This window comes from Episyrphus balteatus, chromosome 3, assembly GCF_945859705.1.
Source record: "Episyrphus balteatus chromosome 3, idEpiBalt1.1, whole genome shotgun sequence".
NCBI lineage: Eukaryota > Metazoa > Arthropoda > Insecta > Diptera > Syrphidae > Episyrphus > Episyrphus balteatus.
Window position 1 is genome coordinate 3,008,835 of NC_079136.1, and position 121,549 is coordinate 3,130,383.

General features: G+C 32.3%; 6 protein-coding genes, 1 long non-coding RNA gene and 2 pseudogenes across 11 annotated transcripts; 4 read left to right on the forward strand and 5 right to left on the reverse strand.

Annotated features, from left to right (window-relative positions):
- Positions 1-4,186: 4,186 nt before the first annotated feature.
- On the forward strand, positions 4,187-28,221 carry LOC129914069 (colorectal mutant cancer protein). Of its 3 annotated transcripts, XM_055993119.1 has the most exons (10): positions 4,187-4,569; positions 4,644-5,077; positions 17,321-17,591; positions 23,538-23,689; positions 23,753-24,158; positions 24,222-24,349; positions 24,418-24,725; positions 27,098-27,235; positions 27,298-27,894; positions 27,958-28,221. In XM_055993119.1, exons 2-10 carry the CDS (start codon positions 4,730-4,732, stop codon positions 28,103-28,105), a joined length of 2,496 nt encoding a protein of 831 aa, XP_055849094.1. In that variant the 5' UTR covers positions 4,187-4,569; positions 4,644-4,729; the 3' UTR covers positions 28,106-28,221. The 3 variants fall into 3 exon arrangements, with proteins under 3 accessions (XP_055849094.1, XP_055849093.1, XP_055849095.1); XM_055993118.1 differs by having other exon boundaries at positions 4,187-5,077; XM_055993120.1 differs by lacking the exons at positions 4,187-4,569; positions 4,644-5,077 and adding an exon at positions 16,616-17,208.
- Positions 28,222-32,955: 4,734 nt separating this feature from the next.
- On the reverse strand, positions 32,956-62,454 carry LOC129913828 (glycerol-3-phosphate acyltransferase 1, mitochondrial). Of its 2 annotated transcripts, XM_055992710.1 has the most exons (11): positions 61,731-62,454; positions 47,082-47,196; positions 44,791-44,955; positions 36,513-37,190; positions 34,604-34,780; positions 34,403-34,533; positions 34,041-34,345; positions 33,813-33,979; positions 33,590-33,751; positions 33,215-33,527; positions 32,956-33,153 (listed from the first exon to the last, which is right to left on the reverse strand). In XM_055992710.1, exons 1-11 carry the CDS (start codon positions 61,850-61,852, stop codon positions 32,966-32,968), a joined length of 2,523 nt encoding a protein of 840 aa, XP_055848685.1. In that variant the 5' UTR covers positions 61,853-62,454; the 3' UTR covers positions 32,956-32,965. The 2 variants fall into 2 exon arrangements, with proteins under 2 accessions (XP_055848685.1, XP_055848686.1); XM_055992711.1 differs by lacking the exons at positions 47,082-47,196; positions 61,731-62,454 and adding an exon at positions 45,052-45,323.
- Positions 62,455-69,145: 6,691 nt separating this feature from the next.
- LOC129916059 (protein lin-9 homolog) lies at positions 69,146-71,305 on the forward strand (annotated as a pseudogene).
- LOC129913222 (translation initiation factor eIF-2B subunit epsilon-like) lies at positions 71,291-72,497 on the reverse strand. Its single transcript, XM_055991781.1, has 4 exons — positions 72,409-72,497; positions 72,044-72,285; positions 71,678-71,964; positions 71,291-71,597 (listed from the first exon to the last, which is right to left on the reverse strand). Exons 1-4 carry the CDS (start codon positions 72,495-72,497, stop codon positions 71,385-71,387), a joined length of 831 nt encoding a protein of 276 aa, XP_055847756.1. The 3' UTR covers positions 71,291-71,384.
- Positions 72,498-77,771: 5,274 nt separating this feature from the next.
- On the reverse strand, positions 77,772-84,513 carry LOC129915425 (60S ribosomal protein L4). Its single transcript, XM_055994952.1, has 4 exons — positions 84,375-84,513; positions 83,991-84,171; positions 83,555-83,925; positions 77,772-78,527 (listed from the first exon to the last, which is right to left on the reverse strand). Exons 1-4 carry the CDS (start codon positions 84,375-84,377, stop codon positions 77,862-77,864), a joined length of 1,221 nt encoding a protein of 406 aa, XP_055850927.1. The 5' UTR covers positions 84,378-84,513; the 3' UTR covers positions 77,772-77,861.
- A 2,777-nt stretch (positions 84,514-87,290) lies between these two features.
- Positions 87,291-88,207, forward strand: LOC129916323 (pre-mRNA-splicing factor SPF27). Its single transcript, XM_055996188.1, has 2 exons — positions 87,291-87,470; positions 87,531-88,207. Exons 1-2 carry the CDS (start codon positions 87,396-87,398, stop codon positions 88,164-88,166), a joined length of 711 nt encoding a protein of 236 aa, XP_055852163.1. The 5' UTR covers positions 87,291-87,395; the 3' UTR covers positions 88,167-88,207.
- A 3,147-nt stretch (positions 88,208-91,354) lies between these two features.
- On the forward strand, positions 91,355-92,824 carry LOC129916093 (uncharacterized). Its single transcript, XR_008772406.1, has 4 exons — positions 91,355-91,629; positions 91,711-91,781; positions 91,834-92,383; positions 92,468-92,824. It is a non-coding gene; the product is annotated as an uncharacterized LOC129916093 (long non-coding RNA).
- A 282-nt stretch (positions 92,825-93,106) lies between these two features.
- On the reverse strand, positions 93,107-94,656 carry LOC129913223 (cytoplasmic dynein 1 intermediate chain-like; annotated as a pseudogene).
- A 5,321-nt stretch (positions 94,657-99,977) lies between these two features.
- LOC129913870 (nuclear receptor binding SET domain protein) lies at positions 99,978-120,240 on the reverse strand. 2 transcript variants are annotated; one of them, XM_055992817.1, is made up of 8 exons: positions 119,743-120,240; positions 119,491-119,655; positions 112,971-113,785; positions 110,280-111,088; positions 103,442-105,111; positions 102,726-103,384; positions 101,117-101,233; positions 99,978-101,046 (listed from the first exon to the last, which is right to left on the reverse strand). In XM_055992817.1, exons 1-8 carry the CDS (start codon positions 119,756-119,758, stop codon positions 100,699-100,701), a joined length of 4,599 nt encoding a protein of 1,532 aa, XP_055848792.1. In that variant the 5' UTR covers positions 119,759-120,240; the 3' UTR covers positions 99,978-100,698. The 2 variants fall into 2 exon arrangements, with proteins under 2 accessions (XP_055848792.1, XP_055848791.1); XM_055992816.1 differs by having other exon boundaries at positions 110,280-111,091; positions 119,743-120,239.
- Between the last annotated feature and the right edge of the window lie 1,309 nt (positions 120,241-121,549).

The window sequence follows — 121,549 nt, forward strand, 5'->3', positions numbered from 1 at the left end:
AGTCAATTAAATTATTTTATAGTTTTTAATGCGTGATAAAAGCATATTTTTTGTTTTTTTTTTAAATTGTCTTCTTTTTAGTCTTATCATTATTGAAAGTGGGGTCATTTTGACTTGAGTTGTATTAGCCCCCAAAGCCCCTTCCCAGGGTCCGGACAACTAAAATATTTTGTAGTCATCTCAACTACATACCTATGTGTTTCATTTCGATATACGATAATTGGAAGTAGGCAAAAATTGATTTGGGGTGTTTCGACCCCCCAATGCCCCTCCTCATTGACCGGACTGCCAAAATATTGTGTTGTTATCCCAACTAGATATATTTAGTAGAGGACAACCTAGTCAGCAAATTTTTTAAATTAAGTTTATCCATGTATTATATTTGTTTATATTTTATAACTTTGTCATTATTTAACGTTAGGCCCCTTTGTGCCAACAAAATTTTGTATCTATCAATGTATCAAATAAGTTATTTTAAGTCAATTTTAAATAGCAAGTTCAATAAACCAAAATTGAAAAATTGAATTCAGTTTGATACGATAAGTGGAAGTGGGTCAACGTTCCAACACGAAATAAAAAGAAAGGTAGGCCTAAAAACTCCTGGTACAAGCAAATGCAAAAACACCAGCATTCAGTTGGCCTCAGAAACGGAACAATACAAAACCGGGAGGCTTGCCGCCGATTTCTGAGGTCAACCCGGCGAACCCCACAGGCGGATCACTAGTGTGAAGCAGTAACGTGGGAAGGTTATGATCCCCTCGACATCGAGATCATAACAGCGCCGAGAAAAAGGAAGAAGAAGAAGAAGTGGAAGTGGGTCAAAATTTAGTTCCAAGATTTTATTACATCGTTAATTAGTTAGTTACAAGCGAAGCTAATAAAAGCGTAGGTATACAATGTATACTATACATAAAAATGACGTTCAATTTGTTTTTCCAAGGGTGTCACGCAATCGCGCTAAAAAAAATGCACGACTGTGTCGCACGTACTTGCTCTTGCAGTTCAAAGTTATTTGACTTTTTTTGAAAAAAAAAAAAAAAACAAATATGCAGTTTTATTGAAATCGCTTTGAATATAACGTTTGCAAAGCTACCTAAACCAAAATTGTTAGCCGTTTTCGAGTTAATTGCTATAACTTTAAAAATTTGTGTGGGAGGTACACTTTCTAAGCGAGATTAAAAAAAAAATAACAAATTTCAGAATTCCGTAAAAATCATCTGTACCAAATTTGAAGAAAATCCGTCCACTGACAATAGTATTTCAACTTACAAATAATTAAACAGTTCAATTCTTTGTCTTCAAAAAAAAAAAAAATTCCAGGGTTCTTAAAGTTATACTAATTTAGTAAAAAAAATCTTCATTAATTAACTTATTAGTAACTAAATTTCATCAAAATATACTATGCATTCTCAAGAATGACATTCATCATTACCTAATTTGTATTAATTATTTAATTATTATTTTTATTTTTTTTGTATACTAACAAAGGTAATAATATAATATCAATATTAAATACCTACATATGTATAAACTTTTATGATATTTTCGGCATGATTGACATTAATGTGACAAAGATAGTTTTCTATTATTCTATGTAGAAGTATATATATGTACCTACATAAATAATAGAATAGTGACAGTATTTAAATAAGTTGAAAAAGCTTTTATTCGTGTTCGTTCGTGTTTCATAAGCTTTAGTTTTTGTTTCTTTTATCAAATCTATTTTTATGTATTCGGTATTCCTACTTTTGAAAACTTTCGGTTGCAAAAATAAATCTAACAAGTTTATACACTGAGTCATATGTCATATCTCACTCAAAACAATTTATGGTAATTATTGAATGAACATCAAACAATATTTTCCACACTTAAAAAGTTTTTATTTTGTTTTTGGATTAGGTACAAGAAGTAGAAATGTTTTACTTTTTGATTTTACTATGATGGGTGATCAAATTGTCACTATCAAAGCTTGATTAGGTACTTCTTTTAATTTAAAAGGAAAAATAAAAAACAAACAATAATAAATTTTATTATTTGATCAGAAATATGAAATTTAACTATATATTTTCTACACATTAAAATTGTCAATGCGGTCACTGTGGTGTATGTGTAACTTTTTTTTTTTCCATACAACCAATTTTGTGGTTGGTAAAAATTGTTCTTTCGCTGTTAACATTAGATAGCTAGAAAAATAAGAGATGGATTATGAATTGGATAGTAAACAAATACGAGCGAAAAAGAGATGAATATACAAATCTGCATCCATATTGATCCAGATCGTTTTATTTTGTAATCATTGGAATGGAGCAGAAATATGTCTTATGTTCACAGATAAATTTAGAATTTGTCTGGATTGAAGCTATTGTAGATGCAGAGAGTACCTGTATGTTCCTTTTGCAGTCCTGGTTGAAAAATCGAAAGTAGTCTTACAGGATACAATTTAGAAACTCATAATGTCAACGAAAAATGGATAAGAAACTGTAATAATACAAACTGTAGGGCAATACAAAATACTTAACCAATAAATTACACTTCATTTTGTCATATATGTAGCCTGTTTTCATAAGAGCCCAAATGAGATAGTTTCACAAATTATCTTATTTTTATGTCGTTTTCTATTTGCTTTTGAGATTTTTGTGTAAAAATCTCAGATTTTTCCTTGCAAATAGAATACACGGAGAAAAAAATGTCACCTTAAAATAAGATGATGCGCACATTAAATTTCACCACCTTAAAATAAGGTGATATCCGCTTAAAATTAGGTGATTCCACTTAAAGTCAGTTAAATTTAATGTGAACTTCATCTTAATGTGAATGTTCATCTTAAAAAATACCGACAAAAAATAAAAATTTTAAAATTATAGTCACACTTTAGCTTTAATTGCAGTTTATCATACTTATTTCCATTAGTGTTTTTTGTTTTTAATTTGCGCATTCAAGAAATTAATGTGACTTCTCACCTTAATTTAAGGCGAAAGTCATCTTAGCAAAAAAATATGCAGAAATCCGCTTAAATTAAGGTGGTCTGTTAATTCTATGTGGTCTGTTTTCTCCGTACGTAGCTATTTTCTCTAAACGTAGCTAATAGTCGTGTTTTTTAATTCATGTATTGAAAATTAGTTCAAATATCTGGTGAATAAATAGCTTTTGTTTGTCGATAGGGAGAAAAAAATGAGAGATAGAACATGTGTTGGCGAAGAGAAATAATTGTGAAATTATTTTGTAAATAAAATTTGCTCGAAGTTTGATTTTAATTAAAATCTAATACAAATGTGCAACCGACAACAACAGTTGCTTTTCATTTATACACAGTTTTTATTTAATTTTGGCATTTTGAGAGTTTCTCGGAAGTTTCTAGAAAAGTTGCGTGTAACAGATTGAGTGCGCGAATTCTTTTAGGAAACTATTATAGCCCTGTTCCATTGGAGGTGGTAGTCTACTAATAGGTGTGTTTTTTATTACCACCGGGCTAAACTGGACAAACAAAACGCAACCGCAATTGGCAGCACTGTTTATATATTGAATGTTCTGAAAACAGCAGTCACAACATATATTTAGAGTTGTCATATTTTTCGGTTGCGGGTTTTTCTTATATTTTTCATGTATGTTTGACAAAGAAATACAAAAATGTATGCTAGTAAAACTAGTTAAATACATTTTGTCATTTCAAACGTCAGTTTTCAAGTTTGTAAACAAATTCTAAACAATTTATGAAAACATTAGTTTGGTAGCACAAACTTAAAATTGATAAAAAGTTAAACCCAGAGGGGCTAAGGTGTTGTTGTATTTAACATGTAAATTGCTTAGCCCAGACTGCGTTTTTTTGTCCAGTTAAGACCGGTTGCATAATAAAAAACACACCTAATAGTAGATGTTTTGGTTAATCTAGTACTATCATCTACTCATGCTCTTCTTCCCGAGTAGATACGATTTATATTGAATTCGTTGAAAGTACATTCCATTGAAAATCGCTAGTAAACTACTCCTCCCAAAGGAACAGGACTTATGAAAATTAATTGATTTTTTTTTAAGTCAAATTATGTTGTGTTGGCAGTTCCTTTTTTTTTATTAAAACTCAGCAAATTTACCATGCTCTGTATTTCAATTCTTCACCACAGATGGCGCCCAAAACACTTTGAAGAATAAATCAAAATGACAAGAACAACAACAAATATCAACCATATTTATTGTCAGACAGCCAAATAAATCCTAATTTAGCGCCGTGATAATTTTTTTTCTAATTTTATTATAAATTTTCTCCAATTTCCTTTATAATTTTCCAACTAAATTATGTGAAACGAAATCAATGAATTACTAAAGAATGTGAAAATCGAAACATTAGTTTCCAATTCACACAGGAAACTCACAAACATACATGATTTTCTAGGGCGTAGGTACTCCGCGAGACGCGAGACAAGTACAACAAAAAAAAAATATATAATTTTCTCAGCAGCCATGAAAATGTAAACATTTCTGTCGGTATCATTCTACTACTTTTTATGTGTCCTCTTGATACTTCGAATTGATTTCGATTATTTGCTGATTCAAAATAAGTCGATTAAAATAAAAGTAATTATGCGGACTTAAGTCTTTTTCCAATGAAAAAATGCCTTTTTTTGGCCAAATATTGAATAAATTCACAGACAGTCGTTGGTGAAATTTATCAAGACTTATCGAATCGAACAGTGGGTGGGTGTACAAGAAGAACGGGGGAAAAAAAAGAAATATCATGGAAATGTGTGGGAATGTTGGACCCGTCGTCGGCGGGGGTAACGGTAACGGTGTCGGTGTGGTGGGAAGTGGCAATGCAAAAGTTACCACCACTCAATCCAAGTGCATGGTCATAAGCAATTTAAACAGTGGCGAACACAATCAAGAGGTTTTCAAAAATTTCAAAGATCATGGTTATATTTTTGGAAGTACCTCACCTCGAGGAATGTCTACCTCGGATTATATTGGTGGTGGAGGGTGTGTTGGTGCTGCCGACACAAGAGGAGGAGGTGGGTTTCTTCAAAAGGACAACAATGAAAGTGACAACAATATCAGCTCTTGTTCAACTTTAGACATTGTCAATAAGGTAAGGAAAAAATGAAATGTTTTTTTTTTATACCTCCTCTTTTATTACTTGTGCTCTTCCCTTTCCTTTACAATAAAGAGTGTGCACACCTAAACTCGCTACTCTTTTGCTGTTGGAGTGTGAATATTTACTTTTTTTTTTTTGTTTCATTGTGAACCATATCGAAAGTGTCATCTTCATCAGGCTCAAATAACAAAACGAATGAATACCATGTCTTTAAAAAACCATACAGAAAGGCTTAATATTGAAACAGTTTACAAAACATACCCTAATAACCAATAGGGAAGTTTTCATTATGTAATTCCATTTTGATAGATCAAGACCTCACACTAAGGTTTAAAGTACTGATTCTGGTATACCACAAGGCAGCGATTTAGGCACTGCACTTTTTATTTAATTTATTAATGTCTTATAGTCACCAAACAATATTTGAATTTAACTTTATTTAGCTTAAAAGCCATTTAGTTTAGATTGTTACATTTTTTACCTTAACTTAAATTAATATCACAGTTATTATGACAACAAGATTACGAGATCTCGAGGTATTTGACTAAGAATACGACTGAATCAGCAACAATCAAAATTCTAGAGTTAAATCTTACAAAACAGAAAAATAATTTGACAATAGTGGATTTTATTGCGAATATGAGTTGATTCTAACCGCTGCGCCCTTTTTGATGATGGTTCGCACTAAAATAAAAAAAGGCTCTAACATGCATTTAAAATTAAAGAAGGCATATAAAATCTTTAGCGCAAATTTTCAAACATTTAAACCCTACTCTAAATCTACTTTAAAACGGAGGTCAGATCTAAAAAACAAAATTTAAACGTGAGGCAACACGAGAAAGAAGCGATCGTGGAAATAGAGGGATGCTATAACAGGAATGAAGTTCATAAGTTTTACCAGAAGGTAAAAAGAACATCTCAGGGGTATAAACCTAGAACTGAAGCCTGTAAAGACCAACAGGGAAACATCGTAGTAGAGACGCAAGCGATGCTGAGAATTTTAAAGATCACTTCTGCAATCTCTACAATGGCGATGACGAAGCCAACCCCGCCCAAAGACAGATTGCACCATTCAATATCGACGATGAAGGCCAACATTTCCGTCCCCCCGACCTGGAAGAAGTGAAGGCAGTCATATCCAAGCTTAAGTCAAACAAAGCCGCTGGAGCTGACGGCCTTGCTGCCGAACTATTTAAAGCAGCAGGAGATGACCTGGTTAGGAGTATGCACCAGCTCATCTGCCGAATATGGTCGGAGGAAAGCATGCCCACAGAATGGAATCTCAGCATCGTGTGCCCGATCCTTAAGAAAGGAGACCCTCTAACCTGCGCCAACTACAGAGGAATCAGCCTCCTTAACATCGCATATAAGATCCTCTCTGCCGTACTATGTGAACGTCTGAAGCCGTTCGTCAACAACCTGATAGGTCCTTATCAGTGTGGCCTTAGACCAGGAAAGTCCACCATCGATCAAATATTCACATTACGGCAGATCTTGGAAAAAACCCAGGAACAACAAATCGATACCCACCACCTGTTCATCGATTTTAAAGCCGCGTATGACAGTATATACAGAGATGAATTGTATAGAGCTATGTCTAGTTTTGGCATCCCTGCAAAGCTCGTCCGGCTGTGCAGGATGACGATGGAGAATGCACGCTGCTCCGTCAGAGTCGGTAAAGACCTAGCCGAAGCATTTGATGTCGAAAAAGGTTTTAGACAAGGCGACGTACATAAACAAAAAATACCAAGACTGGAAACTCGGCGGTCAACTGACGTTTGCCTACAAGCTGCGAGGTATGGTGAATGTCGTGAACCTATCGTTGTGTTCGTGTCCGCTGTGTGGTGAATGTCGTGAATCTATAAATGTGTGCGTGTTAACGTCATTTACCAACGTGGTGGCTTTCACATATATTCACAGACAGCACTGTACACAAAAGGGTTTTGCGGGGAAAGACGTACGAAATTTTCCAGTCTTGGTATTTTTTGTTTATGGCGACGTACTGTCATGCAATTTTTTTAACATCGTTCTTGAAAGAATTATACAGAACTCAAACGTCAACACCAGAGGCACAATCTTTCAAAAGTCCGTTCAGCTGCTTGCATATGCCGACGATATTGACATAATCGGAAGAACTCAGCGTGATGTCAATGGCGCTTTTCTAAGCATTGAAACGGAAGCGGCAAAAATGGGTTTAAGGGTCAATAAGGGCAAAACCAAATATTTGCTGTCGTCAAAAAAGGACACACAACACCGACGCATTGGACAAAACGTCACCATCGACAGCCATAACTTCGAGGTAGTAAAGGACTTCGTCTACCTAGGCTCCGCTATAAACACGGACAACAATATCAGCGCTGAGATCAAACGGAGAATTACTCTTGCCAACCGCTGCTACTTTGGTTTGAGCAACTAAGGTGTCCCTATACAAGACCCTTATCATCCCAGTCCTGCTATGTGGTGTAGAAGCATGGACTTTAACGAAGGCGGATGAAAACATCTTGGATTGTTTCGAGAGAAAAGTTCTTCGTGCGATTTTTGGTCCCGTGTGTATTGATGGTGATTGGAGAAGAAGGTATAACAACAAGCTTTACGGGTTGTACAAGGACGCTAACTTAGCCAAGAGAGTGAAGGTGCAGCGCCTGAGATGGCTAGTTCACGTGGAGCGCATGGACAACAATGCTCCGGCCCGGAAAGTTTTCGACTCCAACCCAGAGGTACGGCGCAGTAGAGGAAGACCTCGTCTGAGGTGGCGCAACCAAGTGGAAGGGGACCTCAATCAACTTGGCGTGCGCAACTGGAAGCAGCGAGCTAAGGATAGAGCTGGCTGGCGAAGCTTGTTGGTTGAGGCCCAAATCCACAGCGGATTGTAGCCGCCTTACGGCGCTGGTCACCCTAAGTAAGTAAGTAAGTGTCGTACTCAACCTATTCTATTTTCACAATTTTATATTGAGGCCTCTTTTTATTTAATCAAAATCCTCTTTTTTTGGCCTCTTGGAAAATCTACGAAGGTAGCCCTGATTAGAAGAGCATTTAAAGTGTTTAAAAATGTACTCTAACTAGAGTAGGATTTATTGCTTAAACGAGTGCTGACTGAAAATGTACGCCTTTGTATTTTTCTATTCTTAGTCGTTTAGGCCTAGTACGCAGCTGAAGTGGAATTTTCCATAAAAAAAAGCACAACGAAATCTTGAACGAAATTTAATTTTTAAAGAGAACAAATACTCCTCTGTTTAAAACTGTAAAATTTGAAATTTACCAAAGAATGACTGATTAAAAAATCGTTGAACCCTGAAAAGACTGAAAAACACGGTTGAAGATATCTTGAAATCTTCAGGGTGTGTGAAAATTTCAAGTGTCATCAAATTTATGATATAATAAATCAATATAATATACATACATAGGTAATTAATAAGTTTTTGATTTTGTAACACAGTGTAATGAAGAAAAGCAACTTTAATAAATTATATAATGTTACCTAGAAAAAAACCTTACTAGATTGATTTTTGTTCCAGGACACGAAAAAGAAAAGTTCAACACATTTAATTGTTGCTTTCTGACCCTAAAATGCGCTTGAAAAACGCATCTTTAAGTGCATTTTTGACTAAATGAATACATTAAAAATTGCAAAAACCAAAAAAATTTGAGGTTTTAATCAAAACCAACATTACAATGATGGTGGAGTCTGAAAAAGTGGGTCCGCCATTCCGTCTGTGCGTCTGTACGTCTGTGTGGTTGTGCGTCCATCTTACACATTTCCAGAGCCTAAACGGGTGGACGAATTTTCTTCAAATTTGGTACAGCTGATTTTTATGGAACTCTTACGGCCAATTTCTTCACATAAGTCCTAAGTCAGCTTAGTACCCGGTCTAGCTAGACCAGGTACTAGCTCTGGTACTCGGTCCTAACGAAAAGTTAGTACCTGAGTCTTTCTTCACATTTATAGGACCTGATCTAATTTCACAACGAGGTCCTAAGAATTAATACGTATAAAACTGGTCTAACTGTCATTTTGAGAATTTATTGAAGTTTGAAATATTTTATTTTTACATTTGATCAAATTTAACAAATAAAAAATTTAATAAAAATAGAAAACAAGAAGCAAATAATTAAAATAAATATTGGAAAAATGTTATGAAGATTAAAAGCGCTACAAGCAATCAAAATTCATACATTTTATGAAGAAAAAAAAGTCAAGAATGAAGACAAGAATAAGAATGCAGAATCAATCAGCCAGAAATGGCGAGGAATTATTCAATAATATGAATGCAGCCACGAAAGCCTGCCAAAAAGGCAGAAGGACCACCATAAACCATAATAAACGAAAAAAAAATATTTTTTATTGATTTATGTTCATTGTGCTAATAAAAGAAAAGCTTTTAAAAACGCAGTATTTAGTGATTTGGTATTATTATGTATGTTTTCATTCCATAATTGACCTCCATCGGAGTTAAAATTTCCGATTTTATAGTACGAAAATTCCCACAGATATTTTAATTTGTGATACGGTCCTCAAAATTATCCGAGCCCGAGGTGATGTTTATTCATTGGTTGTACAGCCTCGTTGTCAAAAGCAAGTGTCTTGCAATTCGCCTCTACTGCAAGGCTTGTACATATCATAAGCACAATTTAAAAATACACCCGAAATCTTCTGTGGGCTTTGTCCAAAAGTCCAATTCTCGTGTTTTTTGGTAAATTAAAAAAAACTTTCAAAATCAAAATGGGGGGGGGGGGGGGGTCAATGGTGTGGTGGATGTAGTGTTTCACTGCTAACCTGGGAGGTGTGGGTTCGAGCCCCACCTCAGGCATCATTTTTTTATTTACCCCCCAGCTTGGACGCCACCCGTGGGATTATATGAGATAATAATCATCGTATTCTAAATTCATTGCCAACAGAAATTCTTTCCTATCTTTCTATTCCTTCTAACTAGTGCCGTACAATATGCATCACTAAAAACGCACTTATCAATCGATACAACACCCAAGTAATTAAAAAAATTCTGTAATATGGACAACAGGTCATTTAAATTTTCAAATGGAATTAAAATTCACAAAGTCCACTAAATTTAAACAAAAAATAATGAAAATTATTCTTTTTTTACGGTTTTTCTTCTTTATTAAACTGCAATATCACATGAAAATATGAAATTCATTTATTTGATTCAAGTACTAAACGCTAGACTACCGATTTTGAGGTCCTAACTTCTACCGAGTCCTAACTAATACTCGGTACCAATTTGACAGTACTAGGGCTTAGTACTTTTGTGAAGAAATCACTTGGTACCGATTTGAGTACTAATGATTGGTATAATAACCAGGTCCTAGCTGATTTTGAGGAGCTAGCTAGTACCGAGTCCTAACTAGTACTCGGTCCTAAATTGACAGTTCTAAGGCTTAGTACCTGAGTCAAGAAATGAGTTGGTACCGATTTGAGTACTAACTTTAGGACTAGGACCGGTACTAGCGCTAGGACTCTGTGAAGAAATCGGCCGTTAAAGTTTTTTTTTTTGTTTTTTTTATATCTCGCTTAGAAAGTGTACCTCCCATACAAATTTTTCAATTTAAACCAAACATCTCGAAAACGACTAAAGATTTTGATTAAACTTGCAGACGTTATATTCAAAGTGATTGCAATAAAATTGCATTATTTTTTCCAAAAAAGTCAAATAAATTTTTTTTCTTCATTTAACAAAATATTGCCCTTGCTCTATAGGGCAAGTATTGGTTTCGTGTCAAAAAAAAATTTCGAGGTTTTAATCAAAACTAACATTACGATAGTCGAGAAGTCCAAAAAAGTGGGTTTCATCATGACGTCCGTCGGTCTGTGCGTCCGTGCGTCCATCTGTACAAGTAGCTGCAGCCCAAACGGCTCGACAGATTTTCATGAAATTTGGTACAGATAGTTTTTTCGTAATTTCCAAGGTTGTTTTTTTTTTTTTGTTTTTTAATATCTCGCCTAGAACGTATACCTCCCATACAAACTTTTGGAGGTATTGCAATTTTTTCGAAAACGGCTCTAACGATTTTGATTAAATTTGACACAAGTAATGCTGTACGTATATCTAATATAACTGCGTTTTTAGTTTTTCTCAAAAAATACGAATAGTGGAAATATGACATTTTCTTTGTCGGCTCTTCCCGTCTATCGTTAATGAGTTATTCCAATTTTCTCGAAAACGGCTTTGACGATTTCGATTAAATTTGGTGTTCGTTATAGTCTTAGTGATTCTAACAAAACCGCGTTTTTAGTTTTTCAAAAAAAAATTCGGAGAACGGAAATATGGCGTTACCGTTTTGTGCCAAATTGATATATTACTTGCGATATATGTACTATAGGTACGGTGACCATATTTCTGGAAGCAAAACCCGGGACAGATAAAAAATTCGTTGGATCGTTTTGAAAATATTGATTTTTCAAAAAAAATTAAGGCCCATTTGCTCATACTAGTCATAAATTCTTATCTTAGCTAGGTCGAACATAACTCTTGTGTTTTACTTAGTTTATTCTAAGTTGCTAAAAAATATTTATGTTTAACCTAGCAATGATTTACTTTCATGATATAAATCGCTGAGAACTTCAAATTCAAAAGTCAAATCAATAGAAACGTCAAATAATTTAAATAGATTTTGAGCAATTTAGCAATTAATATACAACAATATCGTTAAATTTTCAAGTTTGTGTCTTTATCTTGCGGAATAAAAGTGTAAAAAAGTATATTTGAGCCAAAAATAAGTGTTAATTGGTTAAACAAAAATTATTCGTGTGTGTGTGTAAATGTGCTGGTGTGTCAAAATTAGTCAATGAAATATGACAGCAAAATAGTGCCTCATACAAAAAACTGTGGTGTAAATTGTACCATCTGTGGATGGTTTAAGTTAATGAATGTAAGTTTATTTTTATTAAATTGATAATAATTCATGTCCTTTGTACTACCGACATCAATTTTTGAGCGACATTCTTGCTTTTTTCATAAAATAAAAGTGCCTAGGTAGAACATAACAGCTTAAGTTCTACTATTTCTTCCCCCTAAGTTATGTTAAACTTAGAGGAATTTATGACACAGTTTGAAGTTCGTGCAAACCGTAATGTAGAACCTAAGGGTTTATGTTTCACATAAATATTTAAGACTCGTTTCAGCAAATGGGCCTAAATTTTTTTAAATGAGTTTTCATAATTTTTCCTTATTTTGATATCAAGATTTAATAAACGATTTTATGGGAGCGTTTTTGTTGCAATCATTTAAGTCGTTTACGAAATCAGAAATCAAGAAAATGGTTTTCTAATAATGTCTGTTAACCCTTTCGTACCCAGCGTTACTCTCATGTAACATTTTTTTAAAAATTCGTAAAAAATATTAAATTAAACAATTTTTTAGGTTACGATGGCTTAATTGAAAGATAATAATGCCTAGTTACTGGATTATTACAAAAAGTTAGTCAAATATCATACCTTTATTTTTTTTTTAATAGAGAAAAGGACTGAAATTCACATTTTTTTTTATATATGTCATAATTTTGAAAAAAAAAAAGATATAAAAAATGTTAATGCAGAAAGTGTTTTGTTTTTTTTGAAGAAGAAGTAGCATACATTATAGTTTCATAAAAAGTTATTTTCTCAGTTCTCCGACTTTTTTTGGTGGTCATAGGCAGTGCATGTTACTTACATGTAACATGAGAAAAACACATTAGTTTTGCTATTTATTATTTTGGAAAATAACTTTTTGCTATTCATATTTCTTAGTTGTGACGTTTTTGACCCGATAATACCGAAAAAACATTTTTTAATATTGATTTTCATAGCTTGGGTTCGAAAGGGTTAATAACTTCTTAAAATATATTTTTTTAATCAAAATCGGAGGAGCTGTTTTTTAACATTTTATTTTAAATGATTTTGAAATTGTATGATCTTTTACACAACTTTTAACATATCCTTAAAAGTTTTGAAACTTATCTTGGTTTTTTTAATCTTTCATATGTTGTTCTTTATTCGAAAACATTTTACCTGGTGTAGCAACCTGACAAACAGAAGCTGGAACTAAATTTGACGAACATTTAAAAAAAACTAAGCCTAGTCTAGAGGCGAAACGAAAATATTCATACAAAACCAGCACACAATTTTGCTTTACGTTGCACAATACGCAGCTTAGGTAACGAAACTCTTACCTGTGCTAGAATATATGGAGATTTTTCAATCATTTGTCACTCCCATTTATTTGTCTAGGCAATTTTTCTGGCAGCAAAAGTTTTTTGATTTTGGAGACTTAGAAACATTTTCGGTTTGCTTCAGCAGCGTACTACGCTTAATGCTTTATCCGAAAAATTAGAAAAATTTAAATTTCCAGCCACTGTTTTCTTGTTTTCCGTACAAAGTATTTAAAATATTGAATACAAAAATCAGAGAATGTCCAAATACGGGACAATCACGGGACAAATTACAAAATACGGGACACTTATACGTCCCGGGTTTCTTAAATAAAAACTCGGGACAAGCTGTAGAAATACGGGACAGTCCCGGGTAAAACGGGACGGATGGTCACCGTAACTATAGGGCAAGTTTAGGATTCGTAAAAAAAATTGAACTCGAGATAACAATTTTACATGACATTACGATGATGGAGAATGTCAAAAAAGTGGGTCCGGCAATTCTGTCTGTCTGTCTGTCTGTCCGTCTGTCTCTATCTGGAGCTGCAGCCTAAACGAGTGAAGTGATTTTCTTCAAACTTGGTAGTTAGAAGTTTTTGGTGATTCCCTAGAGGGGAAATTGAAATTTTTTTTTTATGACCAAAACTAACGGTACCTGCCATATAACGGAAATAGAAAAGTTAATTTTTTTCAAAAACGGCTCTAACGATTTTGATTAAAATTTTTGTGTGTAATACTACACATAAGGGCCAACTTTTTAAATAAAAAAAATATTTTTTGTACCGTTATTAACGGTACCTGTCATAGAACGGTTTTTTTCGTTTCTGAATATCTCGTACAAAATTAACCCGATTTAAATGAAAATTTTTATACAAAAGTGTGTAGGTAAAGATAATATTAAAATTTTAGAAAATTTTCAAAAAACGCATTTTTGGTTTTTTAAAAAATATTTCAAAATTTTTTTTTTGAAAAATCAATTTTTTAAAAACGGATCAATGAAAAATTTTGAAATTTAGTTTTTATGTGTAAAATAATTATTTCTTCAAAATGGCATACCAACTTTTTTTTTGAAAAATGTTAAAAAAATTTTATATATAAAAAATTATTTTTTTAAAAAACGGCTCCTACAATTTTCAAAATTTTTTTTCTAAAAATATCTTTTTATACGAGAAATAAAATGGCATATTTGTTTTTTTTTTTTTAAGATATTTTAAAACGGAGTTTTATTAATTATAAAAACAGATTTAATTTTTTTATACTACTTATGAAATTTCTTCAAAATATCGAATTTTAAATTTCTTGAATAAAAAGCTTTAACATTATAGTTACTTTAAGCATAAGAGCAAGTACGTGCGACCCCAGTCGTGCAATTTATTTTTTAGTTACTATTGTATATTTCATCAAAGACTAATCCAATTTTATTCAAAATTTGCAGTCAGATATTTCTTGTCATTTTGAAGTGTTAAAAAAAAAATTTTTGAAATGGAATTTTTTTTTACTTTTATTTTTTTTTTTTGTTGAAAATTTAACGAAAATCTTTAATTTCCAATAGTAATTTAAGATATAGATACTTTGAACTACAAGAGCAAGTACGTGCGGCCCCAGTCGTGCATTTTATTTTTTTTAGTTTATATAGAGACAGCTCTTAAAATTTACAACATAAAAGTGCCTTGAACTGCAAGAGCAAGTACGTGCGACCCCAGTCGTGCACTTTATTTTTTACTAAGACCAAAGCTTGGGTTAATATATACATTAAAAAAAAAACTATTTCTTTAACGGCCAATTTCTTCACAAAAGTCCTAAGTCAGCTTAGTACCCGGTCTAGCTAGACCAGGTCCTAGCACTAGTACTCGGTCCTAAGGAAAAGTTAGGACCCGAGCATTTCTTCACATATATACAACCTGATCTAAATTTACAACGCAATCCTAAGATTTAATACGTATAAAAATGGTCTAACTGTCATTCTGACAATATTTTGATGTTTAAAATAATTAATTTTGATATTTGAAATAATTTATTTTCACATTTGAGGAAATTTAACAAAATAAAGAAAGACAAAATGTAGAAAATAATAAAAGGAAAAAAAATCTAAAAACAAATGTGGTCAAACGTAACAAGGGCCAACAAGCAAAACAAATTCGATTCATTTATCAAGAAATTTCACAGTCAAGAATTAATTCCTGAGTGCTGAATTGTGAGATCTGGGCAATGTAAACAATTCTGAAATACAGGTCACCAAAAACGAGGAAGGTTTCATACAAGTACTCGAGATTTAAACGGAACGCAGACCCATATTAAGTTAACGACACTTTCGGATACACATTTGTACCTACATAATGATTATAATGTACCAACCTACATAAAAAATTTATTTCAATAAAAAGAATAATTTAAAAGAACGCAGTCCTAATATTGTCTTTTTTTACTAAAATGCAACTCGCAATATTTTATCATGACTTATAGGCAAGTCCGAGGTATTAGCAAGAGTGTAAATGATTTCCAGGTCGAGAAATTTAAAGATCATCTTTCCTGACTTGGCTTTCACTTTTAGGTAGATCGAACTTTTTTTGGTACTTTTTCATCAAGAACTGTTCTCTTGCTCATTCTTCCCGTTCCGGCATTGCATTCGTCATTTCAAGTGTTTTGGGTAAATTTTAAAAAACCGTTCCAATCATTAAAATTAACAAAAGAAATTAATAAATCTGGCAGATTTCTCTTAAAAAGAATAAAATTCATTGCTTTTTTTCAAGTACAAACCGCTAGACTACCGATTTTGAGGTCCTAACAAATTACGAGTCCTAACTAATACTCGGTACCAATTTGACAGTACTAGGGCTTAGTACTTTTGTGAAGAAATAACTTGGTACCGATTTGAGTACTAACAATTGGTATAATAACCAGGTACTAGTCGATTTTGAGGATCTAGCTAGGACCAGGTCCTAACTAGTACTCGGTCCTAAACTGATAGTTTTAGGACTTAGTACTTGGGTGAAGAAATGAGTTGATACCGATTTGAGTACTAACTTTAGGACTAGGACCGGTATTAGCGTTAGGACTCTGTGAAGAAATTGGCCGTAACAGCAATACTTGGTTCGTCTAGAAACCTAACTAAATCTCAGTTAAAAAAATGACCAGTAAATATCTATGTAATCCTTAATATTTTTCGGACTTCAAATTGCAATAAAATTGTTTAATCTAAAGCTGAATAACAACTTCTCAAAACTCCAGCTGTTCTGACGGCTTACAAAATAAGTAGATAGGCATCCATCACTCCGCCGCGTTTTGGTTTAACTTCGTTAAAAATATTAATTTAAATTAAAATAAATCATTTAAGCTGTTTCTTATAATTTCCTTTTTATTATTTGAATCTACAGGTTTAATTTTTTCTTTGTTATCCTTTGCAATACTCGATGAAGAATTATTATAAACTCATTTAATCTACCCTAGAAAGATAGCCATCATACACACTCACCCATATTGATTCCCAACAATATAATTTTGCAAGGTTTTCCTCTACTGCGCAAGTATTCCAACCATATGACGTTGATGCATTCTCGACACACACATACACCACACACAAGGCAGAGCTCCGAGCAGTATAGAGTGATACACAGAAATTAAGGAAGAAGAAAAAAATCTCGAAAATAAGATTACATTATTCATTAAATTATAAAGAAAACCATGTCAGCACAAAATTTTATCATTAATTGTGTCCTGTGATTGCTCCCCATCGAATAACATCAGCCGGGCCATGGACGAATTGTGCCTGCTATGGTTTTTTCTTAATTGAATATAGTTCGGATAGACTTTGAGTTAGGGCACGTGTAATGTCGATTTCGCAATTACCCAAGAGTTTTAGTTGCTTGTGTTGTACAGAGTTTCAAAAGGAAAATAGTAGTGGCAATCGCTTGCAGAGGAGTGAATTACACCGAAGCTGGGAATACACCCTGATAACGCAACCACCTCAAATACGTCGTATTAATGTACGCGTATTTTTTCTTTTCCTTTAATGATGATGTTATTTTTCTCTTAATAGAAAATAGTTCTTATTGGTTTTGTTTTTGTTTTCTTTTCATGTGTGTGTGTATTCGATAGGTTGAGAACTTATCAATTCTGGAATTGGAAACACAACTTAAAGAACTGTCACAGAAGTTACAAAAATCAGAAAAGTGCCGTGATGATTATAAACGGAAATTGGACGAAGCCACCGAGGACAAGGAACGATGTTATCGACGATTGGAAGTGATAAGTGCCGCTCACGAGAGCCGCATCACAGAAATGCACTGTGTCATTGCAGAACTGAGTAAGAAACTAAGGGCAAAGCAGGAAAACACAATTATGGAAGAGAATGAGCCGGATGGCAGTGGTAAGTGCATTGTCATTGTTATTTTAAGTATTCTTTTTCTTATTTATAAGTTGTTGATTACAAAGCTATCTATAATATGCTTTGATTGAAGATGATAGCATAGGTAGGCCTTTTAATATCAAAGAGTATTTATATTCTGAATAACGAAATTAGTTTTGTTGGTATTTTATAAGAGACCTTTCAGTCAAATGAGTCATTCCTAATAATAAAAAGTCCGCATTATAAATCCTTTTACCCACATGTTTAATAATTCAGTTTATTGTCAACAAGAAGACCGATAAGAATCAATAACTTACAAAATTATGTTTATAATTACAGCCTTTATGCAAAGTTTATCGAAATAATATTTTACGGCTGAGTGTTGGTACCTACATCCAACTTATATCAGATAGAGGTGATAATTTTATGGAAACATGGTTGATTGATAGGTCAGGAATTCTACATTATAATGACAAGTTATCATATTCCTAAAGTATTCACAATGACCACTTTAAGCATTTCAACAAACCATCAGTTAATTCGGTCAAGTGTCGAGGTTCTGTTTTGAGAGCAAGCTTGAGCCAAGTGATGACCAGATGTATTTACTTCTTCGTTTCTTTCCTGGCAAAATTAATTTTAAAAATCTTCTCCCTATTTTCTTGAGAGTTTCGTTCTGATTGAGGTTTTCTTAGGTTGAAAACGATATCTTCTTAGATGAGAGATCTATGAAAGTAATACATTCGATTATTTTGCTCTGAAAAATGTTATTGCTTCTGGGTAGTATGAGCGTACTAGCTTCTGAAACTCACTTGGCCTGGCTAAAATCTCAAGAGTGTAACGCATTAAGTTTTACAATTGAATACAATTTTATTAAGTAAGTAAATGAAATAGAGGACTCTGATGATCGGAATGACAAATGCAACTTTGTGGTTGCACTTTCAAGTTCTTGTTGGTCAATGTTTACAACATAGCTGGGATGCACCGATTCTAGAAAGATTTATGCGTGGTTAAAAGGAGTTAAAAATTGAAATATGAAAAACTACTGAACAGAGAATAGAGAGTGCTGAAATGTACGCAAGAGAAAACGATTTATAACTGTAAAATATTCGCTTAAGCTTGATTTAACCAAAGAAAATGTAAAAAATGTCTTGTTTCAATAAGTGATAACAATAGAAGACATTAATTCATTTATTACAACATGGATAAAGAAAAATTAGAAAGAAAGAATGATAGAAGAAGAACGTTTTGTTTATGTTATCCTAGATCTTCATTATTTTTGCAGTAACCAACAATAACCATTTCGGCGCAAACTCCGCTCTTCTATCGCTCAGTGTTTGTATAGGAACATTAGGTTGTTTGTTCCAGTTCTATTAGAAAAGGGCCATGTCCTTCTCCGGGAGTTTATCAGTATTCGGTTTGAAAGTTGACAAAATGTTGCTTTTGATAAGTCCATGTCTCACATTTTCGTGCGACACCTTATAATTACCCAGAATCCAAGTCGCAAATTCTCGTTTTCGGCTTATGATACATATGGCACTATACATCGAAATCTGCTTAAAGCCGAAATCATAAAATAATTTTATCGAGTCACAATTTTAAGAACAGTTTAAAAGGCCTGTCAGCTTTTAATAAAATTCTTTTCAATTCAGTGTCAATTGTGACACTCACATTAGTAATTCGTTATGTATGCATATGCATTAGGGTGGTACTTAGGAAAAACAAATTGGGGACGCCCCTAAATTGGTTCAACATTTTTATTCCTAACCCTTCCTGACCCTCTATTCATTAAGAAGTTTTTGTTTTTTTTCAATTTTTCGATATTTCATCATTTGCTTTTAAAGGAAAAAAATTACAGTAGCATCGACAAACTATACCATAACTGGAAACTTTCGTACGTCTTAAGCCTTAACTACATTGGCTCAAAAAGTGAAAAAGTACAAAAGTGAAAATTTTCAAACGCATTTTTGTATAGTTTTTCGGGCTGGACAATTAAAACAAATGATGCAAAAAGCTTATTTTTGTTGGAAAAATGTTCTTGAATGCAGTGTGGTTCCACGTATTGCCAATAGAAATATATCCAGAATGAGTGAAAGAAAATCTTTTTACAAAAGAATAAGGATTTAATTTATTGAAGCAAAATTGAGTAATGAAAAATATTATAAATTTTATACAAATGAAAAACGAACTACAAACTAGATCAATTAAAATATAAAAATCAAAGTATTTAAACGTAAAGTGTAAATGTTAATTACAACACTCCTCCTCATTTACACAAACATATACCACATAGTTCTCTTAGCATTGTATGTCGTGTAGCCATCAGTGGTTTAGTTAGTAAATCAGCTACCATAGTTTCTGTAGGACAGTATTTGCAAATAACTATACCTTTTTTCACATAGTCTTTCACAAAATGAAATCGCGTATCGATGTGCTTAGTTCTGTTTGAAAATTTTTCTTCTTCAATTAATTTTAAACAGCTTTGATTGTCTTCGTATATTGTTGTTGGTTCTTCTTTTAATTCTTGAATTTCAATCAATATACGACGAATCCATGAAGCTTCTTTGCATGCTTCCGATAGAGCAATGAATTCAGCTTCTGTTGAAGAAAGTGCCACACAAGGTTGTTTTCGACATGCCCAACTTACAACTCCGCCGTTTAACTTGAATACATAACCAGTATTTGATTTTCGAGTTAATTTGTCTTCAGCCCAATTTGCATCAGCGTAACCATAAAAGTTTTTGTTTTCATCATATGTACTATTACAACAATTTTTTGGTCTAAATAACAATTTGTATACTCTTTTTCACAAAACAATTGCGCTAGACAGAAAAAAAATATTTTCACTTTTGTACTTTTTTAAAAAGTGGTGTATGTAGTAGACTGATTCAAAAAAAAATTTTTTTTCTTTTGTTCAAAGCATTGTTGAAAATATTGTTGGAAATGACGACAAAAAAAAACTGTAAAAGTTTCAGCCCTTAATGTTAACATTTAGTACCGCCGCATCGCAATTTTCTATTTCCCATACGATTTGTATGGGAAAGATTGTGTATTTGTGTTTAGAATGTTGTATCTTTTTAATGGTTCATCAAAAAGGCTTGACAAAATCATTTTCTTTTATAAAATTGTCTGCTCTTCAAAAAAGCTCCTATTAATTTTTTTGATTTACCCCCGCGTTTCGAAGTTATTCAACTTTAAAATATAAAAAGTAATTTTTTCTCATTTTTTTCCGATTTTTTGACGATATTGTTATGTTTTTTCAAAAAATTTGGCAAAATTTTCGAATATTTGTATTCTATGTTGTGTTTTGGTTTCACAGATCCTTTTATATAACTCTCAAACCCCTAAAACTATCATATTAGATTTCTTCAATAAATTCGAATTATTCATTTTTTCAACTAAAAATTATTTTAATTAATTTTTCGCGTCCGTTTTTTTTTAATTTCATAAATGCAATCTTGTAGAGCGTTCAATTTTATACAAGAAAATGATTAAATTTAGCCTTTTTGATGAACCATTAAAAAGATACAAAATTCTAAACACAAATACACAATCTTTCCCATACAAATCGTATGGGAAATAGAAAATTGCGATGCGGCGGTACTAAATGTTAACATTAAGGGCTGAAACTTTTACAGTATTTTTTTGTCGTCATTTCCAACAATATTTTCAACAATGCTTTGAACAAAATAAAAAAAAAATTTTTTTGAATCAGTCTAGTATGTAGTTAAGCCCATAAACAAAAAATACCAAGACTGGAAAATTTCGTACGTCTTTCCCCCCAAAACCCTTTTGTGTACATTGCTGTCTGTGAATATATGTGAAAGCCACCACGTTGGTAAATGACGTTAACACGCACACATTTATAGATTCACGACATTCACCACACATTTGACACGAACACAACGATAGGTTCACGACATTCACCACACCTCGCAGCTTGTAGGCAAACGTCAGTTGACCGCCGAGTTTCCAGTCTTGGTATTTTTTGTTTATGGTTAAGCCTTTAAACCCCAAAACCCTTATGTGTACAGTGTTGTCTGTGAATATATGTGAAAGCCACCACGTTGGTAAATGACGTTAACACGCACGCATTTATAGATTCACGAAATTCACCACACATCGAACACGAACACAACGATAGATTTACGACATTCACCACACCTCGCAGCTTGTAGGCAAACGTCATTAGACCGCTCAGTTTCCAGTCTTGGTATAGTTTGTTTATGGTTTATAGTCTTACCAAAAAAAACAGTACTTTTATACTTTCATACGGTATCTTACGTATGTATAATACTATCATGCCTATTATACCCATGAATGATCAAACATCCGCCATTTACCCAACACTGGACACATAATATCGCCCCTGCTCTAGTAACTTCTTATCAAAATAGAGCCAGGAAAAGTTAGAGATAAAAATATGAAAAAAATTGGGTATTTTTTAATCATTTTTTGGACTTGATAGGGGGTATCGCACTCAATTTTAGAAAAAGAGTAAAATAAGGACCACCCTAATATACCTATGTATAAGACGTTCAGAATAATAGTGGGTCAAGTCCACTTCTCTAAGCTGATGTTTTGAGGCCTTATGAAATGTAAAACAGAGGAGTGTATGTGAAAGTGGGTATGTGGTGTATGTGTGAATCTTGTGTAAAAACAAATTCAGAAAGTTGAATCTCGATCCGATTCTTTTGAGTCCGAAGGTGCAAATAGATCATGAAATCTTAAATTTTGGCTTTTCTCCCTCTTTTAGCAGTCAAATTCACAAATCTGACTCACAATTCTGGCATATGGAAGACCGCATAAGAGAATACGAAATCAAGGGGCACGGTAGTGCCCAGCCAAGTTCTTTAGCAACTTTGGCCCTACACCCTTATTTACAGGAAACAACTCAGGCCATTTTCGACCCCCCTCTAACTTCCACACCAAAGATGCTAGAAATTTCAAACTCGCTACATTTATTGAGCTTGTCAAAACCAAACTCCTCACAAAATTTCAGCCTTTTACGATGAGTAATTTCTGAGATATAGGGCTTCAAAAATCGCAAAAACCGTAACTGACTGACTGACTGACTGATTGACTGACTGACTGACTGACTGACTGACTCACTCACTCACTGACAGATCATCAAAATTATGGAGAACTTCCCGTTAACGTAGAAACTTGAAATTTTACACGGTGATAGGGCTTGTGGTGTATACAAAGGGAAAAATCAAAAATTTGAGATTTTCAATTCAGATAACTTTAAAAATCGGTAATTAAAAGAAAAATTGTCAAGTGAACAATCAAAATTTCATTGATACGAATTTGAACCCAAACTTTAGAACTTGGTACACTTTTACATCTCAGTACTTTTTGTGCCAGCATAATTTCAACATAGGATAACTTGGCTCTTTTTTTAACAGTAATGTTTTTGTTGTGATTACACTTAAATGAATGCTTTCCATATCGCCAGGCCTAGAAGTAAGAACATTTTGTAAACTTCTACTAATCGTCGGTCTCATAAGGAAACCTTGTAACTCCACTTTTTTTCGAAAATGACTTTTGAATGCCATTTTTCAGAAAATATATCAGCGGAGTTACCCAAAAAATTTGAAGTCATTCCGAAAACCCTAAATAGACTTAAATTCAAATTTTGTACAGCACTTTACTCCACAACTACTCTGTTATTTCTCTACTCTTTTGTCTCTCCTGTAAAATTTTGATTTTGGGAGTTACGAGGTTTCCTTATAAGGCCGACGTAATATCTACATTTGAAAAAAAAAAATTTAATTAAAAATTTATATAAAAAACAATAATTTTTATCATGGTTCGGCTTTAATAACCGCAAGTGTATATTAAAGCAATGTTGGGACTCAAAACACCGAAACATAGAAATTTAAATCGCCATTCTATTCCAAAAATTAACTGAATTCAAGATGCTTAGTTAGTCATTTTAACATACATAATTATTTTTTTATGTTATAGAAATCAGTTACCAAGAAGGCTCTGTATACAATTCTGAATTAAATCTCACCAATCCCGATGCTGAATGTCAAACGGATCCACTTGATGCCGAGTACTCCATAGATGAGGATCAAAAAATACTAAACGACACAGTAGCAAAGACTCAACTAGAAGTATGATCATTTTTCTTATATTTTCAATTCAATTGTGCATTAATATGTTTTATGTTTTCCTAGGATCTACAAGAAGAAGTTCTTCATTTAAAAGCCCAAATAGCATTGCTTCAATCACAAATTGCCAATCCTCCTCAAAGTAGTACTCTGGTCCATGGAGAACCAGAACTCGATGACAACCAAGATGGTTTTGTCTCCTACAACAATGAACATGACAAACCCGAAGAGGATAACTTTAAACGTCGAAGCATGAAGAAATTGAACACGAGTATCTATGATAACGAGTTTTATAAGACTGAAGACGATGAGAATGCCTATCATTCGAAGGAGATGCTTGCCGCAATTAATAATTTGCACTCAAAAGAAATGTACTTGGAATCGCTGGATGATCGAAATTTGTGTTTGGGGGGAAAGGGAGACAATGCCAATACAAAATATGTACCCAGTAATAATGCCTTTGTTGAAAGAGGTAAGATTTTTTGCGGTTGATGTTGTAATTTCATGTATAACTATGGATTTTGACTTCTTTCAGAAAAATACCAACGTCAAGTTAAGAATGCCAGCAGTGATGCTCCAATACCTAAAATGGCAGAACGAGTAAAGCTGCGCAAAACAAATGAAGATCACAATGTAACAGCAACTGACTTTATTAAAACTGGGGTAAGACTATTCTTTTTTAGCTACATTTAATCAATATTTAAATGAAAATTGTTTTTTTTTTTTTTTAGATAAACAACACTGAAATAGTTGAACATTTGGTATCGGATTTAATCCAAAGTAACAACATGATGGACAGTTTCATCGAAGCCTCGCAACTTGACACTGAATTTCAGAGACTGCAACGGAGAATAGAACATCTGAAAGTTAGAAACTCCGTTTTGGCATTGACCTTGGAAGAATGCAAGGAACACTGTGATCATCTTTATCTACTTTGTGGAAAATATGAGTCAAATGCAATAGCATTGCAATCAGCTGTAAATTGTAGTGATCGTGCCATTGAAGCCTATGATGTTATGTTGGCGCTACTTGAGAGCAAGTGAGTTAACATAAAGTCAATTATTCTGCTAATGCTTCAACGAATCGTTTTGATGTAGCTCTTTTATCCGCCATAGCTTAATCTATTCAGCGTCAGTGATTTTAATAGTTCATCTTTATTTAAACCGAGTTGAGCTATCATAAGTGACTTTGTAGTTGATAACGATCGAGTTAAAATTTTCGGGCTTTATCGAAGTTTTGTCAAAATGTGAAAATTTGATCGGGATCATATTTTACTACCTTATCACCACACTAATAATGTTTTTTTTTTAGCATTTTTAAATAGGGTTAGGAGCTGTTCTCTCATCATTTTTGTTTCTACTCTACAATATTGATTTAAAGAACTCGTGTCTGGAAGCCTCTTTAAAAATGCGGTCGCATAATTTTCTCATACATCCAATCTTTGCTGTGATTTTATAAGTAATCTCAATTGGACTTAAACTTCTAGGAGGTAGCCCCCGAAAAAAAAATTAAACTATCCCAACATGAATGATTTGGTAGATGATTCAAAGGCAATCTTGGTTCAGGTTAAATTGGCTGTCGGTCGGAAAGTACAAGAAAGATGCTGAACTATGTATTTCCTCTTCTTCTTTATCGATTAAAATTCAACAAACACTTTGAACGATTCAAGTTTATACATGGCCAAATTTTTGTAGTTGCCAGCAGGTATTAATCTGAGTCCATCTAGAATTTGTTTCAGTAGAAACTTACATGTAGCAAAATGTATTCCTATGATGTTCCATTGTAATACTCATGAAATATAACTTTAAACGTTTTCGTGGTTTTTAACACATTATGGAATTCACTACCGTACTTTGCATTCAGCGTAGTCACCGGGAAACTTCCAGCGAGATGTAAGATGCGATTTTGACTACGCAAGTTGTAGCGGGACCAAGGAGGTTCCATATTTTGTTGTGGTTCTGCAAATTTAGGAGCAAACCGTGTTCACTTGTTAATGGAAATTGGAAAGATTGTGACGAGTTTTGTAAGTTTTGTAAGAGATAGCTTTAAATTGCCGTTCCGACCCGATTCAAGTTTTTAGGTTGTTTTGTTTCAATCACTTCAAGAACCATGCGCGGTATATAGAAAGGCTTTTTGGCTAAAACCGTAACTTAATCGAATTTTAAGTGGTTTTTATCTGAATGCCCGAGTATATGCTCACAAATGACAGAATTCTCTCTTTTTTTTTTATTTGTTGCGCATCACTGCTCTTTGGGACTTACCGGAACACCTACACTTACCGTTATCTACATTCTGATTCCTACCACCATCCAGTAAATTTGAGATCAGTTGATTCCACACTTTTTCAGCGTGATCAAACTATTCGTGACAACGACCATATCAACACAGAACTATCGTTCTGCCCATAATCTCGGAAAGGCCCTAATTACATTTTTCTTACTTCTGAGTTATAGAGGGAAACACTAAATCTAATATCGCAATTTTCATATAAAAATGAAAAAAATCAAAAGTACATTTTGAATTTTCTGACTTATTTGAAGACCTAGGCTTAAAAAAATAAATGAGAATAAATCAGAGACAATGCCCTAACTCCAAATATGCAAACAAAATAAAAATCGAAAATTTTGTAGTTAGGGGCTTTACGAGATTATGGGCAGCGTTGTTGGACTTCCTCCTCTTCTAGATATTTGACAGTGTGGGATCTTGAGTGCTTTTGTAGAGACACTGGCAGGAAATTTATAATAGCCACCTGGTTGTCCGTGGTAAATAGATATCTGAAACTTATTTTTGAACACCATTTCAAGTGTGATGGAATCTAAGTAATCGTGTGGCCGATTTGATTACTGCTCCACAGTAGGTAGCTTTTAGACGAAGAGCTGAGGTTGCTATAGATATAGAGAAGTTTGACTTTAGCGCGCCGCTTATTCGCAACATTACAAACAAGCGGTTTAGGCTCTAGCTTCTGGTATATATATACAGACAGAATTGCATAGTTTACTGCTTATGACGTAAACACAGGTATCAAGTAAACTTTACCCCCTTTTAATTTTACGAAAAATATGCAATTTAAGGTAACCGGTGAGAATAAACTTTGCTACCTTTCACAAGTGAAAACACAAAAAGGATCGCAAAAAATTAATGGCTATAGCTGATTGAGTGATATTGCTCAAATTTAGTCGGGGAGCTTGGGACTATTTAGCAGTATTAACAGCTATTCCAATTTGTGGAAGCAAACCAGGAAATTTTTCCTGTCTTATTTTACCTTGAAGTCTTCAAGTCTGTTCATAACCTCTTAATAGACTCTTCATCATCTTCGATAGCCCACTCCAATTTTAATCAGTCCATGACCTCTTCTTATATTCCAATTGTAGTATTTCACCTGTTCATTATTCATTTATTTCTATTTTCTAGAATGGCTCTTTTGAAAGAAAGTTCTTCAGCAGCAGAGGACAGCAGAAGATCAGTGGAAGCTGTAGCAAGACATTTATTGGACCGCCTTGAGAGTGAGAAAAATCTGTCTGAAAACAGCTTAGGGCCGTGGCAAAATACGTAAGAACAACAATCAATTTAACTAAAGCCTTTCGAAATACTTTTTTTAAATCTCATTATAGATTTTGCATATCTGATAAACCGTTTGAGCCCTGGACACCAGATGACGATAACCGCCTTAGAAATCATGTTTCCAAATTGAAAGGCCGTCGATCGACGGTACAAAATACAATTGTCAACTTGGAATCACCATTTAGTACATTCTACGAAAAATCACGAATGGCTTTGGAAAGCAGCAAAGAAGTTAAACAAGAAAAAGGCACACAGCTGGATTTGGAAATGGCTGTTCTAATGCAGGAAATGCTTAATTTGCGTGAAGAAAATATCGGACTGAAACAGAAACGTGATGAAGCCGACCGGGATCGACAAACCGCCATGGAGAAGATTTGTGTTTTGCAAGAAGCCTTTCAGCAACTGCAAACTCAATTATCAGACTCTGATGCATTGTTTAATCTGCATGCAGCAGATAGATCATCTTTCTCTGAAGCTGATCATGCAGCTTTGACTGAACGTCAACTAGTGGAAGCCCTTACCCGTGAATCGGAACTTAAGATAAGAATTCAGTCACTGCTGGGCTCGGTCTCGGCCACACAAAAAACCTCCGATGAGAAGTACGAACAAGTACAAAATAACATAAAGGAATTGCAAAAAATGAACTTGTAAGTTTTTTTTTGTGGATTTTAAGTACATATTTTGAAAAGCATTTAACGTTTTTTTTTTAGAAATTTATCACACTCTTTGGAACAAACAAAGAGAAAATACCAACTGAAAATACGCAAATTGGAACAGAAAATCCTCGAAATGAGCATCGAATTGGGACACAACCAGCGAATGATCACACACGACAATGTTCCTGAGACGACCTTGTAGGCGCTGCCTTAACCCATATCCAAAGAACTATTTAAAAAAATATTCATAAATTGCTTTTTTTGTGTGTGTGTTTTCTTAACAAAAAAAACAAAACAAAAAAAAAACGAAAAAAAACAAGTTACATGCATTTTTAATGTGTTAAGTTCACTAATATGGCCTATAAAAAAATATTAATTAATAATAATAATAATCATGCGCATTGCAAAATGAATGAGTAATAATAAAATTGAGAATATAGAATACGCTTTTTTTCTATTACAAATAGAAAAAATAAATAAAAATAAATCACATCTTTAAAACAGCAAACAATTATTATATTATTGTATTTAACGAGTAAGTATATAGTAGTTATGTAAAGAAATGATTTTTTATTTTCTTGGCGCTAAGCTTTAGAAAATAAGAAAAAATTAAGATTCGTATATATTATTATATTAAACAGAAAAATAAAAGAAAAAAAATAAAAACAAATTTATTACTATATATTATTATTATTATTATTAACTATTAATTGCTTGTTAATCAATGTACAAAAAAAAAAACAAATATTAAACAATAAAGGTATTTATTATAGAAAAATATTTAATTTTTGTTTTTTTTTTGTGTGCCGGCAGCAGTACTGCCAGAATATTTTTGAGACAAGGAGCCGATTTTGAAAAATCTTGGAGCCAAAAATATCTGCTTCCAAAAATGCTCCAAAAAAATGCAAGCAAATTTTGTGGTGTGAGATTTAAAATTTGATTTTTTTATTTTCAAATAACTTTTGCTTATCAAACTTCAAGTATAATAATTATTTTTTCATTTTGTTGATATATTCTGGTTTTCATGCTCATTTACGGGCGTAAAATTTAATTTTAAATGAAAATCAAAATCCATTAGTGGATCTTTGCTGTAAATTGCTTTTATTTTAAAGGAGCCTAAAAGTTCAAGTTAAAAAAATAGCCAAAATCCGATAAATCCTGTTTGGTGATAAATAGCCGGCTCTGGCAACACTGTGCCGGAAATGTATTTTTGATTTCAATTTGCACCTACATACATAATAATACTGATGCTTTGGTTATATACATTAATTGTTTATTAAACTTATTGATTTAATTGTTAGCGAGAGAAAAAGTTCAGAGAGAAAAATATTGGAAAGGTTTTGGCTTGATAACTAATCAATCAGAGACCCGAAAGTAGACTAACATTTTAGTCTAACATTTCTGAACCTTCTGATGCTTCATTAACAACAAAAAAAGCGTCTCAAAATTTTGAAATTCTACGAGCTCTGGTCAACACGAACAAAGTCAAATTCGCCTGGGAGTTTTCAGTACCAAAATTGGAAATTAAGAACTGTTTGGTATAAAAGTTCGTAAACAGAACCTGCACCTTTCGGACACGGGCTCGTCGAGTTGATAAAAGTAGTACTGCAGCAGAACCGAAAAACAGCTACTGTTTATTAAGTGCCAATTTTTCAATAGTCGGATAAACCTCAGTTAGAGCTTACTATCTATTTTCTTGAGAGTTCTTTTAAAATTCCGTGGTCTGATAATGGAATACAAATTCGATCGTTTTAGATTCGATATCTCCCTTTCGATTCGTCCGAATATCTTAATTATGGAATTCGAAGCGATTATTTCCAATATTCCAGCCAAATGACAGCTGGTTTCATTAGAATTGTTTTGTAATGTCTGTGGACTTGTTTTTTTTAGCACCAAAATAAAATGTATACATTTTAAATGTACTCAAGTATAATTTGTGCTTGCAGAAAGTTAGAAACAGATTACACATTGCAGGAAAAAAAAACACCCAAGAAGTACCTAACTTCGCAATTGTCTCTTATGAACTTCTGCGCATCTTTTCGCCAAGAAAGTTGTCGTAAATCCGTGGGAAGGAAAAACGATACGGTCGAAAGCGAAAACAGTAATAGAAAACTTCAAATTCGCCTCTTAAATCGATCGACTTCGTATTCCATAATTAGGCCACCGGTGTAAGTCAATTTCTTTCAATATTGCATTCCCCCTCCTCTCATACTTTACATTTTCTCCACCTATTTTCAATCTCCAATTTTTCCATCTATGTATGTATATTATGGCGTTCGTTATTTAAGAAAAAAGTTCCTAAGTGGAAAAACTATTTCAAAATAATAAAAAAATCCCCTAATTTTTGTAGATTTTTATTTTGACGATAGATTTGAAATACACTTAAGAGCAAAAAAACGGAATCAAAAAAAAATTATTTATATTAAAAACAATAATTGCAATGGATAAAATAATGTTTCTTCAAGTTTCATGGTCTCATTTAAAAGCTTGAAATTTTTACTTTTAATTGTTGGTGAAAACTTATAAATGCATACGATAGTATCATAGCTATCTGTCAATAAATTGCACTTCATTTTTTTCTAAATGTTAGATTTTCTTGATACTCTCTGCTTCAATTTCAGTCTTTTTTTCCTTACGTTACTATTGACGTTATCTGTCAATAAATTGCACTTAATTTTTTTAAAATGTTAAATTTTCCAGATACTCTCTGTTTTAGTTTTAGTCTTTTTTTCCTTGCATGCTTCATTTATGTTGATTAGATCTTTATAAAGTGAACGGGTTTTTAAGTTCCTAGCATTGATTTAAAGCTTTTGTTTCAAGCTTTTTAGTGGTGCAATTAACATTCATGTATGTCAATTACATCCTGACCTATTATCGTTTTTACAGAACGAAAAGTTGTATTCCATTTTTTTGCTCCTAAGTGTAGATATGTGTTGACTTATGAGGCCATTTAAAGCCTTAAATTAATTTGATGACTTTCTTGTCTACATTAAACACCGTTTTCAAAAAGGTAAAAACCATTTTTTTCCACTTAGGAACTTGTTGAAAATGGGTCAACTTGGCGTATGTGGAACATTTTTTTTTTTTTATATTAAAAACAAAACAACAGTTAATCAGCCTTATTTTGAGTTTCACGTGGAATGTTTTCCGCCCGGAATATTTTTGTTTAAGTGAGAGAAGAGCTGTTGAATACCTCGCAAATTACCTGAAAAAAAAGTTGAAAGTAAAGGGAGATGTCCGAACATGAAAAACTTTTCGCCCGGAACTCACAATAGGGGAAGAGTGAAATTCAATTTTTCCGGATGGAATCGTGTTCACATGAAACTCACAATAGGGCTGAATACTAACTTGACCAAACAAGCCCTATAACCATTTATTCAGACCTGTCGTCGTCAACCTGCGATCGTAAAAAAATGCATAATAAAAATTACACAAATTTTATTATTTTTTGTTTTATACGAAAAGGTAAAGCAACTATTAGCTGGTAGGAAGAATTGGAGAGAGAAAATCGATGCAATGCATCACATCTTGTCAGAGAGAAACAAAGAGAAAAGCGCAATACAACACATTGTTTTGGAAAAAATTAATTTGAATGCAGGATTTTGAACGCATGCTTCAATTTTTTCGGAAGGTTATTCGATTTATCAGTCTAAAAAAGATACTTCGTGACACATTTCGCAGAACTCGGTGAAAATTTTATTCCGATCAGTTTCCACTATAAACCTGATTGTATAAACTATTGTTTTTTTTTTTTTACAAATTGAGATAAATAATACACTCGTTGAACCTATTGAGACAGCAAAGTCTGAAAAATTTCTGAGTAACGTAAATGATATGGGACAGTTATTCCTCAGACAGGTAAATTTTCTACGCAGAAATTAAATAATTTCCATTTAATCGAACTCATAAGTAAGTTTTAGTCCGAAATATCACAACTAAACAAAGTCATTCAAAGAATTCATACATAGGGCGCTTTCATAAATGCATGGTTGCGCAAGTCTGACGAATGCAAAGCTTTCATTAATGCAAATGACAAATGTCAGGTGTTCATAAATGTAAAACGCAAATATTTGCAGCGCAAATGTGCAAATGAAAAAATTCTCATGCGCAATGAATTTAAACTTAAAGAACGAAGGAACATGACGTAAAAGATGATACAGCTTTTCTTTGTTTCTCAATTCGGTCAAAATATTAATTGGAAATTCAAAGTTCAAGTCAAAATAACAAAAATAGCCGCGAATTTCTTGGATATAATAAATTTGTAAATATTGACAGAAATGTTTAAAAAAGTATTTTTTCTATAAGGAGTGAATTAAGATAATATATTGTTAATTTTGGAGAAGAGGCTGAATTGCAACTTAAAAATTTTGACAAATGACGCAAATCAGAAAAAGTGTTCATAAATTCAAAGTAAAATACATGCGCAAATAGTTTTTCTGACATTAGTCTGATCGCAAATGACCGCATATAAACAAAGCAACCATGCAATTATGAAAGCACCCATAGTTTGAATATTATCAAATCTAAAGTGAAAGGACGAAAAGAAAAACTAAAATTTTTAAATACTAAGATATTTTTGTATTCTTTATTTTTGTTTTTATAAAGATACATCACACGTAGGCATGTAGTCTTAGGTATAACATAATTTTATGTATAATTTTTCTACTATCGTAAGTTCATTGTATTTATTTTGATTTTTGATTTTGTTTCTTGTTTTTTTTTGTTTAACTTTATTCAGTCAAAGAGATAATTTAAGCAAAAATAGCAAATTTAATAAAAAAAAAAAATCAACTTGCTTATTAATTGCTTTTATTATTATTTATTTTTACTGTAAAACTAAGTTTTTTTTTTGTTTTTCTTCTAATTTTTTTGGTTGATTTGATCTTGTGCTTATTTTATAAATCTCCCATTATAAATTACAACAACAACCAAAATGAAAATATCAAAAAACAGAAACCAACTCTATTAAATAAAGTTTAGTTTCTTTTTTTCCTTGTTTTTTGTTGATTTTTAGTACTATACATACTATACACTATCAGAGTACTTAAAGTCTTAACTAAAATTACATTTTAATTTTTGGCACAATTGCTCCTATTCTATTGACAATACATTGAACACCGTCTGACGATGAATCATACAAAAGTCCAAGCGATAACAATCGCAGTCCGTGTTGATTGAAAACCTCCAAAACTGACCATTTCTCGAGTAATTTCAAACAATTTCTAACCGAATCGGTTGAGATACTTTCACCTAAAAAATAAACAAAAAAATTAAAAAATATCGAAGGAGAATAAAGGATAAGAATAATTACCATAGGGACAACTTGCATCATTCACTTTATCTGTGATATCTTTGATAACGAATTTAATAAATTCACTTTCCAACATTGAATTTTTGTACAAAACTTTCAATGATTGTGCAACAGCATAATACGAATGCGCAAACGGAGCCAAAATGTCACAAATGTATTTCTGTTCTCGAAGAGTATTTGGATTGATGAAAAGTTCCGGCTTTTCTTGATTGTCTAATGGCTCGAAATCATCATATTCGTCTTCACCCAAATAAGACAATAGGTTGTTTGCCATTCGATGCGTTTGGACATCACTTTCTGTCATTTCTTTCGTCTATAATAGAAAGAGTAGTCCATAAGTTCACTTTCCTAAATAAAACTAAAAAGCAAACTTACATCGATTCCTTTTATAAGTTCTCTGTTTAACAACTCATCGATTGTCGACTCAAGAAGTTGATCCAACACTTGCGTGGGTTTGTTGAGAATAAATTCGTAGCGATATACTCCACAGTTTTCAAGGCTAGCCTCGAGCAAATGCTTTCGAGAGATTCCAGCGTCCTACAAAAAACAAGACATTTTTATTTGAGTCATGTCAATACTTCTAAATCTTTGAACTTACACTTGGTTTGTCGCTTAATAGAGTATGGAGGGATGTCAATACAATCGATTCAAGGGCAAAATGCGGCGTTAGAGTATTTGAATAGTAAGCTAATTCAATCAGTCTTGGTACGAGTGGGTTTGGTTGAATATAGTTTTGTTGGTCCCTTTTGCTTCTCAATACAAGATCTAAAAAAAATTACATAAACATCAGTTTTGGAATTGATAAACTCTTATTTAATAAACATACCGGGTCCTAGAAGATCACAGGCATATCTTACAACATGAAGAGATTCGCCAGAGAAACCCATATCTCGACGACCCTTCAGCACATTTCTTAACGCGTCTAGTTCCTTAGCAATGTCAGTTTCAAGAGCACCACTTCTAAACTGATTTAGCAATAAGAAAGCCAATGCATTTGTTGACATAACTGATGTGGCGGCAGCACAATCGTATACCACTTGCCTGGATATGCTGTCAATTAGCGTCCGATGTTCCTCACAGACAACATCTGTGCCGTACAACGATGACGTTGACTGATTATGCTGCAAGGTTCTAAAAAGAAACAAAAGGTTAATTGACAAATTCATCAACGTGTCTGGGTCAACTTACTTTGCACCTGGTTTATAAATTTTCATATTTCCATCTTCTTTCGCAATTTTATTGTAACTCTGGACGAGTTCTCGGATGGAATATGGTTCGTTAAAATCAATACGCATTAATCCGTATTTCGAATTCAAAGCCTTAATTGATATCGAGAAAAATTAATACATTTTTGGGAAATGTTATTTAGTTTTTATTCAAGTCTCTTACCTTCCATATGCCTGACATAGCTTTACCAAATGTTTCTGGTATCTTCTTTTGGCCAAGTTGTTCACGAACGAAATTTCCGTCCACAAGACGTTCATAGTTTACTGATACTGGGACTAAAAGTGCGTCCGGAATACTGCGATCCATAAAAGCATTTACAATAACTGATAGGATTCCACCCTGCAAAAAAAGAACAAAGCAAGAGTGAAATTAAAGAATGATAAATGTAAGGATATGCCATCAGGGTAACAGCAAGGCAACGAACTGACGACGAACGCTGAATATAAAATAAGGGCAGCTAATTTCGTATATGCGTGGAATGTATGGAGGGCCACTTCATAAACAACGCACAGCAGAATAAAAAACGGAAGCCCTAGGCAGCTACAGAGCAGATATAATTGCCATCAAACTAAAAAGTTGGGAAGGAACGGGAAAACAATATTAAGAAACTACGGTATCTACTACGGTCACTTGTACAGTCAATAGCGTTTATTTGAAAATGTAAACTTAGTTAGAAAGTCCAGAGCTGTAACACCCGGAGCGTGCGTCTCACCACGATCCGCAGGCCTCATATGAGGTGAACGATGGTGTTACCAAAGACAGTTTCTACAAGGTCATCGAAAAAAAAAACACGAACAAATGCTGAGCTATGATACTAAAATTGTCTTGGGTTATTTTATTTTCGTAGTACGTTTGGAAAGAATAACAAATTCAAAACATTTTCCCAGTTTCTTGGATGCCCAAACGTTCCGCGAAGCCAACATTGAATCGGGCTACTATCTTGTTGTAGCGAATGTACGAATGCGGATATAACACAATCGCCAAGGCAAGTAAATACTCATGGAAATTCCAATCGCATCCTACCAACAAGTATAGAATTCCGGGCAGTTTATCTAAATAAACTTCAATAAAAAAACAAACGGTCCCAAAATTCTCGTCTCAAGAGATGAGTTCCGAATGGCCAAGAATACTTTAGCTGCGAACGTTATTTGGAAGAATAAAATTATAAGATTCATAAACGTAATCTAGGCAACTAAGCAGTTATTAAGTCAATGAATCCTTCCACGACGTCATTTAAATTGCTTCAACATAATATTGTGCTCGCTTGTCTAAATGCAACCACAGTACAAATCTCCAAAGGTATTGAGAGGAATGAACAAGCGAATGAGCCTTTCACGAAATAATAAAAGAAGAATAAACATTCCTCTACGAAATTCAAAAAAAAAAAAACAAAATTGTTTCTACTTTATTACAAGAATCAAATAGAATCTGGTACGATATGCAGAAAGGTATTGCCTCCTTTTAACAAAAATCAAACAAAGGACCTAAGCCTATGGGCAATATTATAGCAACCTGTACAGGGGATAGGCCAATAGTAGTTTATGTATAAGCTTCTCTCGAACGACTGTTCAGGACTCTGCCACTTTCTTTCCTTTTAACAAAAATCAAACAAACGACCTAAGCCTATGGGCAATATTATAGCAACCTGTACAGGAGATAGGCCAATAGTAGTTTATGTATAAGCTTCTCTCGAACGACTGTTCAGGACTCTGCCACTTTCTGATTCTTGATGAGTAATGAGTTATTGTTAAGAAATCGAAGGTATAATTTCAAGTTCCGAACACTTTGCTCGCTTGCGATACACAGCATTAGCTCGTGTCAGAAGGGAGGGTCTTCGCCCTAAAACTTGACCTTGCATGCAAACAAAAACATAATTCAGGCCAGAAAACAAGAGGACAAAATTATTTTTCAGAGTACGGATTTTCTTGCTCTTTGTTGTTCTATTTGATCAAGTTTTTTCTATATGACGTGAATATGCATAAATCTTCCTAGATTAGATTGTTTTAGACTTGCTTATTATTTTTTAAGATTTAAAAAATTTTTTCAAAATATACTTCTAAAAAAAACTTACCTTTGGCATACATGGCTTTCCAGTCCTGGTTCGGCCGCCTTCAATAAAGAACTCCACATTATGACCCATTTTGAGTGCATGTTGCAAATACAAATGCAACACAGCTCGATAAAGAACATCCTTTTTCCCAACAACTGGATCGATTTTTCTCTTTATAAAGAATGCTCCAAGTCCCCTTAGCAACCCTCCAAAAACTGGAATTTGCAGATTATTTCCTGCAGCCACTAATGGCGACCTTATATCATTATTTGCCAAAATAAATGTCACCATGATATAATCCAAATGACTCCGATGCAATGGCAGGAAAATCAAAGGAATGCCTGGCGCCTTCTCGGCAGCCAATTTAAGCATTTCTATTTGGCGGGTATGAGTGACAACGCCAGACAAAAAGCATGGCAATAATTTGTACAACAGCCAAGATGTAAAAGACACCAAAATATGATTTAGCCTCGATCGCATATCCATAAGGATATTATAGCCTCGTTTCTCTTGTTGTTTGAGTATTCTCTGATATTCGAGGTTTTCTATTTCGTCATCTTCTGAATCTGGATCGGGGACTGGAAGAACTCTTTCTGAGTTACGACGTGTTTTCTTTGAGTTCTCCTCTTTCAATGCATCTTCACTTGCTTGCTTGATGGCACGCTGCAGAATTGGATCCTTTAAAACTAGCCCGGACACCTTTAAATACAGATGCACACATGGTTAACACAAATTTATTTATAAACTATACATTAGGGTGGGTCAAAAAAATCGAAACTTTTTTTATTTTATACTCCGAAAATCGATTGCTAGGCACCTCTAGAATATGCTCGCCAAATATGAGCTCTTTATATTAATGGGAAAATCCTCCGCTTCACAATTTTCCATTTTTACATCAAAATTATTCTTGTAGGAAATTGAACGCTCTACAAAAAAGGCCATGTACACATTTTTCGTTTATCTACAGATTGCTTCACAAAAAAGGTCTTATAAACTTTTTTCGTCAATATAACCATTTGAAAGATATTCGAGGTCAAATTAAAAAAAAGAATATATAAAAACATTTCTTTTATTCTTTAAATTTTTCTAATTCACTGAAAAATCATTATTATTAAATTAATAAGATGCATTCTTGTAGGGTCTTAAACGTTCTACAAAAAAGATGATTGCTTTAACCGTTTAGAAAATATTGGTATTCAAATCCCAATGCATACTGGTCATAGGCAGGGAACAGATTTTTCTAACTTTGTATTTTTTACTGCGTTATCTTAAGAAAGTATAGATTTTGTACAAACACGATTCATGTCTTTCCGATTAAAAAAAAAAAAACATGCTTTTAATTTTACTCATCAGTTCCTTTTTTTTTTGTCTTTTTGTGTTTTTCAAAATTTTGTTTTTTGTCTTAAAAATACTGCCGTAACATAGTAAATTTTAAGAAAACAAGAAAATAGAGAATGTACTTTTCTTTTCTAAATGAAATTTTTTATTTATTTTCTTGTTTTTCCCATACATTTAAATAAATTTTGGATTCCTGTTCGACCTTTAAACCCTAGTTTTCGAAGGCTTGCAAAAATCAGGTAAAAATAGTTGAACTTATAAATTCTATAATTACTGGCGAATTATCGCCAATATTGAAATGAATTACGTCAACAGTGTCAAATCGGGTCCAATCGTTTCTGTTGAAGTAGAGAGGGGTTTTAGCTCATTTTATACGCTTCTTAGAGACAATCATAGGATGCTGTTACCTGAAAACTTTTTTTTTTTTTTTATAATCTGCGCGCACTAAAGGGGTTTTGGGTACTATTCATATGTATCAACACAGTGCGAGCGTTAGGAAAAGAGGGAGGGGTTTATAGGGAGAAACAGATGCACATTAGTTTTAATGCTCTAGAGTCTAGACATTAGGCGGGTAATGCATTCCCCATTCTTGAAGTGCGACAAAAGAAAGAATCTCTGTATTTGACGGTACGTCCGAAATTGGGCTCAAGTGTAAACTGTAAGCATTCTTTGAAGTGCGAGTATTACGGTTGAATTGTTTAAGGGGAGGAATGCAACTAGCTATTTGATTAGAACATTTATGAAAAAAATACCTAAAAATAAGGACAGGCATGATACATTACGGCGGTGCTCAAGGATTGGGATTGTATCAGTAATGGGCCTATCACCTATCATTTAAACGCTTTATTTTGAATTCTGTCCAAATAACTCAAGCGGGTCTTAGGAGCACCTGCCCACATATGGGAATTATATTCGAGCTTTGGAATATACATATGCTTTATTAATTGCAGCCAGATCAGAAGGCGTGAAGAGTTTTTGGCCACATCGAATATGTGCTCATTCGACAAAAGGTGGTTTGTAATGGACATACCTAGAATCGAAAGCTGATCAGTTTCCTCGATGCAAGCATCAATCATGGATAGGGGGAAGGTTTCGTTTTAACGATAGTAAGCAGCATTGTGGTGTTTTAGAAGCATTAAATTCTTCGGGGTTCTTATTCCCCATTGGACAATGCATTCGAGATCAGAATTTAATGAGCTTATCATATTTTGCCGCTGAAGTTTTACACCCGAAGGACAAGGGTGTGAATCCTCAAACGAATATGAAAAGTTGAGGGTACTATCGTCAGCGAAACAATTTATTGGATTAGAAGTTTCAGAAAGCAGATCATTTACGAAAATGAGAAATGAGAGACGAAACGTAGCCCTGGAGCACACCATTGTTTATATTATGGGTTTTAGACTTGAATCCATCCAATACAACTTGAATTGAACGGTTCGAAAGGTAATTTCTAATCCAACCAAGAAGAGATTCATCTATACCGAATGCAAGCATTTTCGATAAAAGAGCTTGATGCCAAACTTTATCAAATGCCTTTGATATAATCTTACTTTATCCAAAACGATGTTTCATTTCCACTGATCGGTGAGATAAACCATCAAATCACCAGTGGACCTATTGCTACGAAAGCCATACTGCCGGTCATTAAGAACAAGAATCTTCCGTTCTTCAATATATTTCTTTAGCTGGAAATTAATCAGCGCTTTCATGACCTTGGAAAGAAGGGACGTAAGAGCAATCGGACGATAGTTGGAGGGTGATGAAGATTCGCCTTTTTTAGGGACAGGCTGGACAAATGCTGTTTTCCACCTACTCTGAAAGAGACCTGTAGAGTACGACAGATGAAAAAGCTTACGCAGTGGTTTTGCCAGCGTGGAAGAACACCTCTTCAGAACTATAAGAGGAATACTTTACGGGCCAACGCATTTGTGTATGTCAAGATCTTTACTCTTGCCATTTTGGTAGTTCATTGCTTTTATAATTCAATATCAAATGCCTTTTTTGCCTTTTAGTTTTTTTTTAAATTTTTTAGGTCACAAAAATCATATCAATTTTCATAAGAAAACTATTAAAATCAGTGGGCATTAGAGTTTGGATACGAATATCTTCTAAACGGTTAAAGCAATCGAATTAACACCGAAGACTTTTTAGTAGAACGTTTAAGCCCCTAAAAGAATATGTAAAGAAATTTCCTAAAAATTCGAAAAAAATATATTTTTTTTTAGTAGCAGATTAACCCTTAAACCCCTAAGACCAGCTATCCAACAATCTTCTTACTGAATAATTTTTCCGCTCCCACCTCCAAAGAAGTTTTATGCAGGTTATATTTACCTCTACAACAGTTCCAGTTTGAAGCGTATGGGTAGAATAGTTCTATAGATATAACAAGAATCTATCAACAAGAATTTTATAGGAAAAGGTGTAAAAATTAAGTGGAAAATTTGTTCAAATTAAATTATTTTCCAATAGTTCAATCAACACGGGAATTTTTTTGGTAAATAATGAGGTATAATATTTTCCTATATTGTTTTTTATTTGATTTGTGAAACAAAAAATTTTTTGAGAAAATCGAATTTTTGTGAAGACCGTCTGTAGACGGTCTTAGTGGCTAAACAGTGAAAAAATTGTCCAAAATTGTCCACCAATGTTTTATTGGTTCTTAGTTATTTTGTTTTGTTAACCAGAATCAAAAGCTTTTTTTCAGTAAAATAATAATGTCTCGTCGGAGTGATAGAAACAAGGCTTGTGATAGGTGGAAAAAAAGTAAATCTATCTGCTTTCAATGACGAAGAAATTGCAGATGTGAATCCGAAGATTATAACAAAGTTTTCGAACTACTTGCAGCTCATAGACACTTCGTCATTTGTGCTGTTTTAGTCTTAGAATATGAGCAGCTTGAATTTGACTGACGGATTACCACAAGTGTCAAGAGAAGTTGTAAAAAAAAGTTACAAACGATGAAGCTCTATTCGAGCTAACTTTATCAGCAGGAACGCAACAAGAGCAACAACCAGATGTGGCAACTCCGTTTGAGCCGAAAAAGGACTCCGTCGCCGTTAACTACTGAAGAAGCTTGAGGACCTTCAACTATGCCATCAGCTGGTGGCTTCAATGAAGCTGGTTTAGTATTGCACACATAAGAAAATATGCATTTGCATGCGTAACAACAAGATGTAGCAACGCCGTTTAAGCCAAAAATATTGCTCGGTTATCATTGCCTGCAGAAGAAGGTTCAAGCTTTTCAATTATGACATCAGCTGATCGCTTCAATGGATCGTTTAGGGGGAAAGCTGATTTTCCGCCTGAAATAAAAAAAAAAACTTCAAACACCTCTTAGGTTTTTCTCATATTTCTCCACCGACACGGTCTAATAGATTTGATATCCCTCGAAACAAATCGGGACGATATCAAAAAAAAAGTCTAAACAAAATTCCAGTTTGCCAAACATGGACTTCGAAGGTAGTTTTGAGTTTTGATTTGTATGTCGATTTTTCCTTATTGCAACATCGAAGCATTGGAGCGAATAAGAGTTTCGAATTATACCTGACTGTTTATCAAAAAAACGAATTTGAGCAAATTTACAAAATTTTATATCGTTCAACGACAAGTTTTAACGTGTAAAGAAAGGTGATGTGGGGGAACGAAAAAAATTTGTACATTGTATAAAATGTCCAAAACACACATTTTGTACCAAATGCAAATGTTTTTTGAAAATTAAAGAACTTTTTAAAACATTTCTTAGGTCCAATTTATTCACACTCCATTAAATTTAAAGTCGCCATTAAAAAAGGGAAATTTTAAAATTTGTATGCGATTTGACAGTTTTATAATTTTTAATGGAGCCTTTAAAAATAATGGAGAGTGAATAAATTGGGCCTTAGAGAATAATTTGTAATTTTGAAATGAATAAAACATTTATTTTGGATTTGGGGGTCCTTTCACCCTTGCTTTGGAGTATTGTTGTTGATGAACTACTAGAAAATTTAACTTCCCTAGGTATACGATGTCTCGGTTTTGCCGATGATATAGTAATAATAGCCAGTGGGAAGTTTGAAGAAACTCTTTGCGATATTATTCAAGGAGGATTGAAAAACATTCGGAAATGGTGTCTATCGGCAGGACTTAACATCAATCCTACCAAGACAACAATTATACCATTTACCAAAAAAAGACTTCTTCCCCGTATGAAACCTATACGGTTAGCTGGAGAAGTAATAGAAACACAGAAGGAGGTTAAGTATCTAGGTATCACACTAGACAGTAAACTCCTCTGGAACAAACACGTAGAAATAACCACTGGTAAAACTACGAAAGCCTTAATGATTTGCAAAAGATTAGCAAGCAATTCATGGGGCTGCAAACCATACATCCTAAGATGGATGTACACTATGATGGTAAGACCTATAATTACCTATGGTGCGGTGGCTTGGCACAAAAGAACCGATCTTGCAACAACTAGGAAATCACTAGATAAAGTGTAAATACTCGCATGTGTCTGCATCACCGGGGCTATGAGAACATGCCCTACAGCGGCAATGGAGGTTATCCTTGATTTAACTCCACCAGTGCTGCCATTTCGAAATTTAAAAAAACATGATAAAAAACATGATAAAAAACATGATTTCAGTTCAAAAAACATGATTTATAAAAAAAAGCAAAATTTGAAAGAAAATGAACAACCACATCGAGACTAGGGGGGAATAAAACAAATTATTTCCAGTGCATTTTAGAAAATAGTATAAAGTATCAGAGGTATAACTACACAGGGTACTTTTTGCAAAAATTCTTAAAGTGAAAATTATCAAACTCATTTTATGATGGAGAATTCTTAGATCTTGGCTTCAAAACGTTTATAGTTTTTTTTCGGGAAAAATTGCCCTTTGAAGGAAAAAATAATTATTTGCTTTTGTAATCTACCCACTTTTTTTTTCAAAAGGTGGCCATTGTAATTATAACTTAAATTACAAAAATGGCGAGAGTAAAACTTGAAAACATAAATCAGGTTATAATTTGTACTCATTTAAGGTTAATTTCATATATACATACTTCATGTAGGTATTGAATGACTTATTGGGCCCTATCGTGAATCTCAAGGGGAATTTTGTTTCCCTCGGAATATTTTTTTCCCTCGGAATTTTTTGTGTGATCCTGAATCTCCCTCGGAATTTATTTCCAGGGAGCAAAAAATCGTAAGAAATGATGTCTAAATTCCCCTGGAAAATTTATTCTCGATACCAATAAATTCCGAGGGAATCTTTTTATGATCATTTTCGCTCCCATATTTAAAACATGGGAAACATTTCGAGGGAAATTTTTATTCATGATAACCCCCATTAAAAATAACAGTTCATCTAGTGAAAAAGATTGTTGGTTTACAAAAAGATTATAAAGATTTTTCTCTTGGATCATTGTATATAGTATATAGTTTCTATATACAATGCTTGGATTAAAAAAAAAACATGATTTTGGACACGGAAACATGAAAACATTATTTTAGTTCAAAAAACATGAAAATCATGCTAAATCATGATTTCTGGCAGCCCTGAACTCCACTTCACCTTATTATTGAAAGTGCTGCTAAGGGAGCTATCATGAGATTTGCCAAGGAAGGAACTGGAGCTGGAAAATGCATAGGCAACAGAGAAAGAGAATTCCTGTCCAGATCCTCAGAAGAAAACTTCCTTGAATTTCCAAGAGATGCAATGGTCACAAATTATAACTTTGTGAAAAACTACAATATACATCTCAGTAGTAAAAAAGATTGGGTAGGTGAATCTATCAACTACTCTTTTAAAGAAAATACCATCAAATGGTACACAGACGGGTCGAGAACAGCTGAAGGTACAGGGGCAGGCGTCTTTGAGCCTAATACCAAACTCTCCGTACCTATGGGTCAATCCCCAAGTATCTTTCAAGCTGAGGTAAATGCCATTGTAAAATGTGCAGAAATAAACCTCGAATTAAATCACCGGAATAAAAACATTGCCATTATGTCTGATAGTCAAGCTGTCCTAAAAGCACTTAAATAATACGAAATCAACCCCAACCTAGTATTGGAGTGTATAGGAAAACTTAACGAACTTGGCAAAATAAACAAAGTCACTCTTCACTGGGTACCTGGACACGTTGGTGTCCAGGGTAACGAGGAGGCGGACTCCTTAGCAAAAACGGGAGCAAATTCCCCTTTAATGGGACCCGAACCGTATTGCGGAATAGGAGAAAATGTTATTAAAAATAAAATAAAACTAGACGAGGAGTCCAGGAGAGCGTTTCAAATCATGTATCAGTCTAAGTAGGAACAATCTCAGGTTAATCACTGGGCTCCTCACGGGCCACTGTAAGTTAAAAAGGCATCTACATATTTTGGGCTTAGTAAATAGTGCAACATGTAGATTCTGTAGCGAAAAAGAAGAAACACCAGATCACATCCTGGGTAGTTGCAATGCACTAATACACCAAAGATTTAAACACATGGGTCGCTACCAAGTCGAAGAGGATAAATTGCACTCTTTGAAAATACCCCAAATAATCAATTTCATGAAAGGAATTAGGTTAGAGGAGGAGCTATAAAATGAGGTACTAACTCATTTAGCTTAAAAGGGGGGTACAATAGATCTTACAGGTCGCAGTACATCTTACACCCCAAATATCAATCAATCAATCAAACGGTCTTCCGTTTTTTCCACCTGGCGCTTCCATCTTATATTTTAATGTCAGTGGTTTAAGGGTTAATGTAAAAATGGTAAATTGTGAAGCGAAGCACCTTCTATGTGAATTTTTGATCATAATGATTGAAATTTGAAGGACCTTCCCATTAATATAAAAAGCTAATATTTGGTGAGTATATTCTAGAGGTGTTTAGCAGTCGATTTTTCGCATGGATTTTTCGGAGAATAAAATAAAAAAAAATTCGATTTTTTTGACCCACATTACTATACTATAGACTCTTTTTTTTTCTTACCTGTGGATACGGAAATTGTTTCATGCGAAAAGATTGAGCTATAAATGGAAAATAAACACCCCAGTCGAACATTGAGTTATAGGGCTTCCGGCCGGCATGTGGCGTGATGTGCAGTAGATTTTGCGTTCCTGAACCATGTGATAAATTCGTTTGTTGTTTTGGATCCTAAAATAAATTATAAAACAAAGTAATTTTATTTTCTTGGAATATATTCATTTTGAAAATTAAATTTTATTTAATAAAAATGTGAAACAAACAAACCTCGAACCAACCACGGGTTCTAAAATTTGGATCCATTGTTGTAACAGAAAAGTAGTTATTCATAGAGGAATGAGAATTGTTAGAATTGTGTGAGATTATTATGAAGGTTTTTATTTAAGTGTAAAAAACCATGTTAATAAATAAAATTGAAAAATATGTTAAGAAAGTCTTTTGCAGAAGTTATTTTGTATGTATTGTGTGATTAAATAAAAACAAAGTAGATTCTTTGGACGGGAATTCTATTCTTTCGGTTAACCAAATTTTCTGACTGATTAAAACAAAAAATAGAGTATGAGAAATGTCATTCCGGCATTTTTGGAATGAATTGTGATGAACTTTGAGAGAATTCATTCAACACAATTGGTGATGCCAAATTTAATATTTTTGATAAGAATTGGTGGTTATCGAAATAAAAAATTAAACACTTGCATAGTATAAATATATGTTTACAAGTTTAAATGGATTACAAAAAAAAACACAATTGGGCTAAATAATTCACAAATTAAACACACCAAGAAGAGAATTATTAGACCCTAGCTATTTGAGGAGGTAAGAATCTGTAACACCAGTTCAATTTCGCCAAATTATCGATAAATTGTATGAAAGCGTCGGTGTTAAGGTAATCGATAAACTGTATGAGAACCCAGTGCTGTCGATTAGGAATATGAAAAAAAAATTAATTTCATGCTTTCGAGATTGTTGTTTAAAATATTTTTTCTGGCTTTTTTCTAAAAAAAGGAAGATGAAATCTGTTTTCATAATTGTGAACGAAATCTGTTCATATAAAAACGTATCGTATAGGGAAAAAAACACATTGTATCTCTACAATTTTAATCTGTACAAAACATTTTTTTATTCCGAGCAAAATTTTGAATATCGGAAGCGTAGGTACTTCTTTAACCGTAAAGTGTTCTTTCTATGTGAAACTTTTATATCTATTCCTTAGTTGGCCAGTTATGAAAAGAATTTTGTATTTGACTGATGTCGTTTTCGATTGGCTCTCCGGAAGCGTCCGGAATCATTTTGAAGCCTTCTGAAACCGTTTTATTGGCATGAAAATGACAGCTAGAACGCTTCTCAGAAGAGAAATTCTCTTCTCGATTTAAAATCAGAAGCACTAATACATAAAATTTTAAATGTCAACAAAAAAAGACTCAATCATTCTTTTTTTGTTGTCATTCAAATTCTAAAATTAAAATTAATAAGAATATTAAAATGGGTACCTTAATGCAATGGAATGATTTTTTTACCACTTTCTTCTCTATCGTCATCTCCAGATTTATGTTTTTTTTTTATATTTTTTTCGTTTGGAAAAAAAAAATTAAATTAATATTTGACATTTGAAATTTCAAAAACAAAAAAAAAGCAGAATTGAGTGGAAGCGACGGATCTGTTCCATTCGATTTCAGAATGAGTGAATTCTTGAGTGAAACCAATCGAAAACGACATTACACAAACGCAAAAAAAACAGAATTGAGTGGAAGCGATTCAAACCGTTTTATTGGATTTCAGAACGAGTGAATCCTCGAGTGAAACCAATCGAAAACGACATGAGATTTAGGACTTTGAGATTTTTGTGTCAATAGTGTAATAAATCTATAAAGAGCTTGAATTATTAAATACAAATTTTTAATTTTAATCCATTTTATTTTTTAATATTTATTTTTATTTATTAAGTTCCCAACCATTTCCGGCTATCATTTAAGGCGATCATGATTTTACAACAATCGATGCAGTGGATCGTTTTTTTTTTTACAAATTATCTTACAGATTCGAAAGTGATTTGAATTTTAACCGATTAGAACAGCTTTCAATATTCAATCACTGCCTGTGCACATGTGAGAGACTATTAATTTTTTGTATTATTATTATTATTTTTTTTTTTTTATTTGAGATAACCAAAAAGCAAGATGAGCGATAAGAAATTTAAGTCAGGCCATATTATTATCATCATTTTAAGCAATGACTAGAGTCAATAATAACAATAATAATTAAAAAAAAATATAAACGAAACAAAAATGATGTGTTACCTGATTATTTGTTGGGAGAAAAGATGACAAATATCCCATTTTGTTAAATGTATCAAATGATGAATTTATGTTGATATTAAGATGTGGGAAAAGTCCAGCGATTATTGTTGGAGCTCTGTAAATAAGGAAACAAACAGATAATGATATTAATATTAAGTATGTACATAATAATGTAAATTTTACAAAATACCCTAAATAATAACACATGTTTGTACATAAGGCTAAGGTCAAAGGACCAGTAAAAGTAATTAGCTGTAGGTAGCACTGGTTAACAAAATTAAACTTTTTTTTGTTGCCGAAACAAAAATATACTTTTCTCAAGGTTTTCGGTGTGTTGAACTCAAATCCGAAGTCAGAAAAAATTAATCAGCTCCCGTTTTTGAAATATTACCGTTAGAAAGCGCAAAAAACAAAACGTTTTTTGACTACTTCGGACCTTTCTTTCTTTCTTACCGATATCAAAAAAACGTTGTTGTGCATTTTACAACTGTAATATTTCAAAAACAGGATCTGCTTAATTTTTTCCGACTTTAGATTCGAGCTCAGCACACCAAAAACCTTTAGAAAAATATACTCAATAGATTGTCGATAACATAACAAGCTTTATAGAGTTATTAATCCCTTAGTTCTTCTTTTTGAACAGACTAATTACATCCAAATTAAAACATAACTGAATATTTATGATTCAAAAGTTTAGACCTACATAAACTTCTGTCAGTGAAAAATTCATATAGAAAACAAAACAAATTCTTTAACCTTTAAAAATTTTGTTAGTTTCAGTTAAATCAATTTTTATCTTTAACTTGAAAATAGTTAAGAATCTATCAACACTAATAGAATAGTCGACAAACTTAAATAACCTATATCATTAGCGAATAAATATGGCACATTTTTACAAATTTAATTCAGCTGTCAAGCTAAAATAAACTTTATTCTCATTGATATTCATAGTACACGACTCAGTAAACTCATTTTGGAACTATTTAACATGTCCAAGAGAGTTGGGTCTTGGGTCTACAAAAAAATGTGATATCATAAATATAAAAGCTTGACTATTATGTTCAGGTGCAATGTATAACTAAACTCTATAGGCACCAGACACACTCATGCATAGTCGTATTTTCTGCCCTGAATATCGAGTTATGAATATGAATGCCTCTGTCAAGGGAATTGACAATCAGTCTGTTTTAGTCTGAAAAGGTTAAATTGTAAGGCCTTATAAGAAATAGGAACTTTAAGAAAAATTTTAAATTTAATTAACTTTGAACTGTATCATAATAATTAGTATCATCATATAACACTGAAAGACAACGAAATGAAGATAAACCATTTTAGTCATTTTCGAAGTTTCAACAAAAAAAAAAAAATATAAAATTTACAACAACACTGCAAAATGCAACTGATAACACTGGGCAGCAAGGGTTTTGTTTTATTAAGTTTGGTGAACTTGTCTGAAGGTGTTTTTAGGGTGCTGAACTCGAATCCGAAGTCAAAAATATCTGCCAGCTCGCGTTTTTTAGATATTCCCGTTATAAAATGTCAACTATCAATTTTTTTACTACTTTTTAAGCTACAGTGGTTTTATTTCGGGAACATAACAATACTTTTCTAAAAGTGTTGGGTGTGTTGAACTTGAATCCGAAATAAGAATTTTTGTATCACCTTGCGTTTTTGAGATATTTCCGTTATAAGATCTTTGCAAATTTTTAAGCTACAGTGGTTTTAAACATACAGTGAATTTGATTCAGGAACAAAACATTACTTTTTATGAGGTTTTGGGTGTGCTAAACTCGAGTCAGAAATCAGAATTTTTCTATCATCTCAATCAATAATAATAATATCAATAATCGATTTTTTTTTACTTTTTGATCTACAGTGGTTTTGTTTCGGGAAGAAAACAATACTTTTCTAAAAGTTTTGGGTTTGTTGAACTTGAATCCGAAATCAGAATTTTCTTATCGGTTTGCGTTCTCGAGATATTCCTGTTATAACCAGTGGCGTATTGAGGGGGGGGGGGGGCTCAGGGGGCTCAAGCCCCCCCCCCCCCCAAGCCTCCAAAATCATGTTACTATTTAGCTGATTTCATCATAATCTACATGATTAACTGAAACTTCATCGTAAATCGTAGAGATTTAGAGGCAGCTCAAATGATCGAGCCCCCACCAAATTCTAAAATGGTTGTTTGTGTTTGTTTGAGTAAGTGCCTTACTTGACGTCGAGGTTTGGGATTTTCAGGATTTTAGTCCAATTCAGAATTCTTCAAATAATTTGTTTGTTGTTTTGACGTCGAATTACATCACCGTTAAATTTTGCAAAGCTTCTTATGCAATCACGTCGTATTTTATTGTCTTGAGTATATTACTTTTTTTCAAAAATAATATTTTTTTTTAAAGATATTGGAAATACAAATTTTTTATATCTCAATATCTTAGTGGCCAACATAACTAATGGTTTATTTAAGCAAATTCCAGTTTGTGCTTCTGATTTGTATTAAAAAAGGAACATATTATTAAAAAATATATATTTCGGATTAAACATCAAAAGAATTTCATTGAAAACTAGTTTTTGAGACTATTACGTTCTGCATTTCACTTTTTGAGCATTCACTTGCGTTGCCGATAGTGAAATTATGTGTTCTACAATTTTTCACTCATTTCGATTTTCTGGGCCCTATTTCATAGATAATACATCACATACATTACATACATCATACATTAAAATTTTTTTAATACATTACATACAATTTTTTGTTTCACAGATTTCATTGGAAGTAATGTATAAAATCTATTCTGTTGTAGTTGATGTATTTATTTTGACATTTCGTTTGAATGAATTGTGAGGTTAGGTTTCGTTGAAGTGTAGGAATTTTTTTTACTGACTAACCAAAACGAAAAGTAGCAGAAACTTGCGTGTCATAATATTTAAAAGTAAAACAAGAAAAGACAATGAATTATTGTTTTCTTTGCAAAAACACAAAATATAATATGTGGATATTCTTTATGATTAAATTATGAACAAAAAAAATAGCATTTCAATACTTTTATTAAGTAAATAAATTTTGTTTACAGCAAAAAGACTTGCTGTATGAAATGTATGAAAAGTTCACACAAAATGTATTAAAATGATGTATGATAAATTTCTATGAAACAGTATCATACAACATTGGAATACTTCCAGTCGATTCTCCGTTCATACACTGATGTATGACAGTTCTTCATACAACATTTATATGAAACAGAAATAATACATCAGAACTGTCAATATCATACAATGTATGTAATGTATTATCTATGAAATAGGCCCCTGATCGAATTCAATTCAGTTTGTTTCTGCTAGTTAACTTGGTATCTTTTTCAATGAATCTCCAATTTTTGGACAAAATATTATCAAAACTTATATTTTTATTGTTTTGTAATGTTTATTTGTTGTTAATTTAATACAAAATACATAAAACACATGAGGCGTGAAATATCATGCCTCTGTGTTTGCAACCTCATTCGCTTTACACTTTATCTAATTCATTTTTCTTTTAAAATTTGCAATAATATCGCCCACTTACATTTCATATGTCTCGCAAAATGTGACTTCTTATTTTTTTCTTTTAAATTCCGCTTTTTTCCAATAAAGTTGCCAATAAAATTGCATCCATGTTCAAAGTAGCAGTAATTTAACTTTAGAAACAAAATAAAAATGGATGATCCTTCAGTTTTGACAGTTCCAAGCATTTTCGAAGTTTTCGAAATCGATCGAAGATCAATTTCACGTGAAATTGAAAAGTGATGCCAGTTCACTTTCGGTCGAATTGCGGAAATATGGGCATTTATACCGAAAAAAGTGATGAGTATAGCTCAAAAACTAGACGTGATAGGAATAAATCTGTAAACAGTTTTGAATTCAGCACATGAAAAAGTTCGAACGAAAAAGTGTTTTTTTTTTAAAGATTACTAAACACCTTGCTGTTTGTGTAAAATGTTTGGGATACAAGAACTTTGAAAAATAGCTACTTTGAATGTGAAAGGAGACAGTAGTACGAAGTTGTCGGGAGCAGTAAAATGCTACTATACGACTTTCAGTACCACAGCACAGCGCTTTTCTCTTGATCAAAGATGAATAAAAAAAGAGACAAATCAAGGGGCACGGTAGTGCCCAGCCAAGTTCTCTAGTCTTTTTTTAACAGTAATGTTTTTGTTGTGATTTGTACTACCTTATCAAACATTTTTTAAAAATTTTTCAGCCCCCCCCAAATTTTTTTCTGGATACGCCACTGGTTATAACAATTATAGGAATTTTTGTAGTGACCTCTTCAAATAGTATATATATATGAAAAACTTTGATGCAGGCTCCAGGTCAATAAAAGATTTTTATATGGTTACAACGTTTCGAGCATGAATACACTCTTCATCAGGCAACAACAATTAGTTGATTTGTATTTACAACACAAACACACATTTCAATTTATTTAACAGCATTAAAAGAAAAGAATTTTTTCACACCACTGTTCCACAAAATAAAAAGAAACAGTCGTCGTGAACAGTGGTGTGAAAAAATTCTTTTCTTTTAATGCTGTTAAATAAATTGAAATGTGTGTTTGTGTTGTAAATACAAATCAACTAATTGTTGTTGCCTGATGAAGAGTGTATTCATGCTCGAAACGTTGTAACCATATAAAAATCTTTTATTGACCTGGAGCCTGCATCAAAGTTTTTCATATATATACTGGTTATAACATCTCAATAATCGATTATATGCCACATTTTAAGCTTTTCCCTAGTAGCTGTATCATCCAAACTAGAGCGGCTAAAAACAGATTGAGGGCAGATTTAAAATCAGCTATGCCAAATTAGTAAAAACAATTAAGAAACATTATAAAACAAAAAAATTGCAATTTTGTTTTTTACTAACATTGGCTTCATTTAGTGTAAATTCTAGCCTTTTAACTGGATATACTACCACGCATCGGTCCCTCAAAAGAGAGATTAAATACAAAATTGGAGCAAGCACGCGTCAAAACAAATCAACAATAAAAACGTTTCGCAAGATTTGGTGAATTGAAGCATTATGGAAGTACTCGTCCAAAGAAATGACAATACCCAAGTACTATGCAACTGTTATACATGCTTACTGACCCTAGACGGATTTTGGAACAGGATTGGAATAAGTTCTATTGATTTTTGAATTAAAAACACCTATTCTGTATATACATTGTTTTCCTAATTAACTCTCTTTTTTGCATACCTAAATGTAGATAACTTTGTTATCTTACTAAATTAGATAACTTTGTTTTCGAACCTTTGAGAATGCCCATTGCCCATGTTCCCTAGATCAAAGTTCTTGCTGTATCGATTGGAATAATAATATAAGATATTATGTTTTGATAACAATTTTAAAAGGTAGGTACCTACTTGTAATAAATTAATTCAAAAGCGGTCATTTTTTAATAGTAAATTAATCTCATATCCATAACAAGCGAGTTCGATCAAAACATTATATAAACGAAGCAAGCCTTGTTAAGACCCTTTAAAAAAGTTAATTTGTTGTTTAATTACATTTAACAATAATTATTATAGCTTGTTGAATATTAACAATCCTAATAAAACTAATTTCAAAATAATCATTAATTTATAGATTACGAGATTATTGAAGTGCAGTTTTTTTTTTATGAATTTTGGAACTTGAACTTGCAATTAGCAACCCTTATGTAGCATGGTAACAATTCAAATGCAGATTGGAATACTTTGTGTGTTGCAAATTTTATCAAAGTTCAAAATAATTTCATGGGATTGACAGATTTGAAAATAAACAAAAGGGTTAACTGACAAAAGCACAATATTTCAGAAAATCTTTTCTTACAATTTTCTTTTGTTTGCACTTATTTAGCTTTGTTTTGAATGAATGAAAGAAAGAAAAACAAATTTATCGTACGTTGGCTTGTTATTGTTGATAGTAAATAAAGCAATTCATAGCTCAGGTGGTCGTTTCAAACGGCATAAAATTTAAATATTATTTTGTGATATAAAGTGCATGCCAATTTACATTTCATTCTATGCAAACATTGTACCACGTTGCATTGGGTTATTAAAACCCTTGAGGCAAAGAATCATAAATATATTGGCATTTTATTTCTTTTTATTTTGAAATTCATTTTTTATTTCGATTAAAGTTTTAATGATGAATTATTCATGTTGTGGTTCATTGGAAGTATCTACAACATAAAATGCATTGATAATATAATTTTATGAGTTGCATTTGCAATATTCGCATATTGGTTAAATGAACAGTTAAGATTTAAGGCTCTTTTCTTTAACAGAAGTCAATGGCCTATATGAAACCTCAAGTGAGAGAATATGAGAATATATTCCTAGAAAGAATAATTTTGGATTTTGAGAGAAATCATTTGATGTAACCTACAACAATAAATTGCAATTAGTGTCACACGAAAAAATGATTTCAGACAAAAAAAAATAAATATTCCATGTCCATTCTCCATCTTTTCGTTCATCTACCTATGTGGGTCTTTTTTTGAACGATGTTATAAATTTTTGTCACAGATCATTTTGCTTTTGTTAATAAAGGGTGTTTTTTTTAAATTCTGAATGCAGTCATTACTGCAAACATTTTAACTTGTATAATTTAAACCAAATGCAAAACTGCAAACTACTGAAATTTGTATTGTAGATGTAGACAAATTTCAGTTTTCATAAGATCAATTACCTATTCAGAGAGCATATACAAAAATTAATCGAAATCATTATTAATTAAAGAACAAGAACCCCCCAAACGTCGAACTTCTCTGGTCTAGTTCCCATTAATATTTGTGTTGTGTTGTGCTGAACTAAACAAAACGTGCTAGAGTTGAGTTGTCTATCACATTTTGCTTATTTCGATCATTATGTTGACCACAAAAAACTTAAGCGTGCGTTTAGATGAGAGAAGGTCGTTTTATGGCTGAATCTTGGACTATAAGTATTAAAACTATATTAAAAAATATTCGTTTTTGACAAAATTAACGTTATTTGAAATCAATAATCCCTAGAAAGACCTTAGAATCGCCTTAAATTATTGGAATTTTGTATTACTTTCAATGTTGTGATCCAATGCTTCTGTCAAAAATTAACCTTTAAAATCTTAAATAATCAAACAAACTATTTACCCAGCAGGTCACTGTGGTGTATGAGTAACTTTTATTTTCCTATGTACATAAAAAAAAATAACTTAGAAGCGGAACCAGTGGAACTTTCATTGCTAAACATAAATCTGAATAAGTCTTACCAATTTTTTAACCCAATGGCATTATTTATTATTTATTTTTTGGCATTTTTTGGACAAAAGGAAATAAATGAAATTATGACATATTCTATTTTAGCGCCACCATTTTGTTTGGACAAAAATGACATCAAAATATTTTCGATGTGTTCCAAGGAATGAAAATGCCTATGTGTAGTAACAAACAACTCGTTTTAGTGAGGTGACTTAGCATGAAAAAGGAGTCAATCCTGCACTTTGTTATATATGGTTGGTAGTACAAGTACTAAATAAACATGTCATTTTTAGACATTTTGCCACTTTGAATATAATCTGGCAAGGTAGATACAAGAATTTTTCTGTATTACACAATGCACATGTTTTGTTGCATTTCAGATTAAAACAAATTAAACAGTTTTACTCTTATTATACATTATTTTGAGGTATTTTTTGACATCTGATATAATAAAAAATTGAGATCGAAATAATTTTACCATCATGTAAATAGTAAATGTTTTTTTTTTGAAGTGAAAACTTCTTTAGTATCGTAGTGATTTGAAACAAGATGAAACGAAAACGCGACACGACTTCAACTTGTTATAACTTTTTTGTTTTAATAGATAGATAAATGAAATTTGTACTGTAGATAGTTAATTAAATAAATTATAATTGTACAAAATTTCAATTAATTTTATATTCCAAATTCGGAGATATCGGTAAAAAGATGTTCTTTTCCAACACACGTTATATCTTTTGATCTAGTGCACATACAAATTTGGTTTAACTTTAATACGCATGCTGATAACATAACCTTTTATTTGATATATCACACATAACGTTACGTGCTCTACAAGTTACACAATCTTAAATTGAAAAAAATTGAAAAATACCTCAAAACACCTGTGGAGATCTGTTGGCTACCAGTGTAGGAAGTACCGTAATCTCAGTCTGGAAATTCGACATGGTTGACTTTAAAAAATTCTAACTTCTCTTGTAGGCATCTTTGAAATGAGATTTATGCATCATTATACAAGGTGAAACAATAAGCTTTCACATGGTATAAAATTTTTTATAGGTTGTCAAACAAAAAAATTGATTTAATAGCATGAGAACATAAAAATAAATGTTTTTTTTTGCTTTTTGGATGAAATTTCATCGAGTTTAGCTCTTTTTGTAGATGTCTCATACACCTGATCGATATATATATTTTGAGCTAATACAATAAGCTTTCAGATGGTGTAAAAATTTGTATGGGTTGTTAGGGAAAAAAATGGATTTAATAGTGTGAGAAGATAAAAATACGTGTTTTTTCGCTTTTTTTGATGGAAATTGATCGAGTTAAAAAAAATTCTAGCTCTTTTTGTAGATGTCTCATAGACTTGATCGATATATATTTTTTGAGCTAAGACAATAAGCTTTCAGATGATATAAAATTTATCTAGGTTGTCCTATAAAAAACATGGATTTTAAGGTGATAGAATAAAAATAGGTAGATTTTTTTTATTTTTTTTTTTTTTTTTTTTTGCAAGAAAAATGATTTTTTAAGGTTTCACTTTTACCGCGTGTGAATTGCACACATGATTTTTTTTTTTAAGAAACAATAGAAAAAGATTATGATTGTAAAAATATTTTTGTTGAGAGAATTTTCACGGTTACATGGAAGGTAGTTCATATATAATATATAAAGCATCATTATGTCTGAAATCACTTACATAACTAGCTTTTTATTAAACCAGCAAAGTTTGGATAAGATTTCTTTTGAACTTAATAAGTCTAAAATGGGTAGAAAATTCTCATTCATTGTAATAAATTGATTTTTTTAACGGCTACCATAACGTTAACTTTTTATTTTAAGGTTCCTACGTCAGAAAACGTTTCAATTATTTATAAATTTGACCAAATAAAATGTTTTGTCATCGTATGATTATATTTTTTTTTTTATTATTATTAAAAAGGATCAAAGTGCAGACTTTTTTTATGATTGATTAAATGAGCTGTTGTATATGTATTCTTTGAAGTGTTAAAATATTAGTTAAAGAACTTTGAACTCGCAAATTCTATGATTTTTTCTTTTTGCTAAAATCTTAAATGTTAATTGAAGTTTAACATATAAAAGATATTAAATGTAAGTTGGGTTAGCTACCCAAGAAAAAGAAAAAAGAAATATTCACTCTTATTATTATCTTCATAATTTTGAAATAGAACCTTTGATGTGCGACGTAGGTAAATGTATATACGTATGACTTGTTCCATATTTTTTTTTTTTGGGTTCGATAAGATCTTAAACAAACAGAATTTAATAAATTGACAAAGCAAAACAATTGGTTGTATCTCATCCAGAAGTGTTTGTTTGTAGATATTTAGAAACATGTGTTTACCAATATAAATTTCAATGTCAACAACAATGGATGTTTTAAAAACAAAAGTTAAAGCTACTTGACCTTTTTATTAACAAAAAATTAAAAACGTATAATATTTTTTTTATTTTGGTTCATTTTAAACAAAGAAGGGAGCAATGCTTCTATTTTTAGTAACAATGAGAGATTATTAACTAGAATTTGATAACAAGATATCTAGTTGATATAATCAAACAAAAATATATTTATGTTTAAGGAAATAACTTTACTTCAGAAAATAAATGGTCTTATAATTATACTGCAATAATAATGCAGGTTTTATATTTTTTTTTTAAATTCTTATTCCGACCTTAAGACCTTAAAATATCTATTATATTAATTATGATACCAAATAAAATAGTTGCCTCAAAAAAAAAAGTTAATTCTGAGATACCAAAAATTTTATCATTTAAGTCCACAGTAAGTGAGAAATAAAAAATTGGAAGACCTTTGATTCTTAAATTATTATTGTCATAAAACAAAATTCTTTGAAAACCTTATAATAAAAAAACAAATAAACAAGCACAGCGTAAACAATGTCATAAAAAACCTAACTTATTATAATATCACTGACAAATAAAAAATTAAGATTCAAGCAGTCCAAGTTTTTATAATCAATCAACTTAATATTTTTTTTTATTATTTCAAATTTAATCTTGACACTATACCCCACGTAAAGTATTTTTCTATCAACTTCTTATAATTTATCAGTAAAGATTGAACGATTTACAAAACAATTGAACTTGTAAAGATGTTTGATAAAAACAACAAAAAATATAAAATAAAAAAACAAATGGTTGTCAACCAAAATATTTAATTTAGTTATGCTTACGTATTTAACCACTACATGAACACACGCTGATCGTGATTATAAATTAAATGTACATAGGTAATCTTTGAAAAGTTAATCTTCAAAATATTTTACCTAAATATATTATCATTTTAGTAATAAGTAAGAAACAAAATCATTTTAACACGTCTGTAAGATTATTTAACCTTCAAATGTAGGTACAATGCTTTTTATCATCGAGGGGTGTGTTATAACCCACAAAAACAAAAAATTATCAGAAATATAAACCCTTAGTATACAAATAAATACCTTAAAGATATTTTTAATGACAAACAGTTTTACCACTTATCAAAAATTAAAAATGAGGCCTGGAATGCACCCCCTACCAATAAGAAACAAGAAAGAAATTATGACAGTGAACTAAAATTCTTGCAAATGCTAGTTCTGCTTTGAAATTTTTGGGAAGTAATCATATTCGTTATGTTTCTTGAGCTTAATTACTTTCCCGGATAAACTCAGCACTGAAAAATCACCCATAGTCAAATAGTTATACTTTTCAAACTAAAAACTTTTCTTAGTATCAACTCTTCATACATTCATTTTTATTAAGTGTACCGCAGGGAAGCTACCTTGGTCCATTTCTATTCATTTTTAATATTCCGGGTTGTACATCATTAGATAGTATTTCTCTCAAATTTTTGTATCTGCTGTATATTACAATAATAGCTGTGTTCCTTTGGCCTTAAGTATCTGCTGTTAAGTACTTCTCGTTGTTTTCAACTCCATTTCTTCTATAGAAAAAATGTCTTTGAAAAGATTCAGATGTACTAAAAAGTACAAGTACTAAATCAAAATATTAAATAAAATTTATTAACTTGTTTTAGGCAGGAGACCCTGCAGCAGATTTTGGATTTGATTGAAAGTAATGACAATTTTGAAATGAACTTTCAATTGATGCACAAGTCTTGTCGCATAAACTCATATGTAAATCATTGGATGTCTCGCCTTTGTACTCCATATTTTGCAGCAATATGTACTACATTTTTCTATTAAAAAAAAAAAATCATGTGTGCAATTCACACGTGGTAGAAGTGAAACCTTAAAAAATCATTTTTCTTGCAAAAAAAAAAAAATAGAAAAAATCTACCTATTTTTATTCTATCACCTTCAAATCCATGTTTTTTATATGACAACCTATATAAATTTAATATCTTCTAAGCTCAAAATATATATATCGATCAGGTCTATGAGACATCTACAAAAAGAGCTAGAATTTTTTGAACTCGATCAATTTCCATCAAGAAAAGCGAAAAACACGTATTTTTATCTTCTCACGCTATTATCCATTCTCTTCCCTAACAACCTATAACAACCTACACCATCTGAAAGCTTATTGTCTTATCTCAAAATATATATATATCGATCAAGTCTATGAGACATCTACAAAAAGAGCTAGAATTTTTTAAACTCGATGAAATTTCATCAAAAAAAGCAAAAAAACATTTTATTTTTATGTTCTCAAGCTATTTATTCGATTTTCGGATTTTTATAGGACTTCAGTCAATTTTTTTTTTCTACAGTATTATATTATTTCAAAAAGAATTTTCACATTTGGTAATTAATCACATTAATATTACCAACTTTTTTTTATAAATTAAACCTTGTTATCAATGTAAACAAAGATTTTTCTTCACTTAACACCTTTGGACCAAGTTTATTTTTGAAGACTAAATGGCTCTAAAGTGTTAAGTCAACACAAATTTTTTTTAAAAACGGTCACTTTCTGGTCAACAGCATATGGATATTAAAATAGATCTTATAAATGATGTTTCTGCATCATTACTTTTTAAAAATAATAATATTCAGATTTACAAACAAAAATTGAAACTTCAATTTAATTTTCCTCAAAACTACATTTTCTGACTTAAAACCTTTGTACCCGGCGCCAAAGATATATGAGGCGTTAAGAGTAATAATAGATCAAGTTCACTTCTCTACAGGTTGGATGTTTTAATGTCTTTAAAATTAAGTTTTACGTTGTATCTTAAATAAAAACAATTCTGGAGGTATAGAGCTACTTTACTTTAGTTCCTCATACGAATTTGAAAAAGAGTATTTTCTATCTACCTCGGAATTTGATTTTCTAATTTTTTTGAAAGCTTTATAGCCGGTTTTCAATACGCAAAATATCTCATTTTGAATGTCAAATCGTATAGGAGAACTTTAAAATTTAATTTTGAACTGACCTAATTTGCGAAATTATTATCTCATTTAGGTAGTGAAAACAGGCTTTAAAATTGTACTGAAGGCAGGCTGTTGGTTGTTACATTTTTTACATTTGGTATGTGTGGAAAAAATTCAGGCAAATGGCAAAAAGTATTTACATACATATATACATATGTACAGTACATGTACTGTACATAGGTATTCAAGAAAGTAAGTCGCAAATGATTTTGACAATCACACATTTTTTCAGCCTATCCATTTCAGTTAAAATCAATTACTCACTAAAAAATGTAATTATTAGTGAGCTCAAATCTAAATTTTGGGAAAAGAATAAATATTACGGTTCTAATGCACTTCAAACTCAAAAGATTTTTAAGATCATTAAAACTGCATTGGAGTAGCTAAACTTTTATTCTGTGGGTTTTCTTACCTAAATAATTTAATTCAACCTCTATTTATTCCAAAGTAAAAAAAAAACTTTAAGAAAGATTTTGTAAAATGATTTGCACTTAACCCCTTGCGCCATGCCACACATGAGCTTCAGTTTCCTTAAAGCCTTACAGATGCTTCAATAACTTCTGTAAAGCTTTATAGAAGCAAAATTGTTGTTTGGGATTGACTCATAACATTGTTTGAAGAGTTTCTTATTTATCAATATTTTAAATTTCAAATTTTGAAAAACCAATTTCTATCCTCAAATTATAGATATAAAAGTTGTATAAAAGTGTAAATTTTCTAATATGTTTTCTCTTTACAGGAGTTTTTTTTTTTTTGTTGCACTATTTATCATTTTCCAGTGGTTAACTTCGTGTGATGTGGATGAACTTGAACAAAAAACCACACAAATGAAATGGTTTAATCAGGCGTACCATTCTCGCTTTGTTTGATTAGGCAAAATCATTCCCAGAGATTGTGTTTATTTTTTGTACTTTCACACTAAAATAACACGTTTACACGTTATCTTTTAATAAATGTTTTTTTTTTTTATTGTTTCCAGCATGAAGTTGAAACAATGAAAGCTATAAAACTATTCGGTATCTATACCATTTATATGAAAAGATTTCTTATAAAATATCAATGGCAAGTTATTTCTTCTTAGCTGGAAATAAGTCTTTGGTCCCCTACTAAATCAATCATTTTTTCTTACAAATTAAATTGTATTTTTCTCTTTCTTCACCGAATAAATAAAACAAAACAGAAATACTTTAAATTCATCAAAACAAACAAATACCAAATTAAATCAAATATAAACTCTATTAATACCACCACAAAACAATAAACAATATAGGTATAGAAATGTTTTTCCTTTCTGACAAAAAATGAAATTAAAAAAAATACCAAGAGAATACAAAAAAATATTCTCTTAGTAAAAAAAAAATCTTTTTCGTTTAATGCGTGAGTATTTGTTGAATTAAAAAAAAAATGAAAAGAAAAAAGTTTCATTCATTCATGATCAATAAAGAAATTATTCTACCCAGAGTGTGATGCCCATCACAACAAAAGGCGAGCAAAAGCTAAAGACCTATATTTAAAGATACTGTATCTCTCTGTACATTTTTACGGCACTCGCTCTACGCATTTCATATTAATGCGGAACCTAACAAAGATCGTTGATTTTATTTTTTTGTTATATGAATATTTTTATATAAAACCATAATCAACAAAAAAAAAAATGTAAAAATACTTCGCAATAAATTGAAAAAAAAAAAAAAAAAAATCAGTCGGTAATCATCATGTTCTCAGTTCTATAAACAGAAAACAATACGCAGCTGATCGTTATGATGATGGTGACTGTTCTCTCTGTGATAAACATTTGGACTTTGTAGGGCAATTTCCATTTGAATATGAATCAATGCGCGCCTTCGCAATCTTGTAATTCAAAGTTGTTGTAAAAAAAAAGTTAATTAACCCCTTCGCAAAAAATTTATACAAAATTTATTCCAAAGCCAATTCAAAAAAATTTAAAAAACTTAAACCCTCATGAATTTTACATACCTTGTCTTAGTGTAGACATAGTACACAATGAAGGCCACCGATGCAACCTCAACGGCCCCCAATAATGAGAAGCCGACCGAAAAGCCGACTGCGCTTTGCAAAAAGTAACTTAACGAATCCATGCTATATGAATGTTATGCTCTTGCTCATGTCATTCGCCACCACAACTGTTTTCAATAGGTCTTCCCGTGCCCGTTCCCGTTCCCGTTCCCAGAATGCACTACTCCTCCTTTCTTCTTTTACAGTTTTGTTTTTTGTTGTATTTCCTCACTTTGTATTTTATAAGAAAAAAAAAAAACTTTTTTTTTGCAACTAACTTGAATCTTAAATTCAATAGTGGATTTCACTGTTGCGGTAGCAATTAAGTAACAAGTGCATTCTTCTACTATATGCCGTCAGTATAAGGTCGACAGTTCGAGTCGATAGAAGAGAAAGAGCAAATCAAATCCTATAACAACGCGGCGTATCTATCTTTTTCCACGTTGCAACGACAAGCATTTATAAGAACAAAATAAAAAAAAATATAAAATAAAGACAAAAAATAGAAGAAAAAACAAAAAAAATATAAAATCGTATGATCGATTGCTTTTAGGAGCTTTAAAAAAAGTTCTTTTTTTTTCAAAAAAAAAATTGACGATCACTGAAATTCAACCGATCCGATCAATCCAACCACTTGCTATAAAGTGATTTTGTTCACTTGCGACTCTCGTCAATAAACGTTCATTTGGGCAATCACCGCAATCGCAATCCGTGAAAAAAATATGTATAGGGAGGCACTGGCACTATTAAGCTAGAAGCACCAACAAAAACATTTTGAGAGCAGCAAGCAGTATTTATCTTCTTTACTGCTGGATGTTTTTTGTTTGTGCGTCTTCTTTTCTTCTCTTTTTGTTGCTAATATATTTTTGTTGTATTTTTTTTTTTTTTTATTTTTAAAGCCTTCTCTGTCTTCTTCAGTTCTTTTGTTTGCTAATATAGAGAAGGTTTTGTAGCTTGTTCTAAGTTTATATAGGGTGGAAGTGGCAGCATTTGAAAAACAGATAATCTTTTTATTCAGAACTATTAAAAATAGTATTAAAATTTTATCCAAAAAAAAAACTAATTGTTAAGGAGTCTATGTATAAGAAAATTCGTAGAAAGGTGACTTTTTCCTTGTATTCTTGTAGAGCTTATGCAAACCCTCTGAAAAATGTATTTGAATTGAACTTGAACTTTTTAAAAAGACATGCTTAATTCTTTGAGTAGACAATGATTTGATTGATTTTGAGTTTTTATTTTATTACATAAATCTAACAATCACATCAATGATTTATTTAATTTAAGACTCAAATGAAAAACGAAGCTCTCATCTCCAATACCATAGCGCTTTTTCAACCAGCTATAAGATTTAAAATTTTAGTTAAATAATGACTGATAAGAGTTTACAACCGGTCGATTAGAGGAATTATATTTGTTATAGAAAGGGTCCCTATGGCGTATGTGTACTTTTTTTGTTAAACGATTGTACAGAAAATTGCAAAGTTGACCATTTTTCCCGCAAATTACGTGTTAAAGCACCAAATTTCAGTATGTATTTATCAATTATCAATTGATAGTAGTTACTCGCAATACGAGTGATATTTATTTAACACCAAATAGAACGGGAGTGGAATAAAGATTTCATGCAAATAAATAATAAGCAAACAATAATTCAATTATTGTATTTTCAGCCCTTTTCTTTAATGACATAAAAAGTCATCTGACGTGTAAGCTGTGGTAAGTCAATGGGCAGGTTCAGAAATGTTAGGGACTAAATATTTCGGTAATTTCTCGGCCTCTGATTGGTCAGCTGTCAAAAAAAATCCTTCCAATTTAGGTAATTTTGTTGGAAAGCTGACTGGAAAGTTAGGCAAAAAAATGTTCCCTAAACATTTAGGAAAGTTTTTTTTGTCAACATGACAGCAAATTGTTTTTAATTAAAGAATTAATTTAGCAAAATTAAATTTATTTGTGTGAAAAACAACTAAAAAGTGGATTATCGGTTATAATTTATTTTATTTATTCATTACAATTAAGTGAACTTTGGTGTCTTACCCATGCGACCGGTAAAATTCTAAAATAAATTTCAAAATTTAACAATAGCATCACATCCAAACTAATTTAGTCAATTTGCTCAAATTTCCGTTCAGAAAATGACGTTGCCTAAATATCTAGTCCCTAAGATTTCCTGAACGTGTCCAATGAAAATCGTTTAAAAGACATTTTTTTTTGTCACCCGGTGAACTCTACAAAAACTTATGTTTTTTTTAAATAAACAACATTTGTATGAGTATAAGAAAATATTCTTTAACTTACATAATGTTTATAGATTTTTTTGTACGACTTATCCCTCAAAAGACCTTTGAAAAATACATAAAATCTGTTAAAACCAAAAACAATCTAACAGCGTCATTTAAAAACCAACCTTAACTTATGGCACATGGTATCTGGGTATTTTTCGATGCTGCATCCCATTGAACTAAAACGAAGACAATCGCACTTCCCTAAACAAAGTCATAATAATTTCGGGGATGGTTTTTTGAAAAAAGAAGTGTTCATATCTGTTATCTACTATTGATGTAGGTCTCATTCGTATCGGTGCATGGGTTTTTTTCTCCATATGTTTTTGGGAATTCTCCTTTATTTTTTTTCTTCAATGAATTTTTCAAAAAGTTATGATTTTATAGATTTTTAACTGTCATTTGAGTAAACTGAACTATTCAATTAATACCTACACCAATTACCTGAAAATAAGAACCTACATAAAATGTTTCTTACTTTTTCTGTAAAGTTAATACAAACAAATTATGTTCTTTATAATTTTTAAAAATGTTTCACTTCTTTAACAAGTCCGCCTATCTTATTAAAAAAAAAAAAACGATCGATTTCCTACTTCAACGTATACATAAACTGGGTTGACATTTTGCCAGATTTTGACATTTTTTTTTATTTTCTACGAAACTTTTCAGCCAGTATGCACATTTAAATTCAACAATTTTCAAAATAAGGGCCATCTTTACATAGTAAATTTGAAATTCAGTAAATATTCTAAAAAAAAAATAAATTCTTTCATTATTAATAAATAATTGGTTTATAACAACTATTTGCTCGGGTCACTGTGGTGTATGTGTAACTTTTTTTTTAATAAAAATACTTTATAATCGATTTAGAAAAAAATTGTAAATGTATTTTTGACAAACTAATCAGACGAGATGGTCTTTGTTGACCATTCTCTTACCTTTCAAATGGTTTAATCGGTTTTGCGAAGTTTTGCATATGAATTGCATTTTTAAAGGTCATTTAAGAATTTGTAAAAAAAAATATGTGTGCTCGAGAAGAGTGATATCTGGCATTGATACAAATTTTTTATTTTCGACTTGCGACAGAATAAAAAGCTATTCGAAAATGTAATTTAAGGCTCAATTTAAAGCTTTCACATACCCAGTTCTAAGTGTTCTCGTTTAGCATGTGGTTTTGAATACTCAGTCGTGTATTTTATTTCTGCTTTTTTTACTAATTTTTTAAAAAACCATACACCAATGCCCTAACAGATTATAGTTTGTATTCACTATCTTTTCATCGGCTCTCTTTAGATTTTTCAAATGATTTATTTATGAGATGAATTTATTACTTCTTTGACCATTTCTCCGGCCGATACTTACACTATCTCCCTCTATCGTTTTACTCTCTATGAGTTGATTGTTCTCTCTGAGTAGAACCGCCTCTAACTGTCTCATTATCACCACTATCAACGGAAATTTTAAAACATTTTCATTATCAATTTGTAATTTTACAAAACCAAAACAAAGCAAAAAAAAAAAACCAACAATTGTGAGAGATGCAAAGTGATTTAAATTAAATGAGGAATAGAAGATTATTGTACTGATGACAAAGTACGACACGAGGCGTATCTATCTTTTTTGTAGTCGTCGCACACATTCATCACTTTTCTCTCGCTGATGTACTTTGAACGCCCTTAAAACAAAACAGTGGAAGTAAAAGAATTCCGTTTTGTTCTATATTTGCACAGATTTATTAAAGGAATTGAACTATGGAATAGAATAAAATTCCAATGTCCTTATTAGATTGCGAACAAGAACAAGAGGGTTTCAGGTTCAGTTGCCAGTTAAACCGGTTCAAATTTAATCATTAAAAAGAGGTTCAAGACCATTCAACAGGTGGATGAAAACATAGTCTTACCAACAAATGTCTTGTAAATGTCTTTGGATTCACAAAAAAAAAAAAAAAAAATACAATAGTACTTGTGTTCAACTGATGACATTGGCCATCAGTTTTAACAAACATCTTCGTGTAATACCTTTGATGTTTTTATTTTAGTTTTGAAAATATTGTACATATTAAAAGTACAAGGTAGGTATACATAATTGCAAATAATTAAGAACCTTTTGAATTTCATAAAATATGATAAGAAACATTTTAACATCAAAATTTGCACCTGCTCCTAGTAACGCGAGTGCGTTAATTAGTGGACTTAATTTGTTATTTGTTTTTTAAATAATAATTCTTTTTTTTTTGTTAATAATGATCTGTTTGCTAAGAAATAAAAGAAGCAAAAAACACGTAAGTTACTTGTTCAAAAACAAAAATCAGTTGGGGATACTGGGGCGTATGAGTGCTATTTTTTGCTAACGTTTTAGTATTACTTTTATAGTTTTTTTTTTCTCCAATGGGTTTCTGAAAAAGATGATTCTCAATTATAACTTCATAATGAATCGATAACCTAAAATGAATGTTTAAATTTAACGAGCATGAATGAAAATAAGTGCGTACCTATATTGTAAGAAAAAAAAAACAAAAAAAAAATACAAAAAAAAATGTAAAATATACAAAAGAAAAAGCTTTTTAGCTAAAAAAATTCTGTGATATTTACCTATTTATTTATTTATTTATTTTTTTATTTCTTTATTTATTTATTTTTTACTATTATATATTTATTCGCTTATCTATTTATTTATTTTTATTTATTTATCTTTGTAATTATTGATTACATGTTTATTTGTTATTTATTTCCTATTTTGCAAACAAACCATTTGAAAAATTAACAAAAGTCAATTTAATGTTTAAGATCTTTCAAAACAAAAAAGTAGAACAATGATTAATGGTTGCGATTAGTACGGCTGGATAAACAATCAAAAAATTAATCAGAGGCCGTGGGTGATTTTGAATTACCCTATATACCTTCAATACGTAAACACATAAAAATGATTTATTTGCAATTAAATTAAAGCATTTGGACTATGATTTAACTTTGTGAATCAAAAATTAAAAAAAAAAAAACTGTTTTATTTGATAACACTTTTTATTAGAAGCGAAAAAGTGACATTTATTTTGTATTTAAAAGAGAACTTGCTTTTGGCTAGAACGAAAAGATTACTTTGGCATTATCAAGGGGCACGGTAGTGCCCAGCCAAGTTCTCTAGCAACTTTGGCACTACACCCTTATTTACAGGAAACAACTCAGGCCATTTTCGACCCCCCTCTAACTTCCACACCAAAGATGCTAGAAATTTCAAACTCACTACATTTGTTGAGCTCGTAAAAACCAAACTCCTCACAAAATTTCAGCCTCCTACGATGAGTAGTTTCTGAGATATAGGGCTTCAAAAATCGCAAAAACCGTAACTGACTCACTGACTCACTGACTCACTGACTCACTGACTCACTGACTCACTGACAGATCATCAAAATTATGGAGAACTTCCCGATATCGTAGAAACTTTAAATTTTACACGGTGATAGGACTTGTGGTGTATACAAAGGAAAAAATCGAAAATTTGAGATTTTCAATTCAGGGGGCGTGGCATCCGCCCATTTCCGCTGAATTTTCATCATATATTATAGAGCACTTCTGATTATCGTAGAATCTTGAAATTTTGTAGAATAGTAGAGCTGGTAGTTAATACAAAGGAAAAAATTTAAAACTTGAGAATTTCAGCCAGGGGGCGTGGCAACCGCCCATTTCCGCTGAGTTTTCATAAATTATTATAGAGCACTTCTGATTGTCGTAGAATCTTGAAATTTGGTAGAATAGTAGAGCTAATAGTTTATACAAAGGAAAAAATTTAAAACTTGAGAATTTCAGCCAGGGGGCGTGGCAACCGCCCATTTCCGCTGAATTTTCATAAATTATTATAGAGCACTTCTGACTGTCGTAGAATCTTGAAATTTGGTAGAATGGTAGAGCTGGTAGTTTATACAATGGAAAAAATTTAAAACTTGAGAATTTCAGCCAGGGGGCGTGGCAACCGCCCATTTCCGCTGAGTTTTCATAAATTATTATAGAGCACTTCTGATTGTCGTAGAATCTTGAAATTTGGTAGAATGGTAGAGCTGGTAGTTAATACAAAGGAAAAAATTTTAAATTTGAGAATTTCAGCCAGGGGGCGTGGCAACCGCCCATTTCCGCTGAGTTTTCATAAATTATTATAGAGCACTTCTGATTGTCGTAGAATCTTGAAATTTGGTAGAATGGTGGAGCTGGAAGTTTACACAAAGGAAAAAATTTAAAGTTTGAGAATTTCAGGCAGGGGGCGTGGCAACCACCCATTTTCACTAAATTTTCATCAAATATAGAGATTTTATATTGTACAGCCATACCTTGCAAAAAGTAGTGAAATCACAACAAAAACATTACTGTTAAAAAAAGAGCCAAGTTCTCCTATGTTGAAATTATGCTGGCACAAAAAGTACTGAGATGTAAAAGTGTACCAAGTTCTAAAGTTTGGGTTCAAATTCGTATCAATAAAATTTTGATTGTTTACTTGGCAATTTTTGAAATAACTTTAAAAATCGATAATTAAGAAAAATTGTCAAGAGAACAATCAAAATTTTATTGATACGAATTTGAACCCAAACTTTAGAACTTGGTACACTTTTACATCTCAGTACTTTTTGTGCCAGCATAATTTCAACATAGGAGAACTTGGCTCTTTTTTTAACAGTAATGTTTTTGTTGTGATTTAATTTTTATTGGTTTAATTCATACAAAAACTTGCAAAAAAGTTGTTGAGTATAATCATTTTATGCTCTTTTTTTGCCAGTAAAAACATTTTTGTTTGTCTGGTACGAGCAAAAATTGGGAATTGAAAATGTATTTGTCAGTAGTCAAGTTTAAGTTCTATTATGTTATGTAGCATAAATCAATTTCAATTTATATGCTTGCTTATATCACCTATTAATGGAAAATTTCATATTCGTATAAAAACATTATATTGAAACAATTAAATCAAATGGTTGAATAAGAAAGATAGATTAGGCGTCAAGCATTGACCTATTATATATGGACTGCCAGGACCAGGTTCAAGCTATGGTGGCGCCGCTTGGTAGGGCAGCGGGAAATAGTAATTTGACATCTAGTTTTGTGACTTTTCCTTGTCAAAAAAAAAACAAGAATTTAATTATTTGCAGAAATTGTCAAAGGAATTTTGTTTCCCAAGAATAAAAAGGTAACAAAAAATTAAAAATATATTAATATATTCTTTTCAGAGTTTTATTCCAAGTTTTATAATTTAAATTTTTATTCTATTCTTTCATTTCAGAAAACAATTTAACAAAAATGGACAATCAAATCAGTTTTACCAGCAGCAACTCAATAGGAACCCTCTAAATCTCTCAAAAGAAAATGGGACTCTCCAAAGGCAGCAGAACTCCAAACCGAATATGCAGAATAAGCCACACCCGAATTACGGGATGAGTGAATGCACCACGAAGTGAAATTGAAGCAGCTGAATTTGAGGAAGAAAACGAAGACGACATGGATGATGATGAAGATATTGACGAGGAAATGTTTAAAATGGAAGATGCAACAAGAACCACAACAACGACGCCACAAGAAACTCGTGAAATTCTACCAATGACCCATCCAACCGCCCATACTTTTGATATGTGTATGGAAAAGATGTATTTATTCTTTGATCAATTCAATCCAAAGAAAGAACTAATTGGAGATGAAGGTGATAAAATCCTCAAAACACTTTCTCATGCTCTGGAGTCATAACACGCATCATGTACAATTTTTAGTATTTTATTCTTGTAGTTTTAAGGTAAGTTCCATACTCTGAAATGTTAGAAAGAAATATAACTTTTTTCTTTTCTAAGAATATCCTTGGAGAGAAATTTCTTGAATTTCTTTGGAATAAAATGAAAGATCCCAATAAATTGGCAATAATACGGATTAAATCATCAATGTCTGACGATGAGCACATTGAACCGCCCGCCTTTAGTCCAGCTACACTTGGTCTACATCGTGTCGGTACCTTGCCACCTCCAAAACCTCAAACCTCACAACCAATTCAAATGTTAAATGCTCGTGGAATGCCCGTTCGCGTTCGAAAACGTAATCGTCTATTCTTTGACGATGAACTGGTAAATGATAACAAAGCTCTTGGTGTTAAGCAATCGCCTCGCAAAATTACCATACCACAAAAACAACCAAGCACACCAGTTAAAACTCCATCAAAAGTTTTAAAAAAGAGAAAAACAATCGGCGGTACACGTTATGTGCGTTACGAAGAAAAGCAACAAACACCTCCCGAAAAACGTTCTCCTAGCAAATACTTTTCGTCCCCGACAGCATCAACATCACGAAATGCACTGATACCAGCCGACAAGCTTATGGAACAACAAATCGGTTTACGTTTACGAAATTTGCTTAAGCTACCCAAAGCCCAAAAATGGGTTATATTCGAATGGTTCTACTCATTTGTAGATAAGCCTCTTTTTCAAGGTGAGGACGATTTCCAGATTTGTCTTAACGAATCGTTTGCAAATCTGAAAACAAGACAACTTACACGCCCCGAATGGCAAAAGGTGCGAATGTACAAAAGTAACAGCTCGTCTGCGTGTACCTCAAGATGTAGTGGTAGCGTTGATGCATTCGACTCCCTCAGCTCTACTTATCGGGTGTCTTTTAATCGCAACGGCTCGGCTTAAGCACTCACTCAATCCCCAACTTTGAAATTGTATCAGATAAATTCTTTGAAATGTTGCCGTTGACCAGCCTCATGCAAGACTTCCGACCACGTTATCTAAATGGCAATCTCATACACACTCCCACAAGAAGTCGAAACTCTTTGAATCGCAGTGATCCATTGTTGGGCCAACAGCAATACGACAGTCCGTTCAAGAATCCAGTTATTGAACGTGATACTATCGGTGGCTTCCTAGTGAAGCTATTAGAGACCATTGTTCGATTGAAGCGAGCAATTGCTATAAAGAAATCTAAACTAAATCGACTGAAAGAAATGAATTCAGAAGCAGAAATTAAAAATGCAGCAGCAGCTGCATCATCTTCTTCATCGTCCGGAGAGGTGAAAGCTGGTCTGTTGGATAGCGATAATGTTGAAGTGTTTCAAAAACACGTTCAAATCCATTTACACCATATTCGACTTGGCACTGGTCAATTGGCTATGTCACCGAGCATAAATGTGCAGCAGCACAATGCAACTTTGACTTTAACTTTACTTTATCTAACCAAAATCTATTTAATTTTACTTTTGTTGTATATTCAAATTTTCTATTGAATTAAACATATTTTTTTTCTATCCCCAAAGAGGCAGTTTTTTAAAGTTTTTTTTTATTGAAGAATCATTAAGTTAAGAAGAAAAGAAAAAGTATTTAATCGTCGTTTTCTTCTTCACTGCTGCCTTCGCTGGATTGACCTAGCCATTCTATGAGTTTCTGCAATGGTGCTTTCAACCACTCTGAATCATCATCCAACTCATTGTGCCACATGCGGATAGCTTCTTCAGACACAAATTCCTTATCATAGAGATAATGAATAATCTGGGCAACCTTGGCTCTCAGAGCTGGTTGTTCTTCACAGTATTCCTAAAAGTTTTAAAAGCAATAAAAAGAAAAAAAGGTCAAAATCTTTTTTTAAGAATACAAAAACTTCACACACGACTTACCTGAATAGCCTTCAAACAATCCAACATAGAATCATCGCTTTTTATATTATTTGAAACAACCATACCCAAGCGACCCAATACCTGATTGTTGGCACTTAAGACATTTGTTGTTGTTGCCTCTTTAATTGGATCTAAACTGAATACCGCTTTGACGATATTGAAATTTACTTCCTTTAAAGACATATTGTAGGCATAGCGAGATGAGTTGATTTCAAGAATCAAGAAATCCGGATTGGATTTGAGTTGAATTCCACGAACCAAAGAGTCCAAGACTTCTGATAAAAATACTGTAGATGAGGTGCATGCAAGAAAGGAGCCACGCTATGATTAGCAGGAATATAGTTTCTATTGGTACAAGGTGATTACTATTTGCATCATCAGGTATTGGAGAGCCTTGGTGTGAATCATCATCTTCGTCACTGGTTGTTGAATTGTAATCGCTTTCGTCCGCATTGATTAGATGTGATAGTCTCATCATTTTTGGAATTTCTGTTTTTGTCGATTGCGTTGGTAATTCATCTTCTGAATCGGATGCGAAGAACTCTTCTGTGTCGTTGTTGAGGATGTAAGCTTTGTCTCCGATTTTTTCTGTTTCATCTGTGTAAAAACTAAATGGATGATTCAATTCATCATAAATACTTTTTTAATAACTTACCATTTTCCCCATGAGCTTTTTTAACAAGAACTTTCTCTATATTCGACTTCTGTGGAATAACACAACCATCGCCAACCACCGAACCCAAGATAATTGATGATTAGCTCCGATTTTCGCTCCAGGCTCCACACCACAAAAACTTTTTGGCTGTTCGGGTGAGGGCATTTTGACGTCCTTCCATCCAAAACGATTCCACGATTGCATCTGAAAAAAAAAACAAAATGAAAATTATTGAAAAAGGAACATTTAATTTTTTTTAATAATTTCGATTAATAATAAATTGAAATAAAAAACATTTTCCAACACGATTCAATTATTTTACCTCGATATTTTATTTCGAACAAACATTTTAAAATACTTTTTTTTTTGAAAGAATTCTTTTCTTCCAAAACGTCAAAAAGTAGACTTCAAAAAAGACAGGTGCTACTCATTTTTATAACAAAAATATGTAGATGGCCATAGTTTCTATGTACAAAAATGGTAGTTCAAGCCATCTGACGGAAGATGTCGCTACGCTAACTGAGTTCTATTTACCACTTTCTTCCACAGGCGCTAGTAATCATTGAACCACATTTTCAAAAATTTTGTATGGAAACGAGAATCAACTAGCAGTCCATATATAATAGGTCAATGGCGTCAAGATTATTTTCATTATGCTTGGATACTTCTTTTTGATTCTGAAGTTTGCGTTTTTTTGTATTTGTGAAACGCCAAATAATGCGAACGCCTGATGAAAATTTTATTTTGTTTAATTTGTTTATTCCATAAAAAGTTATCGTTTTTTTTTTTTGTTTTCCTTACTTTTGTCGTTTTCGATTGGCCGTCCGGAAGCGTCCGGAACCATTCAGAAGCCTTCTGAATGTGTTTTATTCGCACAAAAATGACAGACAGAAGGCTTCTCAGAAGAGAAATTCCCTTCTCGATTTAAAATCAGAAGCACTAATACATGAACACAAAATGTCAACAAAAAAAGACTCAATCATTCCTATTTTTGTTGTCATTCAAAAATTTATTATTTAATGAAATTAAAATTATTTAGAAAATTAAAATGGGTACCTTATTGCAATGGAATATTTTTTTAACCATTTTCTTCTTCATCGTCGTCTTTAAATTTATAATTTTCCATAATTTGTTTGGTTGGAAGAAAAAAAAATTTATTTGACATTTTTGAAATTTCACAAACACAAGCAACAAAAACAGAATTGAGTGGAAGCGATTCAAACTGTTTTATTGGATTTCAGAATGAGTGAATTCTTGAGTGAAACCAATCGAAAACGACATTTATTTCAATTATAGTCGTTTCAAATCAAAGGTCCTGACTCTGAGTTTATTTTCTCCCTTCCAATAAAATTGAGAGCAAATAAACATAAAACTCAATTTTTGAGGTCAACTCAAAAATAACAATAAATCATGCTTCATGTTTGAATGAAAGAATTGCTAGAGAAAAAAATAAACAAACGAAAAATCTAAACTTGTTTATTAATGATTTCTATGGTGATGACTTCAAAATAATTGAAAAATAAAAATAAGATATTTACTGCCCACAAATGAAAACATGTGAATAGAATTTTATGTTATGAATTGCTATCATATAAACTGGACATTTCTGGTCCATCTTCACCTAGTCCTATAACAATATCTTCGGCAAAGTTATCCCAACTGCCTTCAAATGATAAATAACACCAGCCACACAAAAAAATATAAAAGTTCTGACCTGTGATTGCGACTAGGTTTTCCATATAGTTTTTGGGTCGTTGAAACCGAATCCGAGGTCCGTTTTCCCCCATCACGTCAGGTTTTCGAGATAACCTCAAAAAATGTCACGAAAACAAAAAAAAAATTTCTCTGATCTGGATATGCGAATATGTTAATCATATAGTTTTTGGATCGCTGAATCCAGATTCGAAGTCAATTTCGCCCTATCATGTCAAGTTCAGGGGCGTATACAGGTTTGCTTCTTGGGGGGGGGTCATACCAATTTTTTTTTTTTTTTTTTCAAACGTTTTGATAGCAGGCATAAACCTGAAAATGGGCTTTTTGAATTATTGAACATTAAAATTTGTGCGTCTTGCATTTCGAATCGAAAAGTTCATAATGTAGTTCTAAAAATAACCAAACAAAAACGGTATGAGATTCGTTTAAGTTTAGCGTTAAGCCTTGAAGCCTAGAACGCTGCTGATGTGAAACGAAATTTTTCGTCGGTCTCCACTAGGACAACGAAATGCTTGTGAAATCTGGACCGAAAAATACTCAAAAATTGCAAAACATAAATGAAAAAAAAGCAAACACGCATCGTAGAAAGACATGCAATGACAAAATGAACAACAAAAACAAACAAAAAAACTCAAAATGTCATTTTTCCACACAGAATGAATGTCCCTGGCAATTGTTTGTGTGTTAAAAAGAAGTTTAGACTTTCAATTTCGTTGTGCCGAACAGCGTACTAAAGAACGAAAAGTTGAACGAAATTTTTGGTTTACCATTTTGTTGTTTCATTTTTGTATGGGATTTTTCGTTTCTTATCAGCAGCGTACTAGGCTTTAACTTTGACCAATTGAGGCTATCCTCTCCTAAAAATAAAATGTACTGTACGAGTAATTCGATTGAATAATTTGCCTTAAAACAACTGTTCATTGTTCATTGCTAGCCCAGAAAGTTAAAATAAAAATCGTTTTTACTTAATAACAGTTTTAACTTTTGAATTAAAAGTCGTCCTAACCTCAGGCAAACGAATCGCAAAGTATTTAAAAAAAAATTGCATTTGAAAATATAATTTTTTTTAAATTTTGCTTTAAAATTGTATGGGAATTTAAAATACCTCTATTAAAATGGTAAAGACAAAAAAAATAATTTTGGCGATATTTTGGAATTCGTCCGTTTTCAGGTATTAATCAGCGGCTTACAATATAAAAAACATTCAGTTGTATTTATTAGATTAAGCCCTGCTTTTTCAATCGTCAGATAGACTATCAGAAGAATAAATGTCACTATAAAAAAAAACTTTTATTCCTAGGAATAAGCTCTAACTTAGGTTTATCTAACTATTCAAAAAATTAGCCCTGAGTGATATTTAATAATAATATTTAAATTGCCTTAGATAAGGTTGCTTACATTGCTTCTATAATTGGCTGGCCATTGATGATTAACAAATCGATAGTTTTTTCAAAAAATGCAACAGATCTAGAAAATTTAGTATGTACAAAATACTGTTATATTCTGTAAGCAAACAAAATTCACCAAATTTTATCAGACGAATATATTGAACTGGAACATTGCAAAAAACTAAAAAGATTTGAGAAATGATATCCTTCTTTAACATTTTGCCGATGACGAATTTTATCAACAGAATTGACCTCCACACAGCAAGGCCACAGAAAGCTTCCCTATTTAAAACATATTTTATTCACTTCATCATATAAAAAAATTGAAGATATGGCTGCTTCTTTTAGTTGCTGGTAAGCAGTGTCTTGCCCTTAAGATATTATTTTTGTTTACCTACCAGATTCAATTTCTTTTAAAAAGCTTTGAATATAATACTTATCCGGATTTTGTTTCCATACAAAACTCTACAGCAAAGAACGAATCAAAATAATCCTAATCCAGCATAGCGTTCGCTAAAAATATGACCACATCCCCAAAATATGGTAAAATAGTTTGAATACCAAAAATTTTTTTTACTTTTAATTTTCGTTCATGTTCTAAAACTTCAACATTTTGAAAATAATCTTACTCAAGAGATTTCAGTATCACATAAAAAATTCTTTTTTAAGTTCTGAGTTCTTGGGGGGGGTCATGACCCCGTGACCCCCCCCCCCCCCCCCCCCTTGTATACGCCGTTGGTCAAGTTCGGAGATATCCTCAAAAAAATGTCAAAACCAAAATTTCTTATCTGGGGTTGCGACTAGGTTTTTCATATATTTTTTGGGAAATGGTAACGGAGTTACGAATAACAGAGTTACGCGCGACAGAGTTACGGCCGTCAAAGTTACGCGAAACTGAAGTTACGAAAAACTAGAGTTACGAATTCTAAAGTTATGTTAAGCTATGACATGTGATTTTTGGGTTGGCAACAATGGACGACCAAACGAAAACGCTATAAATACATTCGGTTTTTGTAATGGCTTTATAAAATGATAATACCAATGCCTTCTGAAAAAAACCGTTTTGGATTTTTGATATCAACTGTTGCTTTCAAAAATGTTACTCTCTCTTTTCTATTCAAATGTCCAATCAATGTCTTCTTAAAGATTTTTTTTACTTGATTTCGTTTTATTTTTGTGTCAACTTACACGTTTTGAACTAAAAGAGAAGATACCTACAGTTGTTTTTGACGAACTGAAATCTTTAAAATCTAGAATATGCAAGATTAAAATTCGTCCATGTGACCATCAATAACTTTGATTTGATCAACGCCCACCGCACCAAGAAATTTTCAATATTTTCCCTCCATACTTGACCATGGGGGAGTCTTCCATAGATTGAACTCCTATCCTATACTCTTGGATGACAAATATGAGCTTTTTTTTCTTCAGATTCTGCTAACTTTCGTTTCATCCAAGAAAGTAAATTTTTGGAATTGTTGACAGGTCAATGCTTTTACTTTTACGCGAAAGCCAAACTTGCCATTCTTTGCTTTGAAATCGTTTCTAATTTTCTGACTCCACTGTAAGTTATCCATTTTTTTTAAATGTACTGTTAAATGTACAAATATATGTCCCAAAACCCATATCCCAAATCAAATAACATTCAAAACACGTGCCAACATAATTTAAAGTAACAACTTTTAATCACCAAGAAGAAATAAATCAAAGTGACAATTGTGCGGATGTTATGTAGTGAATTACTAAAATTCCCAAGATGCACGAAAAACTAATCATCCTTGACATATCTTTTGTCTCGACCTTGAGACTAAGGAAAATCCATGGTTTAATCTATTTAACTTATCCTAATCGTGAAACATGAAAGAATCATGAACATTGTACAACTATCGTGTCTTAATAAACCATTCTTTTTCTCCAACTTGATAATCGATCGCGAAAAGACCACAAAATACTTCAAAACATATTCCAGTTATGATTTTATGTGTAAATAGCATTATGATTCATAACTGACAACACGTGAATGTTTCGGCAAATGGTGAAATTCAAAACAATCTTGCTACCACGTGCTTGTTGAAAATTAGACTTCGATAAATTCCGTCAACAACTTTCTTTTCCAATGAACTCAATGCTCTTAGAACATTTTCGACACAAATATTCTACAACAGAGTACCTTAGACATCCCTTAGCCCTTTTATCTATTAAATGATTGCCACAATCACAAAACTATCTTCGTGCCAAAACTTAAGCATGTCCATTATACCATCCAACAAAACAATAATCCAAGAAAATAAATAAATCTCAAATTATTTTTTAAGAATTAAAAAAAAATATCACTAAATTTATATTTTTAAATTTTATATTATGAATTATCCATAATTGTTGTTTAATATTATAAAAAATTCAGTAAAACGAAGTAAGTTTACTTTATTTACTTCTTGGGGGCGGCCTTCTTCTTGGCAGCCAACTTCTTCTTCCTCTCAGCCAAAGCCTTGGACAACATCTTAGCGCGGTTAGCTTGAGCTTTAGTGGCGACATTAGCGAAATGCGATTTGGGCAATTCAATGTTGCGACGCTTGGCATTCAACAACACTCGGTTGATCTTCCTCTTCTCAGCAGCCAACAAAGCACGACGCTTAAGAACCTCAGCGTAGGGGTTCAACTTGATCAGCTGGCGAGTGTTGGTCAATGGATTGAGACGACGCACACGACGGAACACCCTCTTCTTGGGGTCACGCAACACCTTCCTGATCTCCTCGGATTTTAACAGACGAGCCAAATCGGTATTGGCCATCTTTGGCTGTGGCAAATTGTATCCCTTCTTCAAGGTGGATGGAGTCTTCCATGTGCCGAACAATTCGTTGAGGCGTTGGAAGGCAGACTCGGTCCAGATGACAAAACGTCCAACATGACCACCAGGAGCCAATTTCAACAAGTTCATCTTGTCAACATTCATTGTCTCAATGCCGGGGATGTTGCGGAAAGCCTTACGAAGACCTTCATCCTTTGAGTAGATGACCAAAGGTCCACGACGAGCAATACGACGACGGTCACGCATTGTACCACGTCCAGCACGGAAACGTTGGGATTTGTACACCTAAAATGGATAAATAAAAGTGTAAACATTATAGTAGAGTAACCAATGCAAATTATTAGGGAACCCGGCCGTAGCTGTTCGATTTTGATGATCTTTTTTTTTTCAAACGTCGGTAATTAAAATAAAACGCTTTAACCTCTATAGATTACAAATTGCCGATGTTGCCGTATTGTTTTTTAATAAAAGTTCAGTTTTTTTGTGAACGAAAAAAAAATGTTTTGGTTTAAATTTTATAAAATTTATGGGTTGTCTAGTTAATTGACTTTAAATACACATGTTAAATTTAATTCAAATAAATAGAATGAAGAGTTTATGAAAACATTGGTCTCAAACCCAGAATTTTGAAAAAAAAAAATTATTAAAACAAATGTAAATCACTCTATTTTTAAACATTTTTGTATAAAAATGTGAATTCATCTTTAAAACTTTTTTGGCCAAAAATAATGTTAGTTGAATTTAGAGGAAATTTAAGAAAACTTTTTGTTGTTGTTCATTCAAAACCTTCAATATAAATTGATTACACAGGCAGCTTCCCTGCAAGTATGACGAGACATAAACAAACCTCTTCTAAAACTATTTTTTTCACAAAAATCTTCAATAATACAATACGGCAACATCGACAATTTTTAACCAATAGAGGCGTAATTTAACGTAAGTTGACCACCAATAGACAAAAAATGAAAGTGAAAATATATGAAATTTAATGTGATTTAAATATTTTTGCATTTTATTTTAATAATTTCATATTAGTTTATTTTTTTTTTTTTTATTTCTCAATTTAAAAATTAACATTCTCAAAATTTCCAAGGCCGGCATTATTTTAAAAAAGCCTAGAATAAAACTGTATTGACGATGGATGCGCATTTTTTATCCAAAATTTAAATAATTTGCTCGAATAAATACTGAGATTTTGACCCCAAAAAATATTTTTAAAACATTTTCTATTGTATGGTTTTAAACGATAATGTTAACTTAACTATAGATCAAGAAACTGTTTAACAAATTTTGCAAATAAAGTAATTAGGTGTAATTATTGATTATAAATTAAGTTTTTAGCAACATGTGCAATATTTTTCAAAAAAAAAAAAAAAATTTTAAAGTAAGTTGGTTTCCTTAGAAGAATTCGAAATAAAAGCTGCGTTTCTTTGGAAATATTTATCTACTGCTTAGTACTTAAAACTACTTTGATCTACTTTTGCTATACTGAAAAAGTAGTTCAAAGCAGCTTTAAGTACTAAGCAGTAGAAAAATATTTCCAAAGGAACGCAGCTAAAGTAAACACTTTTGCTGCTATTAATATTTCTAATATAATTATTAAAACACATTTTGAATACTGTTCTGCTGTTTTGTATTTAACTAACCAAAGCTTTTTTCGCAATTTACAAAAACTTAAAAATAAAGCAATGCGTGCAATACTTCGATGTAGTAAATAGAGAGGATATAAGACTGCAAGCTTTTAGAAATGCAAGATCTCAAAACAGTCTGATGTATAAAGGCTTTAAACTTTTCAATGATCTACCAAATAATGTTAAACAACTAAGTAATAAGTTTGAATTTAAAAAAGAAGTAGTAAGTTTTGTTAGACAATCTATTTAATTGCCAATGCCATTGTAAATAACATATATTTTTATATGCCTATTATAATATTTATTGTATTTATTAGAGAGTTCTCTCGTTAAATTAAATATTGTGTAAATAGTGCTTAAATATTTGAAACTTGAATTTATTGGTTTTTTATTTAATGTTTATAATTAGAGCAAGATCCCAGGGCCGCCAGACATTACTTATTTTCTCAAGAAAAAAATGTATGGAATTACGTAGTGCTAGGACATACTATTAGTGAATGGATACTGGCTATCTTGTGCCGACGGCCATTTTACCACTAACAGGTGCTAAAGGTACGAAAAATACGTAGTTAGATTTCTTATTTTCTCAAGGCTGATTTTTATATATGATACTCAGGGAACTAATACATTAATTTTTGTAAGCTGCCAGACCAGTCGGATGGGCCTAACACCTTGCCAGACACGCATTTCAGTATACGGGAAAGTTAGATTTTGTTATATGGAGGTCTGGGAAAAAATTTATAACACATTTTGACTTCAGGACTCGAAAGAGTATCAAGACACGAGTCGAAAACCACATTTTGAACAATCGCATCTAGAGTCATTTGGCCGCCATTTTGTTTTTTTAATAAAAATTTCAATTTTTCACATAACTCATGTATTTTTGAATCTACAGAAAAAAAATGTATCGCAAACTTGAAGATAATTTAATTTACTACAATATATGTTAAATTACTTTTTTCGATTATACCTTTGGTTTAAGAGTTAGGGTGGTTTTTTTTTTAAACCATATTTTCGTCATATCTCTTTTATTTGACCTTTTTTGAAAATTAACTTGAAGTAAAAGTTGTAGATCTTTTTATTACCTTCAATTATTAAATTAACGGTTTTTCGATTTGACAGTCCGTTTTTGATCTGTAGGAAAAAAACTTCAAAAAGGTTGCAATTTTTTAATATAGGAAAAATATTCTAGTACAGGGTATTTTGCATTTTGCACAAATGCTAGCTATGTGTATCAGCGCCAGCGCAGCGTGAGCATGTTTGTAAAGGAGTTTTATAACAAAGCGTGTCTGGTAAGGTGTCAGGCCAATCCGACGGGTCTGGCAGCTTACAAACATTTATTGAATTAGTTCCCTGAGTATCATATAAAAATGAAGCTTGAGAAAATAAGTAAAGTTAAACTATTTTTTTTCAAAGCTTTAAGGTGTCTGGCAAAAAAAATGGCTGTCGGAATGGGTCTGGCAGTGTTAGTTATACGATTTTGTTCTTGTCTGAGTGCAACCTACACGCCTAGGTTGTTGTTACATCTAATGCAAAATACCCCGTACTAGAATATTTTTCCTATATTAAAAAATTGCAACCTTTTTGAAGAAAAACGGACTGTCAAATCGAAAAACCGTTAATTTAATAATTGAAGGTAATAAAAAGATCTACAACTTTTACTTCAAGTTAATTTTCAAAAAAGCTCAAATAAAAGAGATATGACGAAAATATGGTTTCAAAAAAAAACCACCCTAACTCTTAAACCGAAGGTATAATCGAAAAAAGTAATTTAACATATATTGTAGTAAATTAAATTATCTTCAAGTTTGCGATACATTTTTTTTCTGTAGATTCAAAAATACATGAGTTATGTGAAAAATTGAAATTTTTATTAAAAAAACAAAATGGCGGCCAAATGACTCTAGATGCGATTGTTCAAAATGTGGTTTTCGACTCGTGTCTTGATACTCTTTCGAGTCCTGAAGTCAAAATGTGTTATAAATTTTTTCCCAGACCTCCATATAACAAAATCTAACTTTCCCGTATACTGAAATGCGTGTCTGGCAAGGTGTTAGGCCCATCCGACGGGTCTGGCAGCTTACAAAAATTAATGTATTAGTTCCCTGAGTATCATATATAAAAATCAGCCTTGAGAAAATAAGAAATCTAACTACGTATTTTTCGTACCTTTAGCACCTGTTAGTGGTAAAATGGCCGTCGGCACAAGATAGCCAGTATCCATTCACTAATAGTATGTCCTAGCACTACGTAATTCCATACATTTTTTTCTTGAGAAAATAAGTAATGTCTGGCGGCCCTGGGATCTTGGACTAAATATACATATTTTAAAAATACATTTTTTCATAGTGTCACACCCGTTACAAAAATATGTCACACCTGTTATTTTTGAATTTTTATAAAACATTGTTTTTTATTAATTCATTCCCTTGAAATATATGCTTACTGGCAACGTAAGCCGTGTTTTTTTTTTTTTTTTTTTTGCAACTCAGTACTTAGTTCAGTAAAATTTTGCACGGTAAACAACAAGTTTTTGCTAAAGCCTAGTACGCAGATCGCGCTAAAATTTATCTTTCATACAAATTTCCTCCAAAGATAAATTTTAGAGAGGATTTTTATCCAGGTAGTACGCAGTTCACGCGCTAAATTCGAATTCTCATCTACTACTTTTGCAAAAAGTCTCCACTCAATTTAGCTCGCGAAATAATGCTCAGCGCATTTTTTCACAGATAAATTTTGACATTTTTGTGGTTGTTGTTGTTGCTGCAAGGAATAAGAGGCAAAAAAAACCTTGGAATATATAAAAGAAGAGGAATAAAACAAAATGAGAGCGTAAAAAAGGTATTCTGCAGGTAAAAAAATATGTAATGTAATATTGAATGTAAGCTGGTATAAGTAAATGAAACTGTGATTCAGCCGTTATTTTTAAATTTAAATTTATCTTGGCTTTTAGCGAACGCGTGTAGAGATAAAAATTGTCGAGATAAAATTTAGTTTAGCGCGATCTGCGTACTGGGCTTAAGGATAAAGAAAAGTTTTTTATTTGTAGAAAAAAAATTTTTTTCTAAAATTATAGGTACATTTTGGAGCCTTCATCAATATAGGATTATTAATAATAAATAAAATTAATCATTTGTTGTTGTTTATAGGATAAAATGTTTGCTCAGTAAAATTCTGAATACCAATAAAACACGGCTGTAATTAGATCTCCTTTCATATTGAATACGATATCCACGACTTTTCATTCAAAAATCTACAATATGGGTTTAAAGAGTCACCGAAGTAGACTGAACCGATTTTCTAACATCACATCTCTAGTTTGAGATGTTCAAAAGACAGGTTAACAAAATGTTATTTTAAACATAAATTAACAACAGGAACAAAAAATTAAGTAACTTTGTCACACCCGTTACAATGGATTAATTACCTACGTTTGAAAAACAAAGATCATAAAAATCGGACCTATTCGGCCGGGTTTCCTAATATTGTCAAGAATTCACAATTAAATGGGAAGAGAGAATGTAGGAGTAACTACCCCGTGATTGAGCGCAAAGACTCAAACTCGGAACGCCTGTTGATCCAATTTAATCTGGCAACACTTGCAGTAGGGACACAATTCATCATAGTGTCACCACAGACATGCAAACATTGCAAACTCAAGAGAGACTAACTGCAACTTACCTTTTGGATGTCAGCCCAGATCTTCATGCGTCTCAAGAAGACAACAGCCTGCTTGGTCTTCTGCAACTTCTGTACCTCATCGGAAACAACCAATGGGAACTCGGACACTCCATCAATAATGTGTCCCTTGGATTGTACCAAAGCTGGCACTCCAGAGGCAGCAATGGCGGAAACAACGGCATAACGACGTTGGTTCACATTGATCTTCCTGTGCCACCTGCGGAAAGTCTTAGTGGGAGCGAACATACGACCACCACGACACATGTTACCGAAAGCACCCTGACCGGAGCGATGGGTACCACCGCCACGGACACGGGGAATACGGGCAACAGCACGACCGGTACCCCATGATTCAGCAGATGTTTGGTGACCTTAAATATCAGAGATTTCATTAATAAACAATCACATATAAACATTGGACAGGTTGAATACTAACCAGCAAGTTCACTAACAGCATAAGCTTGACGCTTGTTGCGGCGCATCAATTGATGAACTTCATTGACAACATCGGGACGAATGGGAGCCTTGAAGATGGCTGGGAGGCAGATGTTCTTCTCCTTGATTTGTTCGTTTTTGTCCGAAAAAACGGAGACCAAAGGTCTGGCGTTGGATAAGCTCTAAAATTGAAAAAAAAGGAAAGTCGAGTTTAGTTTCACGAGGTTAACAATTGTACACACACACATTTTTTTTTTGATCGACACACAACACGTGCAATAATTTTTAACATCACTTTTTTCGACATATTTGAAGCATTTTTAGAGATTTTTTTGGGCCACTTTGATTATGACACTAATTATTATGATATTTTGTAAATTCTTACCATTTTATTTGGTTAATTATCCCCAAATTTTTAATAATTTATTGTCTGCAGTTGCAGATACGTCCTGTATTAAAGAATGACGGACTAAAAAAGACAGCATTTTGCCGGAAGTTCAAAATGGCCGACATTTTTGTGTGTAGACTTGAGATGGTAGATGGCGTGAGGTATGATTGAAGGGTAATAGGTAGACTTTAAGGTGGAGTGCACACTGGTCTAATGGACTAGTGAAAAAAAAAATGGAATTTTAAAATGATTTTGGAAAAACATTTTTTTCAAAAATTTAAATTAAAAAAAAGAAAATTGATCATTTTTAAAAAGCTAAAGGTATAAATGCATATAGGCTACTTTTTGCAAAATTTCAAAAAGTGAACATTTTCAAACTCATTTTTTGACAGTTTTCCGACCCAAAAATGAAAAACAATGATGTAGAAAGTTTATTTTTTGGTTTCAAAAACAATTTTTGTAGTTTTTTTTTATCACATAGCTCTAGGAAGAAATACAAATTTTTCACTTTATTTGTAAATTTCCCATTGGTCACAAAAGTGACCAATGTTTGCCTAGTACGCAGATCGAGATAAATTTAGCCGAGCTCGATATTTTGTACCCAACTAAAATTTCAGCTTTGATAAAGGTCTTACAGAAGCTACATTTCAGCTTCTTTTTAACTTTAGTAAGGTTGTTGGGCATGGGAAAAGGAGAACGTTACACAAGTTTGACCCTTTATAAGAATGTACTCAGAAGGTCTTTAAGAAACCTAAACGAAGCTTTACCGAATCTCTACCGAAGCTTTGAGATTGGACAGATAGCTTCTGAAGAGCTTGTATAGGTCTTTAATACTATCTTATCGCGAATTCAATACAAATCGTATCTACTCGGGAAGAAGAGCATGAGTAGATGATAGTACTAAATTAACCAAAACATCTACTAGTCGTAAACTACCACCTCCAATGGAACAGGGCTATTATTAAATATCAAAACCAAAAATCAAATACAAAACATGGTAGTTTCCGTAAAGCTTCTATAAGGCGTGTTTTTTTTTTTAATACTCAGTAGCCACTCATTTTTCATGTTATTCGCAAAACAATAGTAAAAATTACACAAGAAAGTATTTGTTTTTTGTTGTTTTTCGAATAAAATAAAAAAAATGAGTAGCTACTGAGTTGTAGAAAAAACACGCCTATAAATTCATTAGCCCAGCTTATCCGAAAAACAAGCTTTCTTCGTTTAAGTTTCTTTAACAGTATTTAAACAACTAATAAGAAATTGTTAAACAAGTCCGAACTTCTATAAGCAATTAAATTCTGAAGCCAGCTCAATACAAGCTGTATAAAAAGTAAAACCTGCCAGATTTCAGTTTATAGAAGCGGTTGTGTTAAGTCTTGGCCACACCGAAGCCCTACTTACAATTCTGCTTCTATGAAGCTTTACAGAAGCAACAATTGCATCTGTAAACCCAAGTAACAATTTAGCTTTCATAAGGGTCAATGCAAGCTATTTTTTGACTTGTTTAAGAAGAAGGACAAGTCTTATGCAAATCATTTTGGCGCACATTACCGAATTTCCACAAGACCTTCCTCCACAGGCAATCCACAAGCTAATAGCTTGTGACTAACAGCGTAAAACGACCTTATGCAGGCCTTTTTACAAAACAATGAAACATTTTAGGGAAACTATAGCTTCGCTAAGGAAACTATCATTTGCATTGGATGTTATAATAAGGCCTTATGGAGGTTGTTATAAGATGTTGAATTTATGAATAAAAAAAAAAAAAGATTTTATTGATTTTTTTGTTCTTTTAATTTTTTTCTATTTTGTATTTTCTTCTTTTTTGGTCATGTCAATGCTTTTCCTGTCGTTCTGAAATGGGAAGAATTTTATTTTAATTGAAAAAGAAGACATTTTTTTTTTATTTCACAAATGGCCCCGCCAGGAATCGATCCCACGTACCTCTGCATACCAAGCCAGCACCTTACCAGTAGACCATACTCGAATATTAAAGATGAGTGGCTAAAAGGGAGCTAATTGAAACCTCACATAAAAATGCAATGTTTTTTTCTAAAGTGTTACAAACATTGCATATCTGCAGGATAAAAGCTTTGCATACTTATTGGTGAAAAACATTGCATACTTGAGAGATGAAAAAATTGCATACTTACAAGAACCTCTTGGAACAGGTCTTATGAAAGCCTTCTGTCACTTGAAAATAGAAGGCTTCTTTAAAACGGTTCAAACAGGTCTTATAAGGGTCTTCTTTAAATTATATTTACAAGGGATCTTCTAAACACTTCCAGGTGGCCTTAAGGAGACCTCCTTTGTTTCCAAAATGGATGATTCGCGTAAGTAAGCCTTAAACTAAACTTATACAAACTATAGCTTGCCGAATCGAAGAAAATGGACCTTATGCAAGTAAAATTGTTACTTGGGAAGCTTTATAGAACCAAAATTGTTTGTCGAGAGGGTACATGCGATAGCGGTACAGGTACTTGTATGAAAAAAAATTCCAAACTGACACTTCAACGTTGAGATGTGGAATTTTTTTCATACAATTACCCGTACCGTTACCGCATGTATCCTGCAGTGTGGCCAAGCCTTTAGTTGGGTATAGTTTGTTTATAGAGAATTTTTCATATATAGACTAAAATGAAATCCAGAAAATATCCCACGAAGAATTGTATTCTAGTACGCAGATCGGGTGACATTTTTTTCTCTCCGATGACGCAAAAGAAATAAAACTAAAAAAATTGCGCCCTGAACACCGACTTTCCGGTTGCGGCATAAAATTGTACTAGTGAAGCGTCAACATTACATTTTCAGCATTGCCCACAACAAAAGTGATTTTTTGTTTTTATTTTTTTTTCTGTTTAACACTTTCAGAACTTTCTAGATAAGAAAACTTTTTTGACACTTGTACAAAAATAAAAGTGACATTTGTATAAAAAGCGCAGATTTGTTTGTAAAGATTTTCTATCTGATCTGTTAAAAGATTTAATTAAAAATTGTAAAAATACAACAAAATAAATAATGGCTGGTGAAGTAATAGTTGATGCACTTCCATACATCGATCATGGTTATGATGATCCAGGTGTTAGAGAATCGGTAAGTTAAACAATACCCAATTATTCTTTAAGAAAATAAACTTAACACTTTCTTTTGTAGGCCTTGGCAATGGTGGAAGAAGAATGTCGTCGTTACCGTCCCACAAAAAACTATCTTGACCATCTTCCACCGCTCAACACATCTGCATTCGAGACCAAAATGATGGCCTACGAATTTGAGAGAATACAAAACAGACAACCAATGGAAACGTTGAGTATGAAACGATACGAATTGCCGCCACCTTCGACAGGAAAACTCTCCGAATTGTCCGCATGGCAGGAATCAATTGAGAACTCCATGGCACAACTGGAACATCAATGGACACGTGCCATGAATCTCGAATTGATGGTCGAGTATGGCTGCGAATCGTGGAAAGCTTATTTGGAGATTTTTGTTGCTCTCCAAGCTAAAGCTCAAAATAAATTGCAAGAAATTAAAAAAGAAATTCAAGATGTTAATTGGCAAAGGAAGCAAGCACAAACACAAGCTGGTGAAAAATTAAAGACGCTAGAAGCTAATTGGGTAATGTTGGTGTCAAAGAACTATGAGATTGAGCAACAGTGTGTTGAATTGGAGAAACAAATTGCAGATATAACGGAAAAACTGAGAGAAGAAGAGACTGCGGAAGAAAATGGAACAGTTGAAGACAATGAAGAAGAAGAAGAAGAAACTGTTGTTACCAATGGCAATGCATAGATTATAATTTAATTTGAAATAAACTTCCAAACAAAACCTAATTTATTTTGTTTTATTCAAACTTGAGTTAAATTTTATTTTCTTACTAGCTGACCCGGCAGACGTTGTTCTATCTCTTACAACTTTTTGATCGATTTTTGCGATCTTAATTATTAGTACCTAGGTGACCGAGCTTTGCTCGGTATCTTTAAATGTTATAACTTTCAGTAAAAAAAAGTCAAATGTAAACAGCAATTTTTTGGAGTGGGTTTGAGTTAGCAATGACCAGTTTTTTCGCGGGTTACAAAACACCACATTCCCACTTTATAATCCAGTTTATTTACGTTTGAATACACATACGACGATCAGCAATGGATAGAAGGGTTACAGGAATCTGCATTATCGAAAATGCCTACAGCAATGAGATCCCTTTTTGTTCAAATTTTAATTTACGGGTCAGTGGATGGTGTACATAAAGTTAATATTTTTTTCAAGTTTAGCCTTGTCGGCAAAGCTTAGTATGAAGAAATACTATTTTTTATCCCTGTCTCTGTTTTATTTTGTATCAGAGGATGCTTTACTTCTTTATTTTTTTTACTTAGGTATATATGTATTATAAGATTGACATTAGGTCAATGGTGTTGCTTGTTGTGAGTTATTTTATTTTTATACGTTAACAATAGTCGCATTAAAACAAAAGAAAAACGTAAAACAAAGATAATATGTGATACCAAATTAACAAATTACTTAAAAGTTTCAATACATGATCAAAAAAGTCATGATCTAAAAAATTTTGTTTCGTTATTGTACCAAAAAAAAAAAAAGATCAATGCGTAACACATGGAACCATCCCTCAAAAATTTATTGAAATCGTTGAATCTGTTTCCGCTAAAAAAAAAACTAATATAAGAGAAAATACTTCCAAAATGTTGTATTTACCTAGAGGACCAAACCCTCAAAATTTCATCGAAATCTTTAAAGTTGTTACCAAAAAAAAATTCTATGTTTAAAAAGTGGGCTTGGCAGTGGGCGGATTTTTCCAAAAAAAAACTTCCAAAACTTTTTACTTTCTTAGATAAACAAACCCTGAAAATTTCATCGAAATCGTTAGAGCCGTTTCCGAAAAAAAACTTTTATGTTAAAAAAGTGGGCGTGGCAGTGGGCGGATTTTCAAAAAAAAAACTTCCAAAACTTTTAAATCGCTTATACACACAAACCCTGAAAATTTCATCGAAATCGTTAGAGCCGTTCCCGAAAAAACTTATATGTTAAAAAAGTGGGCGTGGCAGTGGGCGGATTTTTCCAAAAATACTTCCAAAACTTTTTACTCGCTTAGATGAACAAACCCTGAAAATTTCATCGAAATCGTTAGAGCCGTTTCCGAGATCCCAATTTTATATATATTTACATATATATATGAGATGAGTTAAATTTTTTTTTTCTTACTAGCTGACCCGGCAGACGTTGTTCTATCTCTTACAACTTTTTGATCGATTTTTGCGATCTTAATTACACTGGTGTGCAAGGAAATCCTCCTTTAAATAAAACTATACTTTTCTAAAGAATTTTTGTATGCTGATTCCGAATCTGATGTCAGAATTGACCTAGCACATCACGTTTTTTTAGATATTCCCGTTAGAAAATCTCAAAAACCCATTTTTTTTTGCTGTTTTCGAAGAAATATTTTGGCATAATGTAATCTTTTTCCACTAAAATTGTTACAGTTTATGAAAGAACTTTTTTTTTCTTTCAAATTCAATTTCAATCTTCTCAATATTTCTTTTCTTCTCCGAGATATCTTAATTTAAGTAAGTTTAGTAGGTTTGGCATATATCTCACCATAAAGAAACTGATCTCTAAAAATTAATATATCTTTCTCCATAGAACAAAAGTATACTTTTCTAATGAACTTTAGTGTGCTGATTTTGAATCCGAACTCAAAAAATTTCGGTCAGCTCTGGTTTTTGAGATATAGTAGTTTTTTTTGAGATTTTCTAAAAAAAAAACTTGATTTTGTGATACTTTAATGCGAATATCTTAAAATCCTGACGTGATAGAATTTTTTTGACTTCGGATTCTAACTCAGCACATCAAAAACTATAAGAAAAGTTTATCGAATGGTTTATTACAAATAAGATATTTCTAAATAGAAAAATAGTATATAAAATTACAAAACACGTAAAAATTTTGTTTAATGTATTTTATTTTGGGTTTCTTTACATATTTGACTTTTTTAATATAATGGGCATTGATATTTTACATTTTCCTTAATTAAGGTGCTTTTGTTCATGTAGGATTTACTAAAAAGTGAAGGATTTCGAAATGTCTGCTTTTTTTTGTCAATCAGTATTTTAAAAAATGAGTAAACATGAATGTAAAAGAACGGGCGCTTTCATAAATGCATGGTTGCGCAAGTCTGACGAAAGCAAAGCATTCATTAATGCAAATGACAAATGTCAGGTGTTCATAAATGCAAAACGCAAATATTTGCAGCGCAAATGTGCAAATGAAAAAATTCTCATGCGCAATGAATTTAAACTTAAAGAAAGAAGAAACATGACGTAAAAGATGATACAGCTTTTCTTTGTTTCTCAATTCTGTCAAAATATTAATTGGAAATTCAAAGTTCAAGTTATGGGCACGTTCAAAGAGCTAACATAAAGCTATCGGATAGCTTTTTGTTGTTGTAAACAATGTTAAAAATTAGCAAGGAAACGAACCATTTTCTGTCAAAAAATAATCTGAAGGTATCCCAGAATTTCCGGTATACCTCAGGTATCCGAGTGATCAGCTGATATACATTTGGCTTTTTTTTATTTTGATTACTTTTCGGGCGATTGTTCAGCTTCAAAATAAAAAAAAATTGCAAGAAATAAAGTCAAAGCGATTGTGCAAGTACTATTCAACAATAAAAAAAAATGTAATTTGCTCAAAATAAAAAGTTTCCTCTTCTCAATATTTACATATTTTTTTAGTAGCTGCTTGGGCAAGCTATCTGGATACCTCTTTGTTCAAAAAGATATTCCAGATACGGGTATCTCAGATAGCCTATCCGATAGGTGTTTGAACGTGCCCAATATAACAAAAATAGTCGCGAATTTCTTGGATATAATAAATTTGTAAATATTGACAGAAATGTTTAAAAAAAAGTTTTTTTTCTTAAAGGATGGAATTAAGATAATAGGTGTGTTTTTTTGTTTATCTATATAGATTTTGTGCAAAAAAACGACATCGAGATTTTTGAAATGAAAACAATTTACGTGTTAATTACAACAAAAACTTTATCTGTATAGATTTTTGAAAAATCCAGATAATTATCCAGATTTTACTTTCTCTCGATAGAAAACAGTACTGCCAAGGTACATTACACTTATTAAATGTCAGATTCCAATAAACGACAGCTGCAGTTGACAGATATATGACAAAAAAAAATTTAATATTTAAAATTGAATTCAATTAGGAATAACAAACAACACAAATCAATGTAAGTATAAGCATATTTTTTGGAAAAAGATGAAAATTGTGCGATAAACTTTGGTTTTTTTTTTTAATTTAACAATTTTAGGATTCACGTGTTTGCATGAGTGCGATATCTTCCCCAAAATTAAAGAGAAAAACCGGAAAAGGAGATGGAAAGTAAATCAATTTATTCTTACAATGAGCTAGCGTATTTATCTTTTTTTTCTAGGAATTATTTCACAAAAGAAGAATTCTGTGTACTGTGCGCTTGGGTCTTAATCGTGTCGGTACCTTCAACCCTCACAGTCAAAATGTAATGTAAAATGTTCTTGGAATGCCCGCTCGTTTGCGAAAACGTCTATTCTTAGACGATCAACATGAATAAATGATAACAAAGCTCTTGTTGTTAATAAATTGCCTCATTAGAATGCCCACCACAAAAACAGTCTCTTACATTTTTAAAATGATACACGTCATGTATGTGCGCTGCGAAGAAAAGCAAATACAAACATACCTCCCAAAAAATATTCCCCCAGGAAACACTTTTCATCCCAAACAGCAGACAGCAACAAGCAAGACAATCCTAACATTGCATTATGCAGCTCATTCAACACCCAAAAATCCTTCAGCTCCCGTTGATGAAAAACCATTTTATAAGAGATCGCTTCACTGCGTTCAAACTTGGACGACATGTGCATGATAAGTGAAGTGTGGAAACAAATGGCATGTGAAAGTGGTAATTGTTTCAGAGCATCATTTAGCTCCCCAATTGGTTGCAGGTAATATTTTTATTGATTCTCCTTTTTTGGTTCGATATATTCCTTATGTACTCTGCCTGCATTGATGTCGTTTTGTTTCTGTAGGACATGTCTTCTACAAATGGGTCTAAAGCCCCCATCGAGATCCCGAGAAAATCTGCATGAATCTTCTTCGCAATTGCTTTCCCCTCCTAAACAGTTATGCAGAGGGAGGAATTAAGGCAAAACACATGGATTCCCAACCCAACTTAACCAACCCTACAACTGGACATCCGGGTCTGAACAACTCGAGTACAGCAGACTTTTTAAACTAAGTTTATCCATGTATTATATTTGTTTATATTTTATAACTTTGTCATTATTATTTAACGTCAGACCCCCTTTGTGCCATCAAAATTTTAAATGTATCTTAGAAATAAGTTATTTAATTATTAAATTGCAAATTGCAAAATTAAAACGTAATCCGTTTTGCTTTTTCTCATTAAGATTTATCTGACAAGTTTCCAATCCGATATGAAAATTAATTGAACAAATTTGTGCGCGCCTCACTGCATAATCTCGGAACTGCAACATCAGACTTACAAAATGTTTCCATAAAAAATTCAACACATAACTTTGTATTAGTTTTTAGAAATAAATAACATACTCAAAGAAAGAATTACTCAGCTTTTGACTAAATTTACCTATATATTTATTTAACATTTAACATTTTTGTTTCATGTTTTTTTTTTTTCATAAGTAGGTACCTACTCAGTAAATACTCTTTTACTAATTTTCATTATCATACATACACAAAAAAAAAAAAAAAACAATCACCGATGCCGAGGGCACTTCGGTATTCCATAAATCAAGGCGACCACTGCCGTCGACAGAAGCGAACAAGGCGGGATGAATTGGAGACCATAACATAATTTGAATTTTCTTCAAATGAATATAATGGTTTAGTGTCCTACAAGTAAATACAAAAAATGTAATACATATTGGTCGTTATAGTAGATATTAAATTTCACCTTAAGACTCCATAACTTAATTGTCCAATCAATGAACGATGTAAGAAACAAATCATCAAAATCTGTTGTAGATAGATTTGGATGAGTTGATATTCCCGTCACTGGACCCAAATGTTTCTCATAGACTTCAGACACACCCGAACGTATTCCATGTCGATAAGCTTGAGTAGAAACAACAATTTATTTATAAGCAAATGGAAAATCACAACAAACTTTTACCATAATAAACATTGCCATCTTCACTACCCATAACCAGATTGTTAATCTCATTCGATGGAAAGGACATGCAACTGATAGCAATTGGGTTCGATTGTCGTGGCTGCAATTCCAGTGTATCTTGCGGCATCGACAACATATCCAAACTCCATGAGCAAAGCTTGCCATCGGCTGAGATCGATAACACATTGTCTGCATTCTGTGTGCCAACCATTTGCAAACAATACACTGGATGCGTATGTGCAGTTGCACTTAGAGGTGTCCTCTGGTCCTCTGGTCCTCTGGATGGGTGTGCGCTTTTCCACTCGATTATTCCATAATACAATATGACCGGAATACGTTCCACCGAGTATAAGGTTTTGATTGAATTTAGCAAAGCATGTTGACATAACGGCACTTTGACAATGGAATATATATCTTCGGGTGTTTGTTTTTTTATATTTTGTGTTCCAGACCATTACAACACCATCTGGTTCATTGTGACTCTCCTTAAAAAAGTTAGTGGGTTTTAGATAGAATCGTAGAAAAAAATACAAATGCAAACCTCATTATTGTGATATGAAACAACAACCAGTTCAGGAAAATGTGTTGACCAATCCATTGAAGTGATGCATCGATTCTTAGACCATCGGTCTTCGTGGAAATCTCGATTCAATGACAACCTAGCATGTGTCCTCTCATCGTTTGACTCCTATCACCACCTCCAATGTATTCGGTGTAGATGTCGACATTCTCAGATAGAGCCCTTTCGATGACACGTCCAGCGGGTAAAACAAACCTTTGAAAGTCCGCCGACAAGATGATCATCTGTTTTTGTTCTTCCGATAGTTCCTTAAGTGAAAGCACAAATGTTAAATTAATGTAAAGAGAGGAGAGAAAAAATTCACTTACTTTATTTTTCTCTTCAGGTTCTTTTTTGTATTCAAGTGGTGTTATGGCTGATGCAACTTCCTTCATAGTGGGCAAACCATGTGGTAGAATTCCTGGTGGTAGTTTGGAATGGAAACCATAGTCGATGTGTGGCAGCGATCTCTGTTCGTCATCTCCTTGGGCATCATAAGTAAGCATAGGTAAAACAGGAACAATTCTACGATTTTTTTTGTTTGTTTTTTTTTCTCTCATTTTGTTTAGAGCTTTGTTTTATTAAATTTTAATTTTTTAAATAAAAAAGCAAAAGCAAACTTTTTGACAGACAGTTGTCAAAGTTAATGTTCAGTGCTGCCAAACTTTAACACGGATTCCAAAAATCTCGATGTCGTTTTTTTGCACAAAATCTATATAGATAAACAAAAAAACACACCTAATATATTGTTATTTTGCAAAAGAGGCTGAATTGCAACTTAAAAAATTTGATAAATGACGCAAATCAGAAAAGGTGTTCATAAATTCAAAGTAAAATACATGCGCGAATAGTTTTTCTGACATTAGTCTGATCGCAAATGACCGCATGTAAACAAAGCAACCATGCAATTATGAAAGCACCCAACATATTTGATGTCAATCTATAGGTCATATGTGTGGATCAGAATCAAAACCCATTATATCCACTTTTCAAAAAAAATGACTTAGGTATGAGGTTTTGTTTCTATTATTCAAATACATACGTTGCGCCCAAGTTTGAGTCTCTAATTACATTTTTTGGCATAGAAATCAGACCACAAAGTTGGAGGTTAATTTCAAAACCCATTTTATCCACTTGAGTTTTTGTTTCAAAACCCATTATATCCAAACAATTTTATTCGCATCAAAATCCATTATATCCATTCAAAATATTATTTCTAAAATAAATTTGAAATTCAAAAACCATTTTATCCTTGGGATGAGATTAGATGGGAATATCCGAAAATTTATACGGATTTTTGAAAAAAAAATTTTCGGCATTTAGGATTGAATTTATTTGTTCAAGAAAGTAGGCGTAGTTAAAAAAAAGGAAATAAAGTTTTCTCGTTTTTAATTGAGTTTTTTTAATGCCATATTTTCATATTTTGGTCTGAAATTCAGAGGTGATTCTCAAAATCCATTCTATCCATATTTGTTTTGGGTATAACTCTAAAACTAAAACCCTCAGATCACGATTTCTGGACTTAAACTGTAGGGAATCCTAATTGAATCAATCCTGCATTTAAAAAAGTACTAAAAAATGTTTCGTTTACGAGATACAAGTTTTTCTCAATTTACTCGAAATCAAAAAAAGTGGATAAAATGGGTTTTGATTCTGATCCACACATATTATTTAATTTTATACAAGTTCAAATGAATCTAAAAGGGTGATTTTTTAGAAACTACCCACATTTTTCAAAAATCATTTTTACAAAAATGGTACCTGATAGAATTTTTCTGAGACCAGATTTAAATTCAGGAAAGTCTAATCTTTCATAATATCAAAAAATTATTTGAAGGAGAAAAAAAAAAAGAAAAATTTTGCAGACCAGTGTTATTATTATGTGTTAATTTTAACGGTTCCATCTGATTTTATTAAAAACTACATGCTTAAATAACCAAAATTAACAATCTTGCAAGTTTAATTTATGACTTTTATAGGTTGTTTCGCTTTTTCCAATAAAATGGTAAAAATAACACGGTGTAACACTCAAAAAATACGCGGGCGGAGACCTATCAGGTTTTGTAGAGCTAGTCGCACTGAATACGAAACGGTATTTAAAAATCCCCTAACACCCCCAAAATCTGGAGTTACGGGCAAAAAACGGTTTTTTGGACCTTCGCCCATTGAAAAAAATCTAGCTTCGACAATTTTTTACCCATTTTCGATTTTTTTACAGTTTCTGATAGAAGATAAATATACCTTTTTAACAATGTATAAAACATGTAACTCGGTTAAACCACTTAGAATTTATAAGATGTCGAAGTTCAAAATTTCAATTTTTTTTTGTCATTTGCCCAACTTCGGCATCAATTTAAAGTATATGTTTTCAAAACAACATGCTATTTAAAAAATATATTCTAAAACTATATATATTTCCCAATTGATCGAGGTATTTTTTATGAAAATCACTTCAACATTGGCTTAGAAAAAAAAATTTTTCGATTTCAACCCAGATACAGAAATTGGAACTTTTAGGTATAGAACAAAAATGTTGTTTCGGCACGTAGTAGGATAAGTTGGGCGCCAGGATTTGATAAAAGGTTTTTGTAGAGGAGCTCAATACAAACATTTTTTTCTTTGGAAGGGGGGTCTATCTCCCCCCGTTTAGGTGGGAGGGGCATTTTTCTAAAAAAAAATTATCAAAATAAAAAAAAATTATTAAAAAACAACGGCAACACTTACAGTAATAAATGATACCATTTCCAAAAGGCAAAATTGTGCATTTGATTCTAATTTTTAAATCAATATAATATTACCAATAGTTTTTGAAATAATCGATTTCAAAGTTTAAAATAGGGGAAAAAATTTTTTTTAAAACTCATTTTATACTATTTTTGTCCAGACTGTGAATTTTAGTAAATAAATTACTCACACAGAAAACTGCCTCAATTGATTCCTTATCGAACCGTGAAAACTATATGTTTCTATGTCTTCTAGTTTTTGAGAAAATTGAAAAATAAAAAAAAATAAAAACAAAAAATATTTTGAAAAAAGAAAAATCTGATAAAATAATTTTTCAATTTTCCCAAAAACTAGAAGACATAGAAACATATAGTTTTCACGGTTCGATAAGGAATCAATTGAGGCAGTTTTCTGTCTAAGTAATTTATTTACTAAAATTCGCAGTCTGGACAAAAATAGTATAAAATGAGTTTTAAAAAAATTTTTTTCCCCTATTTTAAACTTTGAAATCGATTATTTCAAAAACTATTGGTAATATTATATTGATTTAAAAATTAGAATCAAATGCACAATTTTGCCTTTTGGAAATGGTATCATTTATTACTGTAAGTGTTGCCGTTGTTTTTTAATAATTTTTTTTTATTTTGATAATTTTTTTTTAGAAAAATGCCCCTCCCACCTAAACGGGGGGAGATAGACCCCCCTCCCAAAGAAAAAAATGTTTGTATTGAGCTCCTCTACAAAAACCCTTCATCAAATCCTGGCGCCCAACTTATCCTACTACGTGCCGAAACAACATTTTTGTTCTATACCTAAAAGTTCCAATTTCTGTATCTGGGTTGAAATCGAAAAATTTTTTTTTCTAAGCCAATGTTGAAGTGATTTTCATAAAAAATACCTCGATCAATTGGGAAATAGATATAGTTTTAGAATATATTTTTTAAATAGCATGTTGTTTTGAAAACATATACTTTAAATTGATGCCGAAGTTGGGCAAATGACAAAAAAAATTGAATTTTTGAACTTTGACATCTTATAAATTCTAAGTGGTTTAACCGAGTTACATGTTTTATACATTGTTAAAAAGGTATATTTATCTTCTATCAGAAACTGTAAAAAAATCGAAAATGGGTAAAAAATTGTCGAAGCTAGAATTTTTTCAATGGGCGAAGGTCCAAAAAACCGTTTTTTGCCCGTAACTCCAGATTTTGGGGGTGTTAGGGGATTTTCAAATACCGTTTCGTATTCAGTGCGACTAGCTCTACAAAACCTGATAGATCTCCGCCCGCGTATATTTTAAAACCTCATTTTTGTAACACCGTGTAATTATTTTAGATTTTTTTTTTTCAAAAAATAAAGGATTTTCCAAAATGTATGGTATTCTCACTCAGCTAGGGTCATAGAATCGAGTGAAATGATACAGAAATTAAAATTAAGTAAAATTTAGTTCAGGGTTTTATTTTGGAATTTTTCGAAATCACTTTATATCTCAGTTCGCGCCTGAAATTTGGTAGCTCGATTTTTTAGCAGTTTTTTATTTGTCTTTATTAGGACCTACGGATCGACCGACTAACATCAAACTTGTAGCGTTTTTTGGCGACTCTTCAAAGGAATTTTTTGTTGGATTTTTTTTAAAAAATCGGTACCTTCCACAGAACATTTTTTTTTTATTTGATTTTGTCCCAAACTACTTATATTCGATTTCAACAATTTTTTATACAAAAGCATTTATATAATTTTAATAAATAAAATTTTGAAAAAAATGATTTTTGAAAATATTTTGAATTTTTATTTTAATTAAATTTAAAAAAGGGCTCTTACGATAAAAAAAACAAATTTCTAAAAAATGCATCTAGATAGAAGAAATTAAATTGCATACTTTTTTTGGAGCTCAATTTCTTTAAAAAAAAGTATTTTATTATTTTTAAGGCAAAAATTTTGACAAATCTAAATAAAAAAATAAACTGATTTTTGTACCAAACGGAAACCTCATTAGTAATTTTATTCAATCATATCATGAACTCCATTCGTATTGGAAATTTGCTACGAATTCCAAAAATAAACAATCTCAGAATCCTTTCGTCAGAGGCGTACGTTGAGTTGCCGGGGTCCCGGGCAAGACAAAATTTTGGGTTTCATTCGATATTTGGGGGTCCCCTTTGATATAAGGCCCTATTCTGCTGTTCGATTCACTTGAAAGTCAAAAATAAGAAGCCTTTAAATGGGGGTTAAAAATAAATTCAAGCAATTTTTTTTCTTAAGATCTGCTAAGACAGACGGACACAACGCTTGGATTTCAAAAGTTAGATGTTTTTCAAAGCCAGTTTGACTTAATAAAGCAATGAAATCTTTCGATTCACGTGAATCGAAAAGCAGAATAGGGCTGATAGAAAAAAAAAAAAAAACAAATAAAAAAGTACGTATACACCCTACTTTTTTTTGGGGCCCCTGATATATGATTTGGGATTCAAGTACCTAACATTTTTTGGGGCCCTAAGATAATATATAATTTTTCTTTCAAAAAACAGATTTATTTTTTTGGGGCCCCCGATGAAATTTTTTGTATATGAAATATTATGTGGCTGGCTACCACGTCACTGTGCATTACACTGAAGAATATAAATTGTCTCTTGTGTCCCAAGTGATTCATGTCAGAAATCTTATCTTTTTGCAACTTACCTGTCATTGAATTGCATCATTGCAATTTTTTAATTTCCATTTTAAGACAGTGAAGCAAGCAATAATGGTTATAAGGGGTATCAGCATGATGATTATAGAATAAAATAAAAGCAAATATTGTCACACGTCATACTTACATTTTAAGACACATTTTGTTGCAGAAACAAATTTTACGAAATTTCTGAATTATCATTTCAAAATTTCATTCGGTTTTAAAAAGATTACATATTCGTTTTCCAAAATTTTCTTTCTCGGAACGATTTTCTGACTAGGGTCCCAAAGTTTTAGTATCTTGTAACTTAATGAGAAGTTAAATTTGTTAGCTTAAATTCAGTATTCTTGACATTTGTAGCTACAGTTAAGTCTTTTTGTTGAGCTATGTCGATCATAAATTTTGAAACCACAAAAAAACAAGATTAAAAAGTATTAATATCTACACAAATAATTCATTTTTATTTTTTATTTTAACCAGTATCCTAAAACAGCGTTGTAAAATATTTATTCGAATAAAAGCAAAAATCAAATGTAACTTTCTAATTCTAGCATAAATCATTCTTAAACATAATAGAATAAACACAAATAAATTATTAATTGTTATTATTATTTAAAAAAAAAAGGTAATAAACACACCATCGGTTTTGGCTTTTATCTTCTTTTTTTCTCAACACGCTCTCTTCGGTGTTATTTTGTTTAACATTTTCTTTTTTAACATTCACTTTTGGAAACATAATGTAACTGTATTTTGTTTTGTATATATATATAACAGAAGAAACCCGTAATAAATAATGCATTTAACATTAGATTTCAGCTTATTCTTGATGGAAGTTACCATCATTCTACGTATAAGGCTCATGTTGCGCTTAATACAAAATAATCAAAAAGATTATTTTGCAAAAACTTTCGTATACCAGCTGTTTTCAAGTAAAAACTTTTTAAATCAAAGGATCAACATTGAATTTAATTGTTGCAACAGCAAATATATATAAATTTACACAAACATTTTTAACTGAAAAAGTAGGGTTTGATCTTTTCAAACATTTTTTTTTTGTTTTTTTTTTTTGAAAAATAAATATAAAAATATTAAGGTTCATTTAAAAAATATCTAAACAACAATTGAATAATTAATATTTTTGAAGAAAAACTGCTCACGACGTCGTCGTAGATGGCGGGGTAGCTCCTTTTGTTGGTGATGATGATGATGATGATTCTTCAGTAATAACGGTTTTTGGTTCACTTTGGGTTGGAACTTTCGGACTGGTGGATGGTTGTTGTTGGGATGGAAGTTTGTCTTCATCGACGACGGTTGTATCAGCGATTAATGATGAATTACTGGAGTTGATTTTTGCTGGCAGTTTTGATGTTGTTGACTTTTTAGGCTCTTTAGGTTCTTTAGGTTTAAGATTTTGCTTTCTTTTCTGAGGCTTCAGTTTTGCATTTGTAACGCGTCTGTTTTTTATTTTTGCAGGTTCAGTAGTAGCTGGAGATATTTTTTTCTACAAAAATAGACATGTGGTTTAAATATAATACATATGTATTTAAACTTGTAAATTAATTATTTCTTACAGTTTGTTTATTTTTTCCGCCTATAACACCAGCACACTTTTCAGCTCCACAATGACAATTTTTCTTATCATTACCAAGCAGTTCATCCCAATAGTAGTTGAACGTGAGTTCGGAATTCTGTAAAAATAGTAATTTTGATTTATTAATCTCTGTCTCAGATAAAAATTTATTTCTCAAGAAAGATGTGTCAAAATTTTCAGTCGCTTGGAGCAAAATTACGAAGAAATGAGTATTTTTATATTTCACTTATGAACGTTTTATACCAAAAATTTAAACTTTGAAACGTTTTCTCCAGAAATTACGTTTTCAAAGTCGGTGCCCCTCATAACTTCAAAACTACTGCACCGATTCTTTTGAAATTTGAATTACTATCTCTGTACATAATTTACGAGGTATCCTTAGAGTTTTGTTTTCGCTAAAAATCGCGTTTTTTCCTTCAGTGTTCTAAAAAAGTGAAAAATTGTAATTTCAAAAAACCCTCCCAGGGTTACCTTCGAAAAACTATTATTTAACGAATGTATTTTGATTTTTTTGATTCTGGATGATCTAACAACAAGTTATGAAGGGTACCGCAATTCTACTTTTTTTTTCCGAAACATGCCCTAATTGCAGGCATTGCAATATCTTTTTAAAATATTTCTTCGTGAAAATTTTATAAAATATTCTCCAAATGTCATTCTTTAATGTGCCATAAGTTTTAATAAATAGATTTTAACTGTGTTTTAAAAAATCACGAAAACATGCCTTTTTTTATACGAAATAACTTTAGCCCCCTCCCCCTTAACTAATACTTTCATATCTTTTTTGTTTGGTCAGATAAGACAATTTTTAAAATGCCAAACAAAAGTCTAAAGATTGAACATTGATTTAAGCCTAAAAATGTGCAACCATAGTCAAATGAAAATAACACTGTAAACATTTTTCTTTCAACAAACCAGTACAACTTTTTATGCTCTAAAAAGCTAAACTATTCATCAAACTTTAGCTAACATTCTCTTCTTTCTTACTCGGCAACCCTACGCAAATGCAAAAACTCACTTCTTTTTCACCCAAAGCGTGTCATATTTGATAGAGTTAAAGGTTACATCAGATTCTTTAACAAATTAGGTGACTTTTCTTATATTTAAAATAAATTTTTTTATTGTAGGCTTAAAGTCGGTTACATCAGATTCCTATCGGTTAACTTATACTTTGAAATATTGGACCTATTTAGGTATAGAAAGGTGTTAATCTAGCTAAAAATCGTCATCTGGAAAATTTTATCGCGCAAAAAAAAATTGATGTCTTTTGGCAAATTTGGGATTTTCCATTAAAGGGATTGTTCCGCTGAACAACACAAGCCTCCCGGTTTTGTATTGTTCCAGTTGTGAGTCAAACTGAATGCTTTGCTTAAACCTAGAATTTGTATGGCCTTAATTTCGTTTACTTTTCGGTTACTTCAAATGCGAAATTTGGTAAAAGCAACTAAAGGACTTTAAGGATGGAGGGATTTATTACCAGGTTCCCACGACCAAAATCGACACTTTTTAAGTTAATGAAATTAAAAATTAGCTTTAGAGAAAATAAGTCTAATAACGAAATTAAGGAAAACCTGTAAAAATTAACTTACCTTGGGTATATCCTTAATCGCAAACAAACCAATACGATCCAATCCATTTATACACCATTTTTGTGTCTCACAATTCGGATCACACGAATGATTCATAAATCTGGCCAAATTACCCTTCGGTCCGGCATCGATAATATAATCTTTTTCCAATGTTAGAAAATAGAAATTCTCGTCGCGTTCCTGTTCTTTCTGCGAAATTCGTCGTCGGAATTCAGCATCGTCAATTACCTCACCCACATACTCAATAACAAAAGTGCCAGCACTTATAGGCTCCAAACAAATCAAACCAAAACCTTTTTCATTCATATACATAACTTGCAACTTGGGATAGAGTTTCTTTTCAAACATTTGATTCTGACAACGTTCGCCAGCTGGGCATATTTTAGGATTGCACTCATTATAGAGAACCCGATTCAAGCAGCCCGAATCTTGACCACACGGGTTTTCACTATCCTTATCGCAGTCGCATTTATTTATTTTATCATAGTCAACTAGCAGCTTTAGCGGTGGAACAGCACGATTCGATTTGATTTTGACATACGGCAGTGGACTAACTCGCTGTTTTTTGTCATTTGCTTTTAATAGCATCTTCTTTTCTTTGATAATTACAGCTATGCGTTGAGCTTCTTCGACTCCTTTTGTATAATTTAAATCAAGACCTGTAAAAAACGTTCAAGATTTTATTAAAATTAACATTGAAATAGAAAAAAACATACCTCCTTTCAGAGTTTTTGGGGGTTCGCAGGTATCGCCTTCTTGATACAAATACACTCTTCTTCTACTAATCCACCCATGGTCATTGCTACCGAAAAACCTAATCACAAACTCAAATGGATTGTGGGCTTTATTAACTAAATTCAATGGCACTTCAGTTGGCGGCAGAATTATTGACGGCCACCAGCGGAAATTTCTAAACTTTGCCCAAACCATCTCACCATAGAGTGGCATTCGTCCGGTTTCACATTCTTCGCATATGTATCCCTCATCAGCGACTGGAATTTTTAAGCATTCCGCATGCACGGCTGTGGGACAAGTTTCACAGCAAATAAGCTTTCCGCCGGCTACGCATATAAAACACCAATTCACATTCAGCAACTGGTCTGCTTGTTGTTTGTAATGTCGAGGACAAATGATCAGCGCAGCAGACAGAAATTGCGAACCGGCTGGGATGCAAGTGGAGTCCATGTGATAAGTTGCCGGACACTTGAGACACTTGGTAAGTTTGGATTTTTCAATATGGAGAAACTTTCCTTTTGGGTCGTCGGAAACGCAAGTGTGACAAACATGGGCAGGGCAACGCAGATTTTCAAGCTTCCCAGCTGATTTGGTCAGTTTAGCCTGTGGCCAGTACTTGAGACAGGCCGGGTGGTAGAATTTACTGCACTGGTGACTACTACATCTGGCCATATCGCCTAATTCGGGAGTATCCTTTTTGCAAACGAAACATTTGGTAGCTTCTCCGGTATAACATGCCTTGCAAATAACTGGTGGGAGCTCTTTCGTCACTGCCGCTTCTTCTTCTTCGAGGTCACCAGTTATGTGGACAAATGGAGTGGCCACTGGCTCGTCTTCGGGGCAGTTTACACTGCATCCAGGATGTAAATATGTCTGACAGTTCATTGAGCATTTGACAACATCTGGGCCAGCTTTAAAGCATTCTTTGCAAACTGGGTCTTTCGAGACGTCTCTAAAAAGGTATTTACTATCCAACTGGAAGATATCATCAATTACTTCGTCAATTGGTCGATTAACAAGTCTTTTTGGTTTGGGTCCTTCCGACTTCGCTACAAGTTGTTCATGATTTTGTACCGGTGTCGATGGCAGACTTCTCTGTATTGATATGTTACGAATTCTTTGTGAAAGACGTTTCATGCCATTCGACATACTTTGAGCTTCTAGACGATTACGAAATGTGATGTGTTTGAGGGCCCACATACTTCGAACATTTGTCATAAATTCCATATTCAATTTGGGATCTTTGGAATTTTCCAAAATAAATGATCGCATGGCGGAGGCGAATTTTTTAAATTCAATATCATTATAGATGTCTTCATTTTGCATACGTTCCAATTCGGTTCCCATTGTCATCGTCGTCGACGTGGTTAAAGCTGATTCATCTGGATCTGGTTGACCATCGGGATTCATATCTAGATCATCCATAAATGATGATCTACTTGTATTGTGGTAATCTAGTTTGATTCTTTTTTCAGAGTTTTTAGCTGCGACTGGCGAAAAAGCCGGACTCACTGGTGTTGGTGACCGATCCCGTTTGAGGGTGGCCTTTTTCAGGTACAAATTATCATTTGAATCGAACATACTGTAGAGATCCGATGTTGAGGAATGTATGGTTGATTGACGACGTTTTCGTTCCAAGTTGTTGTTGGCCCTAAAAAAACAAGTAACAATATTTAAAAAAATGTATTCAAGAAAATTTGAGACAAATTCTCAATTATCAAGAGAATTTAAATTCTATATTTTAGAAAACAAATAAAAATGGTAATAATCTTCAAGAATACAAAAAAGGAGTTGGATTAGAAGAACAATACAATCTAGTTTGGGTTCTTTTTTGTATACCTACGTTTATGCGATAGTAAAATTATTTAAATGTAGGCAATACGAAGTTGTTTTCTACATTTCTTTGCAAGTACTATGCACTTGTTGCTTACGATTTAAAAAAAAAGCATTGGAAACGACAAAAAGTGTTTTTGTTTGCGACCTCTTGCAACGAACCTGTTCAGGAACATTTAAAGATTAGTTGAGTAAACATCTTTGGCAAACTAATTGATAAATCACAACTTCCCCGAACAGAGAAAGAATCTCTGTAATTGACGGTAAGTCCGTTGGACTCTAGGGAATGAGCATTCGTTGAAGGGCGAGTAGTATTGTTTAAATTGTTTCAGGGAATGCAACTAGCTATTTTGTTTGGACAAATGCTGTTTTCCATCCACTTGGGAAGAGACCCGTAGAATACAACAGATGAAAAAGCTTACGCAGTGGTTTTGCCAGCGTGGAAGAATACCTCTTCAGAACGATGCATGGGGGGAGGATACTTTCCGGACCAGCGGATTTGTGTATGTCAATATCTTTGAGAATGTTTGCTACATACGAGTGCGAAAGAAGATTCGTCCCATGAATTCGTTTACGCGCTCAAGTACTGGCGGCAGTAGTTGGCAGCGAACTGCAAGTAGGTTAGCTTTCTCTACAGAGGTAACAAAAGGAGTGTCATTGAAGACGAGCGTTGGAACCGACGACGAGGTAGTATTGCGTATGTTTTTTACAAATGACCAAAAATGTTTACTACCTTTGGAACATTGTAGTATTGCCGGACTGTTCTCTTTTGTTCTTTTTCTTTAACTGGTTTTATTTGGCACGAGAAATTTGTAGACATAAAACAAAGGTCTAATGTGCCTAGCCGCGATAATACACACTAACAGTGTATTCATCAGGGACAGAGTTAAGAAACAATTCAAGAGTGTTTTCAGCTCGTCTCGACTCGAATGGAGTCGAACAGCGCATCAAATTCGTTAGAAGTTGATATTTGCTATTGTGAACTATGATTTGGATTTTAGTCGAAAGCAAAATTGTAAACGAAAAAGATCGAACGATGCCAAAATACCTTTTTAGCTGATCGACAAAAGACGTCTATCGACAGAGATTCACAATACCAAAAATCATTTTCGATGATCGACAAACGACACTCGCAATAAAGGCCAAAGTGAATCAAAAGTACCATTTTTCTGAAAATTGAAAAGTGAGAGTATCCACTAGAGTGACCGCAACTCCCATAGGAAAAAATTTTTGTCGAATTTTTTTCGGGGGAACCCCATAAAATGTTCCGCCTTTGCAGATTTTTAGATAGCCAAAATTTCAGCTCGATTGGATAAGTCTAAATGGTGCCGACACTCGCTCAAAGTATCAAAAATCTCTGTTTTTTCACTGTTTTTCGAAGAAAATTAGCTCTAGCTCCCAAACAGATGGGGTTATTTTCACTTTTTATATATTAAATGAAAGGTAGTGTTATTACACATAATTCAGATTCAAAATTTGTTTAGTTTTACAAAAAAAAAAAATATTGTCATCAATTTAAATTTTCAGTACTTACCTCAAAAAGAGCTGAAGTGCAAACTCGATTTAAAATAAAACTTTCTATGTTATAGATTGATGTTACCTATCTAATTGAAATGCTTCTCGTATTATATATAATAATATATAATAATTTTATCAATTATAGAAGCACAGAGTAAAATTGACTGAAAAAAAAAACAAAACAAAAAGGGCACCCAGTGGGGGTTGAACCTGCTATGCCTGGATTGATAGGCGAGTGCTTTAACATCGGGCTAACTCAATGTTGACAATTGTCGTGACAAACTAAAACAAATCTTAAGATATTCAACGAAGTGTTATGGAATTTTCAGGATTTAAGCTTTTAATAGAAAAAAAATTAAATTTTAGAGAAATAATTTTTCTGTTTATTTACGTTTTTTTTTATAGAAAAAAAATAAAATGCAGTTGTAAAATACATATTTGTTGTTTTTTTTATGAAGTTTAAGCTTCAGAGTCGTTTCGTTGGTAGTTCAATAATTTTATTAAGATAAACTCTCGCTTTTTGCTAATTTTCCTTTGTATATAAAATAAATTATCTTAAAATAAAATGTGAGTATTAATTCTGTTGCGTTTTTGTTTTAAGATTAAAAGAAATTTTAAGAATTGTTAGTGTTTTCCAGATATATTTTGTGTTCGTTGATATGGCATTGGCAGCAAACACCCGATAAAAAATTTTTCTTGTAGGCTATCCGTCTCATCAAATTACAGGGTGTAAATTACCCTCAAATCGTCAAGTTTTGTCAACACTATTTTTTAATTTGCGAATTGTAAAATTAAATTTAAAGGAATCTGCAAGACTTGTCATTCGAGAGGTACTTATTTTTTGGGAAAAAGCCAGAATTCAAACAAAATATGAAAAAGATGCCATTGTTAAATTAGAAAAACTTTACAATGAGTGGAGAAATCACCAACGAAATAAAAACAAAACGCTTGAAAGCACCAAAAATAAAATAAAAGAATTTGCGTTGAAAATGGACGATCTCTTTGATATAGCACATCGAGATGCCTTGACCATTACTGAAAAAGAACGCAGAATTGAAGAATTCAGATTTGATATTGGTAAGCTTTAGTATTATTATCATTTTAATTAGATCTTTGCTAATGTTGACTGATTTTAAAAGATACTGAAGATGACGCGGAAACACAGGGGACGGAGGAGGAAGCTCAAGAAGAAGTATATAGCCAGAATTCTGCGGATTGGGATAGAATGGATGTTTCTCTATCTCAGGCAACCTCTGGGCCATCGGGTAGCAGGAAAATGAGGTATAGTCGTGGGGTGAAAGAGCTGTTAACAATGAAACTTTCTATGTTATTAGATCGATGTAAGGTATCTGATAGAAATGCTTCTCGCATAATTATTGCTACGATAGAAGCACTAGGGCAAAATCCAATTGACTTTGTAGTTTCAAAATCAAACTTACATTCAACAAGAAAAAACTTTTGCTTGGTTTAATGCCCCAAGAGCTTATCTGGCTCCTAAACAAGATCTTGATCTTTTGCGTAATTGCATTGAATACCGCAAGATAGACAAAGATATTTCAGAGAAGGCTCTTGCTAAATTCTCAAACCATTTATGGTATTTGAGTTCAGAGCTGGTAGGTCTGGCGTTCTTTGACCCAACTTTACCAGATGGCGAAAAATCAGAAATGGCCAACATAATTTTAAAAAACAGCGAAACAGAAACCAACAGAATAGTAAATCCAAAGCTACATCCACATGAAATTGAACAATTTGTCACAGCAGGGTTAAAAAATATTGTGAACAAAGAAAAATTGAACTTTTTCGGCCGATTGAAAATAGACACAAGTTTTCTCAAAGAACCTCCAAATCTTTGGCCCGAAAACCCCCATTTTAAAGAAGGCTTTAAGAAAGTGAAAACACTTAAAGTCGTAAATGACATGGCAGAAAGAGGAGTCAAGTTAATAACCGATTTTAATAATCTTTTAACTAAAGATGAGGAACAAAAACAATATGTACTTCAGGTAGTCAGTGAGTGCCGAAAATTATATCCTGATGCTTCCAAAACTACTTTAAGTAAGTCACTTGATTAAATTTTTTAGTATTTACTTCAATAATTATGTATAAGAAATTTAACACGATGTTAAGTATTTTGTTTTTTAGAAATCTGTTAAATGTTTCGATTTTTTTTTTTAATAAAACAGTAAAAAAAAGTTTCATTTTAAATCGAGTTTGCACTTCAGCTCTTTTTGAGGTAAGTACTGAAAATTTAAATTGATGACAATATTTTTTTTTTTTTGTAAAACTAAACAAATTTTGAATCTGAATTATGTGTAATAACACTACCTTTCATTTAATATATAAAAAGTGAAAATAACCCCATCTGTTTGGGAGCTAGAGCTAATTTTCTTCGAAAAACAGTGAAAAAACAGAGATTTTTGATACTTTGAGCGAGTGTCGGCACCATTTAGACTTATCCAATCGAGCTTAAATTTTGGCTATCTAAAAATCTGCAAAGGCGGAACATTTTATGGGGTTCCCCCGACCAAATTTCGAAAATCGATTTCTTGCGGACACTCTAGTATCCACACTAAAAATTAGGTGTATCCTGACGCTCCACAGTGCGGTATTTTGATCTAAAACGTGGTCATACATCAAATTTCTCAATTTTTCCCCCCAGGATTAAGCTTATGTCCCATAACAGGTAGATAACCAGGCTATTTTTTAGTGAAATCTATCTATAAATTGGTCAACCCACTTCGCGACACCATCAGTTGCAACTTGCACCATTTGGGTAGACACGATTTTTTCTGCGATTTTTTTTAAGTATTTTGGTTTTACTTAAAAGTGATTGTAGTGAAAAATTTTGATATGGATATTGACAATCATATATTAATTGTATTCTAAAAAAAAATTTACTTGTATATGCATCTCTTTTTTTTCATACGAAAGGGTTGAAGTACACGCTTAAAAGTTTTGCAAAAAGTGCAACACGCCGCAACATGGTCTCACCTATAAATTACACCGACACACAAAAAAAAAGTGTCATGTACCAGAAACCAGACCTATCTTTCTATATGTTTTTGGACCCGCTGAATCCGAATTTCAAGTCTGTTTTGCCCGGTCACCCTCCAGTTTTGAGAAAAATGTAAAAAATACCTCAAAAAAGGCAAAAAACTTCCTTTTTTTAGTTTTTTGCATTTTACTCAAAACTGGAGGGTGACAGGGCCAAATGGACTTAAAATTCGGATTCAGCGGGTCCAAAAACATATAGAAACATAGGTCTGGTTTCTGGTACATGACACTTTTTTTATTTTGTGTGCCGGTGTTATTAAACTACTAGGTATGTAGAACAATATTGCATTTCAAGAGTTTACCCGAGTTTGACTTAGTAACTTACTAAAATGACTTAAGAATTTTAATAAATCGTTTAAAATTTTGAATCGTGTTTTTAAAATTAAAGAAATTGTATTAAAACATAAATGTACTTACTTAACTTCTTCCAGCAGTTTATTGAACATATCCATTCGTTCCTCTATTGCAATCGTTTCAATTAAATCAGCCTCTCTAATTGCTTGTTGCCAGAGTTTTGTTCTCTTCCCGATTGCAAAAACCTTGGATTTTGGATGTCTCTTGCCATACTTTTCTTCAATTTCTTTCTGTTTCCTTTTATAGGCATCCAAACCATTGAACGCCACCAAATTGTCTCTTTTCACCCAACTACGACGGCCGTTGTCAGCAAAGAATCGTACATGAATCATCACATGCTGAGATTGATCGCGATTCTCGTTGATAGTTATTGTCTTGCCCTCTGGATCTGGACACACGATGCATGGCCAATAGGAGAATTGGAATATTTGACCCCAGAACAAATCACCCGTCTCAATGGATACCCAATTCAAATCGTTGTCAAGCGATGAACCTTTGGCACTGTCTACTGAATAAGTGGAAGGTGATTTTAACGAGAGCATATCTTCACTGTGAAATTTTGTATTTGAATCCAGAAGCTGTTCGTTGTTATTATCTTCTAATTCTGTGTTTATGTTGATTGCTTCAGTGATATCTTTCTGATTTGATGAAGACTCAGAAAGCGTATCTTGTTTATTTGTTTCATGTGGAATGTTGATAGTTTGGTTGTCTTCTTCGGCATCAATAATTGTTGGAAGATCATCTGTTGGAGGTATAATTTCATGATCGTCTGAACTTGGAAGTAACTCTTCTATTGGATCTTCACTAGCAGGAGCTTTGTCTTCTACGACAACAACAATGTGCTCCTTTTGAGCTGAATCATTTCGAGTTTCCTGCTGAAAAAAATATTTAGTATAAATTACAGGTAACCAAATCAAAACATGAAAGAACTGAATTAGTCAATTTAAGAAGTCAGGTATAAGACGTGAAAATTTAAAAGAGGCAAAAGAGGTATACTACATGCATTAAGGAGTCATCTGAGGACTTTTGGGAATGATTTGAATTTCATATTTCATATAATGAGGCACATTGAGGCACAATCATAAAAAATATGTGGTTTGGGCACCAATTTGAAAAATGCAAAATTATGTAGTATTTCAAAAACCGAGGCTAATAGAATTTCCGACTTCGGATTCGAGTTTACCACCTCTAAAACCTTCAGAAAAATATATTTTGGTTCTCGTGACAAAAATGTTGATCAGTGAATTTAATTTTAGTTAGTCTTTGGCTTACTAGCTTAAACTTAGGATATCTCGTGTTCAAAATTTTAAAGCTATAACTTCTATAATAACGAAGAAAAAATAATAAAAATTATATTCATTTGAAATTCACAGTATATTCATGCTGTGACAAGTGTCGGAAAACATCGACCAAAATTACGACAGATCTATCTGGTGAGCCCACTGTCGTACCTGGGCGAAACGCTTTATTGGAGTTGAGGTCATTTGAACTTTAAAATTGAATTAATAATAATTAATAAGGCCCGCAAAAGCCAATATTTAAATAAAGAATTAAAAAAAAAAAACATTAACTTTACTATTGAGACCCCGAGAAATATTTCTACATCAAAAAATCTGAATTGCAAGAAATTTCGAGTAATTTCGAGTTCAAACGACCCGTGCCAAAACATCACAAAATTATTGTTTTTCAAATTTCAAAATTCGATATCTCAAAAACTTTGTACGTTATAGCCATCATAATACTAGATTCAAAGAAGATCAAAGGCCATTAGAAGAGTATAATTTGATTTCAATGGAAAAATATTACGGAAAAATCGATCTCAAAAATAATTTTTTTTGTTTTTTTTTTTTTCAAATTTCCTCAATGTTTTGTGAAATAAAAGTTTAGTTTTTTTTAACATAGTCTTAAATAAAAGTTCTAATAAAAATTAGGCTATTTTTTTCAAATTAAATTCGTCGAAAATCAAAAACATTTAATATAAGTAAACAAATATAAAAAGGTATTTTAAAATTTTTTTTTTAGTCCAATAGTTTTTGTAAAAGAAAAAAAACAAAAAATTGCATTTTTGGATTTTTCTCAATATTTTTGAGGTTATATAAAAAAAATGGTTTGAGTAAAAGTTGAAGTCATTTTTATTATCTTCAACTTTTGAATTTAACTTTTTTCGATAGGTCTACTTTTGACAGAAATCGTAAAAAAACACGATTTTTGACATCCCACTCTTTGGCCCACCCACCCCCTTTCCACCTATTTGTTTGTGGACTATTTATATTTCAACTTTTATTTACCAATTATACTAAATTTTGCCACCACCCTTATGGTACTCTGAAAACCGGATTGGTCTATCAGTGAGTCAGTCAGTTAAGGTTTCTGCGATTTTTAAAACTACTCATCTAAATAGCTGAAATTTAGTGAGGAGGAATAGTGAGGATCAACAAATGAAGCGAGCTGGAAATTTCTGGCATCTATGATATAGAACTTAGAGAGGGTCGAAAATGGCCTGAGTTGTTTCCTATAATAAGCTAAAGTTACTAGAAAACTTGGCTGGGTCCAACATTATTGCTTTTTATAATCTCAAAATTATAATTGCTTAAATTTAGAAATTATAAGGTCGAATATTTTAAGCTTTTTTGAGAACAAAATTTAAATTGATTTTACAGGGGTAACATAAATTCAATATAGAATTTGTTTTCCAGATAAGAATAAACATTATTTGTGAAACAATAAAGTAAAACAAATTAAAACTGTACTTACATCTTTGGGACTGCTTTCACTTTCCTCCTCCTGAGTGTTTATAACGTCATCCACTTCAACAGTAAGTTTTGGCATCTGTTTAACTGTTTCCTTTTCAGGAATGGATGTTGGAACTGCGGGTGATTCTTTTATAATTTGGAATTCTTCATTTGGTTCATTTTCTTCCATCACAATATCCTCATCCATAGCTTTCGAAGCAATGTCATCTTTTTCAACTTCATGGATACTTTCAGTATTTGCCGCCTCAGCAACACTATCTGTTACTTTGTCATGCACAGCTGTTAACACAAGAATTTCATCCTCATCGCCCATCACACGTTCTTCGTGGTCCCCAGTCAAATCAATAAAATCTCTTCCAACTTCTTCTTCCACATTTACAGTGCTATTGTTGCCAAAAGGAACCATATCATGACTCATTTGTTCCAACCGAACGACACAATTCTTCTTCTTGTTGCTTCCAATTTCCTCTGTAAAGTCTGGCGTTGAAGTCTGACCCATATTTGGTGAATTGGGTAAAGATTTCATTGCACCGTTTTTACGGAGCAACTTTTCAATGGGAGATTCAAAAAGATCACCTCTTCGTGTCGAGACTTCTGGTGACGACTTGGGTGAATTGAGGCGACCGTTTACCGTCGTCCGACGAACACATCCAATCAGACTGTGACTCGACTGAAAGTACGAACTCGGACCATCCGAGTCGTTCAACTTAGTCGTCCGATATCTTGATCTGCGTTTGTCTGTAGACGTTGGTGTGCTAAAACCAATGTATTTTGGACTCAAATTCGACTGAAGATTTTCCAAAGGGTTTTTTCTTCCTGCAATTAAATCAAACATTTCATTTCATTTTCATTTATTACATATTTTTATATACATAGTAAGATAAAAAGTTTCTCTAGTAGGCCGAATAAACAGATTTTATATATTTGAATGTCATTGGTGTAAAAGTGCCTAGATGATTGTGAAATGATGGAGGCGATTTCATTTATACTATATAATGAGAAGAGGAAGGGTGCCAAAAATAGATCCTTTTGGAACACCTCGGAAAACAGGAAGGAAACCTAAATAATTACCAACAAGATACACGTCACCTAAGTAAGTGCAATTAGTTTGATTGCATCAGAAGACAGATTGAAGGAGAAATGTAGTTTTCTTAGAAGAAAAGAATGATTGACCATGTCAAAGGCTGTCAAAAAGTCTAGAACGACCAAAAAGGTAACATCATTGTCGGCAAGACTTTTCCTGATGTCCTCGACCATTTTCATAAGCGCAGTAGTACAACTGTGTTTGGGTCAAAATCCCGACTGAATGTCAACTAACATTAGGTCCGTTCCACACTCAGTTTGCAACTGCCGAATTTAGTAATATTTGGTTATTTTTGGTCAGTCTGTTCCCAACTTCAAAAATTGTGTAGAAGAGAGCGCTCACGAGAGAGTAAAAAATTTCCCCACCCTGACAAATTTAGCCCAAAGAATTTCTTCCGGCAGAAATATGAGTTCTGTCAAATGAAAAGTAGACGTATGTCAAACAAATAAACAAAAGAAGAAAACAAATCAAATTGTAGTGATTTTTTAATTGAATCGCGTTTACGTGTTTTTTGCACTAAAAAAGTGTTAATGTTTATCGAATTAAAATATGAAATTGTGTTGAATAATGGTGTTCAACTTGTTCCAGACTTTTTGGCAGTCTTTCGTAGTTTTATTTCCTACTGAGAGAATTCTCTCCCAACTCTCATTAATTTGACCGACTGCCGAATTTAGTGCACAAAAAGTCTGGAACAGACCAATTTTATTCGTCATAAATACTTGTTTAATTGTTTTTGTTGAGATACGACACTTGTTATAAATTTACTTTGCGTTTTTTTTTCGACTCAGTAACAAATGATTAAATTTATTTTTGTTGGCAATCATTTTCTTTTCTAAAATTACATCTCTAATAGCTTCTTTATAGAACAGATTTTTTTGTTTAACTGCGAATAAACCTTTACAAAATTCTATTACCTAAAATTGTTTTATTTAACCAAGAGAAGTTAACAGGGTATGGGTTTAAGTATGGAAGAAGAAAAATATGAAGTGCAATTGTTGGTTGGTAGAAATTTCAACAATTGGAAATTTCGTTTGATGGCGATGCTCGAAGAACATGATCTAGAAGAATAAGTATTTAAGAACTGAAAAACATTCAAGATGCTGCAACCAAATGAAGCAATAAAATTGTCGATTAAAAAGAGAGAAGAAATGCAAATCATGCGCAGGAGACATTGGTTCGGGACCTACGATTTACAGGAACGAACTTAGAAAATGCTGATATTATTTGTCACTTCTAACATTGCCCCCTTCATTCGAGACACCAGTTTCTGCTTTGGAAACGATGGAGGTCGAGAAGTTGAAGATAGATTTCGTCAAAAGCCAGATTTTAGATGAAGCAAAGAAAAAGTCAGTTCCAGAAATAGAAGTTCACGAGTCAGTTGCAATGTAGGTATTCGAAGAGCAAAATTAAGTGTTATAACTGCGGAAAACTTGGACACAAGATGAGTCTTAAAACTGAAGCAAACAATGACTTGCAATTTTATTTGGACTCTAGAGCAACGGATCACAACTTGTCGCCCTAGTATTGGGTTGCTGTATAGGCTATTGAAAACCTATGTATATACGGTAAGCCAATTCTAGGGCGACGATACTGTCAATGATGAAAAATATTTAACAAACTGCAAAATCTTAGAAAATCCAATTGATACCTTGGTTGCAAAGGGAGTTCATCTAATGGGAACTAAGATTGGAAATATCTCAGGTAACTTATACTTGAACGAGAAGAAAAGTTCTTTGATGATTGAAGATGTAAAAGAATTGTCTTGTAACTTGCTTTCGATTCGGAAACTAGAATCAAAAAGCATTAAGACAGTTTTTGAAAACTCAGAGGCACAAATCTGGAAGGGGAAACAACTCCTAACTGAAGCTGTAAGCAATGGAAAGCTCTACGAACTATGCTCAATGAATTTTTCTACCCTTAATATGGTGAACACAGCACGAGCATTAGGAAAATAGAAAGGGGTTTGAAAGAAGATGCCGATGAACATTAGTTTTCAAGTTCTGAGTTTTGAAATGCGATGGAAAAACAGAGGCGAATAACGCGTTCCACATTCGTGTAGTCCGGCTGAAAAAAGAATCTCTGTATTTGACGAAAAGTCCGAAATTGGATTCTAGAGTAAACTAATGAGCATTCCTTGAAGCATGAGTATTACGGTTGAATTGTTTGAGGGGAGGAATGCAACAAGCTTTTTCATCTGAACATTGGTTATAAAAATAACGTTATATAAGATAGATAGATAAACTTATTTTATTTTCTTTAAAAAGTAGTTATAAAAACAAGATTATGCATGGTTTATAAAATTAGTTGGGATAATAGTTTTAAAGTTGTCTGTCAAATCATAGTTTTAGTATTTATGTTTTGGCTAAGCTTGAGTTTAAATTAATTATATTCATTTACAATTAAGTTGCTATAATTAAGAGCATATTTTAAGAATTTTTAAAGGTTCAAATAACATTTGCCATATTTGAAGAAATTCAGTTTATTTCGTCTCCAAGAAATACTCTCAGGTATGATTTGAAAATAAGATAAATGCTGACAAAATGGAAATAAAAATAACGATAGAGACATTATACGTTACGACACGGTGGTGCTCAAGAGAGACGTAATCAGTTATTGATCTATCACCTTTAATTTTTATAACTCTACTAGCTAACCCCCACTCACTTCGCTGAGTGCACATTCAAAAAAAAAAAAAAAATAGAACCTGTTTGAAAATAAATTAAAACCAAAAAAAAAAACTGGTTTATTGTAATGAACATTAACAAATTTGTTGTAATTTAAGCAGTTATTGGACATTGTTAATGGAATAATGGCACTTGATTCTGAAGGCCGAATTACACTTCAAAACAATTTATAAGTGTATTTCCAAGTATTAAAACAAATTACAAAAATCATGCTTGGCTGAGTGAACGTGCAATAATGGCTGGTGCAAATAAAAATGTTTCTGAATGCAACAATGCAACAATTTTAAACGATATAAATGCACAATTTTTTGCCTACAAATCGGTTGACCCTAACACAAAAATGAATGCAATGTATCAAATTACCAAACAGAGTTTTTGAATTCATTGGGTATACCAGGACTGCCTCAACATCATTTAGAGCTGAAAGAAGTAGCGCCCATTATTATGCTTCGGAACATACAGCCACCTAAACTTTGCATTTTAGGTACAAAGAAGAAGTTAATGGCAAATCTAATTGAAGCTACCATTTTTTGTGAAAAACTCAAAGGCGAAGATGTGTTGATTCATCAAGGTCCAATGATTCTGTCAGATTTCCCATTTGAATTCAAGCGTCTTCAATTTTCTGTAACATTGGCATTTACTATAACCATAAATTAGGCACAAGGTCTATCTTTAAAAATATGTGGTATTAATTTAGAGAATCCTGTTTTTTCTCATGGTCAACCTTATGTTGACTGTTTGCGGGTAAGAAAACCATCTGCTCTATTTACATATATAAAAGATGGAAAAACAAAGAGTGGTGTGTATCAAAAAGCTTGCTCTTAGAGTTCAAGTTGCTTAAATTTTCAAGACTTTTTATATAGAAATTTTGGAAATGTAGGTACCTACATTATATAAAAAAAATTAAAAAAAAAAAAAACATAAAATTCGTTTTTTAAAAGAAAAAAACAAAATCTGAAATCAAATTACCCTCCAAAATAAGTATGCAATTTTATTTGATATATTAAGGTATATTTTTAGAAAAAAAATTTTCAAAATCGCGGTTTTTTAAAAAACTAATTTTTTATAAATAATTTTTTGGAAAAAAAAATTTAAAAAAAAATTGGTATTCAATGTTGTAGAAATCACTCATTAACATCTAAAACCAAAATTTCAAAAAACTCCAATGTCCCGTTTTCCAAAATTTGATTATTCAAAAAAAAAATTTTCAAATTTTTTTTAAAAATCCAAAAATAATTTTTTTTTGAAAATTTTATTTTTGGCTTATATTAAAATTATATAAATGCTTTTTTAGAAAAAGTTTCGTCTAAATCGAATAAGTAGTTTCGGAGTAAATTGGATTAAAAAAAAAACGGTTCTATGGTACCGTTAATAATGATTTTCAAAAGAAAATTTTTTTATTGAAAGATAGACCTTTTTGTAAAACTTTTATGTGAATTTTTTTGACAAAATTTTACTAAAATCGGTATATGACAAGTACCGTTTTTTTGGCCCAAAAAAATTAATTCCCAAAACCCCTCTGGAGAGTCGTCAAATAACGCTACATACCAAGTTTGACATAAATCGGTTCATCCGTTTAGGCTGTAGCTTCGTTTACAGACAGACAGACAGACGGGCTTCCGGGAACCACTTTTTTGGCATTCTCTATCATCGTAATGTCAGGGGGAAAAATGTTATCTCAACTTTTTTTTGTACGAATGCAAAACTTGATATACATAATAGTACCTATATCGCAAGTAAAAATAAAATTTTTTGGTGCATGCTGGTGAATTTTTAAAGTTTTTGTCGAAATGTCTTAAATTTTTTTTTGTCCAATTTACCTGCGCGTGAATTCCATAGGAAACGTCTTTTGGAGCTTTTCCCTTTTTGTAAGTTATTTTGTATCAGAAAGTATGAATTCTTTGACTTTTTTAAGACTATAAACAATAATAATTATTATTTTGAAAGCCTGTCTTAATATATTTTTTTTACAAATTAAGCTTAGTTAAACTTTTTAATAAGCTAGAGTGTTTCTTCACTCGTACAAATTGACAGCTATGTGAAGATGGGAGAAAAGGTATTATTTTTTTTTTGATACAAACCATCTACATATTAATACCTTTCAAACAAAAAAAAAATTACCAAAATCGGACCAGCCAGACGCGAGTTTATCGGCCACACACACTAAATGAACTCATTTTTATATATAAGATTTTGTATTCTATTCAATAAGCTCAACGAGGTTATTGGAGCACCTGCCCAGATGTGGATGTTATACTCAAGCTTTGGACGAATATAGGTATGCCTTATAAATAACTGCTGCTAGATCAAACGGGGAGAAAAAATTCTTGCATCTTGGGAGGAAACCTAAACATTTCGAAGCGGATTTAGCGTGTTCATTCTATAGGAGGTGGTTTGTAATACACATACCAAGAACAGAAAGCTGGTCAATTTCTTCGATGCAAGTACAACTCATGGAAAGTGGCATGGGAGGCGCTTTAAGTGTTTTAGAAGCATTAAATTCTACGCAAACATGAAGCAGTGTTTGCTGGAATAAGCGCTGCAAAAAGTATTGGTTTATGGCAGCAACATTCCCAACATTCTGAAGTTGAAGCGAGCTGGGACAGTAGATGGCACTGTTTTATTTAACCAAGAGAAGTTAATAATTTTTGAATTAATCTTTCGCAAACTTTTGAAAGGAAGGTAAGAATTGAGAAACATAAAATAAAAAAAAAAATATAACAATTTTAATGGCTTAATTTGTTTAAACTTACTTTTTGGCGTTGATCCAGTTCGCTTGTCATTATTGTTTAAGCTCGTGCTGTCAGTTGTTCGTGGCGGACTAAAGAAGTCCAAAATACTTTTGTTGTTCTCATTTTCCGATGACGCACTCGAAGTGTTCTTTTGTTTTCGAATTGGTGGCCTTCCGCGGACTTTACCTGATGATGGAGCAAGATATGATGATGATTTTTTAATCCGTATCAAGTGCGTTGCGATGATATCTTCAAAATCCGCAACGAACTTACCTTCAGTTGATTTCATAATGTTAGTTCGCGCAAAAAAAAAAAAAGGGGGTTGAGAAGAGTTTAAAAGCGGAAGAAAAATCAATTCAATTCTTTGGGCACACACATTTATCGAAATGCCAAAAAATGTTTTGGCGCCAAATTATTTGCCGCGACGATGGATGGAAGCTGTCAAATGGAATTTTTTGGTGTGCAACAAAAAGGTCCTTTTCCTTTTTTTTTTTGTTTATTAAATTCACATGAATTGAAATGATTAAAAACAGAAATAATTGATTGATTTCATATTTTTTTGTTTTGTTAGTTTTTCTTTTTCGATTTAAATTAAAACTCAAGGAACTAGTTTTGCTGAGTTGATTTGATTTATTTCTTTGTTAGTTTGGGGGGATGAAATTATATGATACAAAATGAGTATTTATAGTGAATTAGTTAATAATTTTTTTAGTGTTTTTTATGATTAATATAATGCAAAAAAATATAATAAATGAAAGATTTGTTAAATTTGTTGGTAGAAATTGCAAAATATAACCGCGAAAACAAAAAAATCCACGAAAACGCAAGATGGTTGTGGTTTTTTTTTTTTTATTATTTTGTTGGTAAAACTGGTTTTTGAGTTTTTAGAGGTGACAGCTGCAGAAATGCCAAGCAAAGCGTTAAGTTGGAAACAAAAGTGGATGAAAAAATGATCTAGTACAATTTATGTGCATCTTCTTTTTTTTTAATTTTGGGGGAATCACTTTTCATTCCCCGGATGAAACATTTTGAATAAGATGTTTTTTATTGATGTATGGTATATCTTTTATCAAATGTGATATTTTCTGATATTAGCCCTGTTCTTTTGGGAGGTGGCAAAGTACTACTAGCAGTTTACTAGCGATTTTCAATGGAACGCACTTTCAACGAATTCAATACAAATCGTATCTGCTAGGAAAGAAGAGCATGAGTCTTTGAGTTTTTGTTTAAAAAAATAATTTAAATTTAATAATGGGACATCGAAAAAAAAACCAGGCCTTCTGAAAACTAGACTCGAGTATTCTTGATTGTTCTAAGTCCCATCATATTTTGTTCTAAGTCCACTTTTTATTTAAGAAAAGTGCGTCCATGTGTAGGAATTGTTCTATGTCCAATTTTGGGTTTTTAGTTTTTAAAAATATTAAAAAATAGTATGTTTTTACTAATGAAGTATGTTTGTATGGTTTATTCAAAAGGTAAGAACAAACTTTATAAAAAAAAAAACATAACTTGAATTACCGACTAGCGAAATTGTAAAATTTGCTTTTTGTGACTTAGAACAATTTTGCTTTCCGCCGACGATATATTAGGTGCACGGAGAAAAAAGTGTCACTTTAAAATAAGATGATGTGTACATTAAATTTCACCACCTTAATACTACGTTTCCACCTACCCTAAATCCGAGATTTAGCTAAGTAGATTTAGCACAAATTTCGAGTTTTATTCTAAATCTCGCATTGAAAGTATAGGTGAAAATCTTAGATTATGGGTAGCTGAACCCAAATCTGAGATTTAGCGAAGTAGATTTAAAATAAATCTCGAGAATTATTCTAATACTACGTTTCCACCTACCCTAAATCAGAGATTTAGCTAACTAGATTAAGCATAAATCTCGAGTTTTATTCTAAATCTCGGATTGAAAGTAGGTGAAAATCATAGATTTAGGGTGGCTGAACCCAAATCTAAGATTTAACGAAGTAGATTTAAAATAAATCTTGAGATTTATTCTAAATCTACTTAGCTAAATCTCGGATTTAGCGTAGGTGGAAACATAGTATAAATCTACTTAGCTTAATCTCGG

Excerpts from the sequence above, each read along its gene's own strand:
- LOC129914069 (XM_055993118.1), top strand. The coding sequence starts at position 4,730 with ATGGAAATGTGTGGGAATGTTGGACCCGTCGTCGGCGGGGGTAACGGT. Across the intron at positions 17,592-23,537 it reads GAATGAGCCGGATGGCAGTG|AAATCAGTTACCAAGAAGGC; the intron begins GTAAGTGCATTG and ends TTTATGTTATAG. Across the intron at positions 24,159-24,221 it reads TAATGCCTTTGTTGAAAGAG|AAAAATACCAACGTCAAGTT; the intron begins GTAAGATTTTTT and ends GACTTCTTTCAG.
- LOC129913828 (XM_055992710.1), bottom strand. The coding sequence starts at position 61,852 with ATGGATTCGTTAAGTTACTTTTTGCAAAGCGCAGTCGGCTTTTCGGTC. Across the intron at positions 47,197-61,730 it reads TATGTCTACACTAAGACAAG|AGCTCCAACAATAATCGCTG; the intron begins GTATGTAAAATT and ends CCTTATTTACAG. Across the intron at positions 34,346-34,402 it reads ATTTATAAACCAGGTGCAAA|AACCTTGCAGCATAATCAGT; the intron begins GTAAGTTGACCC and ends GTTTCTTTTTAG.
- LOC129913222 (XM_055991781.1), bottom strand. The coding sequence starts at position 72,497 with ATGCCCTCACCCGAACAGCCAAAAAGTTTTTGTGGTGTGGAGCCTGGA. Across the intron at positions 72,286-72,408 it reads CAATTATCTTGGGTTCGGTG|TTTTTACACAGATGAAACAG; the intron begins GTTGGCGATGGT and ends TCATCCATTTAG. Across the intron at positions 71,598-71,677 it reads ATTGTTTGAAGGCTATTCAG|GAATACTGTGAAGAACAACC; the intron begins GTAAGTCGTGTG and ends TAAAACTTTTAG.
- LOC129915425 (XM_055994952.1), bottom strand. Across the intron at positions 83,926-83,990 it reads TGCTGTTAGTGAACTTGCTG|GTCACCAAACATCTGCTGAA; the intron begins GTTAGTATTCAA and ends CTGATATTTAAG. Across the intron at positions 78,528-83,554 it reads TCTGGGCTGACATCCAAAAG|GTGTACAAATCCCAACGTTT; the intron begins GTAAGTTGCAGT and ends TATCCATTTTAG.
- LOC129916323 (XM_055996188.1), top strand. The coding sequence starts at position 87,396 with ATGGCTGGTGAAGTAATAGTTGATGCACTTCCATACATCGATCATGGT. Across the intron at positions 87,471-87,530 it reads ATCCAGGTGTTAGAGAATCG|GCCTTGGCAATGGTGGAAGA; the intron begins GTAAGTTAAACA and ends TTTCTTTTGTAG.
- LOC129913870 (XM_055992816.1), bottom strand. Across the intron at positions 101,234-102,725 it reads CGATTAAGGATATACCCAAG|AATTCCGAACTCACGTTCAA; the intron begins GTAAGTTAATTT and ends CTATTTTTACAG. Across the intron at positions 101,047-101,116 it reads GCGGAAAAAATAAACAAACT|AAAAAAATATCTCCAGCTAC; the intron begins GTAAGAAATAAT and ends CTATTTTTGTAG.